This window comes from Psammomys obesus, unplaced genomic scaffold (genome assembly GCF_907164565.1).
Source record: "Psammomys obesus unplaced genomic scaffold, mPsaObe1.curated_primary_1811, whole genome shotgun sequence".
In the NCBI taxonomy this organism is placed as follows: Eukaryota; Metazoa; Chordata; class Mammalia; order Rodentia; family Muridae; genus Psammomys; species Psammomys obesus.
In genome coordinates this window covers 17791247-17921443 of record NW_026596046.1, presented here as the reverse complement: position 1 = coordinate 17921443, position 130197 = coordinate 17791247, and the positions used below count along the sequence as shown (strand labels likewise).

Below are 130197 nucleotides of genomic sequence, written 5' to 3'. Positions count from 1 at the left end.
ACTAACTAACTAACTAACTAACTAACTAACTAACTAACTAACTAACTAACTAACTAAGAGAGATCAAAATACACAAACAAAAAACTCACAGAAGTAAGAGAACAAAAATACAGTCTTAAAGACTCCTCTTCCAAAAGATGTTAGGATCAAGCACAGAGAAATGCGAGTAAAATACAATATAGATATAGTAAGAAAAGTAAAAAGGATGCAGAAGATTTGAATAATTTGGTCAAAACAAATAGAACTTATCATGTTTTCAAACATTTAGAAATGCAAACCACATTTTGGGCATAAAACAAGACTCAGTAAGCTTTAAAGGTGTTACACTGAGAAAAAAATTCAATAAAATGTTAGCAAACTGAAGCCAGCAAGCTAAATATATAAAAGGTCAATTTTAAAAAGAGAGGGCTGTGAGCTAGCTCAGTGATAAGGTACTTACCTGGACTGCGTAAGGGCTTAGACTGCGTCTCAGGCCCTGAAATTAAATAAATAAACATTATGACGAAGAAAGGGAAATAGACAAAAATATCATAGAGGAAACATTCACACATAACTTTTTTTTTTTTTTTTTTTTTTTTTTGGATACAGGGTTTCTCTGTGTAGTTCTTGGCTGTCCTGGAACTTGCTCTGTAAACCAGGCTGGCCTGAAACTTACAGAGATCCCCCTGCCTCTGCCTTCCAAGAGACTAAATGTGTGTGGCACTACTGCCCAGCTCATTCACACATACCTTAATAAAGTAGAATGCTAAATAAAGTGAACTATCACTAAAACTGGCTCAAAACATTAAAAAACAACAAGCTGAACAGCATAGAAGTTGAAACCATAATTTAAATTTTTTCCTGCTAAGTAAGACCTTAAGACTTACTCACACCTAAGAGGGAAAAAAGATACAACTCACCTTACAGGGAAGGCTAGCATAGCCTGACAACAGACTGAACAGACAAATCCACACAAAAACAATAAGTCAGACTCACATCTCATATTTAAACCTGAAAAATACCTGCGAACCTAGATTAGCGTGTGCGTGTGTGTGTGTGTGTGTGTGTGTGTGTGTGTGTGTGGTGTTCGTGTGTGTGAGAGTGAGAGAGTGAGAGAGAGAGAGAGAGAGAGAGAGAGAAAGGGAAGGAGGGAGGGAAGGAAAATGTCAGTCTGTACAGAATTTCCCCCAAGCAGAACACTACCAAACAGTACAGCACAGGCTATGTAACAGGCTATGTTGGCTAGGTGTTTTTGTTTTTGTTCTGTTTTGCCAATTTGACACAAGCTAGGCATCATCTGGGAAGAGGGACCTTCAGCTGAGAAAATATCTCCATTTGGTTGGTCTCGATGCAAGTGTGGAACATTTTCTTCATTAATGACTCATGTGAGAGGGTCCTGCGCACTGTGTGTAATGCCATCCCTGGGCAAATGGTCCTGAGTTGCATAAAAAAGGCAGCTGAGCAAGCCAAGGGGGAGTAAGCGAGTAAGCAGCTTTCCTCCATTGTTTAGCTTCTTTTTTTACTCCCCAGCCCTGAACACTCCCGCTATTGCTTAAGTCTTAAAGAACGTTTCTTCTTCTTTGAGACAGAATTTTATGGAGCTCAGGCTGGCCTCATACTTGCTCCATAGTCAAGAACAACCCTGAACTCTCATCCTCCTAGGTAGGCCTCCCAAGTTTAGCATGTGCCTGCATGCTGTTCGCTGAATAAGCTAACTTTTCATAGAGTAATGCCCCCGTGTGTTATTTGTGTAGCTTAAAACAAAAGGGCTGCTCTGGTGAACTTTGGGAAAAGGGTGTGTTCCCTGTCCCCCAGGACAGGATGTCTGCTCCATTCCCCATAGCATTTCAAGGTGGAAATGAACTCCATAATTCACCTGTCTTGGTGGACTGTATTGTTACAGTGGCAGGGGCAAAGCTGGCTTCACAGGGTCCTCTTTAAGGGCAGAACAAAATCAGAGCATGGCAGTATGTGTCTGGAATCCTGGCACTGGAGAGGCTGTGGAAGCCTGTTAGTTTGAGGCCAGTGTGGGTTACACAGACACCCTGCCTCAAAAAACAAATACCCATAAAGTTATGAACACAAAATGCCACACTCATTCTAATGCCACTCAACATGAAGGAACTTACAGCAAGGGGAAATTAGAGCCTCAAGTGATGGTGATTAAATAATACTATTTTTGCAAATTTTACAAAAGTAAAAAATGACGTAACTACATCAATGGGATCCTGCCATGGCCTTTGAAGGGGCTTTGTAAGTGACAGGGCTGGAATTTAAGTTCCCTTAGCGTTACAACAAACCTGCTTCAGAAGACATGATCTGAGGCTGTCTCCAGCAGTTGTAATGTACTAGATTAAGATACAGAGAGGCTGGGGGGAGGGGCCAGCGGCAGCAGAACACTTTTCCAGCGCACTTGGTAGTAAATGCACTTTTCCCTTTCAAGCACCACCTTCCAAATGTGACTTAAGTCTCTCTGGAGATTGTCTTTAAAGTTTCTTACCATTTCCACACCTTCTAAAGCAGCAACGTCAGGAGTCTGAGGGGGCGAAAAAGGAAAATGAATTCACAAAAGGTGTGATTCATATTGCTGATCCCCTGATATCTTCAGAAATGTTTTTTTTTTCTCTCCCCCTGGCCCACTTCCCCTTTTAGGAAGTATATTCATGGAGGAACGGCATCTGGGCAGTCCTCCAGCCTGTGGGGTTTCAAGACTTGATCCCCATTCCTCAGGACCTTAAACTGTGCTTGGAGAATGATGATGTGCTTAATTATCGTTATGGGTGTAGAGCCGAGTGTAACAGTTAGGGCACCAAACGTTGATTATGAAAATCAATGTTAATTTTTATTATAGTTTCATTAATTTTTAATATATTAAATTATAGTTATAATTAAATATTAAATTTTAATTTAATTATAAATTTTATATTAATTTACCTTTATTTATCGGTGAGAGGGAGCCTTGTGTGTGCCATGGTTTGCTTGCTGAGATCAGAGGACAACTTGTGGGAGTCAGTTCTCTCTTGCCATGTGAGTCTCAGGGGTTAAACTCAGGTTGTTCAGCATGGACCTTGTCTAGCACGTACCTTTACCCACAAAGCGATCTCCAGGTCCCTCCTTTTCTTTTTAAAATTGTATAGAGCACCATGTGATGTTCCTGCACACCGACATATTGTGTTATGTTGCTTTTTTTTCTTCTTTGGGGGTCTCACTATGTGGCTCTGGCTGGAACTCACTATGTAGACTAGGCTGTCTTTGAACTTACAGAGATCCACCTGCCTCTTTCTCCCAAGTGCTGGGATTAAAGGGGTGAGCCACCACGCCAGCTAGCCTGTGTTTTGTTCCTAAAGTGAATATTTCTGATTTGGAAAATATAGTGATGCTAACAATTTACATTTAAGTGACTCTAAATATAATTTACAGTAAGACATCAACCACTGTCACATGCTAAGTGATCCTCAGTGTATGAAAAATAGTGAATAGCCATCAGGCATTCACACAGATCAGGGTAACCAGACGCTCAGGCTGTGTGAAGAGGGACAGGAGGGATGTATGACTGGCGAATTCCATCAGTGTGCAAGAGGAGGCTTGGCACTGTGAAGTCACCTACTGAGGAGATCCTATGGTGAGCTCAGCAGTGAGGGGCACCTCAGCCTTTGCCCCCGTATTAATAAGACCACGGTTTTTTGATTTTTGTTTTTTGTTTGGTTTGGTTTGATTTTTGTTATTTTTTAGACCTGACCTGGTATGTTTGGGTGTGTGATGCCTAGCTCAGGCTAGGCTAGTGTTCTGCCACTGAGTTCTTTCCCTATTCCATCACACCTAAGACAATATGGTTTTTCTTGTTGTTTTAGTTTTTGGATTTTTGAGACAAGGTTTCTCTGTGTAGCCCTGGCTGTCCTAGAACTTACTTTGTGTGCAATATGGCCTTGAACTCACTGAGATTCGCCTGCCTCTGCCTCCTGAGTGCTGTGATTACAGGCGTATACCACCACTGCCTGGATTAACACAGTATGTTTTAAATGGAGTGCTCAATATTAGTGATTTTAAAGTGAAAACAAATACATGTATGTTATATACATATGTAAAATAAGCTTTAATCTTTTCCGAGGAATTAGATCTCAAGCCAACTAAAATAGTTAAGTTGCTCCCTACTAAGAAAAACAAAGGATACATCACACTCTGGGAAACTTAGTAGAACGTGAAACATTCAAGAATTATTTCAGACCATGACTGGGGAAAGTTATCTGTGAGGCGGGAATCAGAGTAAAAGGTACTAACCTCCTACAAGAAATGTCTATGTGCAGTCTCAGGAATGATAAATCTAAGTCAAGAGAAGCTCTGAACTTCTGGCTACTCAAGACATCTCTACTTACTAATAATTTACCTACTGGAGACAGTCCACCATTTCTGTTGCCATCTGTCAAACCTCCAGTGGCCTTGCTAGTTCCATGGAGAATTTAGGCTAGATTTGGGCAAAGGATAGAGAGGAAAAGTATTGATTTAAAAAAAAAAGATGTTTCCTACCATTGGCACCTGTTTGGTTTTTTTCTTCTGACTTGGACCTAATTGGGGGAGCTCCGCTTCCTTTAGCCAAGTCTCCTTGGGCAACTTATACACTTCCAGCCAAATCTCCCCAGCTCCTGCATTGGGAAACCATTTAAGCAAGCATTGAGTAACTGCTAACAGGCGGCAAGTTTCAGCTTAACAATGTCTGTCTTCTCAGAAGTGCTGGCCCGAGACCCAGAACCTCTGCAGTAGGTACCTGTGAAGGGAGGTTTACAGGAACTGAAGCAATGGTTATTGCAAGCCCTCACTTCCCAAGCAATGTTTGCCTGGAGAGTAGACCCCTCAGACCACTGCTACCTAATGGCATCAGGGGATTCTCCCACAACACTGTCACAACTGAAGTTTTGATCAAACTGTTATCTGCTACGTCCCGTGTTTTCTATGTTGCAAATAGTCGGTTTTATTGACATTCTGCCCTAAAGCTAACATTGCCACCACCTACGGGAAGAAGGTGGCACATGTAAGCATAGCAAGAGAGGCTTAGGGCAAAGGAAAAGTTGGAATGGGGACAGACCCCAAAGAAGTCTTCTGGCCAGCATTTGAGATGATGATCTGTGCGAGGCTGTGGAACCCTCTCATCACAAGAAAAGGCTGGGCTCCTGTTCTGAATACTGACCCATTTGGGAAAGGTTGTTTTCCCGTGGAATGGGATCCTGCCTCAGTGGTTCATTTAAAATATAATCATCTGGACATTGTAATTTCACACTTCTGGTTCCCAGAACCATAAGGAAATAAATGCCTATCATCTTAAGCTACCCACTTTGTGGTACTTTGTTATAACAGCCCAAGAACGTGACTACATGAGTGTTTTGCTTGCATTTATATTTGTACATCATGTATGTGCTTGGTGCCTCCAGGGGCCAGAAGATATTAGATCCTTTGGAACTAGAGTTATATATGGTTGTGAGCTGCCATATTGATGCTGGGAATTAATCCTGTGTTCTCTGAAAGAGTAATCAGTGCTTTTAACTGCTGAGCCATCTCTTCAGCCCCAAACGTGTCCTTTGACACAAAAAGCACTATAAAATCTCTATGTTCCTCCAACATTCGAGGAAAAAAAAGTGCAGATCCAGGCTCATATAAAATATGTCCAAATGTTTACAAGCTGGAAAACAAACTACCAAGCATTTGAATAAAGTATGTTTTGTTGACACAGGCATAGCTGTAGCTGTTAGGAGGGGACAACAGGCGCCAAGATAGGTGGATAAACTTTAAGGAGAGCTGAGATGTCTGCATCTTCTCAAAGTAGCTTCCCCCAAACGTCTAATAATTACAAAAACGCTTTAGCACAGTCTTTGATTCTCCTGCCTCCAGGAGACACGTAAATCACCTTTCTTATTGTCTAGACTTAGTGACTTGTACCTTACATGGAACAGAAAGGAAAAAAAATAAAAACTAAGCTAGGCATGGTAGTATAGACCTGATGTGACAACTCTGGAGATTGAGGCAGGAGGATTACTTGAGCACAGAATTTTAGAGCCAGCCTGAAGGAGCCTGTGATCTAGGCTAATAAAAGCAAAAGTGGGTCAACCTGGGTCCACACAGTTCTTGAGACAGTGCCTGTCCTATGCTAGCTTCCCCCTAAATCCTTAGCCTTGGATGAACCATGAGGGAAAAGGCAGACAAACTGAAGTGAAGGGCATGGCTATCTGGTTGGTTCTCCTGAAAAGAAAAGTCAAAAAAAAAAAAAAAAAGTCAAGATAATGGAAACCAAGTAATGACCAAGGAGCTGTCACAGGAGTATGCTAGGGTGACATATGACTCAATGTGATATTGTATCCTTGCCTAAGGAAAAAAAATAGCAAGGAAAAAAAAAAAAAAGGATGAAGTGATGGGAAATCTGGCCAGCAGGGGTTAGTTGGTGACGCAGTATTACTGTTTCTGTCTTTGTTTCCACACCCACACCATCAGGTTAAAGGTGAGGATCAGTGGAGAATGCAGAAGAACTTTCTACTGGCTTTGCTACTCTTCTGTTTTTTAAAAGATTTATTTTCCACATATGGCTATTTTGCCCCCATGTATATCTGCATATTACCAGCATGCAGTGCCCAGGAGAGGTGGTCTGATGCCCTGGAGCTGCAGTTACAGAGGATTGTGAGCTGACTGTGGGTGCTGGGATCAAACCCCAGCCCTCTGAAAGAGCAGCTAGGGCTCTAACCCATGAGTCACCTCTCCAGCTCTTGCTGTTCTTTATACTGAAAGTTATTTTGTTTGTTTTTTATTTTTGAGACAAGGTCTCATTCTGTAGCCTTATACTCATGATCCTTCTGCCTGAGCCTCCCTGGTGATAGGTTTATAGGTATGTACCACCACACATGTCTAAATCTGAAGTTATTTCTAAATGAAAGGTCTACAGTGAAAGTCTGTAAGAGACACAAATCCAAACCTCCCTCACAGCTTTTGGGCGCCCTTGCCTTGGAGGAGGAAAGCTGCATAGTCACCGCCCTGAGAGAATTCCATCTTCAAACAGGTGCTTTGCTTGGTGACATCATCCTGAAAAGAAGAGATGCCAGCAGAGTGAATGTGGTCCACTAAATAGGGAGGAGCCCATGGCAGGGGTCCTGTAGTTCACACCAGGCCAGGGGTCTTCCAGAAGCTTGCAATGGCAAGATGCCTCATAGCAGTTCATATTTCCTGTTTGCATATAGGAATTGGGCAAGACAGCATGTGAAGGAATGGAACTTGCTTTAGCCTTAACTCTTTGTAGTTCACTGAATGCCGTCAGGGCAAACCCTAAGGTCAATGCTGTACTCAGTTTTTTAGCTGAGTTAAAATAAGTTTTATATGACAGTGAAAACTGGTGCTTGTCTGGACTATAGCAGCCAAGCTATAGTCCAGCTTGGGGGTGACCTAGGAATAAAAGATCCTCCAATTTGGGGCCAGCTGAGAAAGGCTGGGGGATGAGTATGCTACCCCTTGAAGGAGCTTGAGAACGACCAACAAAATCAGGTGGCTAGAGCAGTTACGTCCGTGAGCTCCCTAATTTGTTTAAAGAATAAATAATTTTTATTTATATAACTTAATATCTATCAATTTACTAAAGAGATTTTCAAACATATGAAAAGAAAGGGAGGGTTAGGGAGGGGTTGAGGGTGGGGGCTACAGCTGGGATACAAAGTGAATAAATTGTAATAAATTTAAAAATTAAAAAAAGAGAGTGACATAATGAGTCCCCCATGTGGCCATCAAAATGCTCCACTGTGCCAGTACAAGGCTCCATTGCGCTGTAACATAACTTCACCATGACATCAAAATGTTCAATTGTGGCATCATAGTGCAGCACTATTACCTCAAAGTGCTGAATTGTGTCAACACAATAATTCCTAGTGACATCACAATGCCACACTGTGACACCACAATTCTCTATTCCAAAAATCCTTAATGCTCCTTATAATGTCACAATGTTCCACGTCTGTCATAATACTGTACTGTGCCACCACAGTGCTGCACTGTGACAAGATAATGCTCTATTGTGTCATCAAATGTTTCACTGAGCCACCTCAGTGCTACACTGTGTCTTCAGAATGCTGCACTGTGCCATCACAATTTTGCATTTAGACATCATAATTCTGCATTCTGCCATTGCAATGTTCAATTTTGTCACACAATGATATAACATCATACACTCCACTGTGACACCATATTGCCCCAAAATGACATCATGTTGCTTAATTGTGCTGTCACATTGGACAATTTGCATTGCGCTATTAAAATGTTTCTTTATGCCATCATGATGTTGCATTGTAACATCACAATTTTAGTTGTATTTATTACCTTCCAAATCCTATTGGCATCATATTTTTGTGGGCTGCATTACTAATAATATGAATCAACATCAATTACTAATAATCATTCAACAAAACCCAACACATTGCGAATATTTATTTAAGCCCAAATTATTAATTCCTAAGCAACAGCTAATAACTAGCCTGTTTTTCAGTTTCTTCAATCACCTTGTAGAGGATATTAACATCTTTCACAATTGGTATGTTCACATCACAATCAAAACAAAGCCCACCAGGCATGGTGGTACAAACCTTTAATCCCAGCACTCTGGAGGCAGAGGCAGGTGGATTTCTAAAAGTTCAAGGCTGGCTCAGTCTACACCATGAGTTCTAAGGTTGGCATGTCAACAAAGAGAGACCCTGTGTCTTAATTAGGGTGTCACTGCTGTGAAGAGACATCATGACGAAGGCGACTCTTATAAAGGAAAACATTTAACTGGGCCTGGCTTACAGTTTCAGAGGTTTAGTCCATTATCATCATGGTAGTGACCATGGTGACATGCAGGCAGACATGGTGCTGCAGGTGCTGAGAGTTCAACATCTTGATCCGCAGGCAACAGAAGGAGATTCTGTGTAGCTTGAGGGTAGGAGACCTCATAACCCATCCCTACAGTGACACACTTCCTCCAACAAGGCCACACCTCCTAGTGGTGCCACTCCCTAGGGGCCTAGTAGTCACACACATGGGTCTATGGGGGCATTCCTATTCAAACCACCGTACCCTACTTCAAAAAAAAAAAAAAAAAAAAAACAAAGTCCAAGATGGCTTAGTTGGCAAAGTGCTTGCCATGCAGGCATGAGGACCTGAGTTTGGATCCCTAGGATTTATATAAAAAGTTGGATATAATTATGTCAGAGCATAAATTTAATGATGGGATGATAAGTTGAGTGTAGCAGCACGTGCCTGTCAGCCTGGTGCTGGGGAGGTGGAGAAAGGAAGAGCCGAGCTTGTTTCCCCAGCCACTCTATAGTCAAATTAGTAGCAACAGATTTAGTGAGATCCTCTGCCAAAAAATAAGGTGGAAAGTGACTGAGGAAAACACCAAAAGTCTTCTTTTGGCATGCACATCTATATGTGCATCCACATACATGCACACATACATGTACACATACATGCTGTGCCTTGGGCATCTTGATGGCTGGGTTCTAAGGCTCTCTGGGAACTGTTGGCATCCCAACACATCCCTTAGTGAGAGGTGGTACTCCCTCATCAGACATGCCCTCAGGCAAAACTCTCATCTCGTCTTGTTGAGCACCGTGAATCTCCAAGAGCTTCACCCTGCCTCGCAAGCATCAACTGGCTGCTCAGTTGCCATAGCAGCTGGTATTTGTAGACTTTTAGAGCTTTACTGGAGTCTCCCTTTGGCATGGGGTTCATTTCCTCCAGAGATCCTGCTCCCTCCTATGTTTCCTCATCTGTGAGAGCTCTGGGTCAGTCACTGCCATTCCTACACTATACTCTATGGCAGCCCCCGTCTCCCACCTGGGCCAGAAAGTCTCACAGAAGGAAGGCGTTTTTAAAAATCGGGACAGTTATTATGAAAGGTAATTGAGGCTGTGGCACCAGCAGGTTCGAGAGGGTTAACGTTCCAGCCACAAGATGGAGGTGGTTCACAACAACTGTCTGGAAAAAAGTCCACATCAAGCACAGTGCCGACGCCACTGCAGGAAACTGATGACGGCCCGCACCAGCATCCCGCGAGCTAGACTGTTTTTTAAAAGTGGTACACAATTTTTAAGGAACACGAGTCTCTGGAGGTTATGAAATGCCCAGTTGGATAAATCTAGAGCTTTATTACCAATAGAGGGAAATTCCTTCCCCTTTTCCCACTCTGCCTCCTCTCCCACCCTCACTTGACAACTGGTATGAATGCCATTTTAAACAAGTCACATGAATAAAACCTTCAGTGCTAGAAGAAGTAACTTTAGAAGTGTGTGTGTGTGTGTCAGCGTGAGTGTGGAGGTCAGAGGACAATTTTTAGAATTCTGTTCTCTCCTTCCACCATGTAGGTCCTAGGAAAGGGACTCAGGCCATTGGTCATCAGGCTTTGCTGCAAGGCAACTTTCCCTACTGAGCCATCTCAGCCCTGTTTGGTTTTAGTATGGGTTTGATTTACTGTAGCTTCTTACATCCTAGACACAAGTCTTTTATGAGGAGTGCTTTGCATTACCCATTCAATGTCCCCCAGCTAAGGGTGAGAGAACAGGAACTCACCATTTCATTGATGGCTTTGATGAGAAAAAGGCTGTCTTTATACAAGTAAAAAAATCTAACAATACCTGAAACAGAGAAACAAGAGACTGTGAGACCAGGGAGCCAGGAAGGATTGGGGCGTAGTATCTGACTCTAAACTTACCAGCCTGTCCTTGCTTTGCAGCCCCCACATGGCCTATGCTGCTCCTGGTCTCCCAACTACTGTAAAATATTCAGTTTGTTCCTCTTTCCAGTCCTCTCCTACTTAGCTAGTGTTACCCATATTTTCTGGAAGTTTCTTATAAGCACACCAGCCATAGCAGCCCATTCTGCATTCCTAGCCCCCTACTCTGGCTATCATCCCCCACTTCTTTGCACTGGTACAAATGTTGGCTATAAATGTGTTGGGTTCATAAACTCCTTTGAGAGAAAGGATCTTCCCTCACCTTTCCATGTGCCTTAACCCACTAGGGTTCCCTGTGCAGTTAATTCTGTTGAATTCAGGACGTGATTGTCACCTACCATGACTTCTTACATTCCTTTAAGTGCCTCCCAGTTACTTATAACCTACCTTTGCACCCATGATATAGACAGATCACATAAAGCATTCGGCTCACTCTGGGTGAAATTCTAATCCATCTTAATAAAGATTCATGGGATAGCTATTCCATGACACTGACAGTACAAGGGACATCAAGGCAATCTACCTTCAAATTCATCAAAAAAAAAAAAAAAAAAGTAACACAGATATGAAACCATTTATATAATGGACCATAATGAATGTGGCTTTTTCTTTCGCCTAAAGTCCTCCACAGATATTCTCCAGGTATATCAAACCTGTGGGTGTTAAAATGTGCTTCAAATCACAAGCCCTGAACACCTCATTCCCCTACTATTCTTCTTAAGGATGCACCCAGGTATATGATGTAGAAAGGAATCATCATCACCCACATTGCCCAGCATGTTCTCCTCACCAAAAATATGTTCTATCATTAAGTCTTTTTGGTAGAAAGGATAATTGAGACAGGCTCTCCTGTAATTCAGGATGGCCCCCAAATCCGGATGTAGCTGAAGATGACCTTGAACTCCTGGTCCTTTTGCTTTTGCCTTGCAAATGCTGGGTTACATATATGAGCTGCTATTCATCATTATGTCTGTTGTCTTCCCCTCCCCGTTTAGAGAAATTAAAAATGTTATCATATTTATTTTTAGAGGGGGGCACTCATGCCACCCATGCATGGGGCAGTTAAGAGGATGAGTCGAAGGAGTCAGTTCCCTTTTTCTGCCAAGTGAGTCCTGGGGATTGAATAAAGCATGATTGAACTAAAGCCCCTCTGCACAACAAGCAATCCTGCCAGCCCTCTTTTATTTATTGTATGTTTGTTTGTTTGTTTGTTTGAGACAGGCTTTCTCTGTGTAGCCTTGGCTATCCTGGACTTGCTTTGTAGACCTGGCTGCCCTTAAACTCAGAGATCCACCTGCCTCCGCCTCCCTGAGTGCTGGGATTACAGGTGTGTGTCACCATGCCTAGCCAGAATTTCTCTCTCTTAAATGAAAAAAGCTGTACCCCCTTGCCTCTCTCTCCCCCCCACTCCCCTTCGGTTTTGACTTTTTCAACATTCCTGAGGGTATATCAGTACACCTGTGTGGGTGGAGCAGCGACAGCTGGGGAGCAGGGCTCTGAGGGCTGGAAGGGTATGAACTTTGGGGCTACCCTGCCTGGTTTGAAATGTCCTTGTGCCACTTATTTCTATTTACCTCAAGGAAATGATTTAACCTTTATGCTTCAAGATGTCTCTTCCAAACAGGACAATGATCAACTGCAACTGTACTTCCCTTGGACAGGTGAAAAACCAAATGGGCTACTATATGAAAAATGCTACACTAGGCTTGGCACACCTTACTTTCATGCAGGTAGATAGTAGTTATGACTACATGAGCAGAGAGAGCTTGCCGTGCCTTAATTTCCTTATACTTGGAAAAGAGATTAAACTGAATACCAGTCTCTAAATACCTATAAATTAATCTAAAAATGAAGAAGAACAAATACCCATTTCATCCACAGGAACAATAAGCACTTCATTCCCCAAATCTGTGGCCCAGATGGAGACAACGTCCACCTTAAACTTCTCCCAAACATATATTCTTTTGAAATTTTCCAGATTATAGATTGAGAATCCTTTGGCTCCTCCAATAAACAGATAGTCTTGTGAAACAGCCATACCACCAGGCATTTGGTTGAGCTGGGAAAACATGTACACAGAAAGACAAAGCTAATTATGTTCAGCTGTCAATGCCATCAGGCCATCTGAGCTAACTTTTCAAAAAGGGGCAGGGCTCTTTCTAGACAACTCGTTGCCCAACATGTGCCTGTAGAAAAAGCTTGCCCTCAGCATTGCACTTTGGGAGAGGTAGCCAGAGAGAGCAGAAGTTGGACCCATCTCTATTCTGAACATGAGCATGACCACAGGTTTCCTGCTTTATTCAGCCTAGCGTTCTGTGGGAAGAACAACAGCTAAATCACTGACAGTTCTCAGTTGCCAAGTGTTGAGAGGGACTAATATATTAACGAAGCTTTTTAGTGTCAATAACATGACATAAAAAGCATTTGTGTAATCTTCAATTAACCATAACACACCACTTCCCACTGCCAGATCTTTTTGGACCAATAGCAGCATGCTTACTGTCTCTCAGAAATGCATCTGTATTACTGATGGACAGCTCAGTAGGAATTCCTTCCCTCCCTGAATCAGGTATTTTTATAACCAAGTGAAAAACAGGCGCTCTTGTTTGTACCTGGATTTCTGTAACTGGAGGGTAGATGGTAGGCAGGATCCGGTTTTTCTCAATTTCTCTTAAAGCTTCTCTCTCTTCAATAACTTCCCATGACTGGTCAAACAGTTGGTTCAGCACCTTGTTGATCATTCGGTAAGGCTGAGGCAGGGAATCCAGTTCTCGATCAATGTCCAGGAAGACAAAATCCTTTTCATCATCCTTAGGCCAGTCTGTCTCTGTTGGAGATGGAATCTCCAATGGTCCCTTGATAAACACAGACATCCTTGACATCCTTTGCTTCTGAGCCTGACTTCCTTTGAAGGGTGACATCACAGCAGGTGGTACTGAGAACTTCTGGGGACTCAAAGCTAGGAAGCAAAGTGAGCAGAGAGACTTGGGGAAAAACATAAACAAGAAGCTAACCTTGTCTAGCACAGCATCCTATGGGAACTGTCTCAGCCTGGACTTTCTTATGTAGGGTGCTGCTGTATTCTGGGATCTTCATATTCATAAGGGTACCAGAGGGGCAGGTATCTCTCAGGCTAACCCAAGATGATATGAACTGTGATGAAAGAATGTGGCACTTTGTTGTCTTTCTTCAACTCCTAATAGGACAAGTAACCATCTTTTGTTCCAAAAGGAATCCATTCACGGCTAATACCTTTCCCTGGTTGTCTGCCTTTGAAAATGGCTCTGTTCAAGCCACTGAGTCTCCTGTCTGTGACATGGACAGAATACTGACTAAAAATCCTACAAAATTAGAATAATTAGATATTTCTAAAGTATTTAAAACTTAGCAGCTCTCCTCTATATATCTTCATATGTAAAGCACAAGCCTATAGGAAGGGATAGAATAATTTGAATTTCAAAAGCTTTAAAGCTGTGTACAATTCTGTGTAAAGGGATTTCAAATGTCATTGTTTTTATTACATTTTTCTGTTTATTTGTGGGTGTGCATGCCATAGTGCATGTGTGTGTCATAGTGCATGTGTGGGTTCAGGGAACACCTTCAAGAGTTCTCTTGTTCCACCATGTGAATCCCAGAAATTTAACTCAGGTCAGAAGGCTTGGTGGCAAGTGCCTTTACCCAGTGAGCCATCACACCAGCCACTGTCATAGGTTTGGGGGGGGGGGTTGTTTGTTTGTTTGTTTTTGTTTTTCTCTGTGTAGCCTTGGTTGTCCTGGACTTACTTTATAGCCCAGGCTGGCCTTGAACTCAGAGAGATCCACCTGCCTCTGCCTCCTGAGTGCTGGGATTGAAGGAGTGTGCCACTACACCCAGCTCACTGTCACAGTTTCAAAAAGCATTTAATGAGGAAATTGGGAGGCAGTTTATGCTAAACTCAGGGTAGTGTGGCCTTATACTGATAAAGTGGCTATGGTCTATGCAAGTCCTATAAAGCTCCAGCTGCCATCATGATCTTTCCTTCCATGCTTGAGTACATATGTGATGCTTCTAGTACGGGAGGGACAAGGCTAGCTGATGCTCAGGCCAGGACCACTTGAGGGCATTAGTGAGGACAGTAAGCTAATTCATTCACAGCCAGGAAAAAATGTGGTTTCTTTAACCAGACTAGATAATCTCATTAGTCAGGGACAGTGGATAGAACATCAGAAGGATCGAGACTTGGTAGTGGAAAAATAAGCCCAAGAACAAATGTTGCACCAGTATCACTCATATGGAATGATGTATTAGAATATGGAAAACAAAACTGCCTTTATGCAAGTTAACTCCATCTCAGAACAAAGCTTAAGAACATTTACAAGAATACAAAACAAAACAAAACAAAACAAAAAATCCAGTGTCACTTTGCAAACACCATTGTCCCCTGTAGCTGTTTACTGTTGGCTATTGGCAAACCCCATTGCGTTCCTCAACATCCAGGCTGATGGCCAGCCCTTAGCTTGTGTTTCCTTTGTTTGCAGACAGTACCAAAACACCAGGAAATCTTCATGCTCTGAGCACCAAAGAGAAAGACTGATTTATATGTGCTCCTCTTTTCATAGGGTTATTCCACAATTGATATTCCATGATTGATAACCCATTTGGGTGACTTCACACACCATAATGGCACTGGAACAATGCCATTATGGGGGAAAATATCTGAGGATGAGACCTTCATCCTGAAGCATACAGTCCTAGCATCTTGCCCATGGTGAATGCTGAACCAAACACAAACAGTTCCATTTTCCTTCTGCACTGTAAACGGAGTGTTTAGATGGGAAGCCATGGTTTTTGGAAAGGTGAAGAATGAAAGCCATAGAGTACTTGGGGTCCAAGAAAGATAAGATCAGCAGGATCACCACTGGCAATTGTGGGCAGTTCTGGTAGTTTGTTGTCACTGTTGGTTTTTTTTTTTTTTTTTTTTTTTTTTTGAGACAGTGTCTCACTATGTAGCCCTGGATGTCCTAGAACTTTCTAGGTAGATCAGGTTGGCCTTAAACTCACAGAGATCCACCTGCCTCTGCCTCCTGAGTGCTGGGATTTAAGGAACTTTGATACTTTGACCTGTGCATCTTAACCAGCCGCCAATACCCCCATTACTCACAATATCCCATGAGCTTTTGGCCCTTGCTACAGGTCTTTGAGTTCCATGTTATCTTTATTTTCCTCCATGTCCTAGGTGAATTGCAGAGTTGAATTTATGATCATGAATTAAAATTAAATAAGAACACAAAATCCAGCATTTTCAATATATGCTAATAAGAAGATTGAAAAACCTAGCATCTAATGATGTGAAATTAACAATGTTTGAAATACAAAAAAACAAAACAAAACAAAACAAAAAAAAAAAACAACTCTAGTGTACGGAGAGTCAGGAATATAAGCCAAAATAAAGAGAAATATTAAAGAATTGAACCCAATTCAAAATTGTTGCAGATATCAGAGTTATCAAGCAAAGAGTTGTAATTGCTAGGCATGAAAGTACATACCTTTAAAGATTTATTTATTCCTATTTGTGTGTGTATGTGTGTATGTTGCCTGAACATATGTGTGTGTGCCACATGCATGCCAGGTGCTTGTGGAGGGCAGAAGATGGCATCTCTTCCCCTGGAACTGGAGTTTTGGATGTTTGTGAGATGTCATGTGGGTGCTGGAAACCAAACCTGAATCCTCTAGAAGAGCAACAAGTGCTCTTAACTGGTGAGCTATCTCTCCAGCCCCTGGTACATGCCTTTAATCCCAGAACTAGGGAGGCAAAGGCAAGAGATCTCTTTGAGTAAGTGGCCAGCCTGGTTTACATAATAAGATCTGTCCTCTACCAAAAGGAAAAAAAAAAAAAAGAAGACAAACCATACATTCTTCTCTATTGTAGATTAAGTAGATGGAAAAAAAGAATAAGAAAACACTGTTGTGGTTTGTTATAACAGGCCTGACCATCCTGGTTTGGGGAGAAATGTGGAAGACACTGGGAATTTGGACTAGAAAAGTAGTCGAATGCCATAAGTGAGGTTTAATGTATCATCCTCGGAAGACAGTAGTGCTGAGAGTGATATGAACTATGGAGGCCCAGCTCAAGAGGTATCAGAGGGGAACAATATTAGCAACTGGGCTAGAGAACATCCTTATAATAGAAGAATGTACCTGTTGTTTTGCCTTTGTCTGAAGAACCTGCCTGAAGCTATATTGAAGAGTAGAATTTTTGAAAATTTCATTGGCAGAGGAGATTTCAAGACAGCCTAGTGTTGACTCTATCTTATGAGTAATTGGTAATTACTCATATGCAGGTATACAATGAAAAAGTGCAAGTAGAGAAAAAAAATACGAAATGTACAATCTGAGGAGAAAAGGAGCATCAGGAAATTTAATGTTAGAGCCTTAATTTGTATTTGAAGAGACAAAGAGAAATGGAATAAAGGGAGTGGTGCCTTAGGGTGAAACCAGGTAATCCTGCGACTTGTGAAAAGGCCTAAGCAATTGTCTGTTCCAATAAAGCACCAACAAAGGAAAATGTATGTAAATGTAATTCAAGGAAGGGGCCAGGTTCATCCCAAGAAGGAAGTAGATCTTAGAAGCCTCAGCCACTTGGTTCAGACTTTAGATTTAAGAAGCTACAGAAGTAAAGGGGATGTGGGATCTTCCTCTGCCGTTAAGGAAAACTATTATGGCCAGACATGTGGAAGGGGCGTCCCTAAAGGAGGCCTGGGGAGGCCACTGCATGAGACTGTGCAAGTGAAGCCTTGGGATTGGAGACCCAAGATGCTGGAGGCGCCGGAGCAGTGGGATGTCTGCCAGGGAGAGCTACATAAAGGGCATGGAGTCAGTCTAAGAGAGAGAAGTGTGTTCCAGTAAACAAAACTAAAAGGAGTTGGAAATCTGATGAGCCCTTTGACATCAGACATAGTGTTACAAGATTTGGAGTTTTCCCTGCTGGCTTCTGTTCTTGTTTTGGTCCAATATTTCTTCCCTGTGTCTCTTTCCTCCCTTTTGTAATAGTAATGTATATTTTGTGCCATTGTATGTTGGAAATATGTAGTTGATTTTTGCTGTTACAGGGAGTTACAATTAAGATATTGCCTTTAGTCTCGAAGACTTTGGACTTTTAAACTGTTGAGACTGTGAAAGACTATGAAGATTTTGAAGTTGGACTAAATGTATTTTACATTATGATATGGCTACAAACCTATGGTGGCCAGGGAGTTGAATGCAGTGGTTTGAATGAGAATGGCCCACAAAGGCTCATATATTTGAATGCTAAGTTCCCAACTGGTGAAACTGCTTGGGAAGAATTAGGAGGTGTGGCCTTGTCGGAGGAAGTGTATTACTTGGGGTAGGCTTTAAGGTTTCAAAACCCATGCCATTTTCCAGTGTCTGTCTTTGCCCTGTGGTGTGGTCTCACCATGTACGCTCTCGGCTTTTACATGTTTTGTATGTTGCTGTTAAGAACAGAAAATAGTGTACCACCCAGAAAAACAATCTGACAGTGCATTTTACAGTTACAAATAGACATACTCTATCAACAAGCCCTAGAAATAAAAAAAAAAATCTATATTCACACAAAACCTGTATGTAACTATTTATAGCTCCACTTACAACATCCAAATATGGGAAATAAATTGAATGTTCTTCAGTGGATAAATGGATACATATAATGAAGCATCACTTGGTAACATAGTGGAATGGTGCTGCTGTCACATATGACATGAACTAATATCAATATTGGAAAGAAACCAGTATCCAAACTTAAATACAGAGTGAGTCCACTTATGAAGTATTTGCAAGTAATGAGATTAGCTCAGTTGCTGCCAGGGCTATCGGTGGGGGTGGAAGGACGGCCTGAGGGGTGATGTGAGGCAGCTTTGGACTCTGGATTCCACAATACAAATGCATTAGTCACCAGGCGCTTTGCTCACTGGTGCAGCAGTGGTGTGACTGTTAGGGGATAACCATTTCTGGTTTCTGATGGGATCTGAGGCCCACTCGAGGGAACGGAGTACTGTCGAACTGGCTAAAGACCTGTGCCTAGGTGCCAGTAGACAACCACTCCTTTTGTTTTGTTTAAGAGGATATGTTGTCAAAATGTCTCCTAAATATTTATATTTACACTCCTAGACTAGAACTGTCCTCAGCCTTGCTCAAAGAAACTTCTCTTTGCAGTGCTTGTGGTTAATGCAAAGATTCGTGGCTGGTAAGGTGCTGAGAGCAAGTGATTGCTAAATGCTTGGCCTTAAATGGAATGCTTCTCTCCAATGCTCAGGGAAATTTTTCCAAAGATGGGAGTGGAAAGAATACAAAGGCCAGATGATGTGGGTGGGAATGCATGCTGTGAAAGGATGCCTTGGGAGCATGACGTGGCTGTGGCGTTGTGAACCCCAGCAGCTGCAGTTGCCTGCATAGAGCCTGCACAAGACTGGGCCCTTAAACATTAAGTCATAGGTGGAGAAGGGTCTCATGAGGCTCCATCCTGTCTCTCCCAGGAGGGTGATGAAGTCACTGATGAGAGAGAGGAAGTCATTGTCTTCAGTGATGTAGCCACAGGCTGGCAAGTTACCAGTGGTCCAGGGAATAGCTTCACACTATGCCCATAGGAATGATCCTAGTTATATGTCACAGAACAGAATCAAAAACAAAATAAAGAGGCCTGAAAGGGGAGGGATGTTGGTGGGCAGAGGAGAGGTGATGTCGAAGAGGATAAGAGAAGGTGGAAGGATGAGTGTGACCAAGGTGTATTATATACATGTATAAAATTGTCAAATGATGGTGCCGCAGCCCCCTGGTGGGGCCGGGTAAGGGAGGCTCCCATACCTCACTATAATACAAGTTCAAAGCCAGCATGGTCCACAGAGTGAGTTCCAGGAGAACCAGGGCTACGCAGAGAAACCCTGTCTTGGAAAACTGAACTGAAGCAAAGAAACTAATAAAAATTGTAAACAAATATGTAGAATAATGGTCCAGTCATTCCAATTCTAGGAGTGGAAATAAAAACACTTGCAAGCCTTATGCACAATGACTGCATTATTTCTAGGAGCACCAAAGGGGAAACAATCAGATGTTTTACTACTAGACAAGCAGATAAACTCTCACACTCCCTGTGGGAAAATAGAAGAATGCAGGGAAGACAGAACATCTTCTGTATGATTCGGGAATCACGTTCCTATGTATTTGAACAAGAAAAAGAAAAACTTAAATTTCAAATGAAATTCTGTACTTAAAGATAGCCATTTTATTTGTAATTGTCCCAAACTAGAGACCACATAAGCGCAGTTCAGGGGCTGAATGGATAACTATAAAAACTACCAAGCGCTGATATGTACAACATGAATGAAACACAAGTGCATTATGGTGAGTGAAAGAAATGAGGAAAAAAATACACGATCTGATACCTTGAAAACAAGTGATCTAAATCTCACACCGCAGTGGAAAGAAAAGCACCTGCGTTCATCTCTGTCATCAGACAGATCAACTTGTACTCATCAGTTCACTGGAGTTCCTAGCGGGTGAGGAGTTTGTACTTAGCTGGTACTCAAAATAGTCTTAGCATGCTATATAACTGTGCCCGCAGGTGCAGCCCTGGCTAAACTCAGAAGGTCACAAAGCAACCTTCCACCACCCAGAAGAAAAAAAAAAGATATGAAAGTAGGGTGGGGAGTTGGTAGGAGGCGAGGGGACGACTGAGTGAGAGGAGGATACGCCTGGGCCATGCTTGTAGAGAGTATTTCTCATTCTCTCAATGGCACTTCTTAAAAGTAAATTTATTTTTATTTTTCTGTGCATTGGTGTTTTGCCTGTGTGTATGTCTGTGTGAGAGTGTCAGATTCCTGGAATAAGAGTTACAGATAGTTATGAGCTGCCATGTGGGTGCTGATAATTGAACCCTAGTCCTCAAGGAGGAGCAGCCAGGGCTCTTAACCACTGAGCTGTCTCTCCAGCCCCTCAATGGTACTTTCTTCAGTAAAGGATGAGCGATTCATGAAGCCAAGAGGATATCCTTACCTAAAACCTTATTTCTCTCTTCTACTCAAGTCAATGGAAATCACTGTCCAAAGGATACCAGGATCTGCACAAGCCTTTCCCAGTTTCTCTAGAGGGAGAATCAGATACTAACACGAGCACACACAGACCTGAAAACTGCCTGCAGTGTAGCTGTCTGCAAAGGTATGGGACAGAATTTGAATGTGGCTTGGGGTAACTGCACATTCCGTGTAAGGCCCCTTTCAGCAATGCAGGTGGGAGCAAGAAATCAGAGGAGGAGTAGGAAAGGTCTGAGAGTCATTGCTCCCTACACAATTATATTGCAGCTGTGCTAATTTCAAGGAGCCTTAGAAGTCTACAGTCAGCCTGGCTTTCCATGTTATTGTAAGAATGTATGTCAGCCCAGGAAATAGAACATCCTTAACAGTATGTCACTTGTTGTACAACTTTCAAAAATCTAAACATTGAGTATGTAGGTCTGGTGTGGTATTCTACCTCAGGCCTGCAAGCGTTAGGGGCAGGTCTGACGCAGGGGATAGAGAAAAGAGACCTTACTTCGTGGCTATAGAGAGCCATCTTATAAAATCACTTCCAAGCAGCTGCTTGCAAGTGCTTCTGCCGGGGGGTGGGGGGGTGGACCTTCTCACTTGCTCTCTGAAGCTCCAGTCCCAACCTCTTTCACCGCGCTGCTCCTTGGCAGCCTCCATTGCAAAAAGCATCGCTTTCTTTCTTCCTCTTCTTCATCTCTCTATTCCTGAAGCTGCCGAGATTTACACTTCATCTGCCCTGTTGCTTTTCTTTCAAATGCTTAGGAAATTTGCCTTCCAGCTTCCCTTTGAGCCTGTTTCTAAATTCTTTTACTAACTCACAATAGAGAGCCTTGATGTCCCCGGTAACGAGCAGAGCACTAGGTCTTGTTCCAGACAAGGGAGGGCCTTGTACTATGTACATTTACAGTGGAGTTGGCCCAGGTCCCTGCAGAGGTCAGTGAGGTGTAGCTCAGCTGGCTAGAGCAGAGAGGCTTTCAGAGAAGACTGGGAACTCACATACTACCGGGTCGGGAACATGCAAAAGACACTTATTCTAAGTACTACCATTTTGTTTTCAGACTCCATTTAATCATAGGGAGAAACTAAGTTCAAGATCCCAGGCCCTAGGGGAGCTGGGGACTTCCCAATAGTTGAATAGTTTCCTTCTGTTGTAAGGAAACAGTTGTCTGAGTCCAGACATCTTAGGGACAACTTGTAGAAAGCAGTTGTCTGAGTCCAGGTCTCTCAAGGACAACTTCTGCATCTTACTAGCAGGGTCAAACAAGTTCGTGTTCCCAGGCCCAGGGACCTACTCCTATCCTTATTAATGGAAACTCCCTTGCTAAACCCCTTATGTCAACATATGATTGGACAATGCTACAGCCCACTCTGCTCTCCCCCTCATTGGTTTTATCCTTTAAATATGTTGTACAACGTCCTTCAGGGTCGTAGTTTAGCTCTCAAGTCTGTCCTGTGGCCCTGATCAATCAGTAGTGGCTCGATTACAATACATTTTTGTCATCTTCATTTGAGTTATGCTGGCTTTAGGTTGGATTTAAGCGGACCCCAGAACAACCCCATCCTTAGCAAAGCACTTCTGGGGGACCCCTAAGAAGGTAGGGTGACTAAGGCTGTGTTTGCGCAGGATACTCCCACGCTAGCCATCAGTCATTGCTGGAAAATAACATCACAAGGGATGGGAGAGTAGAGAAGCAGCAGAAAGACAGGAAATAGGGCATGAGGGAGGTCGCAGGCAGCGGCGCTGAAAAACGGTAATTACAAAAGAAGTGGGGCTCCACCTTCACGTTGCACAGAACCAATGGTCAGCAGTGCAAGGTCACTGTGATCGTCTCTGCCGGTATATTTAGTTCATGTTGAGCATTTTAGGATTTCCTCAGGAAGAAATCGTTCGTTTTTCAATAATCCTAACAGAAAATTCTCTCACTTTACCCAATTCTCCTGCTAGAAACACCCTCCAGAAACTGACTTAGCTCTGTTGCCTGCAGCATCAGGCCTGGCCCTGGGAAAGGATGAGAGGCCTGCGGTCTTAGGGGTCCTCCGCCTGAGAAGAGCATTTAGCATTCCTGATGGGGTTCGGGTACCTGGGCACACCTGGACGTTTGAGGCAGGGGAATGACCCTCTCGGTGCCTCCACTTGGAAACCGAGACGGGAGGAGACCAAGACAGCGCACCCCGTGAGACTTAGCTTTGCTCCCAGCGCCTGGCGGCTTGGCGTCGCCTTAGTAACTACTACTTCCGGTCCCAACCGGAACTCTTAAAAAGCCGCCCTTCCGAAGGTGTGCCCACCCCTGTGTGGGCGGGGAGACCCGGTCCCACCCACCCCGCGACTAACCTGACCCGGAGTGCCCCTGGGACCCGCGGCTCCCCAGAGGGGCCCACGAGGGAGCGGGTGCGACGCGTGGCTGTGGGTGGGAGCCATGGACGCCTTCATCCGCGTCGCCAACCAGAGCCAGGGCCGGGACCGACTCTTCAGGTGAGTCAGGTGCCGTCGGCCTCCGCCCCTGTCCCGTCAGAACCCGGTATTTCTTCTTGGAGAAGGTGGTAATGGGCCGGTAGATCGAGGCACGAGGACGCGGCCAGCTGCCACTTGGGGGGTCGAGACCCTCCTCCCCCTAAACTCAGTGCCGCTGTGCGTGCCAGCCACCTCCGTGCCTCAGGAGGTGATCGCAGCCCACGAGTCCGTATCTTCTAACTTTCCCCAAAGAGAGGGAAACTGAGTCCCCGCCGCTCAACCTCATCCCTAGGCATTTCCTTTTGAGAGAACCTTTGGGTTTCTTTTGTACCTAAGGGAGTTGAACACTTGTGGCTTGGAGCGCCGGTGAAACACACGGAAAGACAGTTTTAGCTTCTTTATCTTCTTGGAAATACGGAGTGTTAAAAAAGCTCTGTAAACCGTCAGATGTACAATGGAGGAAGTGTTTGAACGATGCCTCCAAGGTACATGGTGTACTTTTGAAATCACCAGTGATTGTTTAAAACTAATCCTTCTAAAAGAGAGAAATTTGTCTTGAGTGTTACTCAGTGATCATTTAAAGAAAAGGAAAGGGGGGAAACCTTAGACGTTTTATTTAACAACCCTCTTCCGGATGTTTAAGTGCTCAGCCACTAATGTAAACATAGAAAAGTCGTATTGATGAGACTCTAGGAGATAATACTGTACAAACCCCTCATCGCAGCCCCGTGAAGGAGATTCTTTAATATCCCAGTTTCGCATATAGGGAAACTGAAGCAGGAGGTTAAGAAGAACTAACGTGGCAGAGCCAAAAGATGAAGTCCACACAGTTGAGTCCAAGGCCTACCTCTTAGCCAGGCTGCCTTTTGTCTAACTTGATAGATTTTTCAAAATGGTTCAAAAGATACATGCTTCAATAAAAGTCAAAACATAATTTTAGTGTGCACAGAATGTAGTCTACATTGTCTTTTAATAAAACAGTAATTTAGGATATACGTATTCGGCAACATTTTATTTCCCAACCCTTTTAAGGAGCTGTATAACCATGAATAAACAAACTAGCATTCCTAAAATAATGCCTTCTTTTCAGTCCCACTCCTATTAGACCAAATCTGACATGTGCTTACATGAGCAGCTTGAGCCCTCTGGCCAGAAAGTGAATTCTCTCTTCTACTCTCCCTTTTCCTTCCTTTTACTTAATTACCCCCAAAGTAGCTCATCATTGTGGGAAATGCACCATATTAGGGTAGGATTTGTTGGTTTCCTTTGAGAAAATTCTTACTCTGTAGTCCAGACTGCCACCACGATCCTCTTCTGTCAGCCTTCCAGGAGCTGGAGTTGGAGGCATGAGCCACCAGCTCTGTGCCACAATTTTCCTGAGAAGAATATTTATATCATACAGGGATGCCAATGCAATTCTAAGACAGTATGGACCAGCACCTACTGGTTTTTGTTTGTTTATTGTTGTTATTTTTTGTTTGTTTTGTTTCCGAGACAGGGCTTCTCTGTATAGCCTTGGCTGTCCTGGACAGGCTGTCCTCGAATTCACAGAAATCTGCTTCCCTCTACCCCCTGAGTGCTGGGATTACAGGCGCGCACCACTGCGCCTGGCATGTTGTTTTGTTTTGTTTGAGAGAGTGTCTCACTATTCAGCCCTGGCTGCCCTGGAATTTCCTGGGTAGACCAGGCTAGCCATGACCTCAACAGAGATCTGCCTTCCTCTGCATCCTGAGTGCTGAAAATAAACGTGTACACCACCACACCCAGGCCAGCACCTAACTGTATTAAGTAGGCTGCAGATGCATTTGGATGTCTTTGGTTCTGATGTGTTATATTTATCACCATGCCATTGTTATCATTGTGGGTGTGATAATCACTTTACTAAATGTACTGAACAGTTTTGTATAAAATACTGATTGGTTTTGAAGGACAAACAGTAGAGCTGTTAATTTGTATACTGGTGTGTATTTGGTTCTTTAGTTTTAAAAAGTAAAGGTTGAGACTGGACTTTTCACTTGTTTTTGGAGTTTGTTTCCTGTCACATAAGTAGTAAGTAAGTTTAAACTGTGTGGTAGAAAAGTTCATTTTGGAAATCTGGAAATCATTCTTCACAGGGACAAAGAGCAAATGTGGACCTTTGTGGAGGTGAGAGACACATCTATGCAGTTTCTCACCTTGAGTACATCCGTTTTTCTATGGCAGCAAAGAGCTTTAGGGGAGCTATGTCCTGCATAATTGTGGAGTGCTCTTTCCTAACCTTTGTGTTGCATTTCCATTGCATGTTCACCCTTTGGCCTCCAACGCAAGGACTATTACAGAATGTTGCTTTTGTAAGAGCTTCAGCACAAGAAACTTTCCCAGAAAGTCTGCCTCAGCATGATGCTTCTCTTTGTTTTTAGATCATATGTTTCTCCTTCCCTTCATGAATCAAATTTTATTTGGTTTGTAAACCATTTTCCTCATTTTTTTTTCATTTCAGAGCCACTCAACATGCATGTATGTTCCTTAGATATTTGTTAGAGTCTAAAGCTGGCAAAGAGGCAGTGGTAATGAAGCTCAAGAGTCTGGAGTCCAGTGTGAGCACTGGCCGCAAATGTAAGTACCTGTCTCTCAAGGGACAGTGGCTTCCAGTTTAAAAGCTTCAGATCCTGGATTTTACTGCATGCTTTCCAGGTCTTCATTTCCAGCCAGCTAGGTCTTCCATGAAGCTGACAGTAACCCTGCCCAGTGACCCTGAAGAGGTTGAATGCTTGCTATAAACCATTCACAGATGTCTTTCTGTTCAAATTTGGTGCCATACCATAATATCCTCCTGCACAGTCATAGCCACTGGGGCATACAGTGTGCTAGTTCACATGAGTTCACATAATGTATTGGCAGTGCTCAAAATGAGCTTTGGTCTAGTGTCAGTCCTTAAGTTCTATAGACCAGGATAGCCATGTCCTAGGACATATGCCTTTTCCTCCTCTTCGGTTGAGGGTTGGTGAAGGATCTGAATGAGTACATTTCTTAGACTGTTTGCCAGGTAATCTCATGTGGAAGGCCAAGAGTGAAGGCAGAGGTTTTCACTGATGGATGCACTTTCGTATGAAGCATCCTGGGAAATCCCGTGCTTCTCATAGTGATTGTGTACCTGACTCCATCGCTTGATGAAAAGCAGATGTTTCAAGAGCAGATATATTAGGAAGAGATGTAGATCGTCCATATTGGTAAAGGTGCATTCCTCAACTTTATGGGAGAGATAAAATCACATGCTATAAATTTTATTTAGTGCCAACTATGATGGCTGCGGTAGAGGGAAAAATATTTTGAAGGAGGTAGGATTTAAGTTATGGCTGGAAAAACAAAGTGTTCTGAAAGGGAGGTTTCCCCTAGCAGAAGCTCAGCGCTCTTAGAAGCAAACCTTGTACTGAAGGATCGGTGTCAAATTAAAAACTAGTTTGGCAGAGAGAGAAGACTTAATTAGTCAATAAGAGGGTTGGGAAGGGTTGGGTAAGATTTCTGGATGGCTTTGAAGGCCGAGATTAGAAATTCTGTCATAAATTTTCTAGAATGTCATTGCTGAGGTGTCCTTCAGAATTTCACTAGTCTTGAAAGTCCAGAAGGTACTTATCCAGTGCCATTCAGCCAACTGGTCAAGAGCTGGAATGAGATTTCAAAACTCAAGTTTTGAAATAGACATCTTATATATTGCTCTGTATTAGTTCATGGTAAATTCATATCAAGTACTTTTCTGAGATTATGTTTTAGAGTAGCTGCTTCTGGGCAGTTACTATCTCAAATAACCTGTCTCTGGATACCCAGTAAATACCTATGCATGGATGACCACTAGTTGACTAATTGCATGCTTACGTAAGGACACACATTACAGTGGTTGGCTAATTCATCCAAGAGTTCCACATGACTGCTGATGACCAGAGCCACTCGATCCCACCATTGCTCTATGCTTTTACTATAGTTAACCAGAGGAAGACAGGTTAGAATGGTAGGCAGATATGCTGCTTTCCCAAAGGCAGCATTTGATGGTGCCTTACTCACTGTTTTATTGATGTGAAGAGACACCATGTTCAAGCCAGCTCTTACATAGGAAAGCATTTAACTGAGGGCTTGCTTACAGTTTCAGGGACTTAGTCCATTATAATCATGATGGCTGAGAGCCTGGAGGCAGGGAGCGTGGTGGTAGGTAGGTTTGATCTCTAGGTGTGTGTTGGGGGAGGGGAGGGACTTGGAGTAGGGGGAGAAGGAGGAGGAGGAAGGAAGGAAGAATAAGGGGTGGGAGAGGGGAGATGACTAGGCAGGCCCGAAACCTCAGTGTCCACAGCATAGTGACACACTTCTTTCAACAAGGCCTTAGCTCCTAATTCTTCTAATCCTATCAAAGCATTTTACTCCCTGATGGCTAACGGCCTATGGGGGGGGGGGGTGTCGTTTTTATTTAAACCACCACAGATGGGAAATCAAATGTATAAGAATGTTGGGGCTGGAGGCATGTTAAGTATTCTTTTCCTTCTGAGATATAAAAGTTAATACACACCCATGATTAACCCTGCCAGGAATATACTGGGAATGAAAGCTAAGGCACTCCTTGGAATAGGGCTGATAAACTGTAAGGTCACTGTCTTCTGGGCTTTGCAGGATCAATGTAGAGGCTTTTTTTTTTTCCTCAGCTAAGACTGAGCCTCAACTGACATCAGCTGCTGTGCCCTGAATCCTTGTCATTGGGCTTCTGCTCCCAGGAAGTACTAATAAAGTATTGGTTCTCTGGGGTCTCTTTACAGGGTTCAGACTAGGCAATGTGGTCCATGCCATCCAGGCGACGGAACAGAGCATCCAAGTCACTGACCTCGTGCCCCGCCTATGCCTGACATTAGCCAACCTCAACCGCGTGGTTTATTACATCTGTGACACTGTCCTCTGGGTGAAGAGCGTGGGTCTTACCTCTGGAATCAACAGAGAGAAATGGCAAATGAGGGCAGTTCGCCACTACTACTATTTTCTCCTTCTGAGTCTGGTCCGGGATCTATATGAAATCTTGTTGCAGATGGGACAAGTTGCACGTGACAGAGCAAAGAGGGAGAAATCATCCCGGAACCCTCCTGAGTACAGCGTAGTCAATGAAGAAACTGAATGGCTGCAGTCCTTTCTACTACTCCTATTCCAGTCTCTAAAGCGACATCCCCCCTTGCTCCTAGACACTGTGAAAAACATCTGTGACATCCTGATCCCCTTGAACCAGCTTGGGATCTATAAGTCCAATCTCGGCGTCGTAGGGCTTGGAGGTCTTGTGTCCTCTCTGGCTGGCCTCATCACTGTAGTATATCCTCAGTTGAAACTGAAGACCCGCTAGGGTGTTCGGAGGCTTGGAAGCTAACCAATCAGTGAAACAAAGGTGGTTTTTGTCGTGATGTCTACTGTGCTTAATTTTTTAATCATTTGAGCACCTTATCAACCTGAAATGTGAGCAGAAGAGGGGCCAACAATGGAGCATAAAGACTGATGCAGTTTTTAAGTGCTGCCATAACTTCTGAATTTCTGAATATCTTCACTTCAGCTAACATTACTGAGCATCTTTTACAGTACATAGTAAAACATAGTGTTTGCTGAATGACTAGAGATGGAAAGGAAAGAAATCATAAAGACCCAAAGAAACCAGAATTGAGTTGTATGGGTCCTTGATTTCACAGGAACACATCCGAGCTGGAGTGCAGTACTCCTAGCTCTGGCTTTGGCCTCCCTTTCTTCCCATCACTGATTATCCCCCATTCCCACAGATTTCAGTACTGGGATGGAGGAGAACTGGGCTTAGAGCCTCTTACCCTGCTGGCCCTGGCCATTGCTGCATTGCGTCCTGATGTCCAGAAGTAGACTCAGAAAAGCGTCAGTACCTTCATGGTCTATGTTTTGCATCTTTGGGTAGAAGCCTGTCAGTAATGCTGTAAGTAAGCAAGCGAGCAACTGAAGACACTGAAGCTGAAAGTAGGTAGTAGGTCACTGGTGCCTGTTACGTAATCCATGACAGATATGGAAGCTGATGCTAAAAAACAAAACTGATAACAGATTCATTCTGATTCTTTCCAAGATGGCTCCTGTGCCATCTGGTGACCTGCAGCAGCATTTCCAGACCCCTGAGCCCCTAGCCTTTCCCCTAAACATGCCCCTACCTGGGCCCCACTTTAATTGATGGTCTCTGTTTTAGTCTATGAAAATCAAAACAATCTATCTAGACTTACCCAGATTTTATTTAAAGCTACACAATTTTAAAGCCACAGTAACTTTCAGCAAAATAAGAGAATTTAAAAATTTCCTGTCTATGAATGTAGGAATGTCAATTTTCTGTGAAAAATCAGAGGTATCAGGACAGCTGGGAGGGATAGGAAAGAACAGTGTGGCCACTGAAGAGGACGTGGAATGCTGAGTCAGTGGCCTTTGCCCATGCTCACTCTTCCCATTTCAGTCTTCCTATCTTGAGCTTGGTTAGCTTAGGTGTGTGGAGTGGGGAAACACTGGCCAGCAGGTAGGCCAGTGTCCACACTTATAAAGCCATATATGTATGTGTGTGTGTATATATATATGTAAATGTATATATATGTGTGTGTGTATAATTTAAGTGGAAATGAAAAATATGCACTAAATAACTGCTTCCCATAAATGTGATGAAGATTCTTGAAAAGTGGACTCAGGTTCTTGCCATTCTATTTTTAAAGTGATAATGTGCTTTGAGAAAACTTTGGGGGGCTTTTGAGAACAATTAAGTAGCTAAAATAAGACAGATACATCTAAATGACTATTTGTACTCTAACACATTAATTATGTCTAATAAATTTCTAGATAAAATCAACTCATGCATCTGTGAATGTATCTGGAGTGGAGTCCGTGGGAGCTCAGGGCTGGCAAGGTGCAGGCTGGGAGGAAGGCGCCAGGACTGTGTCAAGGCTCTGGACTGAGAGGTTCCTTACAAATCTGTCCAGACCACTCCTGCCAAGGTGCTCTCCAGCAGCCTGGCAGTGGGTGGCTAGCTTCTTCCTGGGAAAGCCTACTTTGAGTACATGGCAGTGTTTGTAGGTTTCTGCCTTGGTACTTTGGGCCTTAAGACATTAGAGAGGGTGGAGGAAGGTGGAGAACCTTCATCTTCTAGAGTTTGTGTAATTCTCAGTGGAGCCTGCTACCTCAGCCTCACATCTTTCGCCTCAACTAACCCTCTTTACCGGGGTCCACATTCCTGAGGGATTTCAAAAACTGAAAAGCCCTGAGGGGCTGCACACTCACAGTTGAACATTGCTGCCGAGCACTGACTCAGCAAGTATCTGGGTGCCCTGCTTGCCTTGGGGATCCACCTGAGCACAGAATGGCCGAGATCCCTGCTCTCCTGTAGTGGAAGGAGGGGAGCAACATGAGATAGCTCATGGTCCCCCATTCCCCTGTAGTGTCAAGAGAACTGCCTCCCCCACTTCCCCCCCCCCAGGATTTGCCTGACTCTTTCCCTTTTCACCTCTCACCCACATTCTGGAACTCTATGGAAGCAGCCAAAGGACCAGCATCGTCAGCAGAGCTTTTAGGCACAGAGCCCTATATCCCCTTTGGCCCAAAGCCACTGCCCAGGAAGGCAGACTGCCCTTTAGCCTGGGCTGTGTCCAGCTTCGAGCCTCCCAGATCATTTGTCCTGAACCTTGAAGTGAGAGCAGAGGCCACTTAACACGCTCCCCTCCTTCTCCACTGATGTCTTACAGCTTAAAAGCTCAGATCAAGATTAATAAGTATCAAACATTTCCTATATTTATCATCTTTGTTTTGGAAGCTCATTGCCCCACAGTCCTCCCTTTTCTGGCATCTTGTTCCCTGTTTTATTATACTGAGGATAAAATTTACTACCAAGGATCTATCTGTAGCTGTTTCTCACATCCGTATTTTTTATTACATTTATTTATGTATTTGGTGTGTGTGCGTGCATACTTGAATGTCACAGCATGTATGTGGAGGTCAGAGGATATTTTGCCAGAGTCCTTCAGTTATGTGGGTCCCAGGGATTGAGCTCAAGCAGTCCAGCTGAGTGGCAAGCACCTGGAACGGCTTAGCCGTTTTGCCAACCCTACCCAGTGCCTTTCCACCCTGTTACCCACACTAACATCATGCACATCTGCTACATAGGAACTAACATCGGTGTTCTAGTTCATTTTGATTAAGAGGCCCTTTCTAGTCAGTCTGGAGACACTGGTTAGCACCACAGTGCTCCATCAACTTTAATCAGGAATTCAAACTTGAGCTTGAGTCCCTGTTGAGAAAGGAACCACAAGTGATAGTGCTTGGCTGCCTGGGTGCTATTGGCTGGCAAAACAAAACAAAACAAAAACCAACTTGTCAGCACCTTCACTTGTCCATACTTAGGTGAACACAGGCTAAGTGTCAGCCCTCCCTGCCCCCCTCTCTGTCTTTCCTTCCCTAGGTGCTGAAGATAAAATCCAGGGCCTTCAACATGCTAGTCAATCAAGCACTCTGCTACCGAGCTCTGTCCCCAGCCCCTAGCTTTTAGAGACACAGTCTTACTCTTTAGCTCAGGCTACCCTCAAATGATCAATTCTGCCTTAGCCTTCTTGGGGCTGGGATTAGTGGCATGTGCCATCACAACCAGCTTCAAAATGTTTTCTTTAACTTTGAAGGTTTACAGAGGTTGAAACTATTTCCTCAGAGCCCAGATTTCTAAGAACTCAACTCTTCTCTTGCAGTTCTATCTTGTCTTTTTTTTTTTCCAGATAGTTTATCTTGATAGTCATAGACTAGTACATTAAGGTGAACCCCATCGCTGTATGGGTTTGAATCATGCTGTTCCATATCATCCTTGCTAGCAAATAAGAAAAGATAGAGAAATGTTTGAATACGGCCCCATAGAAACTTCTTGGGAAAAGGACCAAAAATTACAGAATTACATGGAACTTTGTGTTTAGGAGTTTAATGACACATACCCCAGAGGCTTCTTTATGGAAAGCAATTTTTGTCAATTGAAAGCCAGAAATACTCTGGAACTATTGTTTTGGGGCTCTGGCAAATGACTCCTTCATTCTGAAAGCCACCTCTTTTTGGCTAAGCATCCACCATAGAAGTTAGGATGAGCCCAGGGAACACCCTGGGTCAGACAGCTATGGCAGTGGGCCAGCCCAGCTTTTTCTTCCTCTTTGCCCTCCTCCAGCTGGGAGGTCTGAGAGGCATTGCCCAAGATTCCCTGGAGTGGCTGGAGGTGTTTCAGTAGAGGAGGCGTTCTGCAGCTGGGTTTTCTGAGACTGAGGTGGTTGTCAGCTGCAGTGAGCGTGGGGTCCTCAGGTGTCTGCTTTCCCTGGCTGCTTTCTCCGTGTTAAAGGCAAGGAGCTAGGAAAGAGAGCCTCTGGGGAAATTACCAAGGGATGCAGAGATCTGCAGGAAGACCACTGAGGAAAAGATGGAAGGTGGAAGATGAGGGGCACAGAGTGACGGTTGACTTACCCAGAAGACAGTTCTTTGAGAAAAGGCTTAACCTAGCTAGCAATAGAGGGAAACAGGAACGAAGTAGAATTTTGTTGTGAAGGAAAGACTAAACTCCTCCCAACACTCATCCTTTAGTCTCTTTCAGACTCTCATTTAAGAATCCCAGACTTCATCCTCTACATTTTCTCTCCTCTCATTATCTTTATCTAATTGCCTGCATTTTCATTTATCTTGAGCCCTTTACAGAAACATCAGTTTTAAGCAGATTATGGAGCTCATTTTGAGCAGACTAGGAGACTCGTGGTATTGGGACTCCAAGGAGTAGCCTCTGGTATGGGACATTCACCCTCCGACCTAGGACAGCTGAGCTCCCAGCTGGCTAGTGGGTGGCTGGGAGAGGTAGGGAGGAACCTGTGGAAGGCAAGCCTGTGGGCATCTGATGGATCTGGGATTCTGCTTTGCAGCCTGAAGAGTAAGGATGGCAACGAACAAGGGCCCAACCCTGCTGGATGGAGACCTCCCTGTAAGTAACCTGGGCTCGTGGGAGTCGGGGAATGGGCAACTAAGGGAGGGTGAGTGAGCAGAGAGGGAGAGTCAGAGGACTTCAAGAAGATACCTACCTTATGCTCCGGAATCACTCACTCTGTCTTGGTCATTCCCGCTCTTGCCACCATTAACAGGGTTATTTGGGAGAACTGGGGAAAAGAGAAGATGGATATAGAGATCTAAGAGCCTTGGAGAAAAGGATAGGAATGCTGGCCAGGGGCTAAAAGGGGAAGGAGGAAAAGAAACCACCATGTCCTAAATCCACAAGTACATTTAAGGTGAACCCCATCGCTGTATGGGTTTGAATCATGCTGTTCCATATCATCCACCACAAGTCCTCAAGTCCACCGCCCAGGAGAGCATGCTTGCTGTGCAAAGCCCGTGCACTCTGTGGCTTTGGCTTCTGCCTATGACCATCACCTGCAGTGCACAGTCTGCGCTGCCATGCGTGGGAATGAACTGGACGTTCAGTGTGTCCAGAGTTTACCTTTGGCCTGGTTTTCACCATGATTTTAAAGAATTCTGATACTTTTATGTGTGCTTGATATCTTTTGCCAAGGCCTCTCTGATTTGGGCACCATTCAGATAATGAAATTCAGATGTATGACCCATTCAAAATTAGGCTTTCCTTAACCTCCGCACTGGGGATGGCTGCCTTCTCTTCTACTGAGTCATAAGAGAGGTGTAAACGGGTCACAAGAACCCTTAAGCCTTCTTAACAGTGAATGGTTTCTTCCATTTCCAGGTTCTCCTTTAGCTTTGTCCAAAACAACCCTTGAAAGTTCACTGTCCAAAATTTCATTAAAGAGAATGTTTCCTCACGTAGTTCCAATCCCTTTCTCCTTCTGACAGCTGCCTCACTTGTGGGATGAAAAGCTAAAACAGCATGGCCTGCTTTGTCCCAGGACCTAAGCAGAGCTCCTTGATGGCCCTGCTAACTCGACCTCCTGCAAGTATGTCGCAGGGTGCATCTAAAGTCATACAGAGCTGGAGCAAATGGCTCAGCTCTGGAGAGGTGGTTCATGCTACCTTTTGTATAGAGAATTCTTAACATTCACAAGACTAGGCAAAAGAATACAAGGTCCCAGGTTTTTTTTTTTTTACTAATCTCAATGGCTATCTGCTTCATCCTCACCCATACATTGCCATGTCTTAGTTTGTTTGGAAGCAAATCTTATATTCCCTTTCAAATATGACTTGGAAACAGCCTAACATGGTGGCACATGCCTATAATCTCAGAATTTGGGAGGTAGAGGCAGGAAAAATGTGTTGAAGGCCAGTGTTGGTTATATAATGAGTTAAGGCCAGTCTGGACTAGATGAGACCAGATTTCAAAAGCATACGCGCACGCGCGCGCGCACACACACACACACACAATCAAGCCTGACAGGAACCCTGCTGCTTGCTATCTTATGATCTTGGATAAGTTGTATCTCATCTCTGAATCTCAAGTACGTCAACAGCAAACTACTGTAAGATTTTAGATAGAGCACGCAGACCAGTGTCCTGGAGCATAATGGCCTCCACCAAATGTTGCTTCCTCCTACATGACGAGAATCACTCACTCAAAGACTGGGCTTTTTCTAGTTTCTAAAATTTAATTATGTAACTGCTGACCAAACAAAATGCTTTGATAAGAGTATAGCATCCCAATAAGAAGAGACGATCTCACTACAGCCACAGCCTCAGACTCACTGGAGCACCAACTGAAAACAGAGTGTTGTATTTTAAAAAACGCCATGCCAGAGTTTAGAGTGTCAAGGGGAAAGGGTTACAAATCTATTGTATGATTTATAATCTAAGATAGAAACTGGCTGGGCGGTGGTGACAAATGCCTCTAATCCCAGCACTCAGAAGGCAGAGGCAGACAGCTGTCTATGAGTTCAAGGCCAGCCTGGTCTACACAGTGAGTTCTAGGACAGCTAGAGCTACATAGTGAAACCCTGTCTCGAAACTCCGTCCTCAAAACAGCTTAACTTAGACATTTCACAAGGTGCAGCCCCATGTATGGCTCATTTCTCCAGGGTTAGGCTTTCAGACAGGCACTAGGGAAATAGAAGACATTCTACTGGGAGGAAGAAAAAAAAAAAAGAAGAAGCATACACCTAATCAGAGAAGGGTGGCAGATGTAGAGACAGCCCAGGGACAGATCCAGCCATGATGGAGGAGTGTCACCATGATGACACATGCTTATAATGCTAGCACTTGGGAGGTGGCGACAGTAGGATCAGTAGTCCAAGGTCATCCTTAGCTATGTAGTGAGTTCAAAGCCAGTCAGGGCTACATGAAATGCACATCACCTGTCTTACAGAGGAGGTGATAGTGAGAGAGTAATATTCTACCAAGCAGAAAGGGATGTGGGAGGGAAGGAGAGCCTATTTGGCAGTGGTCCAGTGTCTCAGAGAGCCCATGAAAAGGTTTAGAAGAAGCTACCAGTTGAAGGTGGATTAAAACTCACAAGAGATACACTAACTTGCTCTCTGCAGTTAAGAGGGGTGAGCTGGGGAGGGGGGAGACTTGTCTTGGTCCCCAGAGAACACAGATTGCTTCAGAAGGCACGGCACGCTGGCTGTCATTTTCCCTGTGGGCTTCCTCATGGTCTCATGACTGGGCCATTTGGAGGCACCTTGCTTCCTTAGACTTAGGTTGGCCTCACCAACGGCAATGCATGACCCTAGGCTACGGTCAGCTGGCAGGGTGGTTGAGTGGGGGCGGAGGATCTGACTCTTTCTTTGCTGACAGGAGCAGGAGAACGTGCTCCAGAGAGTCCTGCAGCTGCCTGTGGTGAGCGGCACCTGTGAGTGCTTCCAGAAGACCTACAACAGCACCAAGGAAGCGCACCCCCTGGTGGCCTCCGTGTGCAATGCCTATGAGAAGGGGTTACAGGGCGCCGGCAACCTGGCTGCCCGGAGCATGGAGCCGGTGGTCCGCCGGCTGTCCACCCAGTGTGAGTCCTCACAGAACTCCGTGGCGGCCTGCCTGCCCACTGATAGTCCCCACTTGGCTGCCTGTCTGCTTGTCAGTCAGTCTGTCTGATCATCTCACAACGTGTTTGTCCACCTCCCCGGCTACTTCCGTTGCTTGCCTATGTCCGACTTCCTGGTCCTCTCCTCCACAGACATGGAAGCCCAGGCTAAAGCTGTAGCTTCAGCTGTAGCCCAGGCTAAAAATGACAACCAAAGAATGTTCAGGGGGAAAGACGGGCAGATCTGTGTGAGCAGTGGTGGGAGTGGAGCCAGTAGGAGGACATTCAGCCACCCCAACTCCAGGTACAACAAAACCAGCAGTATCAAGAACCAGTAGCTAGCCTTCCGCTGCTGCTGATACCTGCTCCCGACAGATGGGGCAGCAGAGAGCTCCTGGAGGCAGAAACGAGGGTCCCTCCAGGTGAGCTTTGCCAGGCTCGCCCTGTCGCCATTATTTTGCCTCCATCTGAAAATACGGTCTCTGAGACTCAGTTCTTGGCAGGGCTGAGGGAATCTCAGCCGCACTGAGAAGTCTTCTACCGTCCTGATAGAGACTTGTGGTTATGTGAGAATTCTATCCCGCGATCAGGCGAGAAAGATTTAAAGGCTCTTATTTCGCATCCATGGTCACATAAATGGCCCTAGTTAAAGTCAGTGGGTGACAAGGCAAACCAAAATGACAGGAACATGAGAAACGGACATGGGGGTTGAAAAGGGTAGGAGGAGGGTATGAGAAGACGCAGGCATAAGAGTGAAAAAATGCTTTATATGTCTGTATAAAGTTGTTCAGGAAAAAAATCATTTAATTATTGCTAATATTTTTTAAATGTCACAGGCCCTAGGCTAGCCCTCCTGAAAGCCCTCATCTGTCCAATCAGAAGACAGCCAAAGTCTTCTGGGCTCTTTGTTGCTTGAAAGAAATATGAAAAATTTAAATACCCTTTAAATCTGTGCCTTCCGTGACCTTGACCACAGAGCCTGCATCCTCAGCTGACCCTGGGCAGTCTCCCCATGAACCGTCTGCATCCTCTACGGCTTGTCCCATTCCCCCAGGGCAGCGTCTTTTCTCTTCCTGTGGCTCCCATCAGCTCTCAGCCGTCTTGACAGTTGGGAGTTAAAGCTGGTTTTAGGGACAGTCTGGAGCTTCATAATCTCTAGGACTATGCAGGCCTGGTCCCATTGAGGCTGACGCCAAGGCTCCGGTGCCACCTTCCTCACTTCCTCACCTCCTCACATCTTTCCAGGACTTTGAACGGGGGGGGGGGGGGGGAGTCACAGGGTGATTCACAGCAATGCCATCACTGTCCCACTGCAAGTTTGCCCATCCAGCCACGGAACCACACAGGGGGGCAGCAGAGAGCTACTGCCGAAGGCCCTAGAGATTAATAGGGTCATGTGAGCCTAGACAGGAGGGACTTGCTAAAGCCATATGCTGGGCAGGTGCAGGTGCATGTGAGAAGCCTTGAGTGCGAGTCTCACCGACTCCAAAATGACCCTGCTCTCAAGGAATCATAAGTACACGAGGGCTAAATATAGTAAAGACTCTCTAGACCCCAGATGCCCCGGAAACAGCAGGGCTGGGATCAGTGGGTCCCAATGTACCTTCTTTGAGACCTTGTACCTTCTTTAAAGCCACTATTAGTTTCCTCGGGAGGGGACAGGGACCACCACAATATGGCCCTTCCCTTTCAGTCACGGCTGCCAATGAGCTGGCTTGCAGAGGCCTGGACCATCTGGAGGAAAAGATCCCAGCCCTCCAATACCCTCCAGAAAAGGTGAGTCCTCCCTCTTCCCTGGTGCTCCCTTTACTCTGCTGGGACCTCCTCTCGGGAAGGAGAACAGTCGATGCCGTGGCTGTGCAGTTTTCTGTGCTCAGGGGGTGAGCACTCTCTTAGGCAGGTGGAGACCCCTCTCCTTCTTTCTGTGGGGCCAGGGAGAGTCAAGTGTCTGGGATAGCAGGTTTATGCCTCCGACAAGTTCAGACAGACACTTTTCATGCCTCTCCAGGGGAAGGAAGGGCTCATCCCAACGTGGCTCTTCTGTAATTGCACAGCCTTCTGATACCATGCTACCATGGCCCTGGGATCTGGGACTGGATACAGCCCCACTCATTGGGATCTCAGGATTGTACATATGGCCTTGAAATTCAAGCCTTTATGGCCGTAAGAAGTCAGCTTCAATCTGGCGCTTTCTCAGACAACTAGGAATAGCGCTTCCTCAAGATCCCACTATATCACTCCTAGGCATATACCCAAAAGATTCTCAAGTACACAATAAGGACATTTGCTCAACCATGTTTGTAGCAGCCTTATTTGTAATAGCCAGAAGCTGGAAACAGCCCAGATGCCCCTCAGTGGAGGAATGGATGCACAAATTGTGGTATATCTACACAATGGAATATTACTCAGCAATAAAAAAACAAGGAAATCATGAAATTTGCAGGTAAATGGTGGGATCTGGAAAAGATCATCCTGAGTGAGCTATCTCAGCAGCAGAGGGATGCACACGGTATATACTCACTCATATAGACATATAATATAGGATAAACCTACTAAAATCTGTACACCTAAAGAAACTAATCAAGAGAGAGGACTCTTGCTAAAATGCTCAATTCCTACCCAGAAAGGCAAAGAGGCTGGACATCAGAAGAAGGAGAAAAGAGGGAACAAGTCAGGAGCCTGACACAGAGGACCTCTGAAAAGTTCTGCCCTGCAGACTATCAATGTAGATACTAAGACTTATGGGCAACCTTTGGGCAGAGTGCAGGGAATCTTAGGAAAGAAGTGGGAAACAGTAAGATCTGGAGAGGACAGGAACTCCACAAGGAGAGTAACAGAACCAAAAAATCTGAGCACAGGGGTCTTTCCTGAGACTGCTATTCCAACCAAGGACTATGCATGGAGATAACCTAAGATCCCTGCACAGATGTAGCCCATGGCAGTTCAGTATCCAAGTGGGTTCCATTGTGATAGGAACAGGGACTGTCTCTGATTGGCCTGCTCTTTAATTTCCTCCCCCTGAGGGGGAAGCAGCATTATCAGGCCACAGAAGAAGACAAGGCAGCCACTCCTGATGAGACCTAATTGACTAGGATCAGAAGGAGGGAAAAGAAATCCTCCCCTATCAGTGGACTTGGGGAGGGGCATGCATGCAGAGGGTGGAGGAAGGGAGGGATTGGGACTCGAGAAGGGAAGGAACCTCGTGGGGGGGATACAAAGTGAGTAAAGTGTAACTAATAAAGAAAAATAAAATAACAAACAAACAAACAAACAAACAAACAAAAAAAGAAGTCAGCTTTACCCTGGCCACACCTTTATCTGACTTTATCCGGTGCTGGCTTCAATAAGGCCTATGACCTCATATATTTTACTGACCAGTCACCAATTTGTCCTACAAGTCTCCCCTGTACCCTGTACCCTTGCCAACAGCCACCGCACAGGCTTCACGAAGCCCTCTCAGGTCATCCTCAGGAACAAGGCTTGCTACCCACATTGTGTAGCTGAGAAAACACAGCCTGAGGTGCGGGCCTGCCAGGCACACCCCCTCTGTGCTCCAGACATAGTCAATTTGTCTAGTCACAGAGGAGTTCCCAGGATCTCAGGAGGAAGAAAGCATATGTATATACAACTTGTGGGAGCCGTAGCTATCCATCGGTGAGAACAGCATGCCAAGGGAAAGACAGAGGGACAAAAGGGCTTCAGAAGAGAGGGCGCCTTGTGTGAATGAGGGTATCAGGATAGGGGCCAGCAGGGGCAGCTTTGGGGCTATTCTCACAGGCTGGGTCTTCACATAGTGTAGAGAAGCCAAGAGACCCAGGTGGCCAGCAAAGCATAGGTGGGGCCTTTGCTTTCCCACATATTCTGGGTGATCCCTGGGTCCATTATTATTATTATTATTATTATTATTATTATTATTATTATTATTATTTAGTTTGGATTTTTGAAGACAGGGTCTCACACTCAGCACAGGCTGATCTGGAACTCACTATTTAGCCAAACATAGTACCAAACTTATGGTGATCCTTCTGCCACAGCCATCCATCCCTGTATTACCAGTGAGTGCCACCATGCCTGGCCCTGGCCCTTTAAATGGGGCCCTCCAAAGGAGCTGGGCTCAGAGACTGTGAGGGACTCCACATGGCTGACCATCTCCCAACATTTCTCAGATCGCTTCTGAACTGAAAGGCACCATCTCTACCCGCCTTCGAAGTGCCAGGAACAGCATCAGCGTGCCCATCGCAAGCACCTCAGACAAGGTCCTGGGGGCCACTCTGGCCGGCTGCGAGCTTGCCTTGGAGATGGCCAAAGAGACAGCGGAATATGCTGCCAACACCCGAGTTGGCCGACTGGCCTCGGGAGGGGCTGACCTGGCTCTGGGCGGTATTGAGAAGGTGGTAGAGTTCCTCCTGCCACCAGATAAGGTGGAGTCAGGTATCTGCTCTTCAGGCTGGCTGGCTACCCTGGGAGTGCTGGGAGTTTAGCGCCGGAGAATCGGTGGGAGGCTACAGGTCCTTTTGGCCTTGCCCTGGGCTAGGGAATGCCCCTCAGAATCTTCAGAGGATTCCTAGTCCTTTTGTTCCCCCACCACAAAGGTAAGAGGGAGCGTGATCTTGGCATTGGCTATCACCAGTGGGGTCATGGTAGAAGTTGGGCAAGTGTTTTCCAGCCCAAAGCCCATTTTCTATTTGGGCTTGAAAAGGGTTTCCTTTTCAAAATGTTGTGTGTATGTGTGTTTTGACTGCATGTATGTGTTTACACTATGCATGTGACTGCTGCCTGCAAAAGCCAAGGAGGGAATTAGATCCCCTGGAGCCGGAGTTACAGATGGTTGAGGACCACCATATTGGTGCTGAGAATTGGACTCAGGTCCTCTACAAATGCTCTTAACTGCTGAGCTGTCTCTCCAGGCCTCTCGGTCCCTCTTTGATCTGTTTCCACCCTTATCTTTAGCCCCTTCTTCTGGACGGCAGCGGGCCCAGAAGGCTCCCAAGGCCAAGCCAAGCCTTGTGAGGAGGGTCAGCACACTGGCCAACACTCTCTCTCGACACACCATGCAGAGCACAGCCTGGGCCCTGAAGCAGGGCCACTCTCTGGCCATGTGGATCCCGGGTGTGGCCCCCCTGGTGAGTTCTGCCTGGCCCTGCTCTGTGGGTTTCCTGGTCCCTTCTGACTTGGAAATATCCTTCAAGAGGGCACCAGATAACATTATAGATGGTTGTGAGCCACTATGTGGTTGCTGGGACTTGAACTCAGGACCTCTGGAAGAGCAGACAGTGCTGTTAGCCACTGAGCCATCTCATCAGCCCCAGAAAAAAAAGGGAACTTAGTGAGAAACTAAATTGGAAAGAAAAAGAAAGGAGCAAAAAGTCAAGATTAAAGTCAGGTGTGTTAGTACATCCTAATAATCGCCACACTTAGGCAGAGGCAGAGGAAGAGACAGAGGCAGGAGGATTTCTTCAACTTTGAGATCAGCCTTGTCTATCAAGTGAGTTCCAGACTATCCAGAGCTGTATGGTGAGACCTCATTTCAAAAGACAACAACAAAAGATCCCCAAACAAACAAACAACTGGAAACAAATAAAGTTAGAACATGGGGTTGGGGTCTGGACCGGGCTGTAGATCAGTGGTACAGTACTTTCAGAGCATACGTGAAACCACATATCCACAGCACTACAAGAAGAGAAAGCTCAAAGTCAGCTTTCATTGGTTGATTTTTTTCTAGATAAGATCTAATTGTGTAGCCCAGGTTAGTCTTGAATTTGTGGCAATCCTCCTGTCTCAACCTTCCAAGTGTTGGGATTACAACTGTTTCCCGTCACACCTGGATGTGAGTGGTTCTTTTTCAAATTTTGTTTTCTTTATTATTACTCAGAGTGTCTTCTCCTGACTCCTTCTCAGATATGGTTGGATGGCATGTGTGCCAAGGTCAAAAGACAGCGCTCAGGAGTTGGTTCTCTTGGGAAGCAAGGCTGGAGGATCATTGCCAAGTTTTAAGTGCCAGCCTGGCCTACATAGTGAGTTCCAGCCATGAGACCTTGTCTCAAAATATTAAAATAAAAATAAAAAAGCACAGAAGTTAGGGGTGTAGCTTGAGCTTTGTATGGAAGGTCCCTGGATTCCATCCCAACACTAAAAAGGAAGGAGAATAGCTAAAATGAGGGTGTGTAAGGCTGTAAAAGTCAGAAGAGAGCCCCAGCCAGGGAAATACAGACTAAAGACACTTAGGAGAATCTTTTGGGATTTTGAAATAGATTGATCTGCTAAAGTTAGGTAGGGTGTGATTAAAAAAACAAAAACAAAAAACCAAAACAACAAACCACAGGGTTGTATACTAACAAGTGTGCCTTCAGTGATAAGCTTTTACTAATTAAAATTCTGGGGGAGAGGCTAGCTCGATGGCTCAGTGGTTAAGAAGACTTGTCCTTAGAGGACCCAGGTTTAGTTCCCAGTGCCCACCTGGTGACTCATAACCACCATAACTCTAGTTCAAGTGGAATCTGATGCTCTCTTCTGTCCTCCGTAGGCAGCAGGCACACAGGTGGTACACATGCACACACACACACACACACACACACACACACATATATATATATATGAGATGAAATAAAGAAATATTTTTTAAAAAACAACCCAAACCCTGTGGGGCCAGGCTTTGCTCACCACCCTGCCCTGCTCCAGTGACAAGGGTCTGCTGAGCCAGCTGTCTGTTGCTGTCCTCCCTCAGAACAGCCTGGCCCAGTGGGGTGCCTCAGCAGCCATGCAGGTGGTGTCCCGGAGGCAGAGTGAGGTCCGGGTGCCCTGGCTGCACAACTTAGCAGCCTCCCAAGATGAGAACCATGATGACCAGACGGACACAGAGGAAGAGGAGACAAACGACGAGGAGGAAGAAGCGGAATCAGAGGCAGAGGAGAACAACGTGCTCAGAGAGGTGCCCAAGAGAGTGAGAACTCAAGGCCTCACAGCCCATGGTGGGGGTGAGAAGTAGAGGAATAGGGTAGAATAAAGGACTCTGTCCCCAGGTTACCCCAAACCCACAGCCAACAAAGTATCACAGCATCACTCAGTGGGCCCCACAATATCCACAGGCGTGGGCAGGGCAGGGATCGTTGCTCCATTTTGCAGAAGAAAAGACTGGGGTTTAGAGAGAGGAAGTGATACTCTCAAGGCCATTACTCAGCTGGGAGCAGAACCAGGCTTAGTTCTCTCTCTCTCTCTCTCTCTCTCTCTCTCTCTCTCTCTCAATTTTGTGTCCACATTTTTTTTTTTTTCTCCAGCCGGGGCTTGTGGTTAGGGACAGGGTCAGAGGAGCTGATGTAGGGCAGGGGCTAACGGTTCTCTGGCCCACAGGTAACAGCCCTGCCCAATCCCAGAGGCCTCCTGGGTGGTGTAGTCCACACCATGCAGAAGACGCTCCAGAACACCATCTCAGCGGTGACTTGGGCACCTAAGGCTGTGCTGGGCACGGTGGGAAGGATCCTGCACCTCGCACCAGCCCAGGCTGTCTCCTCCACCAAAGGGAGGGCCATGTCCCTATCCGATGCCCTGAAGGGTGTTACGGATAATGTAGTAGACACTGTGGTACAGTATGTGCCGGTGAGTCCCTCCCCAGGGCTGCCTTCCTTCTCCCAAGATAGATTTGACCGAAGCAGATGTAGATACAGACTTTTTTATTTTTTATTTTTTGAGACCCTTCTCCGATCCTCAGTGCTCAAAACCTTCTTACATGCTGACCTTTCCCAGCCCAGAGCAGAGAAGTTCACAGCCCTGGCCTCAGACCTCTCCCTGCTTGTGCCTCCCACTTGATTCAGTAATTCAGTCTGTGAGTTCCTAGCAGCTCAGCCCTCCTGCTTCAGCACCTGGAGGAAAGGCCTGGCAGGTCCACACGCCACTGTCCAATAGGCTTTCAGGGCACCTTGATCTGTAGGCTGTGCATTCTAGAAACAGCAGCTGGCCCTATGTTAATTCTATCACCAATGGGGGGGGGGGGGGGCAAGAGACACTAATGCCATCCTTTTGGGAGTCCCTGAGGCCCTCTCCAATGGAAGTTACAGGTTGAGCAGGCTGAAGGAGAGCACGGTGGAAAAGAAGGTGACCCTAGAGCTGGCCAGGATTAAGGTTGCTCAATCATTGGCACCAAGAGATTGGCAGTTTACTTGTATTTGACGTGTGGAAACTTACTCGTATATCCACAAGTGGTAACAGGGAGGGGGTGCGGTATGCTTCAAGGAAGGGGACTCCTCCCACCGCCAGAGGCGATCAGAGTCCTTAGAACTTCAGGGCTCTGCCTGATGCCCCCCATCCAAAAGGCCTAGTCCTCAGTCTATGCCCTTGTGATGACAGCCCCCGAGGGAACTAGGCCAAAGGCCACAGAAGGGGCGGTGACTGCTAGGAGAGAGATTTCTAACAAGGGTGCCCGGCTGTCAGCTTCCTAGGCTGTCCCTGATGGAACCGGAGAGCGAATTCCGAGACATCGATAACCCGCCAGCAGAGGCCGAGCGCAAGGGGTCCGTGGCGCGGCCCGCCAGTCCGGAGTCCGCGCCGCGCCCGAGCCAGCCCCGCGGCAGCCTGCGCAGCGTGCGGGGTCTGAGCGCGCCCTCCTGCCCCGGCCTGGACGACAAAACGGAGACGTCGGCGCGTCCTGGCTTCCTGGCTACGCCCAGGGAGAAGCCTGCGCGCAGGGTCAGCGACAGCTTTTTCCGGCCCAGCGTCATGGAGCCTATCCTGGGCCGCGCGCAGTACAGCCAGCTGCGCAAGAAAAGCTGAACCGCCTGCGCCCCTGCTCGCCCCGGCGCCTTCCACCGGAGGGTCGCTTCTCCCCAAGGAAGCAGAAAACACACTTCCTAGTGGGCCTCTTCATCAGGGTGGCTGGCCCCTTGGGAGCCCTAGCCACAACCTCACGATGCTGTCGAGGCACACATCATTTCTAAAGCATCCTTTGGGGGTTTGACCATCACAGCCAGTTTTTAAGGGGCACCAGAGCAGCGGTCGACTCACGGGCAGAGGCTCTCATGGCTTTCTTTTAGACTATAAAAAAAGTGATTGCTTAATTGGATTTCTTGCTTCTTTAGCAAAATTTATGGCCAAATGACACCTGCCTGGTTCTAAAATTCAGATCCCTTCTCTGTGGACATGTATTTATTGCCAAAAAAGTAGTGGTCGGTTGACAGTTTCTTTTCTTTTTTTTTCCCTTGTCTTTCTCTCTCCTCCCTCCGTTCCTCTCTCTCTCTCTCTCTCTCTCTCTCTCTCTCTCTCTGTCTTCCTCCTCTTCCGACAATGTCTCCTTATGTAGCTCAGTGCTGGGAGATCCACTCACTTGCCGGCTCCCACTGAATGTCAGGAACTCTCAGTACATTTTTAGCGCTGAGCTCTGAGACCCTCTGATTACCTAGCTCTCTGCACACTGCTTTGAAAAGAAGAAGGAGGTGCCAAAGCCTTTGCATGTTTATTTAGATGACAGTTCCAGTTTCGGAGTCTCTCTCCCGTGCACATGTGAAGCCTCGGGCCTGTCCTTTATAAGCGCCAGCTTTTTCTCACTCAGACACACTTTCATTGCATCCCTCCTGCCTCCCACCTGGAATGGAGATACCCCAGAATGCTAGGAGCCAGCGATGCCCACTTTTTGCTTAATCCAGTGTGTACTATATAAAGCACATATCCATAGTCACTCTTCATTCCAAATCCCATTTTTGGAAATACCAATACTTGGTCAATCTCGGAAATTCATAAATATACTTGCAAGCATTCAAACATTGAAAAGTGTGTGTTTCCCTTTATGGATTTCTTGGTTCTCTCCCATAAAAACAGCCACAATTCGGTGGATCCTTCCCATTATAGACTACGCTTGAGTAAACACGTGTATAAACCACTGTTTCTGTGTGTACACCAGCTTTGAGTGGCATCCTCCCTGGCTTTTCCCACTCTGCACAACACATCAATTTTAAAATGGTCATTGCTTAAAAAAAAAAAAAAAAAAAAAAAAAAAAAAAGATTTGTTTATTTTACTTTATGTGAATGAATTTTTGCTCACATATGTATTTGCACCTTGTGTGTGCCTGGTTCCCATGGAGGTTAGAAGAGAGCGTCAGATCCCCCGGAACTGGAGCTCTTGATGGTTGTTAGCTGCCATGTGGGTGCTGGGAATCCAGCTGTGGTCCTCTGTAGGAGCAACAGGTGCTCTTAACTGCTGAGCCACCCTTTAGCCCCTCAACGATACATACACCCTATCCATCTTTTGTACCAATATCAGGGACCTACTTGCTCTTTAATTTAGCATGAGTAATTTGGTGTAGCTAGCTCCTTCATGATGAACTTTTAGGTTGTTTCCTTTTTTTCCCCTCCCTATGTAAACAGTAAGGCTGGGATGTAGCTCAGTGTTAGAACATATCCTTAACATGTGCAAAGCTCTGGGTTTGAGTCTCAGCAACGCACGCGTGCGCACACACACACAAACACACAAAATCTTATGCATATATGTGGAAATACGGATATATATATATCGACAAATTGTAATTTGTAACCATGACGTTCTTGATGAACTAATGAGATGTGCAATACTGGTGATTCCAGGTAGCTTTCCAAAGGAAACTATTTTATCCCATTATTGTCATCTGCTGCTATAGAAATATACACAAATCATTAGGACACATCTGTCACTTCTTTCAGGTATCTGTATATACAACATACACTGTTGGAGTCCCTCAGGCCCCTGAGGACCTCCTTGTCTCCTGCTATGGGGCACAGTAATGTTGACCTCTGGACTTGGGCAGAGCTTTGTTGTAATGAGTTCTATCCCCTGGAGTTTGAGGCTGCCAGACTTAGGGATGGGGAGCGGACAGGGTCACGCACATGTGAGCATGACTAGCACACCCCTCCTAAGTACACACCACACGCACAAATACTCTGGACCTGGTATGGGCCTGGCAAGAGGGGTCCTTAAACACTGGTATGCAGGACTGTGAAGACAAAACCCAGTCCACCTCTGGCAGGGTGCCATGGGCAGCTGCTGGAAAGTGAGAACAGGCCTGAATGTTCAGAAAGGAATGTAGGCTCATCCTGGGCCTCCCTATCTGTTCTGGGCATCCCTACCCACCCTGGACCTCCCTCATCTACCTGGGATATCTCCTACCCATGTAGATCTACCCACCCACCCTGAGAGTCTACCTACAACACTGTAACAGAGCAAAACAAATCACAAAGAGGCCTACCATATCTACAGAACATTTGTGTCTCCCCTTCTCTGAAGTGGCTGTCAAAACTTTTAAGTATTTTTCGCTCTGTAATTTACTTTCCTCGTTGATGCTTGGAAGTCCTGCACCTTTTTCCAGATACAAATCACTCATCAGCTGCACATGCCACACATATCTTCCTTTAATTTATGACTTATTTTTTCTTTATAATTTTTTTAATGAGTAGAAGTTCTTTTTTATTTTTTTATATTAATTACAGTTTATTCACTTTGTAACCCAGCTGGAGCCCCTCCTTCAGTCCCTCCCAATCCCACCCTTTCTCTCTCCTCTCCTCCCATGTCCCTCTCCAAGTCCACTGATAGGGGAGGTCCACCTCACCTTCCATCTGAACCTAGCCTATCTCATCAGGACTGGCTGCATTGTCTTCCTCTGTGTCCTGGTAAGGATGCTCCCCACTCAGGGGGAGGTGATCAAAGAGCAGGCCAATCAGTTCATGTCAGAGGCAGTCCCTGTTCCCATTACTATGGAACCCACTTGGACATTGAACTGCCATGGGCTACATCGATGTATGCAGGGGTTCTAGGTTATCTCCATGCATGCTCCCTGGTTGGAGTATCAGTCTCAGAAAAGACCCCTGTGCCCAGATTTCTTGGTTCTGTTGCTCTCCTTGTGGAGCTCCTGTCCCCTCCAGGTCTTTCTATATCCCCCTTCTTTCATAAGATTCCCTGCCCAAAGTTTGGCTATGAGCTTCAGCATCTGCTTTGATACACTGCTAGGTACAGTCTTTCAGAGCCCCTCTGTGGTAGCTCCTGTCCCGTTTCCTGTCTTCTCCCTCTTCTGATGTCTGTCCCGTTTGCCTTTCTGAGTGAGGATTGATCATCTTACCCAGGATCCTCCTTCTTGCTTAGCTTCTTTAGGTGTACAGATTTTAGTATGTTTATCCTATACTATATGTCTAATATCCACTTATAAGTGAGTATATACCCTGTGTGTCTTTCTGCTTCTGGGATACCTCACTCAGGATGATCTTTTCTAGTTCCCACCATTTGCCTGCAAATTTCATGATTTCCTTGTTTTTAATTGCTGAGTAGTATTCCATTGTGTAAATGTATCACAATTTCTGTATCCATTCCTCAGTTGAGGGGCATCTGGGTTGTTTCCAGGTTCTGGCTATTATGAATAAAGCTGCTACAAACATGCTTGAGCAAATGTTCTTGTTGTGTACTTGTGCATATTTTGGATATATGCCCAGGAGTGGTATAGCTGGATCTTGAGGAAGCACTATTCCTAATTGTCTGAGAAAGCACCAGATTGATTTCCAAAGTGGTTGTACAGGTTTACATTCCCACCAGCAATGGAGGAGGGTTCCCTTTTTTCCACATCCTCTCCAGCATGTGCTGTCACTTGAGTTTTTAAACTTAGCCAGCCTGATGAGTGTAAGGTGATATCTCAGGGTAGTTTTGATTTGCATTTCCCTGATGACTAAGGATGTTGAGCATTTCTTTAAGTGTTTCTCTGCCATTTGATATTCCTCTATAGAGAATTCTCTGTTTAGTTCTGTACCCCATTTTTAATTGGATTACATGATTTGTTGCTTTTTATATTTTATATTGCTTGATTTGTTGCTTTTTATATATTCTTGAGTTCTTTATATATTTCTGGATATTAGCCCTCTGTCAGATATAGGGTTGGTGAAGATCCTTTCCCAGTCTGTAGGCTGTCGTTTTGTTCTGATGACAGTGTCCTTTGCTTTACAGAAGCTTTTCAGTTTCATGAGATCCCAGTTATTGATTGTTGATCTTAGAGCCTGTGCTGTTGGTGTTCTGTTCAGGAAATTGTCTCCTGTGCCAATGAGTTCAAGGCTCTTCCCCACTTTTTCTTCTAACAGGTTTGGTGTGTTTGGTTTTATGTTGAGGTCTTTGATCCACTTGGACTTTAGTTTTGTGCTGGGTGATAAATATGGATCTATTTTCATTTTTTTACATGTAGATATCCCGTTAGACCAGCACCATTTGTTGATGATATTGTCTTTTTTCCATTGTATGGTTTTGGCTTCTTTGTCAAAAATCAAGTATCTGTAGGTGTGTGGGTTTATTTCTGGGTCTTTCTATTCAATTCCATTGATCCGCCATTCTGTTAAGAGTTCTTTTTTTTTTTTTTTTTTTAAAAAAGGTTTTATTTTGATTTTTGTGTATACATGTGTGTCCTGTGTGGGTTTGTGTGTGTGAGTGCGGTGCCCCAGGAAGCCAGAAGAAAGTATCTGACCTGTGGACCTGGAGTTACAGGAACTGAACTAGGGTTCTCTGCAAGAGCAACATGTACTCTTAAGCACTGATTGAACTGATTGGCTTAAATTGATTGATTCGATTTGATTTATTTAAATTTAGTCTAATGATCCTTTGTTTGTTTTGTTTTTAAGATTTATATATTTATTATTCATACAGTATTCTGTCTTGCATATGTGGCTGTAGGCCAGAAGAGGGCACCAGATCATATTATAAATGGTTATGAGCCACCCTGTGGGTGCTGGGAATTGAACTCAGGACCTTTGGAAGAACAGCCAGTGCTCTTAACCTCTGAGACATCTCTCCAGCTCTTTATTATTATTATTTTTTTTGAGACAGGGTTTCTCTGTGTAGCCTTGGCTGACCTGGACTTGCTTTATAGACCAGGCTGGCCTCCAGCTTACAGAGATCCGCCTGCCTCTGCCTCCCAGAGTGCTGGGATTAACAGGCGTGCCCCATCGCACCTGGCTTTTTTTTTTTTTTTTTTTTAGTTTGTAATTCTTAGCTATGACTTTAAAAGTATTCCTTACTACAAGAAAGTCATCATGATATTGTAACAGGACCACAGACCTTACTAGGCCCTCAGACCTTAGCACAACAGATACCATGATGGAAGGACCACTCAGGCCTTGGAACTTGACATAGAGACGGTACCATCAGCCAAAATGAGAACAAAGCTCTAATCCATTAAATCCTGTAATTCTGGGAAAGTCTCTTGTTGTAGGTGACTATTAATATTTACCATTGGTTTATCTTTTATTAAGGCTTGCTGTTAATCCTAAACAGCTGTATACCCAAATCACTACACAGAGACTGGGATTTATTTAATTAACCTAGAACACAATGCTGGGCAATAGTTTTTCCATTCTAAACCTCCAAGCCCTCATAGTTTCCTAACATTTACATTTCCCACATTATACTTGCTTTTAGTGATATATTAGGTCCAGTCCATCTCTCCACCTTGTTCCAATATCTCTTCTCCAGCCCTGCCCTCCTAGCTCTGCTCCCGCCCTTTTGCCTCCCACTCTTTTCCTGTCTTCTGGCTCCTCCCTCTCTTCCTGCTTCCTTTCTACTGCTCAATATTGTGGCTTGGTGCTTTATTTTGACATGTTTACACAAAGTTGAGACAGGTGATGCCTAAAATAAGTATCACAATGCAAAGTCTGATTTGAAACCAGAGAGTGGATGAGGGAAATCAGCATTTGAATGAACAAGGGTAAGGTGTATATATTTCAAAAGAACATTATACCAACAGTCCCTAAATGTGCTAACCTTGTTTTTGGCTTCTGTAGTTCTGTTTCTGGCTGTTATTGCTAACTAAGGTGTGTCAACCCAGGGTGTGTGTGTGTGTGTGTGTGTGTGTGTGTGTGTGTGTGTGTTTAAAAGCCTACCTTGAGAAAGGCTCAGGACTGCACTCAGGTCCTGAATGCCTAGTGTAGTCACAGCTGCCTAATAAAGACTTTCTGTTGACCTAACCCAGTGTCTTCACTGGTGGATATCTCACAACAGTATCTATCTCTTGTATTTCTCCAAATATTTTCATAATGTTGTTTTCTACATTTGATTATTTTTTTAAATATGATTTAAGTGGGGATTCATTGTTTTCATCCATGTGGAGAACTGACTGAAGATCTATATGTTTCCCAATTGCGTCACACTGGAATTTCTTTATAACTGAATACTACAGGAGAATTAAAGAGTTTCTCAGAAGTCAGCTGGAAATTTCTGAGCTGTTGCTGTCTGGTGCCTAGTTGGAGTCCATAGACCAAATTCTGCTTGATGTCTTGGGCAGCCTGACTGGCTGCCATTGATCAAGTCTAGCTTGTGGTATATTATGTTTGTTTCTGTAGGACTGACAGAATATCTGACTCACAGTGGTTACAGTTTTTATACCTGCTCAGCCATCCTGGCACTGCCCATTGGCAGGAGTGACTTTTTCTCCCTGTACTCTGCTTTTCCATGTAAATAATAAAACCAGCTTGCCAGACCTTTTTGGTCTTTTAGACCAAATCACAACTAGGCCTATCACCGCTTTCAAAGCACCTAGATCTTTTTTTTTCTTTCTTCCTTCTTTCTTTTCCTTTTTTTTTCTTCCCTACTACCCTCTCTCCCATCCTCTTTATCCTCCATTTCCCTTCCATTTCACCTCATCACTACCTCTTTCCCTCTCCTCCTCCCTGCTCCCTTTCTCTCTTGGTTATTACATAGCCAAAGCTGGCCTCAAACTTGCTATGCAGCTGAGGCTGGCCTCAAACTCCTGATTCATTTGCCTCCATCTTTACAGGCATGTGCCACCACGCCAGCACACCTAACAACATCCAAATTTTCTGACAATAATTTTTTTTCCCAGTTCTTGACCTCATATGTAACCATCTCTTTTGGGGATGGTGATAAAGAGCACAGTTTTAACCCTGGGATAAACATACTAGATTGTTCCGCGTGGGTGTTGGTGGTAGACAGGAATTCATTACCTGCCCACTCTAAGGGTTAAGGCAAGCTTACCTCTTTGTAAAGTTGGGAATTGACATATTGACAGTCCCATGGCGTCTAACACCACAGAATTCTACAGTTTGACTGTAGCATTAACAGCTTTAGTGCTATTTTCTCTATAACTTAATTACTGTAATTGCTATTATAATTATAATCATAACTCCTCTGAAAAATGTGATGTTTCATCAATCACTATCGCCTTCTGAGATGTTTATGCAGGTTTAGCGTCTGGCCTCTTCACATTCAGAATCTAAGTGGATCTCTTTGGTTGTCTCTGTGGCAGTCTGCTTTGCATTTTGTCCTAATTTGTGCTCAGTTCTCCAACTGGCTACGAATGTTTGGGGCTGGCAGTGTAATTCTGTGTCACATGAGGGAACACTCTGGCTGTGTCTACGTTTCCCAATTGCTCTATCTCTTTCACCGAATTGTATTTTGTAGGAAGTGCCATGGCTTCTGGCAGCTCTCACGCATCATCAGCTCCTGGCTGGGAGCTGTCCGGGATTTTCCGGGTGGCCCTCCCTCTTATAGGAGCAAGCTGGCCACCTGCTCCTGTTTGAAAAGTTTAGGATATGGCTATGGATGGCCTCTCAGTCTCCGTGTAATCTCCCAAGGTGTAGGGCCATCACCTTGCCGTAGGTTAGCTCAGGAATGAACAGACCTAACCATGTGACACACAGTGGGACTGCTCGCTTGCTCCCGAGAGCACGCCACACCACATGAGGCTACCTTCTTCCTCTGGGTGTTTAGTGTTGTCCGTAGATGACAGCGGGTCATACAGGTAGAAAAGCAGGTCATTTCAGGCTGTGTTTCTATTGTTTGGGGCTGACGGTTTTCTCCTATAGATCTGGAAGAGCTGGCAATTTCTGCCGCCTTTAATTATGCTGCTCTTCTATAACAGGCAATCATCTGTATACGTGCTACATTAAAATGTGCTGCAATATTAAGGTTTTCTTTGGTGTTGTTTTAAGTGATAAATATGCATTCTGAGATGGTGGTGCTTATTTGTGGTACTCGGGATGGAAACCATGCTAGGCAAATGCCCTACTATCCCTCCCAGTCTGGCTTCCAGATCTTTATTTTTGTGTTTGTACAGAGGCTACATGCCTCGGTAGCCCAGGATGGCGCTGAACTGTCCTCCTGTTTTAGGATTCCCGCAGAGTGCTGGGATTACAGACAAGTGGCATTCGTCCAGCTTAGATTCCAGCTTTGGATCAAAAATTCAACAATGCTGATGTTTCCAGTGGGAACAATCATTCTGAAGTCACAGAGATGGACACCCCACTTCACCTCTGTGGATGAAAAGCGTCCCTTGACAATGAGTCTAAAATGCAAATTAATCTCAGAAATGCTAAAATGTGATAGTTAGCTTTAGAACTGAAGGAAGGTGGTTTTGTTGTTGTTTCGTTTTGTTTTTAATGGGGATGATGGCTTAAGCAGAAAGAAGTAGGTCTCTGAGAGAAGGACAGACGTCTGGCATCGATTTCGCTGACTTCTAAGACTTGGAGAGAGGCCGCGGGCTGCTTCTCCAGGCCCGCCCCCTCGAGCCTAGGCCCGCCCCGATCCCAGCGGAGGGCCGGTCCCGCCCTGTCTGCGGACGGACTCGGAGGCGCCCTGTTAGCGCCTCCGCCCCCGAGCGCCGGGGCAGGCGGAGTTGCGGGTGAAGGGAGGGATGTTTGGGGGGCGGGGGTCCTGATGACGGCATCGGAGCGCGCCACACCGGGGCGCCGAGCTCGGCTGCGCGTCCCGGGACTGCGCCCGCACCCTGGCAGGTGGGTGTGGGTCGGGAGTGGGTGGAGGGCGAGGCGGGGCGCACCCGGGAGGCATCTGAGCAGCCCGGGATCTGTGCTCCCTAGCCTGCCCGGAGCTCCTCACTGGGCAGGCCTGGCCAGGGGGAGCAGCCTGAGAGGGCCCACGTTTGCAGTCACTTTTGCAAACTTTCCGGGAGGGCCTGTTCCCAGCGGCCGATCGCTCGGGTGGAGTTGTCAGGGCGCCTTCGAGGCTTGGAGCTTTGATTGTGGGGATGGAGAAGCCAGGACCACACAAAGCTCCAGAGTCTACCTGGGGACTGGAGTGCCGCCAGGCAGAGTTACCACTGTGTACCCAGGCTCCGGGACCGAATGAATGAGCGGTTATACATGCAGAGAGGCTAAACAGTAAATACCAGAACAACAAAGTGCAGCGTGGGGTACTGGGAGCTGAGGAGGAATGTGGTGAGGAAGGAGGATGGAGATTGGGGGCTCATCACGGATTAGTGGGTTCTTTGCACCCTGTGCTGGATGCTGGTGGGAGAGTTCAAAATAGACAAAGAGGGTTCTTGCTTTCCATCGGGACGGCGGATCTGGCAGTTGAATCCGTGTGGTTAATGTCTGATGTGGCCGGCACAAAGGGCCGTCTGTGGTGGTGGTGGTGGGCACAGAGCAGAGCAGCCTCCCTGGCCCTGTGGAGAAGGTGGGCCCAGCCCAAGCGTGGGTGGATGAAAATGCTTTGGTAGGACTGAGGTTGCTGGCCTGAGAGGTGAGGAAAGGCATGGTGTTCGGGAGATGGGGAAGACGGGGTGTCTGTTCTAAGATTTCTTTGTTGTTGTTGGGACGTAAAAAGGAGGATGTCACGACTGTGTTTTTGATAGCTGCCCCAGGCTGCGGGGTTGGAGAAGGCAGGCAGACTGCCACTCAGAGAGGCGCTGGCAAAAGTCATCCCTTCGGGATGTCAGTAGCAAGACTGGCTTTGGCAGCATTATGTAGAGTAGCTGATAATCTCGAGAGATATTTAGGAGATGGAATCGGCAGAACATAGCGATGGGAACTGGATCTTAAAGGATCTGTTGGTTACTGTGAAGAGGAGGGGCGGGTGTCAAGGAGTTTCAGTGATGGACAGTGTCAGAGACTGTGAGAAGCCTGGTGGGCATTAGGGGAGAGTTCCCAGGATGATGCCTCCTGTGTATGTTTCTAGATGTGGTCATAGAGGAAGGAGCCAGCTGAAACATAAAACCTGGGTATTAAGTGGTGGGACTTTGCTTTTTTTTTTTTTTTTTGCCACCAGGAAGGAGGTCAAGAGAAGTTGCTGCCTAAGAGCGTATTATGGTTTGTGCCGCAGTTGGGTCCCAGGATGCTCTGAACTTTGACTACCCCTCCTCCAGTCTCCCCAAGTTCTAGAGCTGTGCGGCCTGCCCCCTGCAGGACAGGTCCTGACGGCAAGGACCTTTTCTTTTCTCTGCAGGTCCTAGAGCTTCCCTCCTTCAACATGGGGCTGGAGGCCCAAAGGCTGCCTGAGGCTGAGGAAGCTCCGGTGAGGGTGGCCCTCCGAGTCCGCCCATTGCTGCCCAAGGAGCTGCTCCACGGCCATCAGAGCTGCCTGCAGGCGGAGCCTGAGCATGGCCGAATCACCCTGGGCCGTGACCGCTGCTTTGGATTCCATGTGGTACTGGGAGAGGACACTGGACAAGAGGCTGTGTACCAGGCTTGTGTCCAGCCCCTTCTCGAGGCCTTCTTTGAGGGCTTCAATGCCACTGTCTTTGCCTATGGTCAGACAGGCTCAGGGAAGACGTATACCATGGGGGAGGCCAGTGTGGGTGAGTGACCCTTACTGTGCCCCTTTGACCACTTTGAGAAGCCTCAGTGTCTTCCTGAATCTCTGCACTCCCCGCCCCTTCCACTTCCCCATCCTCTCACCCTGTCCTCCCCATCCCCAAGGCAAGGATGCTGAGAAGGGAGTGCCGATTTCCTAGACAGAGAATGGCACTCCGTGTCAACCGACTGGGAGAGGCAGGAGGGTGTGTGTGTGGGGGGGGGGGGCGGGGGTTGTGGGTAAATGTCTCAAGGTGAGACAAGATGGTTTTTGGAATCGTAGCACATGAAGGCTGAGGCGAGTTGGTGTGTCTCCGGATCCCACTAAGAGCTGGGAATCGGTGTTCTAGTTGGAACAGGTGGGACTGGAGCTCTGCATCTGGGAAGACTCTTCTGCCTGGTCCCAGTGGAAAGAGTCCCCTCCCCCACTTAAGTAACACGAGCTATTTTCTCTTAGTCACTGTTTTAGTGCTTAGGCTTGTTATAACACTGTGCTGGCTGCTTTTAAACAGAAATTGATTTCTCACCATTCTGGAGGCTTCAAAGACCAAGGTCAAGGCGTCAGCAAAACTAAGAGCAATAGTTTCCACATAACCTTACATGGTAGCCACTTGTCTTTTGTGGCAGGGTCTTGCCGTATCTAAGGCCTGAAATTCCCTGTGTAGCCAAGGTGGACCTCAGCCTTTCAATTGTCTGGTTCGGTTTTCCCAAGTGCTAGGATTATAGACATGTACCGCCATACCTAGCTCAAGCCCCCTGCCCCACCCTCACCATCCCACTCTAAGATTTCTTGCTGGGCACACGCCTGTAATCTCAGCACTTGGGGAGCCAGAGGCAGGCACAGCTCTGTGAGTTGGAGGCCAGCCTGGTCTACAAAGCCAGTCCAGGACAGCCAAGGCTACACAGAGACACCCTGCCTCCAAACAAAAACAAAAAACACAACACCCCCTCCTAAATTTTCTTTTTATGTGTATGAGTGTATGCATGTGTACTGCATGAATGCCCATTGACTTCAGAGGCCGGGACAGGGTATCAGATCCCCTGGAATTACAGGTGGTTGTAAGCCTCCATGTGGGGGCTGGAAACCAAATCCTGTTCTTCCGCAAAAGCAGTCATTGCCTTACCCCTCAGCAGCCTCTCCAGGCCTACAGACTTTTTTTTAAACACTCATTTCATTCATGAAGGTACCAACTCATGAGCTAGTCACCCTATTTTTCTAATATTATCACAGTAGAGGTAAGGATTTTAACACACGAGTTTTGGAGAGACATAAGCGGACCATAGCAATTACAAAGGCATAATTATAATTGTTTATTGTAGAAATTAAGAGAATGCAGGAAAATACATTCGTAAATACATGCGTGTTTGATATTCACCCTTCTAAGCATCCCCGTGTCTCTGTGAAGATGATGGCACTTTATACTTTAAGCGTGACATTTTTTGTTTGCCTTTGCCTTTTGAGACAGACTTTCTCTGTGTAGTCCTGGCTGTTCTGGAACTCTGTAGACCAGGCTGGTGTCCAAGACCTGCCTGACTCTGCCACCTAAAGTGCTGGACCCAATGGCGTGAGCCATCAATGCCTAGCTAAACACGACATTATTTTATATGCACTCTTTTCTATTCCATTTTATTTTTTCAATGTGTGCCATAGGGCTGTGGTTGTGTGTAGCTCAGTGGAAGAGTTGCTGTCATTCTTGAGGTCATGAGTTTGATCCTCAGTACCACACACAGACACGCAGAGATACACACACAACTGAAGAACATTTAATGATAAATGCTCATGGCTTATGCACCACTACACCTGGCAGCATCTGAATTTTCTGGCCATAAAATATTTTAGTTTTTGACCTAATATGTGGAACCGTCTACTTTGAATTGGGGATGTCAAGAAAGATATGTATGGTGAGGAACATTTATTAGTAAATATTCTTCAGAAGTGTGTGTGTGTGTGTGTGTGTGCCCATGCATGTGACTATGTTGGCGTGTATTGAGCTCAGGCTCTCACATGTTAGGCAAGTGATCTAAGCTACACCCATAGTATTTATTGGGGGGGGGGCAGTTCAAGACATGGTTCCTCTGTGTAGCTCTGGCTGTCTTGGAACTTGCTTTGTAGACCAAGCTGATCTCGAACTAAGAGATCCACCTATCTTTGCCTGAGGGATTAAAGGTGTGTGGCACCTAGTCTTTCAGTCTTCTCTTTATTTAGTAACTTCTTGGCATCCTGCTGTGGATATATTTAAGCAAACTTCCTGTGGGATCTTAGGATGAGCACTCCACTTCTTTGAAGCAGATTAGAGGCCCTTAAGTTAGCTGTGCATGGGCCATGGTAGTGACTTACCTGTCCCTAATCAAGCCCAGGGTATCTGGTAATCTGTTGGGGGTGTAGTAAGAAATGTGCATCATGAAAGCAGTTGATTAAACCATAAGAGGCCGCTTGAATTCTCTAATTCTGCATAACCATCATGGAGCACGGCCTAGCAGAGGCTCCCTCTCCTTGGCCTCTGTCATTGTCTTCTCCATGCTACAGCTCCATTCTCAAGCTGCCAGTGGGGTGTAGAATACTTGGGCCAGGTTAGCTGGGCGCACGGCAGCTAACCTGGTGTCTCCCCAGCCTCCCTGCATGAAGATGAACAGGGCATCATCCCAAGGGCCATGGCCGAGGCCTTCAAGCTCATTGATGAGAATGACCTGCTGGACTGCCTGGTGCATGTGTCCTACCTGGAAGTGTACAAGGAAGAGTTCCGAGATCTGCTAGAAGTAGGCACTGCCAGCCGGGACATCCAGCTTCGGGAAGATGATCGGGGAAATGTTGGTGAGAAATCTTGAGAATCCTCAAATGACTGGGAGTAAGAACTTTGGCAAGGAAAGCCTCAATCTGCTCAGAGGGTGGGCTGGCTAGCCTTTCTGGGCTATACTTCCTCAAGGGAAATCCAGGCCCTGGATGGTTTTTGTTTCCTGTCTCCGGTGAGCTCAGTATATGCCTCTGTGGCCAGAGTGAGAAGTGTGGGAAAGCTGGGACACTGGGCATGAGTGGATAATTCTGGGTGAGGAAGAGCAGGAGTACTGGATTGTTCTGCTTGTCTTCTGGCTGCCTTTAGGGGAGCCGGTCACAGTCTTCTGTTTCCACAGTGCTGTGTGGGGTGAAAGAAGTGGACGTGGAAGGCCTGGATGAGGTGCTGAGCCTCCTGGAGATGGGCAACGCTGCGCGGCACACAGGCGCCACACACTTCAACCGCCTCTCCAGCCGCTCACACACGGTCTTCACAGTGACCCTGGAGCAGCGAGGACGGGCTCCTAGCCGCCTACCTCGACCTGCCGCGGGACACCTGCTGGTCTCCAAATTCCACTTCGTGGACCTTGCAGGCTCTGAGAGGGTTCTCAAGACCGGCAGCACCGGCGAAAGGCTCAAAGAGAGCATCCAGATTAACAGCACCCTGCTGGCGCTGGGCAATGTCATCAGCGCTCTGGGGGATCCCCAGCGCCGCGGTAGCCACATCCCCTACCGCGACTCCAAGATTACCCGGTGAGCTGGCCCATCTCTCTGGGCTCGGGTGGGGTCATGGATTCCCTCCAGGAAGGGTGGCTTTGTCCCCAGGCCCATGGTCCCAGGTCAGTCAGTACTTAACAAGAACCGAGGCACTGACCCCTCGTCATCCTCGCGCTCAAAGGATCCTCAAAGACTCCCTGGGAGGGAATGCCAAGACGGTGATGATCGCCTGCGTCAGCCCCTCCTCCTCCGACTTCGATGAGACCCTCAACACCCTCAACTACGCCAGCCGTGCCCAGAACATCCGCAATCGCGCCACAGTCAACTGGAAGCCGGAGGCCGAGCGCGCCCCCGACGAACAAGGGGCAGGCGCGCGCGGGCCGCCGCGACACCGCTCGGAGACGCGCATCATCCACCGCGGCCGGCGCCCTCCCTGCCCCGCCGTGGGCTCGGCCGCAGCCGTGGCGGGCCTGGGCGCTGAGTGCGCGCGCTGTCGGGCTCGCACCAGCGCCGCCTACAGCCTCCTGCGAGAGTTGCAGGCCGAGCCAGGGCTGCCAGGCGCTGCTGTCCGCAAGGTGCGGGACTGGCTGTGCGCTGTGGAGGGCGACTGCAGCGCGCTGAGCTCCGCCTCCGGGCCCGACAGCGGCATCGAGAGCGCTCCAGCCGAGGACCAGGCGGCGCAGGGGACCAGCGGGAGAAAGGTGGCCCTGGGGTGGGCCCGGGGTAGGGACCGAGGGAAGAGGGTTTTAAGGCAGGTGGTTGCCTATTAACCATTAAGTATATTCGGGGTTCATTGTCACTTCTGGTGATTAAGATTACTTCCTTAACTTTTCTTAGCCTCTGGGTCTGCTAAATAAGGATTTTATAACATCAGAAGCTGAAATAGGGCCAAGCACACTGGTGAAAACGGAGGGGTTCCTAGTAACATTAATAAAAATGTGCCTGGCGTGGTGGGGCATGCCTTTAATCCCAACATTCGGAAGGCAGAGGCAAACGGATCTCTGAGTTCGAGGCCAGCCTGGTCTTCAGAACGAGTTCAAGGACAGTCATGGCTACATGGAGGAACCCTGTCTCAAAGAACCTAAATAAATAAATAAATAAAAACGTGATCTGTGGGAATAGTGACAACATCATAATTCCAATCCCTTGAAGGTGGAAGCATTATGAACACAAGTTCCAGGCTAGCCTGGGCTATGTAGCAATGTACTAATTCAGAACGAAAGTACCATTATAAGTAAATTTTAAAGCCTTATTAATAATGGCGGGAGTTGGCCCAAATGGCTTGCAGAAGGAACCTAAGTCTACATGGAGCCAGGAGCACCAAGATTGCAAGGCAGATCTTAGAACAAAGTATAGAGTAGGACTGGGCGAACTGGGGGCAGGGCAGAGAAAGTTGGGGTGTCAGAGCACCTTACCAGGCCCCAGCCCTAAAGCCTTTCTTCTTGCCTGGTAGGGAGATGAAGGGGCCCAGCAGCTGTCGCTCCTGCAGAGCCAGGTGGCCCGGCTAGAGGAGGAGAATCGTGACTTTCTGGCGGCTTTGGAGGACGCCATGGAGCAATACAAGCTACAGGTAGGATGCTCCTTCCTGCAGCCAGGAGGGCTTTCTGGAGGAGGGAGGGAGAGTTTCCCAGAATGGAAGGGAGTTAGTTTGAATGGAAGACTGGGGCAGGAGCAGCTGGTGGAGGACTGTGTAGAGATATGTGGTGCCCAGCAGGAACAGAATTATGGAGGTGAGGGACAGAACAGTGGTGGGAATCCATTGACAGCCATGTCTGGCACCTGTGCTTTGCATGAGTGAACATTTGGTTGGCGCTGGCATCTGAGGGCAGCAGGATGCCACCTGGAGCCTGCTGACCAGATCAGCATTATGCTGGGCTCTCTGGTGTCAGGGGTAGGGTTGGCATGCAGGCATGGTGAGGATATGCTGGACTGTTGGACAGGATGGGATGAGAGCTTGAGTCAGAACCAGCGTAGTATGTGCTATTCGGACAGAAAGGGCCAGTGGTACTCAAACTTTTCAGTTTCATCTTAGAAGGTGGGATGTTCTCAGATTCCTTCTTCAGTTTCTTGTACTCATGCTGATCAGCAGACAGCCCTGCCCTTGGCATCCATGTCCCCACCAGTGCCTGGACTGTATCTTGCAGAGTGACCGCCTGCGGGAGCAGCAGGAGGAGATGGTGGAGCTTCGGCTGCGGCTAGAGCTGGCGCGTCCTGGCTGGGGAGCACCGGGACTCCTGCAGGGCTTGCCTCCCGGCTCCTTTGTGCCTCGGCCTCACACAGCCCCCCTGGGAGGTGCACATCTTCACGGGGTGGGTGTGGTGCCCCCTGCTTGTCTTCCTGGAGAAGAAGTTGGCTCTGAGCAGGTGAGGGGGTTGGTGAGGCCTCGGATGGGGCCAGGGTAACCCTGGGACATGTGTCCTTTGTTTATGTCTCCGTGGGACCAGCTGTGGGAAGATTCCTATTTCGGGTGTCCTTAGAGAGAGGGCCCAAATACGAGAGGCTGTGGAGCCTCTCAGAAGTGTCTAGGGCCAGTGAGCATCTTGAGGCAGCTGGAGTATCAGCGATGACAAGGTGGCACCTTTGCACACTCGAGGATGGAGCTCTTAAAACACGCTCTCGAGGTGGCTCTCTGCAGGCTCACCCTTCCATAAGCTCTGCTCTGTGTCCAAGGCTTGATCCCCTGCCTGTAGGTTCTGCGGCTTGGGGTCCTCTGAACAAAGTTGAGTCCTGTGCTGCTCAGGACTCTAGGTCACCTGCCGTGGCAGAGGGCTTGGGTTGGTGGGAGTGTGCCATGGACCCATCATTCTGGCAGGGTGTCAATGGTGAAAAAGGACTCTGGTGCACATGAGCTGCCTACTAGAGAGGGCAGGTTGTGACCCGAGGAGAACCAGATGCCAGGGAAATCACATCCTTCCCTGGGGGAAGAACACTTCCCAGTTTGTCCTTTAATGGATCTTGAGGGTGAAGATAGGGGTAGAGGAAGTTGAGAAGAGGAGGGTGTGCAGGGCAGGGCACACTTCCGTAACAGCTGTGGGAAATGGCTCGGAGGATGCCCTGCAGACATTCTCATCGTGAGCTCCTAATGCTCCGCTCGAAGGTGGCAAATGGCAGGGAAGTCAAGGCGGAGGTGTCGGCCCAGGTGGACAAGCTGGGAAGTGGCTCTTCCACTCCATCTGAAGAGGAAGGGGAGGAGGAGGACGACGAAGAAGAGGAACCACCCAGGCGGACCTTGTACCTGCGCAGGTGAGGGAGACCCAGTGTTGGACTCACAGGATCAGCTTAGGGCTGCTCTAGGCTGTAGGAGTGTTCTCCCAGCAGCAGGATGAAGGCCTCTCACATCTCAAGATGCTCTTGCATGTCTCACACTCACCAGCTCTTGGGAGTCTATGAGCTGAGCGAGATGGTTTCACTGGGGTGACTGTGTTAGGAAGTGGCCAGACTCCCTTCCTTGTGCTCAGTTTCCAAGGGGATCCTTGGTACCCGCAACTTCTTGGCATCTTCTGACTTCTTTCTGCCTCATCTCTACTCTGGGTCACGTTGATCCTGGGGCTTGGAGGGTCCTGAGGCCTCTCTTCCTCCTTCCAGTTCTAAGAAGTGGCTAGCCTAGGTCAGGGGCTGGGGAATGGTACTGACTCCTATTTCTGCCTTCCAGAAATGGGATCAGCAACTGGAGCCAGAGAGCAGGTGTGCGTCCAGGGACCCCACCTGACAGGAAGGGCCCAGAGGTCTGCCTAGAAGAGCCAGCTGCTGCCATCCCAGCACCCCAAGGTAAGCCAGGTGGGGAGCACCCAGGGAGCCCCTCCAGCCCACTCCTCTGCCTCCTCCGCTGTCAGTGAGGGTGCTGATCCTGATGGCCTGTGTGTTGTCGCAGTTGGTGGTGGCAAGGTCCCAGTTCAGACCCGCCAGAACCCAGCTGCCATGGCCTCCGAGTGGCGACTGGCCCAGGCTCAGCAGAAGATCCGAGAACTGGCCATCAACATCCGAATGAAGGAGGAGCTCATTGGTGAGCTGGTCCGCACAGGTCAGTGGTGGCCCCGAGCTGGGCTCCTCCTCAGGGGGGTCTCCCGCTTGGCATTCTTCCTATGCTGCTTTCTAAAGGGTTCAGCAGTGTCCCGCTGAGCAGCCTAGGCCACAGGGCCTCGCTCTCACACCTAGCTCAGCCTCTTTAACGGTGGCCATTTGGTATTTAAAAAGAAAATTTTAAATACATTTTAATTTATTTTCTGTGTGTATGCGTGTGCACACACGAGTCCATGCGTGTGCCACAGAACACATGTGGAGTCAGAGGGTAACAAACTGGAGTCAGTTTTCTCCTTTCACCATGGGGCCTAGGGATCAAACTTAGGTCATTAGGCTTGGTGGCAGGTGCGTTTATCCACTGAGCCATCTTGCTTGCCTGTTTGAATGGCTAAAGAAGTTATTGTGTTTATTTTTTGTTATTGTTATTGTTGAAGTTATTGTGACGTTATTATGTTTATTTTTCAAACTTTCAAATAGAGGGTTAAAGAGAAAGAAGAGTACTGAATTAGAATAGTATCCAGAATTAGCAGTCACTGAGAGTGTCCACCTTGATCTCTGTGCCCATTTCTCTTTCCTGGTATGTTTTGAAGCAAATCCCAGCTACTGTGTCCTTTCACCTATCTACTTCTCATGACCTCTCAAAACAAAACAAAACACAACTTGGACCTTTTTCTTTCTCACCACCACTCCATTTGTCTGTTTGGTTATTTGAGATGGTTTCCTGTAGCCCAGGCTAGCCTTAAAGGGACTGTGTAGCCAACACTGGCCTCGAACTCTTGATCCTCTGCCTTCACTTCCCGAGTGCTGGGATTACAGGCACACACTGGCTTGTTCTCTGTTGTTCAATGCTGGGGGTGAAACGTCAGTCTCTCCTCTGCATGTTAGAACTCCTGTTCTCTCGGTACCCAGAGCCTAGGCACTGTCCCCTGATGACCCAACAGTGTTGTTTAGCCGCGTTGGTTTGAGCCAACCTCCCATACCTGGGCCCTGCGCGTGCTCGGTTGGCTTCTTAGGCCAACTCCCTTCTCTCTGCTGTTGGGTCATCCCATCAGGGTTTGTTTCCCCTCTTCAGTGGTGTTTGGCTTTTCTCTCCGCCCTTCATATTTCTTTCAGATTGAAGCTAGTAATATGTGCAGGTTCAGAGTGTATATTGTTTTTTTTTTCATGTGTTCAGTAAAGATAAAAATTTAATAATTTAGGTCACTCCTGTGGGTGAAACTCATTTAAAAAGTGGGTAGGGGGCTGGTGTATATATTTAATCCCAGCATTCAGGAGGCAGAGGCAGGTGGATCTCTGAGTTCAAGGCACCTGAGCTACCATGAATTCTGGCCAGCCAGGAATAGAAGCAGGGTGGGATGAGGGGGTGACTGAGAGAGTGGATTTAGAAGATGATTGTGTAAGGGCTTGACGGAACCCATGCAATGTTCCAGACTGATAGGGCCTGGGAAGCAAAACTTGGAGGGGAGGAACAATGGCCTTCATCTGGGAGGAGGTCTGTCTGTGCCACCGTGGCTTCACTTTCTTCCAGGGAAGGCCGCCCAAGCCCTAAACCGGCAGCATAGCCAGCGCATCCGGGAGCTGGAGCAGGAGGCGGAGCGTGTGCGGGCGGAGCTGTGTGAAGGGCAGAGACAGCTCCGTGAGCTGGAGGGCAGGGAGCCCCAGGATGCCAACGAGCGGTCCAGGCTTCAGGAATTCCGCAAGAGAGTGGCTGCAGCCCAGAGCCAGGTGCAGGTTAGTGTTGTGGTTCCCCAGCTGGGGTCCCTGAGAACAGGATCGTGGGTCTGGAATCTGTGTACTCCCATTCAGCCCTACTGTGGCAGTCACTCCTTCTGGCCTCTAGGGGGCGTCATAGGTAGGCTGGCATCAGCTTGGCTTTTGGAGGGTGTGCGTCTAAAGAAAAGCTCCTTCAGCCCACAGCGCCTCCCCTCCGTGCACACACCCACAGTCCCAGCTTGCTCTTCACTTACCTTCCATTCCCTTGAGCAGTTCGTATTAGTTTGCTAGTGATGCTAGAGCAGGATTCCACAGGTAGGAGGGGCGTCAGCTCAGCAGCCCTTCTGCTCAAGATGTCCCCAGTCTGGCTTTTTCTGAGGCCTCCTGAGGCTTTTGGATGGCTGTTTTCCAGCTGTGTCTACCTTCCCTGTGCTCCTGCATTCTTGCTGTTTATAGGATGCCTGTGTATGAGGTTGGGGCCACCGTTAGGATTTTACTTAAGTTTAAAGGCTTCTTTAAAGGCCGCTCCATCTCTAATGCAGTCATGTTAGGTGTGGGGTAAGACAATTCAGCCCACAGCCCTGTCCATCCTAGCTTTTACCAATCCAGGGGGTCCCAGCTGCCTCTGCACCTGCCCATCTACCCTTCTGCCAACTTCCCTCCTCCTTTCTTTTCTCAGTTCCAGCCCAACAGGTGATCTGGCAGAATGGCTGAGAATATGGGCTGTGGAACCTGACTGGGAAACCGGGCTCTGTCATCTTCCTCCTTCTCTTTCTCCTCCTCCTTCACGTGTATGAGTGTTTTGCCTGAACGAATGTATGTGCAACATGTGTGCTGGTACCTGGGAAGCCAGAAGAGGGCAGCAGATCCTCTGGAACTGAAGTTCCTGTCTGCTGTGAGCCTTTAGGTTCTGGAAACCCAAGCCAGGTCCTCTGCAAAGAGCAGCAAGTACTCTTAACTACTTACCGAGCCATCTCTCCAGGCCCAAGCTGTGGGTCTTGAGCAAGTCCCCTAACCTTTCTGTGCCTGCTTCCTAATCTGTAAAATGGGAATAAACGTAGTCATATTAGTTTTTCATTACATTTTATTTGTGTGTGTGTATATCTGTATGTAAGGGCACCACTGTGTGTGTGGGTGTGTGTGTGTGTGTGTGTAGGTCAGAGGACACCTTTTAGAGTTGGTTTTCCTCTTCTACTATGTGGGTCCCAGGGATCAAACTCAAGTTAGCCATTGGCAGCAAGCACTTTTACTCACTAAACTATTCTGCCAGCCCCATAGGCAGGGTTGTTTTTTTTTTTTTTTTAAATAGGTTTGTTAGATCACTTACTATGTACAGAGCACATAGCATAGTTCACCCAATGAATAGTAAAAGTTATTATAGCTACTGCTGTTGGTGTTCTGTTATTTCCTTATGTCCTTCTGTTCATCTGTTGGCCCTGTCCACCCTTCATAAGTGCCAGCCACTGTGCCAGGCTCCTGCCACCCCTGTTCATAGCCCTGTGGCTGCTGTGTGGGTCTCAGGTGCTGAAGGAGAAGAAGCAGGCAACAGAGCGGCTGGTGTCACTGTCCGCTCAAAGTGAGACGCGGCTGCAGGAGCTGGAGAGGAACGTGCGGCTCATGCGACAACAGCAGGGGCAGCTGCAGAGGCGGCTCCGGGAGGAGACAGAGCAGAAGCGGCGCCTAGAGACAGAGATGAACAAGCGGCAGCATCGTGTCAAGGTCAGGCTCTGGCTGGTCTGGCGAGGGGTCCACCTTGTTCCCGCTATTTGTATAGCTTCATGATCTTAGCAACAGGTTACTGTAGGTTCTCAGAGAATGGTTTATTCTCTCACTACCAAGAACTTATAGGAAACTTGAGGGTATGTCATGAAGGCATGTCATGACCTTGTCCCTCAGGCCATCTCCCCACCTCACTTCCTCCTCTCCTCACTGGGCCTCCTCACCCCAGGAGCTGGAGCTGAAGCATGAGCAACAGCAAAAGATCCTGAAAATCAAGACTGAGGAGATTGCAGCCTTCCAGAGGAAGAGGCGCAGCGGCAGCAATGGCTCCGTGGTCAGCCTGGAGCAGCAGCAGGTGCGGCCGGGCTGAACCTGTGTCCCAGTGAGATTGGCAGCTGGGTGACCTGTTCATTGCCAAGGTCCTCTGGGGATTTGCTGTGGGATCTGCTGCTCTCGTGGGACCCTGGGTGGTGGCCTCAGCTAGAGGCAGGTACTGAGGTCCCTGCTTCCCCCTCTGTCCCTCAGAAGATTGAGGAGCAGAAGAAGTGGCTGGACCAGGAGATGGAAAAGGTGCTGCAGCAGCGGCGGGCGCTGGAGGAGCTGGGAGAGGAGCTCCACAAGCGGGAAGTCATCCTGGCCAAGAAGGAGGCCCTGATGCAGGAGAAGACGGGGCTAGAGAGCAAGCGCCTGAGGTCCAGCCAGGTGAGCCCCCACCACAAGATTCCTGGCAAGGTGAGGCCCTGCAGGGCAGGGTGTAGGTAGGTGAACTTCTTTGAAGTGATGCTCTTGCCAGGTAAGATAGCAAGCTTTGCCCTGTGGGCTGTATTCAATGGATTTCCAAGAACTCCTAGGCTTCAGGCAGTTGATGTCACAAGAACTGATGTATGGGGCATTGGTACCCATCCCATAGTCCATTTCATATTTTGCAAACACCACTTTGGGGCCTGCATAAGAAAAAGGAGGAGTAGGTGTAATAAGTGGTATGGCCAACTAGATTCCCTTTGGAGGAGGTAGGCTGTGGGTCCATCCACACCTGGCAGGGTTACCGCCTCTTTAACAGGGAATCCAGCCAGTTTGTGTTTCTGTCAGATGGGGTCAGAATGCGGCCAAGAGAATTAGTGGGCCTGTCATACCCAAACGCAGGACAGTTCCAATCCAGGTGCTTGAGCCATATTCCTGGAGGGTTGTGGACATTCAGACCAGGGTCCCAGTCACTGCCATCACGGAAGACAAGAGCTCTGAGGCCTAGGAGTTGCTAGGTGACCCATAAAATCCCTTGGACCCAGGCACCTTTGCCTCCAGGAAGTGCCAGACTTTCCCATTAGTCCCTTACTCTCCTACTGTGTCTCCTCACTGATAGCCTCCCCTTCACCAGCTCTGTCTTGTTCCTGTCATCCCTCCTTAACAGTAGAGTATCTCTCTCTGCTTGCATGATGCTCTTCCTCTGGACCTTCTCCTCCATAGATCTGGTTCTGGTCCCTTTAAGGGCCCTGATCCCTGAGCAAACATCCAGGTTACAGGTAGGCCAGGGAAAGACCCACATCCGCCTTAACATCCAGTGAGCAGACTGGGCCCTTTCTGTCCTCTGTGAGGACATTGGCTACTCCTTCTCTAACACACTGGAGGTCTGCCTCAGGCCCTAAATGAGGACATCGTGCGCGTGTCCAGCCGTCTAGAACACCTGGAGAAGGAGCTGTCTGAGAAGAGTGGGCAGCTTCGGCAAGGCAGTGCCCAGAACCAGCAGCAGATCCGAGGGGAGATAGACACCCTGCGCCAGGAGAAGGACTCCCTGCTGAAGCAGCGCCTGGAGATTGATAGCAAGCTGAGGCAGGGAAGCCTGCTGTCCCCTGAGGTAGGCCCACTGGGTGGCCACCCAGCTCTGTACCTATGCTGCAGCTCTCTGATCCACCCATCCTGCCACCCTCTGTCCTCTGCCCTGGCTCTCTGTCAGTGCTGGCCTTGCTGCTTTAGGACACAGCGTCACGTGGGTGTTAATCCTCGAAAGAGAGAGGTTGTGCCTTCAGCCCCCTTGGTGGATGTGGGACTGTGTGGGCTTCTCAGCTCCCTTTCAGTGGAACTAGACACCCGTGCTATGTCTGCAAACAGAGCCTGCACTGCATAAACTTAGGCAGGCCCAGCTCAGCTTTCTGAAGCTCCTCCAAGCTTACCCTGAAGGGGGTCAGGACTTTAGAACACTGCCTCACAGCATTGTCTTTCATGCCGCATCAGGCTGTGACGAAGTGTCCCTGTTGCTGCCGCAGTGAGAGGCACTTTTGATATGTCAAGACATTCTCAGGCTGAGGGGACTCAGCCATGTCTGTGCTGGCTGTCAGGTATCTACCTAGGACTGTTTTTCAGGAAGTCAGATACCCCTCCCCCATGGCAGCCTCTGTTCCTGCAGGAGGAGAGGACCCTTTTCCAGCTGGATGAAGCCATCGAGGCCCTGGATGCTGCCATTGAGTACAAGAACGAGGCTATCACATGTCGCCAGCGGGTGCTGCGGGCTTCGGCCTCCCTGCTGTCACAGTGTGAGATGAATCTCATGGCCAAACTCAGCTACCTCTCCTCCTCAGAGACCAGAGCCCTGCTGTGCAAGTATTTTGACAAGGTGATCACCAACACAAACTGGTTGCCTCCACTTCCTTTAGCTTGTTGGAGGAGGGTCTGCTGGCAACTTCAAGAAGTGTGTCCCTTCCTCCCAGATGAGGGAACAGGGTCAGGGTCTACTCTCCAGTCTCTTTGCAGCCATCAAAGGGAAGCTAAGACTCAGTCTCCCCCTGGTCCGAAAGCTCTGGCCTACGTTAGGATTTCAAGAGGGGTGGTTTCACTCCTAAGGACGTCTGGAGGTATTTTTGCTGTGGTGGCGGGGATAGAGGCCAGGGATGTTGCCAAATGTCATATACTAGATAGGCCCAGGACTCACCTAGCACCAAATGCGTTATTCTTTGGTCAAGAAATCCTGGTGTTGGTACAACTTCACAGTTCCACTGTCTAGCAGCTCAGAACTATGTAGTGGGAAAGGGCTTGGGTAAATTCCACCTGGAAAGCCAGCTGAGTGTTGGGCGCTTGCTATCTAGAGCACTGTGTCAGAGGCAGGAGAGCCCCAGGGGATTTCTTTGTCGCATTTACCAACTGGCTAAGGATTACTTGGGGAAAAGACACTGGCATGGTAGCTGAGCCTGGATGGTCTTGGGATAGGTGGTAACACTCCGGGAGGAACAACACCAGCAACAGATCGCGTTCTCGGAGCTGGAGATGCAGCTAGAGGAGCAGCAGCGGCTGGTGTATTGGCTGGAGGTGGCACTGGAGCGGCAGCGCCTGGAGATGGACCGCCAACTAACCCTGCAGCAGAAGGAGCACGAGCAGAACGTGCAGCTACTCCTTCAGCAGGGTCGAGGTGAGCGCTGGGAGCTGTGGCTGCTCTGCCCATAACCCTGGCTGCCCCAAGCCCAAGGTGCTATCTGCCCTGCCCACAGCTCCTCAACCAAGTATCTTTCCACACCAGACCACCTTGGTGAGGGGTTAGCAGACAGCAAGAGGCAATATGAGGCTCGGATTCAAGCTCTGGAGAAGGAACTGGGTCGACACATGTGGATAAACCAGGAGCTGAAACAGAAGCTCAGTGGAGGAAACACTGTGGGCCAGAGCCGGGGTAAGCTCTGGTGCCCAGTTTGGGTCCGCACTACTGGGAGGTGGGAGGAACATGGCCCCCAACTCCTACCTAGCCAAAGATGACCTTGAGTTCCTGGCCCTGGGCTTACAGGCCTGTGCTGCCACACGAGCTTCTTCCGGCTCATTTCAAGTTGGTTATTGCTCAGGGGCATTGGGAAGCTGCATTTGGGGACAATTCCGTCTACCTTGTGTGACAAAGACGCTATTCTGTGACAGGTGGTGAGAGAAGAAGCCTCTGCTTGGAAAACCGACAAGGCCTTGGAAATGAAGATGGGCTCCACCCAGCAGCTTCTGAACCTCTCTGGCAGTCCTCCCTTCTGGAGGGAGCACCCCGTGCCTGGGATGAGGCCCGGGACTTGGTCCATGCCCCACTACCCCTAACATGGAAACGTTCAAGCCTGTGCAGTGAGCAGGGCTCCTCTGAGGAGCTGAGGGCCCGGGAAACAACTGAACCCCCAGTAGGGCGGGTGTTACCAGTGAGTGAAGCGGGCCTCTCCTGGAACTTTGGACCTTTGCCTAAGCCCAGGTGGGAACCCCGAAGAACCAGCCCAGGGATGATTGATGTCAGGAAAAACCCCTTGTAGGCCTTGGTCAGGCCCTGCCTCAGATTCCAGTCCTGCTGAGAGGAGAGACTACCTGTTTTGCTTCTGTGAAGGACAGCCCTTGCCTCACACTGAAAACCTAGAGTCTCATCTTTACACCAATTGGAGTCATCAAATTTGGACCATAGCCCAGAACTGGACTTTGCCCACTGTGGTGCTTAGCAGTCTTTTTTGTTTTAAATACTTACAAATTCCTCCTATCCACTTCCTTTAAGCTACCTTTTCATTTGTGGGACAATTCTGGCTTTAAGCCTGTGTACCCAGAGTTCTAGAGATTATCCAAGGCTTGTCACAAAATGGTTAGTGGCAACAGGGTTACGGCTTCAATGGTCTTATATAGATGGGGGAACTGGGAAAGTTATTAGCATTTTTAGAATTTTAAAAAATATCATTTAATAATAAACAGGAGTAATCTCATTATGGCTTACATCTTAAATGTTTCCCCAAGAATTCTTGAAGGCTAGTCCTCAGCTGAGAGGCAGTAGAGCTTAGGTTATTGGAGAGCATCCTTAAAGGGCATATGGGAGTCCTAAACCTCCTCTCTACTTCAAAGCTGCCTCACTGCCTGTGCAGTCCCCAAGTCAGGACTAATAACTCTGAACTTAGATGTCTGAAACCCCGAGCCAACTTGAAGCCTTTTCTTCTTAACTCATCAGTAGTGCTGGGAATTGAACCCAGGCCAGCAGTCCAGGGCTACCTTTTCTTCCTTTTTGGTTATATACCTCAGCCATACAAAGTGAGCACATGGAGAAAGCAAGGAGAAATGGGAGTTTTTGCTTCGAGTCTGGCAATAGGAAGAACAAGCTGGGGCCACAACAGGGTTAAACCTTCCGGGGAGACTGAGAAGGCACCAAATCAGCCCTTACTGCAAAAGAGTGTCCTGACAAGACTCCACAGCAAGTTGGTTTAGTTGATTACAGGCCAACATGGGTGCCAAGCACATACCAGACTGAGACTGCCACACGGTGGCTGGCTCTCAGTGCAGACCCCATAAGATGATCACCCTGGACCATGGTCAGTTTCTCCCAGGCCAAAATGTTGAATGCCATGCTAAATAGCCAGGATAGCTTTATTGGTACCTTGCTTCTTGCTGTAGTCTTTCACATATGGGTATTAGTTTATGAAGTACCGCTTGTGTCAGAGACCTCAAGCCTCACGGCAAGCACCTCAAGAGGCTATGTCAAGGGTTCCTTTTTCCATTTCACAATATAGAGGCCTGGAATGGAATCTTTGCTTGGTGACTAGACTCCTGGACAACCTGAGTTATAGTACCAGCTACCTTGCTGCACACCAGATTCCCAACTGTCCCAAAAATGGTCAGGGCCCGGCCTCGGATGAAGTGTACGAGAGGAATTTGTAGACCATAAGGCATTCCAGTGGTCATCTGAACAATAACTGTGGGAAGAAAGGCTTAAGGTCCTTAAAGTCTGTTGTTTTTGAGACAGGGTCTCATATAGCTGTCCTTGCACTTGCTATGTAGTCAGAATCTTCTGATGCTTCTGTCTCTGCCTTCCAAGTGATGGGGCACCATATCCTGCAAAGCCCCCAATTTCCTTAAGTCCACAGAGGACCTAGCTGTCGTCACCTTTACTTGTGAACTTTTTCAGTCCCATGAAGTTCTGACCACACTTATTTTGAGCACATTGCTGGGATCGATGGTATGAGTTTGGCAATGTTACCACATCCAGATAAATCGGCTCTGGAGTACCTCTCCAGGTATGCAAGGGATCTGGCCAGGCTCGAAGTGTTCCTCATTCTAAGTCTGCTCTGTTCTACCAGAGCTAGCTAATGAGCTTCTTCCTTGTATAGGATCTGAAAGGCCGTTTCCGGGAGAAGGTTTGCCTAAAAGGAGACTCTTCGGCAGCGGAGGGAAACACATCTATATCTTCATCTAGGAAAAAGCAAAGAATCAATAAGACCTGAACAAAAGACAGCATTCCCTAGCCACAGAGGGTCACACAGGAGTGACTTCAAGAGTTACCTACACTTGTTATAAGGCCCTCTGCTCTTAAGGCTTATGTGCCGAAAGGGACAAGCCACTGAAAATGCAAAGTACCTGCATGTGTGTCCACACACAAGACTTTCTTTTAGGTCCTAGATTAGTGGGGTTTGTGTTACTTTGTATGGAGGAAATGGTTTTGTGATAGGAGAGCCACCTAAGTCCCTCACCTCAAATGTTTCTAGCCAGTGTCATGAGCAGCCAGATTCTGTGCTTCTATGGAAGGGCCAGAAGATGGGGAAACATGGGGTCTGATGGTAGTAGATGCAGAAATTTTTAGTGATGACTGTAAACCTACTGCAAGGAAGTGGCTGGTTCTAATCAATCACCTACCACTTATGCTGCCCAAGCCATTTCCCTATTAAGAGCCCAAGACTGCAGCCCAGTGGTGTTACAGCATGCACACCACTTCCACCATCTGAATTAGTTTGGGAGGATCTTGCTGAGTTTTCTCTTTAGGTGTCCCAAGTTCAAACATGAAGCCTGTCTGGGAAGGGCACATGACACTGTGCGGTGAAAAACATCTTCCCACATTGCGTTCTCAAGACAATTCTGCAAGTCACCCACAGGAGAGCTCAGCCCTCGTAGATTACCTCTGGTGTCCTTGCTGTGAGAGGAAGGTGTTCTTCCCTGGAACAGCAGTGGAGACTGGGTCAGGGCTTGCAGACCACTGGCAGAGAGGCAGCTCCGAACCATACAGCCAGAGGGTGGGGTGGAGCCTAAGGAGATGCCACAGAGTAAGTGTAGTGCTACAAGACTCCAGGCCACCCAGGGCTCCAAACACTTCCTCACTACTCACCCAATAGAAAACACACCACATGTTGGTTTGAAAAATAAACTCACCAGAAGCAAACACTTCGTCATCCCCTACTGAGGGGAGTGGTGGTGCACTCCAGTGTGGAGAGCACTCTTTATGCTTGCCAGGTTGGGGCTCTTCGCTCAGGGAATCACAGACCCTTTTGACTTTGTATTCAGCTTCTTCCTTGGCAGACAGGAGTCTCTTTCTGCCTAATCCAAACTGTCCCCAGGATGCTTCCTCAGCTTTAGACACACTGTCTTTGGGAGGTGACTGGTCTGGCAACTGACACACTCCCTCTAGTTCAAAATCCTCTAAGATGAGAACTGTAGAGAGGTCATGCTCAAGACTTTGCTCCTTTCCCTCAGGCTCAGGCTCAAGCAGTGACAAAGCCCCAGAAAAGTCTGAATTGGCCTCGCCTCTCCCAGCAGAGGGTCCAGCACTGCAGTCCACTGCCTTCTTCCTTCGAGGCCAGTCTTTGATAATTTCAGGAGTGGTCTTCCCACTTTGCTTGGGGGATGGTGTCCAAGGAACCCCAGTGTCTGCTTGAAATGGAGAGGGGGTACTGGGAGGGCAGCGGGAGGGAGTACAAGATTGGCAGATGAAGGTTTGACCACCACTCTTGCCAGGCGTGCTATGTGAGGGGCGAAGGCAAGGGGGTGACAAGTAAGTGTGCTCAGTTCTACTGGAGGTCTTACTGGCCTTGGGCATGCTGAGAGCAGGGAGGGCAGCCTCCTCTCCCAGGGGGCTTTCTTTTCCTAGGGCCTCAGCTTCCAAAGGATCTCCAGGGTTTAGCTTTTTAATTTGGAGCTTGGGGAGGCCAGAAGCTTGCATGTCCAGCTCAAGCTCATAGGTCTGAGGACTGTCTGTGTCCTCTGAAACTTGTGGACCCTCCTGTTGAGCAGCAGGTTGGCTCTGCTGCCTGTCTGCCATGCAGTGCAGGGTATGGGACAGTAGCTCAGGGGAGTCAGACACAGAAGCAGGAGCAGGTACAAGAGTCCTAGGGTCAGACAGAGAGGGAGGCTCATCAGCAATGGTGGTCTGTGGCTCCTCACCTTCTTCTCCTGGCAAGATGCCACTTTTTACATCTTGGCTCTCAAGGCTACAGAGTTGGGCTTCATCAATCAGAGGAAGGTACTCCGTGTCACTTGTAATGAGGACAGGAGAGGATACATGCCAGTCAATCCTGAAACCAGTGCCCTTGTAACTCTGTCCTTCAGAACACTGAGACTGTTCCCTTCTAGAGCCTGGGATGGCTGCTGAGCTGGTAGCTGTGTCAAGTGCTGGAGCAGCAGAGGGTCCAGGACGGCACTCTGGGAAGTCTTGAGGAGGACTGGAGGTCTTTCTATATAGTCTGCCGAGTTTAGATGGAGGAGAAGGGGGTATACGGCGGGAGGTCATTCTCTGTGGGGTTCTGGGAGGAGTTGAGGGAACAGGGTAAGAGACAGAGGTAGCTATGCTGGGTGATGTCTGATGTTCTTTCCATTTTCGTGCTCCAGGAGGAGGGGAGGCTGACAAAGCTTTCCTAAGTTGACACTGGGATATACTACATCCAGAAACAAAGTGTTCCTTTGGAGAAAGAGTTGGAGAAGCACTTGCGCCTGCTGGTTTCTCTGGGATTCTGAGAGCTTTCTCCAGCAGTCTCTGTGCAGGTTCCTGTGTCTGCGAGGCACTGGGGAGAGGGAGCTGTTGGTGCTTCCGATGCTCAGGTGTGCCAGCGAGGGCTGTGCGAGGAGGTGTTCTGAAGGAGTATCTTATGGGGCTTAGACACTGACTCCTGGACTGGGCAGTCAAATGAGATGGGGATGCTAGACAAGAAGGACTTTCTGGACTGGAATTCCCTGAGTGCAGCCATGCAGGGTCTGAGAAACATTGAGGTGGTTGGGCCTCTGGCCCCCTGGGTGTGCTGGGTAGCTTTGTGAGGATAGGAGAGGTCTCTTCTTCTACTGAGGAGACTCTCTTTTGAGGAGTGACTTTTGATGCCAAAGCTGAGCTGTAACCGGGTGAGGAGGGGTTTCTTATGGATGTCTCAGAAATGGCCCCCTCAGCAGGTGTTATCTCTGTAGGGGAGTTTTGTAGTCTTTCTGAAGTGTACAGTGAAGTCTGTGCTGTCCGAGGGAACCTTCTTGGTGTAGTTTTAGGAAAGTTTGGAGATTTTTGGGTATTCTTTTTGGGAGTCTGAAAAGAAAAATGCTTATTTCAGAACTTGACTATTATCATTCATATTCTCTAAAGATTATCTAAGTAATCTTTAAGACCATCAGAAAACCCAACAGGAGATTAAAGTCAGCTGAAAAAGTGATCTTAAGTTAGAAATTAGAAAAAGTGACCTGTCCCCTGTTCTAAACAATACTCTGAGTTTACTGATACACTTTTCCTAGAATCTAGGTGGTAGAGGTAGCAGGGGTGGGGAGCAGAATATACAAATACATAGAAATAGCAATTATGATGTCTCAGAAAGACCACACTCCCAAACCAAAAATTTCCTTCCTTTTCGTTAACAATGCACCTAGAAACTCTACAACACGGGGCAGTCAAATGCCCATATTTCTATACCATTACTAGCCTGTCACAAGGGAAGCCAGTCCAACAGGTCCTCATGCACAGTGAGAATATCAGGGGTAAAAGCACAAAGGAGGCCTTGAACCCAGTTGAAAGACAAGGAAAAATGACTTCGGAATCAGGTATTCAAGAACAAACGCCTGGGGCCAACAGGATGGCTCAGAAGGCAAAGGTACTTCCCATACAAGACTGGTAATCTAAGTTTGATCCTGGGATCCCTCATAAAGATAGCAACAAAGAGCTAACTCCACAGAGCTACTCTCTAATCTTCACACATGTGGTATGACATATGCATATCGCTATACACCACACACACACACACACACACACACACACACACACACACACACGAATAAATTAGTACAAAGATAAAAAAAGAATGGGCATTTGCAAGGGAAGGCAGGGACTAGAAAAGAGGGCCAGAGATAACTTTATATAGAAAAGCAACCGCAGAAGTATGAAAACTAGTAGCTTTCTAGGTACAGTCTGAGTAGAAAGTTGGGAAGGCTCAATTAGCACATGGGCATGGCAGACCCATGAGAACACCAGAGACCATCTGCCCTGGGGAGATTGGCCTTGGTCACATAGGTCTGTGGCATCCTCTAACAATGAAGCAATTTTAATGCTTTTCAAACCAAGATGATTTCTGAACACAAGGGTTCTGCTTTAGAAAAATTTAAGGAACTTTGTTTTAGCAAGGCCAGACTTCAGAAAGACTACTTTGTTCCAAATGAAGGATGGCTGATAAAATATTCCAGGTAGAACTGAAGAGGACAGGAACTATGGGGATGGAGGAGAGGTAGGTGAGTACAAAAGTCTGTAAATAAAACAGGAAGGACTTGACTCATGGCTTTGTCCTGAGAGAAATATGAAGAGCAACTGTCAGGTTTTGAACAGTGACAGGCAGACAGATGGGAGTGGATGAAAGAAGGTACAAACTAGAAAGGTCATTGTAGTAATCATACACATGGTAGACACAGCCAAAGTCAGTAACACTTCCATCTCCATCTCACTGCCATGACCTCAGCCAAACCTGCTGCTTAAAGCTTTTATGTTCCCAGTAACCACCCATGTGGCTTGAAACAGCCACCCAGACTTTTTTTTTGTGAGACAGCTTTTCTGTAGCCATGACAGTCATGGAACTCAATGTATAGACCAGGCTGGCCTCACACTCAGAGATCTGCCTGCCTCTGCCTCTCAAATACTGGGATAAAAGGTGTGCACCAGCACACCCCACCCCAGACTTTTTATTCTCTACAGATCCTTGGTTTTCATTTTTTTACTGGACACTTGCTTCCTAAGCCAAGCCTCTCTATCCCCCAACTCTAACTGAACATTAGAGAACTTTTTTTACTTTTATTAATTACAGTTTATTCACTTTGTATCCTCCCTGTACTTCCCTCCGTCCTCCCTCCCAGTCCCACCCTCCCTCTTCCCCACCTGCATCCTTCTCCCCGCCCACTGATAAGGGAGGTCCTCCTCCTTTTATACCTGATAAACTGTAGATATCTCAGAATCCAACATGCTTCTTGAGGACCTCTTAATTTGGGCTGAACCCTTCTTGGAGGAGCCAGGTGTCTCAGACAGTGCCCCGAATAGAAGTGTTTTAGGAGACCGAATACTCTGGACTGGAAAATTTTCTCTTTGGTCTGCAAGTCAAAAAACAAGATTTAATTCTAATTCAAGATTTGCCCTCCTAATACTTTTCTTTTTTCTTTGTGTGTGTGTGCTGAGACAGGATCTATATAGCCCTGGCTATCCTAGAACTCACTAGGATATGTAGTGAGGCTGGCCTTAACTTTACAGAGATCCATCTGCCTCTGCCTTCTCAGTGTTGGGATTACCCAATATTATTAAACCAAGAAAGACGTTTTAGAGAAGTTGGGGTGGAAAATGCCAGCTGATGATATATAGGTGTTTTGCCTATACATAATCTGCATGCATGAACCATGCATGCAGTGCATGAGGAAGCCACAAGAAGATACTGGATCCTCTAGAACTAGAGTTCCAGACAGTTGTTAGCCACATGTAAGTGCTGGGAATTGATTCCCAGTCCTCTGTAAGAAGAGCCAGTGTTCTTATCTACTAAGCCATCTCATCTTTCTAGGCTGTCTTCTTAGATTTTAACATTGTTTTAGAAAATGCAGGTGCCCGAAATAACTTATTCTAATTATAAATATACTGTATTTTTTAGTATAAATGTAAAAACATATCTATTAGTCAAGCTAATCACAGAATAAAGAATGAAGCATATACAGATTGATGCTACCCCGCCTCTACCTGGGATACTTGTGTATAGGAGTGAATGAGCTACCCAGAATACAATGTGGATGACCAGCTGTAGTAATCCTAGGGAGGAACGGTTACAGGCCGAAGACTGTCACCTAGTCCTCACCTTGATTATTGACTGCTAATGGGAAATGTCAAATTGCATGGTTCTTTCCCCAGAAACATTCTGTCAAGTTTGACAGGTCTTTAAACAGACCGGTGCCCATCAGGTTGATGGGCCACATTACCTGACTTCTGCTGGAAAGAGTGAATTCTTTGCACACTTCGAGACTTTGGCTGAGACACAGAATAGAAGGAACCAGAATTTGTTCTGCTAAATGACAACTGCTTGATTCGAGGACTTCTTCTCAAATTTATTTCTGCAAGAACAGAAGTAGAGCTGGTAAACAGAGGCACTTCAGACTTGGCATCTCCCTGGGATATCTAAGCAGGCATCTGAAGTTTTTCTGAAAAATCTACAAGAGTCTGATACATATTCCCACCAAGCCACTAGAAACTAGCGACCCATGAGTTTGTTCATTTACAAGCCTATAAACTGCCACCTCTAAGCATGACAGAAAGAACAAAAAGTAGAAATAGTGTAACATTCATACAAAACAAAACAAAACACTAGGTTTTTTTGCTTGTTTGGTTTTTGAGGCATGGTCTCTATATTGTGTACCTCTGCTTGCTCCGGAGCTATGTATGTAGAGCAGGATGGCCTTAGATTCAGAGATCCACCTGCCTCTGCCTTCCAAGTGCTGGAGCTGGCATTAAAGGCACACCACCGTGCCCAGCCTAACCAGGTATGTACATTACATGTATTTTTGTCTAGGAAGAATACACGCTAAAATGTTAAAAGTATGTTTGAGTGCTAAGATTATCAAGCCCTTAAAAATATTTTTCTAGACTCTAATTTTTCTGGTACAAATAATTGAGACACTTAAACAATTTAAGAAAGTGGTTTTTGAAAACCTGCCCTTAATGAGACATGTTTTAAAATAAATCACAGCACTTTGTAGAACATGAAGTTTGAATCCTTACACTAAGCCCTATTTCTATTATGTAAAAGTATTTCTTTCACAGAAATTCAATACATTTTCTAAAAACAACCTTCACATATGTACATGCTGGATCCAGAGCCACCCCAATTTCTGAAAACTATTTAAGAACAGTGACAGAACAGAAAAGCTTTTGTAGAAACAAGATAAGAATGCCAAAAGCCTAGATAATGCACTCACCATCCTCTTTTTCAGGAGACTCTTCAACTACATGAATATCAGGACCAGGATCAGAAGACCTTGAGGAGCAAGCAGCACAAAGAGTCAATGGCACTCATGATTTACACATTAGAAACAGAAATGGGCAGGCTGGCTCAGTGAATAAGGTGCTTGTGCCAAGCCCAACACCCTGATTCTATCCCCAGGACCCACATGATGAAAGAACAGAACCAACTCTAAAAACTGTCCCCAACCTCCACATCAATATCATGCAAGTGCATGTGTGTGCACACGTGTACACACAAAAACACACATACACACACACATAAAATATAAAAAGTAACAATAAAAGCACATTAAAGACAGAGAAAATACCCCTACTAACAAGGTTATAGAAGTCTCTGGGTTTGACAATATTAGCATTGGTAAGCACTCTCGTTCACAATTATCGTCACTTCTGTGTATGAAAGGTGGGGACTGAACCATGAATCTTGCACAAGCTAAGAATATAAGGAGTCTGTAAGTCCTGTTCTGGGTGATCCAACACTCTCACGCAGGCATCCATGCAGGCAAACCACCAACATACACAAAATAAAAAAAATATTAAAAAAAGATTTTTAAAAAGTGCATATATGTATGTTTGTGTACATGGGTGCAGATAAAGAGCAGAGGTGTTGGATCATCCAGAACTAGAGTTACAGGTTGGTGTGAATTATTCTACATGGGTGCTGGAGTTGGGAACTAAACTCAGGTCTTCTATAACAGACACATGCTTTTAACCATGGAGCCATCTCTCCAATCCCTAGAATAGTTTTACTCTTTTACTGCAGAACGTATTTTGACAATATCAAAATTAGATTTAAAACAAAAGGGTTTTTTATTTCATTAATACATTAAAAAAAAAGTACAGCTGAGCACTGTATAGTGCCAGCAATGAGTAGGCATGTTTACACTTCTGCTGAAGAGCTTAGATGTCCATCAGCACAGGACTTCTGACTCGTCACTCTCACTTCTCACCTATCATCCTGTAATATTCACAAATGTGTAAAACCTATACACAATGTCCAGGTGGAGTTGCGACAATAGTAGATGCATTTTCCCCCTATTCTTACTGAGATGTGGAAAGAAAGGCAATCTAACTGGGGACCTAAAGGAGAATCAGTGAGCTCCCTGGATTTAATTTTTGCTGCTTTTATCTCAGATTAGGTGCTGGAGAAGCTACACAGATACCCAAAGGTTGAGACAAAATTTATTCCCAACAGAGAGCTCTTTTTGGAAAGGGGCAGAAATTACGCTAGTCCAACTAGTAAGTACAGAAAAAGCAAGCCCGGGCTGTACCTCTATCAGCAAAGGCTAAATTGATCTCCAGCCTGGCAGGGAGAAGGACCCACCATTCCCCATGTCAAAAGGAGAATACAGAAGATCCATTTAATCCAATACTGATCAATAATAAAAAGGGGTGGATTGATACAAGCAACATACATAAATCTCAAAATAATTTTGCCTAGTGAAAGAGGCCAGAGTGAAATAGTGTATATGGTTCTACTGTCAACATCAGGGTTAAGAATTAGCCAAGAAAATCATAAGAAGGCAAAGAGCTGCCTGTGAGATGGTGCTGAAGGTGGCCTGGGAGTATGAAGAAGTCTCTGTGGGGCTGTCACTCACCTGCCCTTGATCTGTCTGTGGATCAGCCTCCTGGAGATTTGCTTGTGGACTGGGGTCTCGGCCACACTCTTAGTCAGTAATTTGTGATAACCTAAGACACAGCAACAGAGTCAACTCTGAATCTCACTTAACCTTCTCAGGCAGCAGCAAAGGAAAGGAAATAGTGGCTTATTACTCAGCAAGAGAGGCTGCTAAACTCTAAGCTAGAGTATATGCTTTCAGGGCTCAACAGAATACAGTTCATCAGCCTGATTAAAAATGACACAAGCCTGTCCAACACACGCCTTAGACAGAGGCCAGCAGAGGTTACACAGTGAGACCCTAAAAAAATAAAATAAAAAGACACAAACCAATGTAAAACATAAAAAAATTAAATTAAATTAAAAAAAATCCCTGTGGATGGCTACAGACATTGGGTCAGTTTCAGCCCCTCAAACAGCAGCGGCGTTGTTCCACAGCATCTATCAATAGATTGACTTATATATTTATTGTTAATTTTTAAGTGCTTGTGTATGCATGTGAATGCTGTTTCTGGTGGCATCCAGAGGCATCATATCTCCCAGCATCTTGGATCAAAGATGATAATAAGCCATCCAATATGGGTACGGTCCCCTGGAAAAGCAGGAAGTGGTTCTAAACCACTGAGCTATCTCTCTAGCACTCTATCAGTAGATTTAAAGGGTCAGGCACAGCTTTTCCCAATTTTTTTTTCAACCCAGACTTTTATGAAATGTCATTGCTGAGACATAATGATAAAAGACAGAAACTTCAGTGTTACACATAACAAGTAATGTTTTACAAAAAAGTAGGCTGGGAAAAAAAACCACAAGTGGATAGCTACCTATCTCAATAAGCAAAGATCAGTAATATCTAAGGGGTTGAAGAAACCAATTACACAGCTATTTTACTACATTATAATTTGTCAATGGTTCATAACAACAACAGTAACAAAAACCAAAAGGGTAAAAACAGTAAAGCACGGCCCACTCACAAGAAAACTGCAACTTAGAAGAAACCATCCCTAAAATAGCCTAGAACCTGGAACTGCAACTTGTCTAAATATGCTCAGTGAGCTTATGAACCCATAGGTTAAAAAAGGATGGCCTTACTGAAGGCTATCCTGGACTAGAAGCAAGAGTGCTTAAAAAAGAAAAAAAAAAAAAAAAGAAACCAGGAGATAATACGCAAGTAACATAGAGATATCAGCAAGATAATAGAAAGTATCAGTAAGAATCCTATAGCTAAAAAGTATAGGCAAAAATGGGGACATAGCTCAACCGGAAGTTTCCATGCAGTCCATAGGAGGCCCTGAACTCAATCAACAGCACCAGGTATGGTGGCACATGCTGCCAATTCCAGCACTCAGGAGGTAGAAACAGGAGCAACGGAACTGATATGAAGAGAGAAGTGGAAAAATAGGGGGGAGAGGGCTTTGATGAGGAATGAGGGAAGGAGGAAGATCAATACAGGAGAGGGAGAAGGGATAAATAACATAAGAATGATTAAAAATGCTGTAAGAATCATATTGTTGTATATTTATTTAAAACTATACATATAGAAAGTTGTGCCACTTTGAGAGATATTTTGGACACAGGACCTTCAAGGGTTCAAGCTGGATCCTACCCAAAAGCCTCTCGGACAACTACCTTTTATTGCACTGCAAGTTGCCATGCAAACTGCCAAAGGAGGGAAGCAATCGATGGTCCTCTCCAGTCAACAGTCCTAGCCAGCTGAGAAGCCTATGAACTGTAACAGTGACCAGCCTGGCAAAATATCCCTAAAGGTACAATAGTGCACTTATCTTGGAGGTAACTAACAGGTGTCTGATTAGATTTAAGTCCCAGTCAACAAGAGGAAAATCATGCCTGATAAGAGAAACCTAGCCAACTAGGGCTAGTGGGATCATGGGTCCTAGAGGAGACCCTACTACTTTACTAAACCAGTATAATTCCTACCAGTATTCTATCCAAAGGTACATTTAGATCTCAACCCTGTTGGGGGTTGATCTGGTGCTTGCTATGTATTCTAATGCTAATTACTCGCCTCCAAGATCTGGTTGCCTCACAGATGAGCACATTCTTAGTACACCTACCTGTCTTTGTTGTGTAAACCTTGTTCTACCTAATTTAAAGTTGATTGGTTAATAAAAATGCTGAAGCCTGGGACTTGGCAGAGGAGAGGTAGGTGGAGCTGAGGTTCAGGGCTTGGGGGTTGAGAGAAGATCACTAGGAGAGAAGAAACAGAAGATGGACGAAGAGGTTGTGGTCTGATGGAGCAGATCCAGCCCAGTCAGGATGACTTACTGGCAAGTAACTTGGGTTATGTAGCTGAGAGATAGCTAAATAGCTTGGAGGATTAAAATATGTCCAATTCCAATGCTTTAAGCTTGCAAAGAAATCATAGTCTCTCTGTCAATTATTTTGGAGGTTAATTGCTAGCAAGGTTAATTATTTTATTAATTAGTATCTTATACAACCCTTATCCAAGAGTCATCTCTTTGTAGCTAACGGAGACCAATACAAAAAGACAGCTAGCTGGTCAAAATGCTGAGTGACTGATTGTGGGGTCCCTGCCCAAATTAATGTATCTACATCCTTAACCCAACACTTAAGGCTTGAGGAACATCACTGAAAAGGGGGCAGAAAGATTACTAAGAGCCAGGGGACCAGAAAGTCTGCTGTGAATGACAAGGAAGCTACACATGTTATATTTCAACAATATATACAGGGGCCTAAAGGAAACCTGAATAATGACAGCATCAACCATCATGCTAACATGGAAGAGGAAATCTCACAGACCTAGACAAAGAACTATAGGCAACTAATGACTGCTGAGAGAGAGAGAGAGAGCTAAGTCTCCCCTAGGGAGCTGCTACCTAGTTGGTTATCTAATACCAAGTGCTCAGTCCTCCACAGACCCAGGAAGCTGTATTTATTACATATTATGCACATATATATCTACACACATGGAACAATAATAATTAAGGAAGACAGTGAATCTGGGTAACATGGGAGGGGCTGGAGGGAAGTAAGAGCAGGAACATGAAGTAATTCTATTTTAATTTAAAAAATTCCAAAACATAAAAATAATTCAGATAAGAAAGAAACAAAGAAGAAAGGAATAAATCAAAGGTCACACCTAGCTATATAAGCTTGAGTCCAGCCTAGGTTAAAACAACAACGAAAAAATACAGATGCAACAAAAAACTCAGGAAAGGGATTCAACCACAGGGATAGGCAGGTAGAATAATTAATGAATTTGAAAACAAGGCATCAAAATTAAACAGCCTGACCAGAAAAAAAGAAAAATGAAGAACTACTGAGACATCCTTGTACACTGTACCATCATGTATGTCCCCACACACATCATGTATGTCCCCACACACATCATGGAAATTATAGAAGTTGAAGACCAAGTGGCAGAAAACCTGGCTGAAAAAAAATTGTTGGAAATTTCCTCAATCAGATAAATGACCTGAATCTAACCACTCACATTTAATGGACTCCAAAAAGGACAAATCCAAAGAGATCCACAATGAGATACCTTATTGCCCACACCCTTCATATCAAATCAGTAAAAGAAAAAGAAAAGAAAAAGCAAGCAACCTAAAACCAAAGTAGAAGGAAGAAAAGTGAGGTGAGACAGTCAATGGAAGTTGGGTGTGGGCACATGCCTGTAATCCCAGCACTTGGGGAGGCAAAGGCAGGAGGATCTCTGTGAGTGTGAGGCAAACCTGGACAGCAAAGCTAGTCCAGGACAGCCAAGGCTACACAAAAAACCTGTCTCAAAACAAAACAAAAACCAGAAAATCAATGGGGAAAAGTTCAAGTTTCTTCAAAAGAGCAATAAAACTGGCAAACCTTTATCCAAACCAATCAAGACAAAAAACAGAAAGACTCAAACTACTAATTTGGGAATAGAAGTAGGAATAATGCCACCAGCAGGTTTGTTACAAACTTGTTCTGTGGTCACCTTGAAATGTACTGCTTTTGGTTTTCTTGAGATTGTCCTTTTTATGGTGTAGACATTCCAAAGTTGATACAGAATGGCTTCGAGGCAGCCCTCGCTTTAGACCTCTCTTTGAAGGAGAAATAATTTCCTGATTGAAGAGATTTCTTCGAACTTTTGTCACTTCTAAAAGCAAAAAGGGAGAGGGAGAGATAAGACTTTATGTTGATGTCAAAAATAACTAAGGATGCCAACACACAGTGCTGCTTAAGGAAGCCCCTCGCAACCATATTAAAATGACTCCCTTGGATAATACACTCCTGGGGTACCTCAAAACTACTGACCTTACAGGTTCTAGAAGTTTCTACATAAAATTTTGGTGAGAAGAGGCCCACTATCATTCTTTTGCTCATGGATGTACAATTATTCCAGCATCATTTCTTCAAGGTAATTAATTCCTAAGTGAACTGTCCAGAATTCTCAGCTGAAATAACATATGCTAGTGTGTTTATTTTTAAATGCTGGGGAGAATTTAGCAGTTAAGCATGATCTACTCTTCAATATTTTTTTGTGGGAACTGTATTTTTAACAATTTCATGTTTTTACTTATTTATTTATTTGGTTTTTTGAGACAGGGTTTCTCTGTGTAGCCCTGGCTATCCTGGAATTCACTTTATAGACCAGGCTAGCCACGAACTCCAAGATCCACTTGCCTCTGCCTCTCGAGTGCTGGGATTAAAGGCATGTGCAAGCACCTCCTGGCAATTTATAAATTTATTAAATGTTTCTATTTGTTAGCACCAGAGAGCTGAGGTGGACAGGTCTCTGACTCTAGGGACAAGCTGGTCTACATAATGAATGCCAGGCAGCCAGAACTAAATTGTGAGAGCCTGTCGTAAAAAAAAAAAAAAAACCATATTATTAACTTGAGAGAAATAGTGTTCCATAGGTATGAGGGCCCTTAATTGACTATCTAATACTAGGTGGTCAGTCCTGAAATCATATACATACAAGCAACACTAAACAGACTGAGCAGATTGTGTTTAAGTTTATGTTTAGGTCTGTGCTGCACACACATAAATATAACAATAACAACAACAAAAGAGACCATGTTTTCCAAAGGGATGAGAGGGCTCATGAGCAGGACTAGAGAACAGAAAAGTGATGTAATTATATTTTTATTGTAACAAAAGAAAGAAATGCACTTGAACCAACACGCTTAAACTTCTTTTGTGTAAAACAGTCCAATTGCCTCTCTTTTTTTTTCCTTTCTTTTCTTTTTTTCCTAATTTTGGATTCCATGATAATGACACTTTAAAATATTTTAGGTCAGTAATTCACTAGATGCATTAGTTTGAGACTGTATAAACTCTCTTTCCCCCCTAAAACATGGAATTTGGATGTATTTTTTTTTTAACCAGTGATGATACAGAGCTATAACTTACATTAAATACATCCAATCAACTTGTCAATCCAGTGAGTAAGTGTTGAAAAAAGCAAAACACACCTTGTACTGTGTCTTTCCTTGGGAGTGGTGGCTGTGCAGAAGCAGGGTGGGAGTTCTCCTGGAAATGAGAAATGAGGAAGATCAACACAGGCATTTGTTCAATATAAAAGTAGCAGTTCTACCCGAAACCCTCTGAGTTGGCAACTCAGAGAGATGCACAGCAGAAACAGTACAATGCACTGGATGACATGTTCCAAAGACTTCCCTCTACATAGTAATCCAAAGAAGCACCCTGAATGCACGCACTTTGTGAAATAGTGAAATCACACTCCCAACCAATAATAACATGAAAGCACATGGAAGACTTGTGTATACCACCATAAAGAAATGTGTGTGTGGCAGTGGTTGAGTGGGTGGGGGTTCCTGTGTGTAAAGTTCAGGATATTAAGTAAAGTAGCTTAAGTCTTTGTTTTCTCTTTTCTTGGGTGCTTTGGAAACAACAGTCTCTTTATGTAGTCCAGGCTGGCACATATATAGATGTAGTTACATTATAAACAACCATAAACTCTTAATGTCTGCTTTAGGAAGATATAGAAAAGGGTCTAGGATTGCATACAACAGAGAATAACTGGTATTGCAACTTTTGAAGAATAGGGAGAGAAAAGATACTGCTCGAGTTACATGGTTTCAACTTTTTGGTGATAATTGTGCAAACCTTCTATACCTGTATAGGGGAAAGTCATGTAGACTGATTAGGACACTGGGCTCTTTAAATAACAGCTCTGCATCAAACTGCTATTGGCTTTAGTTTAGTAAAGGAGTCAAGCCCAAATTCCAGGTGTATCTAAATACGGGAATCTTTTTTTTTATTTGCTTATACATACAAGATAAAATAAATAAATCTAAATTCTTTCTTTAAATTTATTTATTTTACCTTGTATGAATGAGTGTTTTCCTTGCCTGTTTGTATGTACCATGTACATGCCCACAGAGGTCAGAAGAGGGCACTGAATCCTTCTGGACATGGAATTATGAATGGCTCTGAGCCACCATGTATTTGCTGATAACTGAACCCAGGACCTGCACAAGAGTTGCCAGGGCTCTTAACCACTGAGCCATTTCTCTAGCTCCATCTTTTCCTATTTAAATCATATCATTTCTCATAATAGTTTTTTTAGAATAAAATACCACACAGGACAATGCCTGTTTTTATAATGGCACTGGGGATTGAACCCAGGGCCCTGAAACATAGTAGACAAAGTACTCTTCTATTGAGTTACACCCCTAGCCCTGCTCTTATGTTTTATTTTGAGACAGTCTCATTAGGTTCCTAGGTTAGTCTTGTAAACTCCTAAAGGCTCTGAATTTGCATTCTACATTCCTTAGTCCTCCAAGTGTTGGGACTACAGGCCTGCATCATCACAGAAAAACTTAATAAATGATCTCAGTTATATACCAGAGTCTTTCTGGGAAGACTAATATGGTAGCCATTAGTTATACTGGTTCATAACATCCTCTATAATTATCTAAATTACAACTATGACAATACATTCAACATAAGAGTCAATAATGAGCAAACTAAAATACACAGACAAAATCTGAATTAGTTGTTGTTTAGAAAACAAAATGGACTAGAGAGATGGCTTAATGGTTAAGGGCACTGACTGTTCTTCCAGAAGATCTGAGTTTGATTTTCAGTACCCAAGCAGCAACTTACAACTGTTTTTTACTTCAGTCCTAGCAGGCCTGGTGTAGTGCAGGCAAAATACCCATACACAGTAAGTAAGTAAACACTTTTTGAAAACAAAGCTTACACTATAATGTGTCCATGTGTTTACATATTGCCCATGGTCAATTTTCTAGCACAAATGTGCCAATGATGGACACTGAACAGCCTACTAACACTTAAAAATTTACTATCATGAATTTTACTTTTTCTGTACTGATACACATTATTAACTTTTAATCAACCCTTTGTTAGTTTATCAACCCTGTTCTTCCATATAACAAAGTAAACTGAGGCTGGAGAGTTTCGGCCCAGTGGTTAAGAGCACTAGCTGCTCTTGCAGAACACTCAGGTTAAGTTCCCATTACCCCACAACTCACAATTGTCTGCCACTCTAGGTCTAGGGTATCTGATGTCCTCTTTTAGCATTTATGGGTACTAGGTATTCACATGGTACACTTACACAAACACACAGGCAAAACACCCATACACTAAAATAACATGAAAAACATTTAAAAAAATAAAGGGGGGGGGGAACCAACTAAGAGATTATATGTAGGAGGTACTAGGATAGGATCAAAATCTTTTTTCCCAATCATTCTAAATTTTAGGAACTAATATATGCAAACTAATATACACTAACATATGCTACACTTAACACTACAAATTCCCTGCTTCCTTCCTTAACTATACTGACCTTCCAAAAAGCACATGCCTTTAATCCCAACACTTGGGAGGCAGGTGGATCTCTGTTGAATTCGATGCCAGCCTGGTCTACAAAGTGAGTTCCAGCAGAGCCAGAGCTATATAAAAACCCTGCCTCAAAAAACCAGGCCAAAACAAACAAACAAACAAACACCAACAAAACAAAACAAAAAAATGAAACAAAACTCAAAATTTTTATATAAAAACTTAATTTCTAATTCTTCAGTTCAACAACTGTCATGATATATAGTACCAACTGGCAAGAAATACATTCTTTAATCCAATATCAGATCCTGATCCTCCTAAGTCTAGTCTGGTTTTGTTGTTTATTTTCTGAAACAGGGTTACACTAAGTAGCCTTGGGTGATCTGGAACTCACTATGTGGGCCAGGCCAGCCACAAACTCAGAGATCCATCTGCCTCTGCCTTCTGAGTGCCATCGCCACACCCAGCCATGGCTGCCTTGGGCAATTTCAAAGAGTGCTAGAAAGTTTAAATCACTATAAAACCTAGAGATAACAGAATCCTCCCAGCTTCTGTTCACCCAGTTTTGGATTTCCTGTCCTTTAGTCATGATTGCAAGATCTGTAAGATGGGTATCTTATCCACAGGTAAGGTGGGATAAATACTGGCACCTCTAAAAGAAACCACCACCCCTGCTAAGGGCAATTTAGAAATGAACAGGCACTACGGATGCTTCTGAAACAAGTTCTCATGGACTTGACCTCAAACAGTTCATGTTCCAAAGTGTCACTGCATCTTTAGTCTCCCTTCTTTCTTCAGCATGATGTTGATTCCACCTAGTCAGATTCTAGCTTCACTGTTTTGTTTCTCTACACAGAAAGATTATGTCTTGCCACAGAAAAACCAATTACCACCAGGTTTCATGACAGTGGCCATCTTCCACTCCCAACTTACTATTGAAATGAAATGTAACATATTGAAAAGTACTTTTCTGAGAGATAAACACCTATTATGATCATGCAATCATATGTTGTTTTTCAATGACATTTTCATCATCTTTTTACAAGTTTTGTTATAAACATTAAAGACTGAATTTTCCTCACCTAACTTTTTTATAAGATTGATTTTTATTATTCTGTTATGTGCATGTGTCTGTGTGTTGCTATGTGCATGTGAATGCAGGTGTCTTTGAGGTTAAAGGCTTATGATCCCCTCGTACTGGAGTCACAGGCGGTTTTAAGTCTCCCCAGTGTTAGTTCCTCTGGAAGGGAAGCAAGTGCTCTGAGCCATCTCTTTAGGCCCTACTCCTAGCTTTTACTTGTTTTCTTCAAATTGCTATAACTATTGTAGTCTTTGTGTTTGCTCACAGACATGTGTATTTCTGTGTGGCAGGTCCACATGCGCACATGTGGAAGTCAGAGAACAACTTAGGGTATCATTCCTTTAGGTACTAACCACATTTTTGTTTTTGAGATAGGATCTCTTACTAGCCTGAAATAGCTGTCCAGCAAACTCAGGAATGGAGGATTCTTTCTCCCCATTGGTGGATTACAAGTATGTGCCACTATGCCAGATATTTCATGGATGGGTTCTAAACTAACTCAGGTCTTCATGTTTGCACAGCAAGCACTTTTACCAACTGAGCATGTCCCTAATCCCTGCCTTTTTGTTTTCTTAAGACAAGGTTAGCCTATGTAGCCCTGGATGTACTGGAACTCACTCTGTAGACTAGGCTAGCCTCAAACTCAATGATATTCCTGCCCTACCTCCCAATTTCTGGGGATTAAAGATGTGTGCCACCAAGACCAGCCATTTTTATTTTGTTTTGTTTTTTGTTTTTTTCAAGACAGAGTTTCTCTGTGTAGCCTTGGCTATCCTGGAACTCTGTAGACCAGCCTGGACTCTGCCTCCTGAGTGCTTAGCTTAAAAGGCATGTGCCACCACTGCCTGGTACCATTTTGGGGTATTTTTTGTTTTTAATGATTTATGTGCATTGGTGTATGTATGCTTGTGTGGGGGCATTGATTCCTTTGAAACTAGAATTACAGACAGTTGTGAGCTTCCATGTGGTGCTGGGAATTGAACCTGGGTGCTTGAAAGAGCAGCCAATGCTCTTAACCCCTGAGCCATTTCTCCAGTCCCACTGGGTGGATTTTTTAAACATGGGTTCTAGAGGTCAAATTCAGGTCCTCACACTGACTGAGCTATCTTCTTAGCTATTATAGCTTCCTTAGCCCCCACCCTGTCCTCTTTCTCTCTCTCTCTCTCTCTCTCTCTCTCTCTCTGTGTGTGTGTGTGCATATGTGTGCGTGTGTATGTGAGTTCTGGGGATTTAACTCAAATCGCAAGTACTTTACTGACTAAATAAATATTCTCCCTGGCCCCAGTGGGTTTATTTTATTTAATACATGTTCACAAAAATATTTATACTAGTTGAATATCCCTAAATCCAGAAGTCCAAAAATCTGAACTGAGCTAAAATCCAAAGATTTTTTTCCTCCCTGATGAGGATTGTTTATGTATATGGGTTTTGCCTGCATGTATGTCTGTACACCAGAAGAGGGCAACAGGTTCTATAGGAGTACAGTTACAAATGGCCGTGAGCCACCACGTGGCTAAGGGGAATTGAACTCAGAACCTCTGGAAAAGCAGCCAGTGCTCTTAACCATTGAACTATCTCTCTAACCGTCCCCCCATTTTATTTATTTATTTGTTTGTTTATTGTCATCTAAAATTCCAAAACTCTGAAATGTCATTTCAGATAAAGTACCCTCCAAAGCTGGCTTCATAACAGGAGAAATACCACCTTCCATCTTCACTGTCAAGCCCCACTGACATAGAGTTGTTAGCTCTTGTCTATTGATTGATTACTTACATTTCTTGTAGCTCTCTTGGACACTTTAGGTACTTCAATTTGTCGAAGAGTCTGTGAAATCTCTGCAATACTTTTATGTCTTATTAGTGCATTTTTCCTTCTAAAAAAAGAGAATAGAAAAATACACCAAATAGAGTAAATATATAGTTAGGTTTGAGTGAAACCAGCATCTAAAATACATTGTTTAAATGCTGGCTAGTTGTCTTGAGGTTGGTCTGTATATATAACAAGTTCAGAATTACAGAAAAAAAAAAAAAAAAAAAAAAAAAGCTAATACAGATTCAGCTAGTTAAAAACAATAAAAGACAGCAAGGGAAATATTATAACTAAGCTGAAACCCTAATCTTTTTTCACAACAGGTTCCTAGTTCTTAGATAGCCCTTGTAGACAGCAAAGAAGAGCTCTGTAAAACAAAGTATCACATATTTCCTGAGTTATAAAGATAAAGTGCTGGATGCTCTTGGGAAGGAACTCTCGATTCTGATAAAAGGGTAAGTGCCAACCCAGTGCATTAGATGGACAAAAGCAAGACTATGTTCAAACTTGCCCTTGCTCCTAATTTAAGGGCAATGCCAGAATGACTTGCCGCCCACCTTCTTTTCTTGGCTGATCTGGTCCGCAGCTCTTCCAGCTGCTCAGACTCAGTAATGGCAGGCACTGATCTGTGAGCGCTGGATGAGAGAGGTGGTGACTTGCTCTCTTGAGTCATAGAATCATCACTAAAAAATTCCATAGGAAGGACTGCAGCCAGCTTCTGAGGAACCTTTAACCCCAGGCTGTGGTACAGCTGTCCAACTGTCCCTGGGATGGAGTCGATATACCTGTGGAATATATTGGTTAGATACAGAACTGAATTACCCCTGCACCCAGCATGCAAACATGCCTTGTAACCTTATGCTCCTAAGATAACGCATGTGTAGTCCTTTGAACAAACAACTTTAAACTAAGCTAGTAGTTGTTAAACTCACAATCTCAAAATCTCCTCCAGGAACTCTGACAGGTATGCGGAGTCCTTAGTGAGACAGAGCATGCGCAGCAAATCTGTCACCTGAGAGAGAGTGCAGAAGTTAGCACAGCCCCTGCTGGGAAGCTGAAGGCAGGAACTCGGGCTCTCAGGGTGGCAGCCATGGACTTACCTCCTCCACTACGTGCTCCACCTCATCTGCACTTTCCAGTATGGAGGGGCACTGCTGACACATCTCCAGACGAAGAAACACCTGAAGCTGGCACCTTGAGGAAACAAAATACTTGGTCACATCTCCTTTGATTGCCACTTGCTGAAAACTCTTGCTTAGAGCAAAGATCTATTTACATAAAGGTCAATGACCAAGAATTAGGAACGTAACTCATAGCTAAAGCACATGCCTAGTATATACAAAATCCTGGATTAAATCTCCAGTACTAAAAAAGAGAGGGAGATGGGCTGAAGAGATGGCTCAGAGGTCAAGAGCACTGGCTGCTCTTCCAAAGGTCCTGAGTTCAATTACCAACAACCACATAATGGCTCACCACTATCTTTAATGAGATCTGGTACCCCCTTCTGGCATGCCAGGCGTACATGCAGGCAGAATACTGTATACATAATAAGTAAATCTAAACAAACAAACAAACAAACAATCCATGCATGGGTTGGGGAAACCTGGATGTAGCTCACTTGTTGAAGTGCTCAACTAGCAGGCCTGAGGCCCTGCATTTGAATGCCAAACTGGGAATGCACATTTGTAATCTCAATCCTTGTTGAGGTGGAAGCAGAAGGATCAGAATTCAAGGCCAGTCTCAGTGACATAGCAACTTTGAGGTCAGTGTGGGCTCCATTTAAAAAAAAAAAAAAAAGAAAGGGACAATGAAGGGAAATGAGTCCCTTAAGAATCCAGTGCTTTCTCTAACTACTGATGTGCTTATAAAAGAACTCAAACTGCTCATCAGAACATCATAAAGATCACTAAAGAAGCTAACCTCAGAACTCTGCTTTGGAGTGATGATAAAAATAAACAGTGGTTTCTTACTCTCTGACTTTGTCTTCTTTATCCATCTTTCCCCCTAGATTCTGTCGGAGAATTTTGCTGGTTTTTAAGAGGTTAGTGTTCATATGATTCAGGCAGGTCACCTGCAGATACAAAATAATCAGGTAGGAGGAAATGGTTACTTTTTCTAGTTTGATTCACAGCTTTATATACTTCCTTATTCTTTCATTTGAATGAAAACCACTGAAATAAACGGTTTCCTTTGATACCTTAAAGAAAATGCAGGTTAAAAATAACTATGTGTATCCAAGTAGACACAGCAAGCCTTTCCATTGGAACTGTTAACTTTCCTTGGGCTGCAGAGATGTCTCATCAGTTAGTTAAGAGCACATATTGCTCTTGCAGAGGATTTCTAGCACCTATTGGATGCTCACAACCACTTTTAACTGCAGCTCTTGAAGATCAGACACCTCCAAGGACCTGCACACACATGCACACTCCACACACACCTTTATGAGCACATACACACATACACATAATAAAAAAAAAAAAAAAAAAAAGGATCCTTTTTCTTGAGACAGTCTCTCTCCCTCTCACACACACTCCCCTCCTCCACCCCCTATAGTCCTGGCTGTCCTGAAATTTATCATGTAGACCAGGCTAGCCTTGAACTCACTAAGATCCTCTTCCTCCTTCCTCTCAAGTGCAGGAATTAAAGGAGTGTGCTACCATTCCTTTTTATTAAAAAAAAAAAAAAAGTTCCACAAAGCAGTGATAAATGTAAACAACTCTTGTTGTAAAGAAGGATTTTGCCATTCAACATGATAAAGGCAATAAGCTATTCCAGAGCAGTGGTTTGCAGCACTGCCAGAGTTAGTAGGAAGTTCTTAAAACAAACAGATACCCAAGTCCCAACACAAAGACTTGGAGCTCATCTGCAGTCTGGAAGGACCAGACACTTGCATTAAAAACAAAACAAGGCTAGAGAGATGGCTCAGCAATTAAGAACACTCTTTGCTCTTCCAGAGAACAACCCCATTTTGATTCCCAGCACCCACATGGTAGTTATCAAATGTCTGTAACTCCAGTTCCAGGGGACCCAGTGCACACTGTGCGCAGACATACATGCAGACAAAACACTCATATACACACATTTACACACAAACCCAAATAGATAAATAACAATAATAAATCAAAACAATAACAACAAAGCAATTCTGAAGAAGAGCTAGGGTTAAAATCACTAGTTTAATTCATGTAGCTAACACACAACACAAATTATAGCACTCTCATTAGGACAGAAGTCCACTTGGATTTCTGGCCTCCAGTTTATCAGGGTCACATTCCAAAAGCTGGAATTGTATCCAATCCTCTATTCATCATTTTCCTTTTTTTAAATATTTACTATCTTTATTTTAGTTTACATGTTTTGACTACATGTACATCTGTGCAGCACATGCATGCAGTACCCAAAGAGGTCAGAAGAGGGTGAGACAGTCCCTTGGAACTGGGAGTTGAACTTGGTTTCTCTGGAAGTCAGTGCTTTTAACCACTGAATCAGCTCTCTAGCCTACTCATCATCTTTCAGTCATGAGCACCATAATGGAAATTCTTCAAGATATGTGCACTAAACCCATCAACCACTACAACTACTACCCACCAAATAGACATTTATGACAGTGTTATCTAGACCTCCTTACTTCTAACTCCTTAACGTTCTTAGACTTTAGAAACACTTTGATGGTTGAGACCATATTCTGAGCACATGAATACAATGTGATTTCTCCTGTAGCCACAGTCTTTTGGTAGTTGTCACGTATGTAAGACAGAAGCTCCTCTTCAGTTTTAAAATCTGTTGTGGGAGGGAAAAAGAACATTTTGTTATCTTATTCAGATGAACTTTGTGAATCACTTAAGGGTTTATCAATTGGGAAGACTTTGTCTTCCAGGAGAAATCTAATTATGTATAGATTGCCATGATTGACTAGGGGTTACTAGCATGTAATGTGTAGATGATACAGATGACATTAAACATCCTACAGTGCCCAGCACAGGCCAACATGAAAGGAAGGATATCTGGTTCAAAATGTCACTGGTGCTGAGATTGAGAAAAAACAGAGATTAGTGATTATTTCTAAGGTTTTGCAATTATATGTAATAAAACTTTAGTCAAGGAAAAATTCTACATGACATGATTTTCCATGTAGGAAATCTTAAAGAACTAACAAGAAAGCTCCTGGAGTTAATGAAGGATTGTAACAAAGTTGTATGAAACAAAGTTAACCTGCAAAAACCACATTATCAGAGACTAGATGTAGCTCAGTGGTTAAGAGCACTTGCTGTTCTGTGCCTAACACCCACAAATAATTTTTTAATTATTAACTATTTTAGTATGCAAAAATATGAAATCACTCAGGAATTAAATCTAACAAAATATGTATAAAACCCATATGAGGAAAACTACAAAACTGTGGAAGAAATCAAAGAATCAATTAAATGGAAGTATCCCTATGCTCACACATAGACAGGCTTTATACTGTCACAATGTAAGTTCTTTCCTTCCAATCAAAAGATTCAATGCAACACACTGAAGACCTCAACAAATTACTTGAAGACATTGGCAACCTGGTATTAGCCGGGCAGTGCTGGCACACAACTTTAATCCCAGCATTTGGGAGGCAGAGGCAGGTGGATCTCTGAGCTGGAGGCCAGTCTGGAACAGAGTTCCAGGACAGCCAAGGGGGGTGGGGTGGAAGAGAGGGAGAGGGAGAGAGTTTAAATCAACTCAGTGCTGAGAGATAAAAATCAGAGGACTAAAAACTACCCAACTTTAAGACTTAATATATGTGTTGCATCAGAAAAACAAACACAAAGTGATTAAGTAGGGCTCAGTATTAGACTTGTAAGTACAGTCAACTAACCTCTGATAAGGAACAAAGGTGATACAATGAACACAAGACCAACTGGTGCTAGAACAATACCCAAACTGGAAACATTAGGTTCAGATACAACCTTTTATCCTCCACAAAAATCAAAATGAGTCAGTCAAAATATGAAAATAAAAGGTCTAAGACTGCTAAAAGAAAACAAAGAAAATCTAAATGAGCTAGGAGAAAGGAAGAACAGGAGTTCAAGGCAAGACTCAGCCACATAGTAGTCTTGAGGTTAGCCTGGGCTATGTGAGATTTAAAAAAAACAAACCCAACTAACTAAAAAGAAATACTAATGTTGTGTCAACATACTGACAAAGGTGTAAAAGGTAAGCCATTAATTTGGAGAAACTATCTGCAAATGACATCTGATAAAAAGTCATTATCCAAAATGTACAAAAATCTCTTAAACTCAATAACAGGCTAATAAGAGGGCTGCGCAGTAAAGGGTGCTTACGTGATGGATAAAGAATGAGCTCCCACTACCTCCTCTGACCTCCACGTATACACTGTAACATGCACATGCACACATTCACATATGAATATAAATTAAAATGTTATAAAATTATTTAAAACTCAACAGTAGGGCCACCTGAGAGTTACAACTCAGTTGCAATCTATGGGAACCTAATCTCCCAGCATCAGCATTTTAATAAGCAGATGTGGTGCTTACAATCCAGTTCTGGGGATGGAGAAGGGTGGATCCTTAGGGCTTACTAGCTAGCCATCCTACTCTCTCAGAAAGCTCCAGGCCAGTGAAAGAGCCTACTGGGCATGGTAGAACAGTCCTGTAATCCTAGCACTGGGGAGGTAGAGGCAGGAGGGTCAGGAGTTCAAGGCTAGGCTCAGCTACATAGAGTTTGGATAGATACTCTGGACTACATGAGATCCTAGTTCAATATATTAATTAAATAAAAATTTTAAAAGGGTGGATGGCTCCTGAAGAATTACAGCTAAGGTTGTCCTCTTGTCTACATGGAGACAAATCTTAGTCTAGTTTTCACTTCCTCAAATAATTTCAATCTATTTTTCCTCTCCCATGCCTCCCCCTCCATTTCGTTTTATTTATTTGTATATTTATTTACATGAGGGTTCATATAGCCCAGGTAGCCACATTATATAGATGAGATGATACCAAACTTCTGATCCTTCTGACTCTACTCCCAATGCTGAGCTTATATGTGTGCCCCATCATGCTCAGTTTTATGTGGTTCTAGGGAATCAAATCCAAGGATTTCAGGAATGCTAGACAAGCACTCTTATCAACTGGGCTAGATTCCGCAGCCTCTAGCTCTCTTACACACTAACATGGACACCAAATGCTCTAGAATGAATGAGTACCTTTAAGCTTAGAACTTCTTAATACTCTTCCTCTATCTTCCTTGTCTGCTGTTCGGCCAACACCTGTCTTTTGGAAACCCTTCTCCACAGCCGTATCTGGACTCCCATCTGGATGTAGCTTCTGAGCCTTTACATTTAGCCTCGCCACATTGAGCATCTTCAGGGAGCGGGACATGGCATTCATCTTTTGTCTCACCGGAGTTCGGGGAATAACCCCTGTAAAAACATCAGCATGGGAAGAAAAGTCAAGTGTCGCTTCTAAGGAATCAGAAATCATATTCTCCAAATACTATAAAGGAATACTGGAAATATCTACCTTTAGAAATTATCCAAACCAGGGAGTTCTTTTACCTGCTTCTAACTATAATACATAGTTAACAAATTCCTTTTACTGAAATTTAGAAACTAAATATCTCAACAATCTTTTTTTAAAAAGATTATATTTTTTGGACATGATTCTTTTGTCTTCATGTATACATGCATATAATGTGCTTCTTTGGTACAGAGACCAGAAGACGCATTGGATCCCTTGGAAATGGAGCTACAGATGGTTGGGAGCTGCATATAGGTGCTGGGAACTAATCCCGGGTCCTCTGCAAAAGCAACAAATGTTCTTAACTGTTGAGCCGTCTCTCCAGACCCATCTCAATGATTCTGACACAAAGCAAATACCAAACACACTTCCAATTTGGTGCTGCTCAAGTCAGAGTGGTGATGAGATTTTTCTTCTTTGCAGTGCTAGGAATAGATCTCATAGCTAGCTCATGCTAGGCAAGTGCATGCCTTTTCTTAAACAATTTAGCAATATTTATCAAAAGCCAATTTTCATATTCTTTAACACAGTAACTTATTTTTGGAAACTGCTAAGGAAATCTCTCAGAGTTTACACATTATATGTGCTGTGGGATTATTTGTGACAGAAATTGAAAACAATCTACATGTTCAACAACAAGAGTGAAGCAGAATGATTAAAAAGGCAAATTCAAGGGATATAGTTCAGTGGTGAAGCATTGACTAACATGCCTGAAGCCTTGGTTTCAGATCCTAGCTTGGGGCTAGGGGAGGCAAAGTAAGTGATGAGCAAATATTTGTAACTAGTAAAACCAACCAAACAAAAAGCTGTACTGATATTTCTATTTTAATAAAAACGAGATGCTCAATCCACAAGGAAGAACATCAAGATTTAATCAACATTGAATAGTATAATTATTTTCAAATTTGAAATAGGAAATTACTTTCAGTTACCATTTCAATCACAATCAACCTTTTATTTCTTTTTGAAAATGAATAACAGTCTTTTAAAACATTTATCTTGGCCAGATGTGATGGTGCACCCTTTAATCCTAGCACTCAGAAGTAAAGGCAGGGGACAGCCTGGTTTACAAATTAAGTTCAAGGACAGCGAGGGCTCTGCTACACAGAGAAAAAGCCCTGTCTGGAAAAGCAAACAACAAACAAATAAAACAAATCATACAGTCTCAAAAAGAAAACAAGACTGCCTTAACAAACGGGCTTTCTATGTACATACGTTTCTTTCTGCTACGTTCTTGATTAACTACAGTAGTGTCTTCATGAGAATTTCTCTGGTAGAACTCAGAGAGGCAGCGTGTTAGTTCACTTTCAGTTTTGGAGGCATCTTCATTATCAGGTGAAGCAGCCTGTAATAACCTGTAAGACAGGGTGCATAGGATAAGGCCAAATTCTGACTTTGCAAACCATCACTCAGAATATGTACAGGGCTACCATCATCTCACATGCAGACTCACTGTCTCAGGAGATTCAAGTGGTAGAGGAGGTTTGTCCCCTTTTTTTGTCCTTTTTAAAGTTTTGCTATTAAATAAAAAATATGAACTTTTCAACTAGAAAGCAGAGAAACATATAAATAGGTAAGAGTATACCTAGCATCAAGATTAAGTTCTTTTTAATTGTTATAGCTGCTTCCAACATTTCATAGACATTGCAGACATAGTTAAAGCCCTGCTTCATCTTTTCCCAGATACTTTTAAGCTTGTTTGCATTTTACGTAGACACATATAATTCCTATTTTCTGTGTTGTAAATTTTATATAAATGATATCATAATTTTAGCTTTTGCAATTGCTCATAGTCAACATATTTTTTACTTTTCTATGAATAGCTCTGGTTTATTCATCTTTACAAGTTTTATCAAAAGCATTTGAGATGGCTTAGTGGTTGAGTGCACTTACTGCTCTTTCAGAAGACTCAGGTTTGATTCCCACATGGCTGCCCAAACAATCTCTACCTCTAGTTTCTGGGGACAATTCTGGACCCCCTAAGGCATCTGCACTCATGTGATATACCCATAGGCAGGCACACACACCTATATGTAATTTGTCCTGACTTACATCTTTCTAATGATTTTAATACACACATGACATAAATGCATTGGGGGGTAGTTTTTTGAGACAGGGTTTCTCTGTGTAGCCCTGGCTGTCCTAGACTCGTTCTGTAGACCAGGCTGGCCTTAAATTCATAGCAATTCACCTGACTCTAACTTCCAAGTGCTGGGATTAAAGACATGTGCCACCACTACCCAGATCCATATATTTTAATCTACTAGAAATTCACTGTTGTTTTCTAAAAGATTAAAATCTAATTGTTATCTTTTGGGTAACCAACTGTCATATTATTACTTATTAAACTGAATTTATCTTCCCTGCTAGTCACAATGCCACCCTTGCTTGTTACATGCCACATTCCCACAAATCGCAGCATCGCTTTCTAAGCACTCTCTGCTCTTCCACTGACTTGTGCTTACCTGTGCACTAATGCCACATTGTCTCCCGTTCTGTAGCTTTACAAAAAATCTGCATGTCATGAGGGGAACTTTTGTTTTGATCTTAAGACTTTTATCTTTATCCAGCCTCTTACTTTTATTCCTAGGCACCTTAGTTTCTTTTCCAGTGCTAGGTGTCAAACCCAAGGCAGGGCAAGAATCTACCTGAGCTATTCCCTAAGTCCTTAATGACTTGTTAATATAAATTTATTTTCTTGGAAATTGTAGTTTTTAAGACCATAGTCTCAAGGGATCAATTCTATAGTTCATAAATGATAGCTTCTGTTTATAGTGGGCATACTATTAATTTTATATATTGATTTTTGTATACAGTAACATGGATGGATTCTCTTAATCATTTACCTGTAAAATCTTTTGGACTGTCTATGACAATACCAATACATTCAATACTTATGACACTTTGCAGAAATAATGCAAAGTAAATTTGTACACTGAAAACTATACTAAACATGCCAGTTCTTCCCCAAATTTAGCTATGAGTTTATACATACCCAATCAAAATTCCAATAGGCTTTTTTTTCCAATAGCCTTTTTAAAAAGCAAATTAATAGGCAGATTCTGTGTGTGTGTCTGTGTGTATGTTTGTGTGTGTGCACACGTGTGGTATTTGAGTGTGAAATGGAATATATACCCCTGAGTACATGCATGTGGAGGCCAGAGAATGCTGGGTGTCTTTATATATTGCTCTCTGCCATATTTTTTTTTAAGACAGGGTCTCATGTACAGCCATGCTTGGCATTCATGTCATGCTGAGGATTTGAACTTGGGTCTTTTACAGCAAGTGCTCTTACACACCTACCCATTTCTCCAGCCCCAATAAGCAAATTCTAAATTTCACATAGGCATCAAGAAATGTACCCAGAGGTAGGCAATCTCTGTGAGTTCGAGTCCAGTCTGGTCTATAAAGAGAGTCCAGGATAGCCAAGGCTATATAGAAAGACCCTGTCTCCAAAAAAAAAAAAAAAAGAAATGTAAGCTAGTTAGTAGTGGTGGCTCACGCCTTTAATCCCAGCACTTGGAAGGCAGGGGTATGCAGATGTCTGAGTTTGAGGCCAGCCTGGTCTACAGAGTGAGTTCCAAGACAGCCAAGGCTATCCAGAGAAACCCTGTCTCAAAAAACAAAAATAAAGAAATGTAGAATCAAAGCAATTAGAAAACAAACAAAGCTGAGAACACTTAACCTATCTGATTTAGAGGCTTAAAACTATAAAGCTATAGTATGTGATGTTGTAGTACAATATTTTAGACAAGGTGGTATGAACACAGTTTCTGGTCTCTTTAGTCTAGAACAATGTCTAGACTAAACAATAGTGTCTGAACAATGGTGGTCAGCTGACTGAAAGTAATTCAACTGGAAAAGAATTCTAGCAATGATACTAGAACAAATGGATAACTATATGGAAGGGGAAAAAACCCTCAACTTTACCTTTTAATAATAATTTGAATTTCTACTATATCTTCTACATTTCTAATACTATGTATTTGTGTCCTTTATCTTTTTCAGTTGTCTAGTCTTAAGGCTCACTTTGACTTTTCTTTTTTATTTATTTTGTGTGTATATGCAGACATGGGTGGCATGATTTGTGTGGAAATCAGATCACAACTTTGGGAAGTCTGTTCTATCTTTCCACGGGTTCCGAGGAGTGAAGTTAAACACAAAGACTGTGCAGCAAGCACCTTTACCTGATGAGCCAGGAAGGAGGTAGTTTTAAGTTTTCTTTTTCTTCTGGACAAGTTGTGCTAGGTAACCCAGGCTGGCCTCTAACTAATGCATCTGACCAAGTGCTAAGATTACAGCAAAGCACCACCATACCTGGTCCTTTTCCCCCTTCATACTTGAGTCTTATTGATTGGTTCTTAATTTTCTTTTTAGAGAAATAACCAGTGAAGTCTACAAATATTTTCTTCAGCATAAATTAATCTATTGTGTCTAGTGTTCTACTGCTGTGAAGAGACACCTTGAACATGGCAACTTCTTACAATAAAAGGCATTATAAGAGGTGCCTGGCTTACAGTTCAGAGGTGTAGCCCATCTTCATTATGGCGAGGAACATGGCTACACACAGGCAGACACGGTAGCTTAGAGTTCCAGATCCATATCTATAGGCTGTAGGAAGACAGACTCTGAGATTGGCTTGGGTTTTTGAAACCTCAAAGCCCACCTCTAGTAACATACTTCAGCAAGGTCACACCTCATTCCTCTCAAGTAGTGCCACTCCCTAATGACCAAGCATTCAAATATATGATCCTCCAGGGCTCACTCTTATTCACACCACCACAGCTGTATTACAGTGATATTTCCTTTGCATTTATTTTATTTATGTGTGTGTGTATGTGCACATAAACATAATATGTGCCATGGTGCACATGTAAGGGTCAGAAAATAACTGGCAGAAATTGTCCACTTCTACCAGGTAGGTTTGAGGGATCAAATGTAAGTCATCAGGCTTGGCAGATAATGACTTTATTCACTGAACCATCTCGTCAACCCAAGTCTGCTTAGTTTCTACTTTGATACTTAGTTCTACATGTTTCCTGATTCTCATATATTTTATATAGATAGACAAATAGTGTGGTGTTTTGAATGAGAATGGCCCCCATAGGCTTATCATATATCTAAAGGCTTGGTACTCAGTTGGTGGACTATTAAGGAAGGCTTAGGAGGAGTGGCCTTGTTGGAGGAATTATGTCACTAAGGGTGAGCTTTGAGGCTTCAAAAAGTCTACACCAGCTCTCATCTCTCTTTTGATCTGCCACCAACTTGTAGATCATATGTAAGCTCTCAGCTACTGCTCCTGAACAATGCCTGCCTGCCGCCATACTCCCAACTATGATGGCCAGGGACTAACCCTTGAACTGGAAGCAAACCCCTAATTAATTAAATGCTTTGTTTTATAAGTTGCCTTGATCATGGTATCTCTTCACAGCAACAGAACAGTAACTAAGAGACATAGATGCGTATTTGTATACTAAGTATTTTTTTTATATTTGACTGAAATATTCCTCTAAATGCATTTAAAATATGCTATTTTTCTATTCTCAGGAATCTACTTCATTTTAAAAGTGTCTTTAGTACAAGAAAATAATGTAATAATGTAAAAACACAGAGAAGCATCTGCAATAGTTAAGATGTGAGACTGAGTTATAGGTGGATATACAACCCTTGGAACAAGCCTGTTTATATCTGACTATTGACTTCAAAAATCAACAAAGAGATGTATAAAGCTTTACCAAAATGATTCCATCAAGTCTGAAGTGGCTCCACTGATGTTAGAGAAAGGAAACCACTTTTCCACAAGAGCTGGACTCCAGGGACTGGTACGACTAAGCTCCTGCTGAACCCACTCTGGAACACAGGGGTCTAAAGGGATAGAAAACAGAGGACATCAGAACCCAGGAGAGAATCCAAGTTCATGCTTTTCCCCTGGACTGACTCCCTCTCTCCAAATGCTCGCTGTCACAACATCTGCCACTCTGCATTACCAACTCTCACAGGTCTATCTCGTCTAGAGCAGGGGTGAAGGGGTATAATGCAAACACAATATGAAACTTTTTGCTCGTATTACTAACACAATCCATCTTACTTCTCAAATGTTCCGCTAAATACATTTAAAACTATACGGTTTTTTCTTTCTTTTTTTGTTTGTTTTGTTTTATTTTTTGAGACAGGTTTTCTCTGTATAGCCTTGACTGCCTGGAACTTGCTCTGTAAGCCAGGCTGGCCTTGAACTCACAGAGATCTGCCTGTCTTCCCAGTGCCTAGATTAAAGACTTTCGCCACCATTGCCTAACTAAAACCATGGTATTTTTCTATTCTCAGAAAGTTACTACACGAGTAAATGATATGGTAACATAAAAACAGCCTTAAGCTGCAGAGTACAAGCACCAGACTACATCAAATTGGTAAATATGAGCCAGTAAGGTATGACACTGAGTTACAGAAGAGTGTGTTCCTTTAGGACAGGCCTGTTAGAGAATGTGTTTGGAACACCAGAAAAAGCTTTGGTAGAACCTCATGGAGGATCTGGATAGAGTACAGCAGGTAGCTTGGACAGTAAGTTATCAACTGATTCACACATACCAAACCATGCTAGAGCATGGAACACTGGCAAAATACTCAAAGTGCTGCTTTACAATATTCTAAAGGAGTTTTCTGAGCTGTTTCTAAAACTTTACAATCTCAGCCTTTGCTTTCACTCCCTTCCATTATAGCTTCTTCATCTCTTGCTTAAAAATGTTATACATGTATTAACCAGCTTACTTGTGAATTTAATGTATTTTTCTAAAAAGTTGTCTATTATTATTACTGTGTGTACGCATGAGACAATATGCACATGGAGACCAGAAAAACAATGCTGTAGAGTCGGTTCTTTTTCTAGCTGTACATGGTCCAGAGATCAAACTTGATCCTCAGGCTTGGCAGAAAGCATCATTAACCCTCTGAGCCAGCTTCATAGGCCTGGGTGTTTTTGCCTACATGGGTCTGTGTATCATTTTTATGTAGTATCTGTGAAAGCCAGAAAAGGGTGTTGCATCCTCAAGAACTGGAGTTAGAGTTGTGAGCAACATATGGGGAATTAAACCCAGGTCTTCCAGAACAGCAGCCAGTGCTCTTAAGTAAGATATGAGCCATCTACACATTTCTCCACCTCAAGCTTTAAAATTAAATTTTCAAGCCTGGCAGTGATGGTACATGCTTTTAATTCCAGCATTCAGGAGGCAGAGGCAGGTGGATCTCTATGAGTTCAAGGCCATCCTGGTCTACAGAGTAAGTTCCAGGACAGCCAGAGCTACACGAAGAAACCCTGTCTCAAAAAACAAAAAACTTTTCAGTGTATAAAATATGGGTTTCATTGTATTTTCATTCAGTTTTAAAACTTTTCATTATGACACTTTTATACATGTATCTTTGAGCTTTGTTCATATTTATCACTCCCTTCTTAAACTGACCCAATTTTGCTGTTCCCCTTCCACCTTCAAACAGTTTTCCTGCTTTCCTGTCACATGTGCATATGTGTGTATGTACCCATATATAAAGAGAAATCCCACATGAGAGAAATATGGGATATTTTGTATTCCTTTCCTAGTATACTGTTACTACTCACGTCCCTTCTCTTTAAACCTCTTCTTCTGTTTTTTTAAATTTCCCTTCTACTTTTATGCCCTATCCACCTACATTCATAATCATAAACTATGCTAAGAGTCCTCAGAGTCATCTGACTACTTATTTCAAAGCATTCCATAGTGCCTTTAGCTGAAGTCCTTCAGGATTTCTAACTAGTGACTCAACTGCCTATAGCTTATACTAGAGTTTGCTTTTATCTGACTTGCAGCATCCTGGGGTTCCACTAAATGAATGCATGATGGAAAAAAGAAAAAAAGCTGGAAGAGACTACAAACCACCCCATGCTATGTTAATTACTGGTGGGAAAACTTACCAGAAGAAGCAGGATCTTCCAATAAATTATGAACCTGATTCAGCACATTATCTACGACATCTGAGGAAAGGAAAGCTATATCCTGGGAGCCTTCAGCCACAGCTGTCTGGAGAAAATGCCTTTCAACTTCAGCTTCCTTGGCACGGAACACTGTGAGAATCATGGCATTGGCAGAGAATGGGGAAATAATTCCCGTGATGGGGGGCCAACCTTCACCAAGATCTACACTGGCAACCTACAAAGAAATGCTAATTAGTCGAGAATATTATTGTCAACATGCCTAAAAAAACGTTGCCTACTAGAAGACAGAACAATAGTTGTCTATCAGTGGCAGAAGAGACTTTACTAATCCTAGAGTCCCTAAGTTTCCACCTATAAGAAAAAGCTTACAGTGGCACTGATACTTGCTATGTGCGTACTGTCTCTGCGGCCTTCCAGTGTATTTGTTTTATTTTAATAGTGAAAAGCAGGAAAACAAGATTTATTCAGGTGGGCTTGGTGGGCCGGCACAAGTCTGGACAGCAGAGCTAAGACCTAATTCAGATGGTCTGGGTCCCCCACCCTTGTCTGCCTAGTATAAGCAAAGTTTGTATCATGTTAGTGATAATGGAATATGTTCTTTTCACTGGGGCAGGTAAGTCTTAGGAAACTTTCCAACAACACCAAGAATCTTCCACCACAGCACCCAGAATAAAGAGATTTCCTAAGATTACAAAGGCAAAGAAAAGTAAGGAATTTACAAATAGCTATACTAGCTAGGGGTTGTGCTGCACATCATTTATCCCAGCACTGGAGGAGCAGAGGCAAGCAGACCTCTATGAATTCAAGGCCAGCCTGGTCTATATAATGAGTGCCAGGATAACCAGGGCTGCAAAGTGAGACCCTGTTTCAAACAAGCAAATAAACAAACACCCAAAAGAAACAAAAAAGCCATCACTTTGAAGTCAAAGCTGGGTATATTTGTGTTCCTTTTCAGAAGACAGTTCTAAGTTTAAGTAATTATTCCTATGCTATTATATTATTTTTATATTGTAGCAGCTTTTTCTTCAACACATTAAAATCAAAGAATATTACAGAATATCTAACAGTAAGAAACCACACATCATGTCATTCTCATATAACCATCCCACGTGGCCAACTATCTTTTCTCCTATATATATAAATTCAGGATCTTAAACTTAACTGGATTCACGGTATATGTAATTTTAAAAATGGTTTCTTTAATAATAATCACAATTTTAGTTATGCTTCAGTGCAAATAATATTACTGAAAAACAATACCAATTTTAGTGAGATTGTATTAGGTAGGTTATCCTCAGTATTTTGTGAACAAGCTTATCTTACCTCCCCAGTGTGCTTTTGGACAAGAATTCCCGACAGGACACCTACCAGATGGAATTCTTTAGCAGTCAGCCTGCCTACAAGCTCCTGGAACAACTGCCTCTGAGTTGACTTGTGCTCTTCTGGACTTTGTAGCATCCAGTTGTCGGTGCCTATAGTACTACTCATTGGGAAAGACCACTGTGCCACTGAGCCTCTTAGAAAAATTCTGATTGGCTTCTGAAAATGTCTCTGATGCATGGCTAAGGGCTCTAAGGAGATTGCCCATGTTTCTTGAATTTCTTTGCCTGTTAGAAATAAAGAATATTAAAATTCCAACATATGAAAGTTTCTAAAAGAGATTTCATAGTAAGAATAAAATACACAAGATTTCCAGTTCAGACAGTGGGTACTGTCACTCAATTCATGTTTCAACCCTTGGCCTGTTGTCTGCAAGCTATTAGAACAGGTTCACTTGGCACTTCAGAAAAAAAAAAAAAAAACTATACAAATGGCTACGATATCAGAACTTCTTCTCAATCATGACTTAGAAATATGTAATCAAGTAATTCTATTTCAAAAAAATAAGACTCTCTGATTGGTGCAACAGTCCATAATCTCAGCACTCAAGTGCCTAGGTGGGAAGATAGAGTGGCCCAAGCCAATCTGGGATACATACGGAAGTCCTGTCTCTGAGAAGACTCAAAAGCAAAGCTAAAAAAAATACCTACTTTGGTAAGATCAGGCTATGGTTCAGTGGTAGAAAACTGCCTAGCATGTAGGTTCTGGGTTCAAGACCAAGGTATCTGAGAGGAAAACAATCCCATATAAGACAGTGTATTATATATGAGAAGGTTATATTCTTTTCTTTCTTTTTTTTGTCCCCCTTTGTTTTTTTTCGAGACAGGGTTTCTCTGTGCAGCCTTGACTGTCCTGAACTCTCTTTGTAGACCAGGCTGGCTTCAAACTCAGAACTCACACAGATTCACTTGCCTCTGCCTCTCTGAGTGCTGGGATTATAGGCGTGAGCTACCATGCCTGTCTTGAGAAGATTATTTTCTAAAGATGTATAGCAAACTACTTTTTTTCTTTTATGCATATGAGTGTTTATATATGTTTATATATATGTACCATGTGCATGCCTAGTGCCCTCAACAGGTCAGAAGAGAGATTAGCATTGTATCTCCTGGAACTGGAGTTACAGATAGCTGTGAACCATCATGTGGGTGCTAAGAATCAAACCTAGGTCCTCTGCAAGAACAATAAGTGTTCTTTACCACTGAGCTAGCTCAAAAACTACTTTTTTTTTAAAAAAAATATAAGTGCTCTGTCTGTATGTACACCTACATGCCAGAAGAGAACATCAGAGCTCTTTATAGATGGTTGTGAGCTACCATGTAGTTGCTGGAAACCTCTGGAAGAGTTAAGACCTCTTAACCACTGAGCCATCTCACCAGTCCCCAAAATACTCTTTAAATCCCACCACTTGGAAGGTGGAGGCCATATGACCAGAAGTTCATGGCTAAAAAATCTGATACCAGCTTGAGACCTTATCTAAAAAAACAAAACAAGACAGAAAACAAATGCCCAGACCCTTAAAACTACACATAATTACAACATAGTTTAAAGTATATACATCTCTATGTAGTATTTCCATGTGAACACACGATAATCTCAGAAATGAGCTTATTGTGCAGCAAATCACAGGGAAAACATATTTGTGAAGACGTTGGCTTTTCCTGGGAGCAAGCATCATTTGGGGGAGCTGTAATTTCTTTCTTCTATAATTATTCTTTTTCTGTATGATCTCTAATTTATCAGTTTCTTTTACAAGGCAATGAACTCCTAATACCCATGTGCTTGTGTATATGAACATTACCCTTCTCTTGGGAGGGCTGAACAATTCTTTGAATCATTCCCTTGTATTTTTACAGTTGTAAAAATACCATAGTTGTGGCAGTTGTACCACAGTTCAATCTTCCTGTGGTGTCCGATTCTGCTTGAATTTTTTTAATTCTTTCAATTATAACCATTAATTGAGTATCAGACTATAAAAAATGCTAAAGAAATTGGAAGTATGCCTTAAAGATAAAAAGTAACTAAAATTTTTTAAGAAGCCAACTGATTTGCTTACCTTTAACAGGGAGAAATAAAGTTCCTTCAATTCGTGGAAACGAGGCTTCATACTCCGAAGAATTATACAGCAAGCAGTTTACAGTGGCATCTGTTGGCAGGGTTGAGATCCACGGGGAGAGGTGAGGCTGGTGTGACAGAGCACCATCGCCCTGCAACACTGCTTCGCTGGCTTTACTAAAGCCCAGGCTCCAAGTTTCAGATGGCAGGATGGTGCCTCCTCCATGGTGGAGCAGTTCACAAATTGTCCAGTATCCAATATGGTCTGGGGAGGCCCACAACTAAAGTGAAAACGACAAGGAAACCTAGGTTAGTTAAATTAAGCATTTATGAATAAACTAGAGGAAACAGAAAAAGTGAACAACACCATTAAAGGGTCAAATTATGCAATTAATATATCTGTTGAACCAAGTACAAATAATGGCTAGTATCCATTACTACATAGCTCAAGAACAAAATTACCACATAATATACCTTCAAGAAAACAGAGGAAAGTACCAATAAAGTGCTTGCCTTGAAGTATAGGACCTGAATTCGGACCCTAGAATCCATGTGAAAAAGCCAAGCACTGTAATACATGTTTAATACTGAGACTCAGACAGTGTCCTTAAGACACACTGGCTGGCTAACCTACTTGGTAAGCTCCGCTTGAAGAATGACACCCAAAGTTGTCTTCTGCCCTCCTACATACGACACAGAAATGAATATGAACATACAGATAAAGAAAAGATTCAGCTTTTTAAAAAACTAGTCCTGTTTTTTACTGCTTTTATTCCAAAAATAAAACTATCTTGATGTTTTTAAAAATGACATTTTCATGGACTTTAATGGATCAATAAATGTCACCGCACTTGGGAGGCTAAAACAGTAGGACTGAATTCCAGGGCAACCTGAGCTGTACCGCAGGCCTTGTCTTTAAAAACAAAACAAAACAGAAAACACAATGTATTCTGAAAGTTTCTTTCAGTCATGCATACCAATCTTGAAAGCTTGGCAGCACTGTAACAGCAAACAGCAATTAATTAATTAGCTAGTTAGTTAATTAATCTGTTATCATCCATGTAATTTGCTGCTATGTGGAAGAACAGCACACTAGTTCAGATGCCACTGATTCTGATTTTTTTTTTTTTTTCTGCCAGAAGGATAGTAACAAATCTATTGAAACTGATTCAGCCAGAAAGCCAGCATGGAAGGGTGGGTGGGGCCTGTTTATAGAGGAAAAGCAAAGCTTAATAAAAGATGTTGACTTTTTATTTACATATATTACGTGTACAAAATTTTCCAAGCATTCCACCACACCCAATTTACATTGGAAATCTTCATTTTATGTGTGTTTTATATAAATCTATTATATGTATGTAGGTGTTTTTCCTGCGTTTATGTCTGTGCACTGCTTGCTTGCCTGACTGTCCTCAGAGGCCAAGAGTGTGTCAGATTCCACTGGAAGTAGAGTTACAAAAGGTTATAAACCTCCATCTTGGTGCTGGAAATTTAATCTAGGACCTCTGGACAAGTAATCAGTGCTCCTAAACTTAGCCATCTCTCCAGCCCTAATACTTAACATTTGTTTGTAATTCAAGTCAACTCCTGGAACTCACTCTGTAAACCAGGCTGGGCTTAAACTCACAGAGATCCACTGGCCTCTACCCACATGCTAGGATTAAAGACCACACAACCAGCTTTAATATAATACTTTTGTTGGAGCTGGAGGGATGGCTCAGCAGGTAATCGTACTGCCTGCTCTTCCAGAGGAATCGGGTTTAACTCTTAGCACCACATGGCAGCTCAAAACAACAGGTAACTCCAGTTCCAAGGAATCTGACACCCTCTTCTGGCCCTCATAGGAACCAGCCTTGCAGGTAACTCATACACATACATGCAAACAAAACACACAGACACACAAAATAAAGTTAATTCTTGGAGAACTTCTTACAATGTATTGGATCATATTTACCCTCCAATTTTTCCCACAGATCTTAAACCCTATAGATAACTACTGTTGATCTGTAACCTTGCTATTTAACCAGCTCCTGGTTTAGAGCTAGGTAATTCTACCAAGTGGAAGTTCTTCACCTGTCTAAACCACTTTCTAAATCTTCTCATTGATTGGAACAAAATCAATGTTTCAAGCTTGGCCTGATGGATCAGCCACTTCTCCTTTCTAACTTTGCTCTTTTCCCCATTGTTTTTCAGTTCAGAACTCTTAACACAGCCTTCTCTGAGTATGGAATATTTTTTCCCAACCTTCACATTCTTCCTCATTCACTATTCAAGTCTGCTAGGAAAGGCCTTCTTCCCTGAGTATAGCTCTTAATACAATAACCACCTGCCTCCTCTCACCCAGCCTTTCTTTTCTTTGGAGCAAGTTTTGAAATCATCGCTTATTTATTTGCTCATCTGTTTAATATTATTTCCAAACTAGAAAATATACTCTATTTTAGCCACCATATCCCCAGCAGCTAAAACAGAGTAGCACGTGCTCAATGTAATGGCTTATTAATGCATCTTTACTAAATGGTCGAACAGAAATAAAAATTAAACTTTAAATATTACAGATGCTTTCTTTCTTTGATTTTTCAAGATGGTCTGTGTACGCCTGGCTGTCCTGGAACTCACTTGTAAACCAGGCTGGGCTTGAACTCACAGAGATCCAACTGCTTCTGCTTGGGATTAGGTGGATGCTGGGATTAAATGTGATTAAACCACCATGCCTGGCTGACACTTTCATATTATAATTCCACATACATATTTCATGTATATATATACATGTGCAAGCAGGAGACCAGGAGTTTAAAGTCATCCTCCATTACACAGAGTTCCAGGCTATACAACCTGAACTACACTAGTCTATTTCAAAACTAACAAAGACATATAAGCATTTACCATAGCACTTACAGGAAGAGTCGTCATGACTTTAAAAAAAAAAAATCCAAATTAGCCATTTAAGATCAAGTTCATAAAAAAGTGATTCGTTTAATCAGAAAACATTTACTTAACACTCACAATGTTCAATACACAACTATGTTAAGACCTGGTACACGCCTTTGCGATTTTTGTTGTTTGCTTTTTTTGAGATGAGAGCTTGCAGACCTGGCTACTACTCTTGAACTGTGGCAATCCTTCTGCCTCAGCTTTCTATGGGCCATCATCATTGAGGCGGCGTTTTTAGAATAAATGGAAAATGGCAGGTGTGTCCGACTGGAACATAGAGGAAGAGTGCCCCATACAACAACAAAGGGGTTTGGTTCTTGTTCTGGAGACACCTCTCTCTCTAGGCCAGGCTGTCTGGGAAGCTCGAACACCAGCCTCTCTGCACCTCCTAAACCCTGGGATGAAAGGTTGTGGGCTGGGCGGCCATCATGCCCGGCCAACAACAAAGATTAAGAAAGGTTTCTACTGCCTCCCAACCGGGAGGACTAGAGGTCCAAGAAGACAGAGCAGCACAAAACTAGGGGTCAAGACCTGTGGCCAGGCTGAGCTCAGGCTTCCACAGGCCGGGATACAAGTGCTGTGTCCGAAAATTAGGGAGGCAAAAGTACACAGGTACCAAAGCGCTGAGGCTCTTCCACGCTCATACTTAGTAGATACCCAGAGTCTACCCATTTTGTTGGGGGAGGGGGGGGAACTGTTCCTCTTTGTGAGCCGCAGGGGTTTCCTTCGGAAGGGACACCGGGTGATGTATGGTTCTGGGTCTATGGCGCTTTAAGACAGATCACGACAAGCTTTAGCTGGCGGGGAGTGGGTGCGCTGGCCCCGAGATCGCCCTCACCTTACCTTAGACCGCTCCGTGGTGTCCACCCAGTACAGGGTGATGTTCCGGGCGATCATGACCTCCTGGACTCTCTTGGGCAACACCTTCTCCATCACCTGCTTGGGGGTGAGCGGCACGCGTTGAGCCTGGGCCTCGCACCCCGCCACGAACTGCAGCAGCTCCCTCTGCGAGTGAGGACAGGGCGCCAGGAGGAAGACGGCGTTTCCAAAGCCCCCGAGCGCGGCCTGGGCCTCCCTGGCCTCGCTGTCCGCATCCAGCAGCCTCCTCCCGCTGCTCCGCAGGATGGGCTTGGTGGGCGACGTGATCTCCGGCCGGTCCCACTGGTAGTCTAGCAGCGTCTCCATCAGGGCACCGTGCGTGTGGCCGGCCCTGGGCGTGGGGCCCGGCAGGTGAGTCCCGGGAGCGCGATCCCCGAGCCTGGCCTCCAGCTCCTCCTCGAAGTCCTCCCAGGAGCGGCTCCCCAGCTCGCGGAAGTCAGACACGCGGGAGGGCCGGCTTCGGGCCCCCTGCGAGTCGAAGAACTTGAAGGTCCAATGGACCCTGGCCAGGCCGAAGCGGCAGCTCAGGTAAGTGAGGAGGCGCAGGGCGGCGCGCCGGGCCGGGCCGTGGCGAGCGGCGTCGCCCGCGGTGTCCACCAAAAGCACCACTTTGTGGCAGCAGGCCATCTCGGCCGCCACGGGATTCCGCCCGGCCGCGCGTGGCCCTTCCCGGGGGGCAAGGCGCTCTCTTCAGCGAACCAGCGCCATTGCCCGCTCCTCCGAGGCCCAGCTCCGAAGGCTCCCGCGCTCCCCGACAGTTGCCGCTATTGGAGGAGCTGGCGCCCAAGCTCGGCTCTTATTGGTTGCGGGCGGAACGTAAATTACGTCAGCACCGCCATTTTCCACCCTGACTGGAAGGCGTGTGGAAAACCTCCGCTTGATTGGTGGAGGGTGGGGCGGTGGGCGGGGCTCCGAGTTCCGGGAAAAGCTCAGCCCTCATTGGCCCGAGCCTTCGTTTTAAACTTTAAAGAGGCGGTACTTTGTGGGCGTGGCGGTGGGCGCGGAGGCCCGCGTGTGGGCGGCTGTGCGCAGGCGTGGGTGGTGAATGTGAGTGTCTGCCTGTGCCTGTACGTGTCTGTGTGTGTGTCCTGCCGGAGGCGGGGCGTGTTTACTAGCGTCCTGAAGCCTGGGAGGGTCACAGGGAAGGGGTTTGGGAAGGTTGCGTCAAACTCGCCTTTAGGCTACCCTGAAGCCTTTTAGGGAACAATCCGATGACGGAGCATTTCCTTTCCCCCCCCCCTCCCCCCGGTAAAAGCAAAAGAAACGTTTCATAATCCCCACCCTCGGGAGACAGTGGTAGGAGGATCACGGGTTCTGGGCCAGCCTGGGCTACTTGGCAAGGCACTGAGGAAAGACCGTGGGTGTTCTGCTGTAAAGAACAGGAAGGGTTTCAGGGAAAGAAGGGAAGTGACAGAACTCGTGTTTTAAGAAGAGCGCTATGGATTCCAGGTGGAAACATCCAATATGAAGATGCCTAAGGGAAGCCGGGCGGTGGCGGCACACGCCTTTAACCTGGAGGCAGAGGCAGAGAGGCAGGCGGATCTTTGTGAGTTCAAGGCCAGTTTGGTCTACAGAGTGAATCCAGGACAGCCAGGAAACCCTGTCTCGGGGGGAGGGGGGGTGCGGAAGATACCTAAGATGGTCAAAATAGAAGCAGTGAGATAAAGCAGGATTCTGCAGAGCGTCTGGGAAGCTGCTTTACAAACTAAGGAATGAATGAATGAACACGCCAGAGAGCACCCAACACGGTTCAATCAGTGCAGAAAAAATCGTATCAGAATGTCTATATTCTCTGTGCCTGCCTTTAAAAAAAAAAAAATCTTAAAGCTCATCCGTTCAAAAGACACTAGCGCTTTGTGACTTTCGACTTTCTCTTGTATCTCAATTGGCCTCAAACTGGTTGTGCACCTTGAACGTCTAAGTACCCTCCTCCTCACAATCCTCCTGGGATTGTAGCCATGCCTCCACTAAAGCCGGTTTCTGGGGTACGGGGATCAAAGCCAGGGCTTCGTGTATGTTCCTTCTTTTACATTTGTTGTGGGGGGTGGGGGTGGGAAGGCATGTCTGTGTGCGGGTGTCACATCCCCTGGAACTGGAATTACAGGCGGTTGTGAGCTGCCATGTGGATGCTGGGAATTGAATCCAGGTCCCTTGGAAGAACAGCCAGTGCCACTGAGCCATGTCTCCAGCCCCTCTACTTGTAAAATACATATTATACAAAATGGTGTTCTTAAGTGGAAATTTCAAATAAATGTGGAGACCACTGCTTCATAGTTCCTGGCAGTGGCTTTGGAACAGGGTGCCTGTGGTGGGGTTGGTGACCTATGATTGGCGTCATCCACGGTGATCCAAGGATACATTTCAGGTATAGAGCTAACAGCACTTGCCAACAGATTGCAGAACATAGTGTTAGCTTCTAGGTTTAGGGCCTGAGCATTGAATAAAAAGTAGGGAAGGAACTTCAGACTCAAGTTAAATTTAAGGTGATAGCTGTACCCCTGTGATGACTAGCTTTGTCAGCTTAGATACAACCTAGAATCACCTGGGAAGAGAGTCCCAGGGAAGGATTGTCTACACTGGGTTGGCAGTCTCTGTGAGTTTGTCTTAATGAAGGGAATGAATGTGGAAAGACCCAGCCCATGGTGGGTGGCCCCATTCCCTAGGCAGAGGGGCTTGAACCATAGTGCAGAAATTGTGCTGGACCCAGGCATGTGAGCAGTCATAAATTCATTTCTCTCTTCTCTTGACTGAGTGGTAGCTGCCTTAAGTTCCTGCTGCCTTGACTCTCAGCTCAGTTAAGGGACTGTGACTTGGAAATGTGAGCTAAAAATAAACCTTTCCACCCCTAAGTTGCTTTTTTTTGGTAGGATAGTTTATCACATCAACAGAAATGAAACTAGGATAACTCTTGGAGGATGTTTGACCCTATTGTCAATCTTGAGATTGTCAGCTGTGAAAACCTGTCTTTTGTTTGTTGTGGCTCAGCTCAAACACACACCTTTCATCTAAGAACTTTCTATTTATTGTAAACAGGTGATTACAGTGTGGCTCAGCCCTAGCACACACTTTTAATTCAAGAGCTTCTGTACACAGGATCGAATAAAATTAACCCTAGGTCAAGAGGCAGAGCAAGTAACCAGCTGACAGGCATTAAGCAGCTAGGAGGGACTACGAGAGAAGGGTATTCAAGACAGCATGGAGAAGAAGGAGTTCTTGAGCGCTTGGGATTTTAGCGTTTGGATTTTTCCTTCTGAGCTATCAGCTGAGCTAGAAGGCCTTTTCCTCCTGGACCATCAGTGAACTAGGAAGCCTTTGGCCTTGGGCTTTTGGCTCTTCTCTCCTGTAATGTCGGCAGAGTAGGAAGGTCAGCTAGGTGCTTTGTCTGCCTCTCTGAGCTAGTAGATCTTCACCCCAGCAGTGAAGACTGATAAGTCTTCATTGGTAAAGTCAAATAGCTGTGGTTTAGATTATTTAAAACAGTAGATAACCCCAAAGTGGGGGAGGTTTCAGATGTGCAGTTAGATATGGGAGTATAGACAGTGGAGAAAAATTGAGGCAAAGAGGTAACTTGAAAATGCTGAGTACCTGGCTGCCGTTTAAAGCTCTAAACCTGGATGAACTTAGCAAGGTGTTTCTGTGTTGTAAGATTAGAAAGAGAATGAGGGATGGAAGGTGTTAACTTTGTTGGAGGAGGATACAAACATTTCCTCCAAATTCATGTTGGAGCTTTTCACTAATGTGATCAAAGTAGGAGGTAGGGCCTTTGGAGAGGTGATTGCCTGACTTTGAGGGTGGGTCACTCAAGAATGGGGTCACCATCCTCATGAAATAGGGCCCAGGGATCTCATTTGCTCATCTACCAGCTTAGTTTCTAGATTGCTTAAAGGAGCCATCTGTGATCAGAAAGTGGTTCCTTGTCAGACTTGAAATCTGCTGCAGACTTGAACTCAGGCTTCCTGCCTTCAGAAATTTTTTTAAATTTCTTTATTTTTTTATTCACTTTAGATCCTGGTTGTTGCAGCAGCCCTCCTCCCTTCCCAATCCCACCCTCCCTCCTTCCCGCTTCCCTCCTGGCTTCTTCCTCAGAAAAAGGGGAGCTCCCTTTCCCACCCACCCCAGCTTAACGAGTTGCATCAGGATTTAGCATGTCCTCTTCCCCTGTGACCTGATAAGGCAGTCCCCCGGGGGTGGGGAGAAATAATCAAAACACTGAGAAGTGAGTCTACGTCCCTTGCAGTCCCCACTTTCCTTACTAGAGGACCCACATGAAGCCTAAGCTGCTCATCTGCTACATCTTTGTAGGGGGCCTAGGTTCCAGTTATACCACTCTTGGACATATACCCAAAAGACACTCCACCGTACAACGAGGACACTCGCTCAACCATGTTCGTAGCAGTGTTATTCGTAATAGCCAGAATCTGGAAACAACCCCGATGTCCTTCAAAGAAGGGGTAAAGAAACTGTGGCACATTTACACTGCCTTCAGAATGTTAGTGCATGGATTTCTTCTGTTTATAAACTACCTGGTGTGTGGTGTTCTGTTATAGCAGTACAGAAGCACTGAGAAGAAAAGTAGGATAATTTTATGAATGGAAACCAGTGAAAAACAAATTCCAAGAATAAAGGGATTATCTGATTTTTTTTTTTCCTCAAAAATATGGGAGATGGGGATGGATGGACAGTCTTGACCACGGGTTGCTGGTAGTGTGATGGTCAGTGTGTGTGTGTGTGTGTGTGTGTGTGTGTGTGTGTGTGTGTGCAGGCTCAGTGCCTACTTCTGTATCTGTTTAAAATTCTCTAATAAAAGAGGGTGAGGGGTGGCAAGGCTTGAAATGGCTCAGCAGCAAGTCTGACAACCTGAGCTCAATCCCTGGGACCCACACGGTAGGAAAAAACCAACACTCTTAAGTTGTCCTCTGACCTCTGCATGTGCACTGTGGTAGACTCGCACACAGAATAAATAAATGTAATTTTTTTTTTAATTAAGAGATGATAGAATAGAGAACCATCGTATTTACTTTTTTAAATGTATTTTCTCTATTGCATTCTACACACACAACTTGTACAGTTCGCTGATAAAGTGCAGTGTTGGGAAGTACAGAGCTGGGCTGGGGAGATGGCTCCGTTAGCAAAGTGTTTATCCCACAGGCAGGAAGACTTGGGTTTGATCCCCACGGCCCATCCTGAAAACAACAACAGCGGCAACAACAAAAAAGTAGTGCGGCGGGGGCTGAGGAGATGCTCTTTGGTTAGGGGCGCTGGCTGCTCTTCTGGAGGGCCTGACTTAGTTCCCAGGATCCATGCGGTGGCTCCCAACTGTCTGGAAGTTCCTGGGGCTCTGACGCCCTCTTCTGACCTCCAAGGGCACCAAGTGCCCACACAGTACTCAGACACACATACAGGCAGAACACCCGTACACACTAAAAAATAAAAAGCTAGTCGCGGTGGTATTCATTTGCAACCCTAGCACGCTGGGGAGGAAACAAGTGGGTCCCTAGGGCTTGATGGGCAAAAGTGAGAGACCTGGTCTCAAAACATAAGAAACCTGGTTAATGATGCCCAAAGTTGACTCACGGTCTCTGCGTGCACACTCACCACATATACACACGAGCACACACACACAGAAATGTATACATGTAAATAATTCTTGTATATATACATATAAATGTAAGGAAGTATAGAAAACTGATTAGAAATATCTTAAATATTTCCTTTGCAAATATTGAAGCCTCGTCAGACAACATTGTAAATTTTTGTCGTTGTTCTTGGGTTTTTGAGGCAGCATTTCTCTGTCACTGCCCTGGCTGTTCTGAAACTTGCTTTGTAGACCAGGCTAGGCTCGAACTCATTAGGTCCGCCTGCCTTCACCTCCCGAGTGCTGGGATTAAAGGTGTATGCCACTGTCCCGAGCTAGAAAATAGATACGTGTGGTTAGTATACAGGTAGTTAGTATAGCCAAAGTTCTCTTTGTTATGCTGAGGGCTGTCGCACAAGGTTCACACTCTAAATTCCTAACTGTGCTCCTAAGCCTGTCTCCCCAAGGCTGCTCTCCTGTGCGACATATCTTAGCTGAAGGGCAGGTCCAGTCTCTAACAGAAGTCTCCGGTTCGAGGGTCAGGGTCCTGGGAGAGACTCTCCAGCCGCAGGGAAGATCAAGGTGGCGTCTCTCCTGGTGTGCAGAGCAGAACATTGCTCTTGGTCTCTGCTTATGCACTGTCTAGTGGGTGTCATGGGGTTCTAGGACTGTGTAAATGATGTCACTGAATTCTGTTTATTAGGTTCAGCCTTGGGTGGAGTCGGGATCCTGCCTAAGCTATTTTAAATGTCTAAAGGCATTTTGACTGCGCTCATTACAGCTGCCATGCCCAGATCCTTTTCTTTTCTTTACAAAATCATTTTTCTAGCAGGGTATGGTGGTGTAGACCTTTAATTCAAGCACTCATGAGGCAGAGGCAAATGCATCTCTGTGAGTTTGGAGCAAGCCTGGTCCACATGGTGGGTTCCTAGTCAGCAAGGCTACAAAACAGGCTCTATCTCAAGAATAATATAATAATAAATAATATTTATTCTAACAATTATATGATCATATATTTATTTATAATAATTTTATGAATAAATTATTTTCTCATTAATAAAATAGTTAATAATAATAATAATTTATTGTTGTTGTTATCATCACTGCTGAGGCCTTGTAGGAGCTGCAGCTGTCACACTGTGTGGACAGACAAACAAGTCCACTCCTTTAGAATGCACCAGACTGGGGCTGCTCCCACCAGCTCTGCAGGTGACGGAGTCATGGCCAACCTTGTCTTTATGCAGACAAAGAAGCTCCAAGAAGAAGGGGAACAATTTGTGTAGAAAATCAGTGGTGTCTTTGCCTTCAAGTTGAAGGGTGGTTCCGGCAGTCAAGAGTGGGGGTAACTGGGAGCGAGGGGTTGGGGGAACCAGGGGTGAGGGGTGGAAATAACGGGGGGGGGGGGGGGGGACCAAGGGGGAGGGGGGGGAGGAACCCGGGGGGGGGGGGGGGGGTAACCAAGGGTGAGAGGTGGAAGTAACCCGGTACGAGGGGTGGGGGTCACCGCCACTTGAGTGGTGGATGTGAAGACTCGCAATGGATCGGAGCTTCCCAACTCAGATGAGAAGGCTGACTGCACAGTCACCATGGCTGACTCAGGCTTGCTGGTTTGGATGAGCAGTAAAATGAATCCTCAGTGGGCCTTCTTTTCCAAGGTATATTGAAAATGGCCGGTAACACGGGCCTGCACGATGAGCTCCCTTGGGCAACTTCAGAACCTCACAGTGAGGTGTGGAGATGTGTGGACATTCGTGTCTCATCGTCAGAACTTAGGCTGACACTTCCCATCAGCTATAGGATGTATACATTTGAGTTTTTCTTGAGCTTTCGGGAGAATAAGGCCTGCTGGCCTACTAACGCTGCTCTGAGGAATTGCATACAATTGAATGACAAACTACTATTGCAAAAATGGTTTGAAGTAAATTTGAGTTTCAGAATAAAATTAAGAACAAATATATGTAATATATTTTTCGGGTCCAGCAAGTGTGGAAAACAGAATTTAACTCCCAGCCAGAAGCCAGTGGCTCTGTCTGCAAGCCCAGCACTTCCACAGCAAAATGGAAAGCAGAGGCTGGAGACTCCCCTGGAAACTTGGACGGCCGCTAGCTTGGAATACACACAGGGTAGACACAGAGGGACCCTGCCTCGACAAGACGGAAGAGAGCCAACTGCTCAGCGTTGTTCTCTGACCTCCATACACCTGCCCCCACACATCTGTCACGGTGGAGCGGACTGCTGTGGTGAAATTGACATCTGTCTGAATCAGGAAGCAGAGGGCTTAGGTAAGCCACTACTGAACTGGGGACTGAGTGTTCAAACGTATGAGTCTGTGACAAACACTTCATCTTAATCCGTAACAAGCACCATCTTTCCTTTTGTACTCCTAGTGCCTAGCAGAATGCATGTTCAGTAAATTTCATTAAAGAGTTTGTTTCTCTGGTTAGAAGTGTGAGCCAATACCATAAAGTACCACCAGGGGGCGGCGGCGGCCCTCCGCTAAGGGCTCTGACATCTGCTTTCCACCAAATTTCTGGTCCTTAGTTTCTGTGAAAAACAGAAACCAGGGGGTTATTGAAGTACTCTCCCCTCATACTCCCCACCCTACCCCCTAAGAAAGACCTTGGGTGCACCTGGGACACGTGAGTCCCCTTCTCTTGGAGAAAGATGCTTCCTTCTCTCCCCCATAAATAGAAGAGAAATCAAGTAGTTTCAGCATCGAGTGGGACCGTAAAGAGGCTGGGAACGCGTTATGGCAATCCCGCAAGGCAGGTGTTATTTTCTTCCTTTTACAAAGAAGGAAACTGAGACTCAGTGTAACCTCACAGCTAGCAAGAGAGACCAGGCCTGAGTCTAGTCTGCCAAAGTCCTTACTGCTTTCCCCCAAACATGCACACAGCCCTCCTTCAACTCTGTCCTCCCACCACCGCCCAGCCAGCCCTGGGGTGGGCATTCAGCGCTCCAGAGGCTTGGAGGGGCTGGCAGTGGACACTGGCCGCGAAAGTCGGGCCTCGCCCCTCCCAACTGTACATCCAGAATGCCTACGACCTACATTGTCTCCACCTTTTCTTAAGCGGAGCATTGTTCACTCTGCCACTCTGTGAGCTGGGGAGTCAGGGGCTAGGACCGGCTGTCTCACTTGCAGAATAAAGTGCCGAGCCCCTTTAAGAAAAGGGGGAAGAGAGAACGCTCAGCATTTAAGAGTACTTGCTGCTCTTCCAGAGGACCAAGGTTCGAACCCCAGCACCTACGGTCCCAGCTCATCACTGTCTGGAACTCCAGTCCCAGAGTACCTGACACCCTCTTCTAGCCTCCTCACGTACCAGGCACACATGTGCTGGGTGCACAGACTTACATGCAGGCAAAACACCCGTACACGTAAAAATAAATATTTTATTACGGTTGGGTGAAAGAGATGGCTCGGCAGTTGAGAGTACTTTTTGCTCTTGTAGGGAACCCATATTTGGTCCCCACCACCCACCTAGTGGCACGAACCATTTGTAACCCCAGTCCAAGAGATATGATGCCTCCTTCCAACCTCCACGGACCCATGTGCACTCGGAGGCGAAATATTCATACACATAAAGATGAATCCAAAGAATTTTTTCAATTAAGAGTTTCAGCCGGACTTGGCTGTGTTCTATGCCTGTAAATTCAGGTTGAGCCTGGGAAGATGAGGCAGGAGGATCACTATGGGTTTGAGGCTAGCCTGTGGTACAGGGTGAGTTGCAGGGCAACTATGCTACAGTGAGATAGTGTGTGTGTGTGTGTGTGTGTGTGTGAATAGACAGATAAAAGATAGATAATGATAGATAGATGATAGAGAAAAATAGATAAAGATAGATTTTTAGATAGATAGATACATAGATGATGGCTCAGTGGGTAAAGTCACCCTACCACCACACCTTACTACCTGACTTGGACCTGACTACCCTGGGACCTTCATGGAGGGAGGAGAGAACCAACTCTCCAAAGGTATCCTCTGACTGCCATACATGAATCATGGTACACACACATATACACACAGGCACAAACCCACATGCACAAGATAAGTAAATGTAAAAGCAATTTAAAAATCCTGAATGAATTAATTAAAATTAAGTATTTGAAACTAGGCATCACAGTTCGCACCTAGAATCCCAGCACCAGGAAGGGTGAAGCAGGAAGAGTGATGTCAGCCTAGGATACAGAGTGAGGCCCTGTCTCAAAACCTCCAAAATAATAACAAAGACAGTAAAACGTAAGAATTTGACGGTGGCAACATCAGATTGTTTAAGCCCAGGTCCTTCTAAGAGTGAGGTCTTGAGGCTGAGAGATGGTCCAGCAGAGCTTATGGCTCTTACAGAGCATCTGAGTTCTGTTCCCGGCACCTACATCAGATCCCCTACAAATGCCTGTGACTCCAGCCCCAATGGATAAACGCCCTCTTCTGGTCTAATAGTGCACTGCACACATATGCAGAGGCCCACACATATACACGGAAGCTAAAACTAAAATTGAAAATTAAAAAGCAGAGGTTGGATTAGAGCAATAGATTTAACCTTCATTACATGTCAATAACATATCAGTTACATGTTAAGGTCTTGATGACTAATTTTTTTAGGATTTATTTATTATGTTCTGCCAGCATGCACTTGCACAACAGAAGAGGGCACCAGATCTCATTACAGATGGTCGTGACCCACCATGTGGGTGCTGGGAATTGAACTCAGGACCTCTGGAAGAGCAGCCAGTGCTCTTATCCCCTGAGCCATCTCTCCAGCCCCTTTAAGGACTTTAAATGAGGGTCCAGAGCTGCTCCACCCTCACAGGTTCCAACCCAATGGGACTGGTAACATTACCTCTTGGGAAGAACATAACACTTCATTCTAATACTCTGGTTTCTATGTGAAGGAGACATGAATGAAAATGTCCTCCTCTTTAGAAAAAGCCACCCAGGGAGAGGTCATTTCGACATGGGGGTAGGGAGTTGAGTAGCTGAGTAGGGAGTAGCTGAGCAGGGAGTTCTGAGGAGGTCTCCTGTGTGAGATGTTCAACAAGGAGCTCCAGACAGTGTGTCCTAGTAGGTCCTGGAGAAGGGCAGGTCTTTTAGAACACTTTCATCTCTATGGTAGCTGTTAGGATATTTTGTAAAATGCCACACACTCAACAGATCTGATAAGAAGAGATTTATTTGGGGGGAAGGAAAAGAGAGAGAAGTTAGGGCCCGAGTGGGCCATGAGGGTATAGAGAGAAAGAGAGAGATAGATAGAGACAATGGGAGAGCATAAGAGAGGAGGAGCATGCGGGGGGGGGGGTGAGAAGGAAAGTCAGAGAGCAGGGAAGGGGAGGGAAACCAAGGTGGGGGGGAGTGGCAGACAGGTTCAGTCTAGAGCACCTGGCCCAGGTGATAATGTAGGATACAGGTGGTGACATAGGACTTTGTCAGGACCCTAAAGGACAGGCCAGTTGAATTGCCTGCACAACAACATAACATTACTCCCATTTTAATTTTAAAAAATGAGGAGGTAGAGAGAGGTAAGGAGGGAAGAAGGACGTTGGATGGCTTCTCATGTAAGGCAAGTTAAAGTATATAACTTAAAGCATGGAAATGCAGGTTCACTGGAAGCCGCTTGGTTGCCATGCAAGAGGGTAAAGGAGAGACGGGAAAACAGCAAAAGCACCAAAATGTCCAGCTTATATGGTGAAGGGGAGAGGAAGGTCCCTTCTCGGTAAAGTTGAGGATAGAGGGATGGGGTTATGTCAGCTACGCTCTGCAGCAGATAGGGACGGAGGCATGCTGGGAGAACCTGGAGTTGTTGGTCCTGGGCCTGAAGCACACCATTCCAGCCTTCTGTTGATAATAAGTGGATGATGGGCAAAGATATCAATCATCTTTAGTTACTTCCTCCTGACACTGGGGTGGCAATAGGGAGGCCAAAAGGTTGAAATATTGGTCAAGTCCAGAAAGAGCATGCTATTGTATTTGCTGCACAGGATCTGAGAACAGCTGCTGCTGGGAAGGAAAGTGCAGGTCCGGCTTGACACAATCTGAAGAACTGGACTGAAGAACCTATGGGTAGCTAGGACTGAAGAACCTATGGGTAGCTGCTTTGGCACTGTTGTGGATGTAGGGAATACCTGGGAGGCCACTGGAACATATATATGGGCAGAAGACAAAATTAAGTAGGTTAGGGAGAAATTTTTTTTTTTTTTTTTTAGATGTACATTTGAAACTATTGGGAGAGCAAGTGGAGAGAGAAGGTCTGGAGCGAAGAAGAGAAAAAACTAGAACATAAGGTGTTATGATGTAAATTACATGTTGTACAAAGGTTGTGGTTATAGGTTTATTATGGGAAAGGCAAAACTGAGACAGTGGGAGAGCTTACTCCCACTGAGAGAGAAGACTACAGAGTGGGAAGGGAGACAAACAGAATCAGAGGGACAAAGAGAGGAACAGACCAGAGAGAGAGGAGCAAGAGACAGGGTTCCCTTTATCCTGGGCCCCTGGACAGCAGCAACCAATGATGATGAAACAGGTTGCTAAGCAACCTAGGAGTGGGCTAGTGCATTGACTCGTGAACTAACAGTAGCCACTTGTCCAAGGTTTCATTCACCCCAGCAGTTCAGTAGTGTAGTGCTACCTGGTCTCAGGGAAGCCATTGCTTGTGGCAGCATTTCTGGGCACAAAGAGACAACAAGGGCTTCCCTAGACCACTTTTTAGTTGCCAAACCTAGGAAGAAAGCAAAGAGAAACAGCATTTTGTTTTTTTTGTAGTTGGGGGGGGGGAATTACTTGTTTGTTTTTGTTATTGTTTTGTTTCGAGAGAGGCTTTCTCTATTATGAAGCCCTGACCATCCAGGAACTCACTCTGTAGACCAGGCCTCTAGCTTACAGAGATCTACCTGCCTCTGCCTCCTGGGTGCTGGAATTAAAGGTTTGTATCACCACACTCAACTGAGACACTGCATTTAATGAGCACTTTTTTGTGTGTGGGTGGGTGCAGTGAGCTTTATTGATGGTATTCAAGAGAATAGAGCTCCCTGGGTCCCTCCTGTTATTCTGGGGGTCTGGGATGGAAACTGAGGTAGATGCTCAGTGTCAGGGGCTGAGCTGGGGCAGGGACTCCTCAGCAGCTGAGGGCCTCTCTCTTGCTCTCATGTCCTTGCTGGGGTGGGTGTTCCAGGGCTTCTTACTCCTTGAAGGCCATGTAGGCCATGAGGTCCACCACCCTGTTGCTGTAGCTGTATTCACTGCCATACCAGGAGCTTTACAGAGTTGTCACTGACAGCAATGCCAGCTCCAGCATCAAAAGTGGAAGAGTGGGAGTCACTGTTGAAGTCACAGGAGACAACCTGATCCTCAATGTAGCCCAGGATGCCCTTTAGTGGGCCCTCAGATGCTGGCTTCCCCAACTTCTTGATGTCATCATACTTGGAAGCTTTCTCTAGGCTGCATGTCAGATCCACGATGGACACACTGGGGGTAGGAACATGGAAGGCCATGCCAGTGAGCTTCCCGTTCAGCTCGGGGATGACCTTGCCCACAGCCTTGGCCACACCAGCGGATGCAGGGATGATGTTCTGGGCAGCCCCACGGCCATCACGCCACAGCTTTCCAGAGGGGTCACCCGCAGTCTTCTGGGTAGCAGTGATGGCGTGGACTGTGGTCATGAGTCCTTCCATGATGCTGAAGTTGACATGGGTGACCTTGCCAGTGGGGCTAAGCAGTTGGTGGTGCAGGAAGCATTGCTGGTAATCTTGAGTGAGCTGTCATACTTCTCATGGTTCACGCCCATCACAAGCATGGGGGCATCAGAGGAAGGGGCGGAGATGATAACCCTTTTGGCTCCACCCTTCAAATGGCCCCCACCTTCTCCATGGTGGTGAAGACACCAGTAGACTCCACATCATATTCGGCACTGGCATCACCCCATTTGATGTTAGCAGGATCTCGCTCCTAGAAGATGGCGATGAGCTTGCGTTGATGACAGGCTTCCTGTTCTCAGCCTCGACTGTGCCGTTGAACTCGCCATGGGTAGAGTCACACTGGAATATGTAGACCATGCAGCTGAGGTCAATGAAGGGGTCGTTGATGGCCACAATCTCCACTTTGCCAGAGACACAGGCAGCCCTGGTAACCAGGCGTCCAATGTGGCCAAATCTGTTCACTCTGACCTTCACCATCGTGTCTAAGGGTCAAGGCTGGCACTGCACAAAGAGATGCAGCTGCCTCTGGAACAGGGAGGAGCAGAGAGCCTAATGAGCACATTCTTAACGCAGAGCATCAAGGACTCAAGGACAAAAAAACTTCATATTTAATTCTCCAAAAAGCCTTCAGTGTGTTTTGCTTTTTTTTTTTTTTTTTTTTTTTTTTAAATCCCCCATTCTACAGTTCAGAAAGGTTAAATGAGTTGCTGAATATCTCAGCTGACTGAATGGACTCCTACCTGGGGTGGATGGGGCTGAGGTTTAGAGACTCGGGCCATTCCTGCAAGCTAGAGGCCTGAGACCCTGCTCTCTTCTCAACCCCACCCCCTCAGCCTCCAGCAATGTTCACTGGACAAAACCTGTCTACAGGCTGATGTGGTCCCAGACTAAAGCGGGCCTGGCCCTCCCTTTTCTGGCCAGGGAAGCAAGCTGTGACAGAGGCAGTGAGGCATGGCCAAATCCTGCCTTATCAGGACGGCTCAGGACCCAAAATCCCCTCAGATCAGGTGCTATAGACATGGCCTGGAACACTATGTCTGTTTACAGATGTGGAGAGTCAAGGGCTAAAGGCAGGGGACTTGGGGATGCATCTCCTTCTGGAGCCCGTCAGGACAGGAGCCAGATCAGATGGGCAACATGGGACCCCTGAGCAGAACTGAAAGTCCCTCTGAGGCCTTGGTCCTTCCCTGCAGAGGACAACTTTAGAGGAAGGGGCTTAAATACACTTGCAGGTGCTATAAAAGCTCAGGGAATGAGTGGGGTCCTGAGTGCAGGAACAGAAAAGAATGGATCCCTTCGCTGGTTAGAGAATGGGCAGAATTGCAATCTCCCCTATCAGGCCATGGCCAGAGCCTGAGGAAAGGCTGAGTAAATCGGGCATCCTGGTGTGGTACTCAGGAATCCAAACCTGCCTTTTCAGAAGTAAATTCCTGCATTTTTTCCCACCCTTGAGCAGGGCCTATTTATATTTGAACAGGGTTCTTGAAGAAGTGCTACCCACAGCCATAAAAATAAGGAGGCAAAATTTAGACCAAAACAAAGATGGCATAATAAGAACTGGAGGTCCTCCTTAATCAGAGATGGCATCTACATTAAACTACTTTAACACTTTTGAATTAAAAAAAAAATACATGTTGTTTCTACTGTTGTCCAGCTGAAGACTTCATGCCAAAACTAGTTGGGTGATGTTCAATTACAGGAATGTCATTTTAATGTCTGTTTGATGATTTTCAGAAAGCTAATCATTTTATTTTTAAATGTGTGTGTGTGTCCATCCTTGCCAATCATTTTAAAACCATGAATTAATACATTATAAATGCTATTTAAAAGTTCAGATGTTAGCATGATGAATAAAATGACTATAATTCTGCCATTGACATTCTGATATATATATATATCTGCATATATAGCTTTTTATTTAAAAGGGGGAGAAGGAGCTGGAGAGATGACTCAGTGGTTAAGAGCACTGACTACTCTTCCAGAGGACACAGGTTTGATTTCCAGTCTCACATACTGGCTCTCAACCATCTGTAATTCCAGTTCCAGGGGATCCAGCACCCTTTTCTGGCATTCATGGATACCAGGCACACACATACATGCAGTCAAAGCACCTATACAAGTAAAATTAAAAAAAAATTCATAGTATACCTACTATTTTATAACCAAAATCTTTTAATTTAAAAACATTATGGTCCAGGGACAGTGGCTCATATTTGTAATTCTAGCAAATAAGAAACAGAGACAGGAAGATCGCCGATGGTTTGAGGCCTACGAAATAAGTTCCAGGCCTAGTCTACAGAGTGAAACTTGTCTCAAAAAAAAAAAAAAAAAAAAAAAAAAAAGTTGTTATGATGAAGCTGAGCTTAGTGGTTCACATATGTAGTAGTTCAGCACCCAGAAGGCTGAGACAGGAGAATTGGTTGGACTAGCCTAGACTGCAAAGTACTCTATGTTAAGTTTCAAACTCAGGACAAGCTGCTGAGATACCTTTTTTATCAAACTGGACCTGGCCTCCAGGTTCTCCCAGCATCCCTCAGTCCCTACCAGTTACAAGTATGGCTGGCAAACCCTGCCCTCTGCCTGAACTTTCCAGCTCAGAGGCTGGGCGCCCTTCCTCCAGAGGCTCTTTCCTATAGAATCCAGATATTTTGAATACCTATTCTCTCTGACCTTCTTTTGGCCTCCTGGCTGCTGCACCCCGTCCCTCCCCTTCCCCTTCTCCCCACATGGCTCAGGCTCATGACTCTGGGCTTTCCCAGATGTGTCTGCTTCTGGCTAGGTCTACCATATAGTATAATAACCTTTCTCCTCCACCATACCTAGGAGCAGTCATGTCCTTTCCTTTTTTATCTCTTTTTTTCATTCTCTCTGTCTCACATCAAAACAAAGTAAAAACTGTATGGGTAATTTTACATAACAATAAATAATTCCACACTATCATGCTTTAAAAAGAAAAGGAAGCTGAGTATGGTGATGTATACCTTTAATCCCAGCACTCCAGCTACAGAGGCTATTTAGAGAAATGTTTCAAGAAAAAAAAAAGATAGATAGATAGATAGATAGATAGATAGATAGATAGATAGATAGATAGA

The 130197-nt window shown here is 45.1% G+C and overlaps 5 protein-coding genes and 1 pseudogene across 6 annotated transcripts in view; 3 read left to right on the top strand and 3 right to left on the bottom strand.

Moving 5' to 3' along the window:
* The window catches only part of Wdr93 (WD repeat domain 93), a 45147-nt gene extending 22192 nt beyond the window's left edge, over positions 1–22955 (bottom strand). Inside the window, exons 1-8 of the mRNA XM_055623391.1 lie at positions 22845–22955; positions 13321–13667; positions 12575–12767; positions 10546–10610; positions 6960–7038; positions 4504–4619; positions 2480–2515; positions 440–475 (exon numbers count right to left, since the gene is read on the bottom strand). Of these exons, the coding sequence (XP_055479366.1) occupies positions 440–475; positions 2480–2515; positions 4504–4619; positions 6960–7038; positions 10546–10610; positions 12575–12767; positions 13321–13629 (834 nt within the window). The 5' untranslated portion in view covers positions 13630–13667; positions 22845–22955. The remainder of the gene's footprint in view (positions 1–439; positions 476–2479; positions 2516–4503; positions 4620–6959; positions 7039–10545; positions 10611–12574; positions 12768–13320; positions 13668–22844) is intronic.
* A 120-nt stretch (positions 22956–23075) lies between these two features.
* Positions 23076–30053, top strand: Pex11a (peroxisomal biogenesis factor 11 alpha). Its single transcript, XM_055623376.1, has 3 exons — positions 23076–23236; positions 25695–25810; positions 27994–30053. The coding sequence occupies exons 1-3, from the start codon at positions 23181–23183 to the stop codon at positions 28560–28562; spliced, it is 741 nt and encodes a 246-aa protein (XP_055479351.1). The 5' UTR covers positions 23076–23180; the 3' UTR covers positions 28563–30053.
* A 3093-nt stretch (positions 30054–33146) lies between these two features.
* On the top strand, positions 33147–44942 carry Plin1 (perilipin 1). Its single transcript, XM_055623375.1, has 8 exons — positions 33147–33191; positions 35957–36161; positions 37873–37955; positions 40346–40610; positions 41130–41302; positions 42904–43107; positions 43527–43772; positions 44604–44942. Exons 1-8 carry the CDS (start codon positions 33147–33149, stop codon positions 44940–44942), a joined length of 1560 nt encoding a protein of 519 aa, XP_055479350.1.
* An 8927-nt stretch (positions 44943–53869) lies between these two features.
* Positions 53870–71319, top strand: Kif7 (kinesin family member 7). The gene is made up of 19 exons (XM_055623374.1): positions 53870–53909; positions 55357–55708; positions 58315–58515; positions 58833–59226; positions 59372–59891; positions 60644–60760; positions 61335–61553; positions 62288–62433; positions 62843–62958; positions 63062–63211; positions 64739–64941; positions 66445–66642; positions 66872–66997; positions 67168–67344; positions 68279–68494; positions 69044–69250; positions 69841–70039; positions 70148–70294; positions 70531–71319. The coding sequence occupies exons 2-19, from the start codon at positions 55381–55383 to the stop codon at positions 70896–70898; spliced, it is 4032 nt and encodes a 1343-aa protein (XP_055479349.1). The 5' UTR covers positions 53870–53909; positions 55357–55380; the 3' UTR covers positions 70899–71319.
* An 839-nt stretch (positions 71320–72158) lies between these two features.
* Positions 72159–114471, bottom strand: Ticrr (TOPBP1 interacting checkpoint and replication regulator). 2 transcript variants are annotated; one of them, XM_055623409.1, is made up of 23 exons: positions 113809–114471; positions 110036–110315; positions 109440–109442; positions 107971–108209; positions 106582–106816; positions 104375–104504; positions 99855–99994; positions 98327–98542; positions 95756–95907; positions 94098–94198; positions 93228–93321; positions 93060–93139; positions 92685–92912; positions 92092–92188; positions 86882–86939; positions 85414–85560; positions 81427–81517; positions 79783–79841; positions 78790–78921; positions 77765–77922; positions 73759–75889; positions 73509–73634; positions 72159–72807 (listed from the first exon to the last, which is right to left on the bottom strand). In XM_055623409.1, exons 1-23 carry the CDS (start codon positions 114469–114471, stop codon positions 72698–72700), a joined length of 5670 nt encoding a protein of 1889 aa, XP_055479384.1. In that variant the 3' UTR covers positions 72159–72697. The 2 variants fall into 2 exon arrangements, with proteins under 2 accessions (XP_055479384.1, XP_055479382.1); XM_055623407.1 differs by lacking the exon at positions 109440–109442.
* Positions 114472–126588: 12117 nt separating this feature from the next.
* On the bottom strand, positions 126589–127582 carry LOC129688562 (glyceraldehyde-3-phosphate dehydrogenase-like; annotated as a pseudogene).
* Between the last annotated feature and the right edge of the window lie 2615 nt (positions 127583–130197).

Bases quoted from the DNA above. Each gene is read 5' to 3' on its own strand.
- Pex11a (XM_055623376.1), top strand. From the start codon at position 23,181: ATGGACGCCTTCATCCGCGTCGCCAACCAGAGCCAGGGCCGGGACCGA. The intron at 23,237-25,694 runs GTGAGTCAGGTG...TTTTCATTTCAG, and splicing joins GGCCGGGACCGACTCTTCAG to AGCCACTCAACATGCATGTA. The intron at 25,811-27,993 runs GTAAGTACCTGT...GTCTCTTTACAG, and splicing joins TGTGAGCACTGGCCGCAAAT to GGTTCAGACTAGGCAATGTG.
- Plin1 (XM_055623375.1), top strand. From the start codon at position 33,147: ATGGCAACGAACAAGGGCCCAACCCTGCTGGATGGAGACCTCCCT. The intron at 40,611-41,129 runs GTATCTGCTCTT...CCTTATCTTTAG, and splicing joins ACCAGATAAGGTGGAGTCAG to CCCCTTCTTCTGGACGGCAG. The intron at 43,108-43,526 runs GTGCCCAAGAGA...TCTGGCCCACAG, and splicing joins AGAACAACGTGCTCAGAGAG to GTAACAGCCCTGCCCAATCC.
- Kif7 (XM_055623374.1), top strand. From the start codon at position 55,381: ATGGGGCTGGAGGCCCAAAGGCTGCCTGAGGCTGAGGAAGCTCCGGTG. The intron at 59,227-59,371 runs GTGAGCTGGCCC...TCGCGCTCAAAG, and splicing joins CGCGACTCCAAGATTACCCG to GATCCTCAAAGACTCCCTGG. The intron at 66,998-67,167 runs GTGCGGCCGGGC...TCTGTCCCTCAG, and splicing joins TCAGCCTGGAGCAGCAGCAG to AAGATTGAGGAGCAGAAGAA.
- Ticrr (XM_055623409.1), bottom strand. From the start codon at position 114,471: ATGGCCTGCTGCCACAAAGTGGTGCTTTTGGTGGACACCGCGGGCGAC. The intron at 85,561-86,881 runs GTGTGTTTTGCT...TTTTGCTTTTAG, and splicing joins AAGGAAAGACACAGTACAAG to AAGTGACAAAAGTTCGAAGA. The intron at 81,518-85,413 runs GCAGTACATTTC...GCTGTGTCTTAG, and splicing joins CAATCTCAAGAAAACCAAAA to GTTATCACAAATTACTGACT.